We start from the raw sequence: 144,179 nt of genomic DNA on the forward strand, positions 1-144,179 counted from the left end.
AGCCTCCTCCAGGAAGCTGTCTCTGATCCTTGAGACAGAGATGGTTGCTCTCCCCGGTCGGTGCTCCATCAGGTGGGTCTTACTCGTCCTGTACCCAGGGACCTGGTGCTCTGCAGAAATGCAACAGCCACCTTTGCGCGAGCACTAACTACATACTGGCCTCAGCGCTCAGTGCTTTTTTCCCTGCATTAAATCATTGAGCCCTCCCCAAAATTCTACAGGGGTGAGCGACTATTATCCCCATTCTTCAGATGAGGAAATGGACTTGCCAAGGTCACAGGGCTGGTAAGTGTGGTAAAGGACAAAGGCAGTCTGCCTTCCTTCAGAGCCCATGTACTTCACCTCTGGGAGGACTTGGCAGTGGTCTGGTAAGGGTGAGCTCCGCCCTCCATCCCACCAGGGCCCCACAGAAAAGCCCCAGAGAGCAACTTCCCCAGGGCAGTGCTACCAGCCCGTTCCTCAGGCACCTAGTAAGTGTCCACTGGAGGTAGAGCCCTGTGAAATGGGCACAATCTTCCATTTCATGGCTAGTTGTGAAGGTTAGAGGGAGCTGTGTAGCTCCCTCTAATGGGGGCCATGGGGTGGCTGCCTGCACAGCACACACCTTTGGGGCATTGAATAGACCAGCCTCCCTCCCTGACGCCTCACGTTTTCTTCAGTCACCTGTCCCCACCTCCCATTGATGTGAAAAACACCCTGAACCTATAGTATGAGCCTCTGTACGCTCTGTTCCCTCTGCCCGGAGGAACCCTGCCCTCCGTGTGTAACGAGCAGACATTGCAAAGCTAGCTTGGATGGATTCTCCTCCAGAAGCCTTAGTCTCCTCTCAGTTCAACCTCATCGTCTTCATGGTGATGGCCAACCCCTACAGAGCACAGCCCAGGGGCCGGGCCCTGCGTCTAGCACTTTATTAGCCTAATTCACACCCTGCTCTCAGGGAGAGATGATTTCTATTCCCATTTCACCACGTCTCAGAGCGATGAAGAGACTTGCCCATAGCAGCAGGGGCAGGGTTCTCACCCAGGCGGGCATCTCCAGAGGCTGTGCTCTTAACTGCTGCTCCCGTCCTCCTTCCGATACAGACTTCATCGCGGCCTCCCCAGGATGACTTGTCTTGGCTAGCTCTCCTCTGAGCCGAGCTCCTAGTGTGACAGAATTTACCAGGCAACCAAAAAATACACAGGGGTACTTGGAGATACAGGAAAAACCCATTTATTTTCAGATGTTTCGCATGTACTAGTAGTGACTCGGGGTAGACTGTTCCTCTCCAAATCCTGAGCAAACCAATATGGAGGAAGCTCTCCCTTTATACCCTTTGGTTTCTTTGTCCCCCAAATATGGATGGGACTTCCGGACCTTTCGCAGGCTTTGCAAAAAGCCTCGTGTGTTGGGATGGGAGCTGTGAGACCACACCTAAAGGCCTGGCCTGGCACCAGCACTGATAACCCCCTCCGGGGATTGTGTATTGTTCATGGTTTATGGCCTCTGTAAAATGGGAGTATTTAGGTAAACAGGTCTTGAAAGACCAGATTGTGGAGAAAGGGGCAGTGACTTAATTATAGGCTATCAAGAATGTACATTAGGTTACTGGCACAGATTCATATTACAACCTCCGCCCCCCCCCCCCCCCCCCCCCCCCCGCCAAATGTCTTATTTTCCCCATCACTAGGAGGCAGCACTTATGTCCTTTTGTCTCTGGGCCTGGCACATGGAAAGCCTGGAAAAAATGCCGGTTGAAGTTTCCAACACGCATATTTTAGATTCTGTTGTCCTAATGTAACTGGTCATGTGACTCATCATGTGATGTCAGCAGCCTCAGGTTCGAATCCTAACTTTGCCTCTTTACCTGATGCCTCTGGGCCCATCAATGGATAGGTCAGTCATCCTAATGAGAGGAAAGTGCAAGCCATAGCGCTGTCCAAGGTGCTGAAGATGCAAGTATGAATTTGACCCCTCCGCAGGGGAAAAAGCTGTAGCCCCAGACAGCTGTGGCAGGAGCTGAACAGAGGGCACTTAGTAGGATCCCTGAATTCTGCCTGGGCAGTCAGGAAAGCCTTTGAGGCTCAGATGAGCTAGGGCATGAGTGGGAGATCATCTCCCTGCAAGCATACGGGGGCCATGGGGTGGCCGCCTACATAGCACACAACCCAACCCCTGAAGGGCATCCTCTGTGCTTATCTGGATTAAGTAATTAGGGCTCCCTTCCCGCTATCCCTAGTTCTCTTTGAGAAATGCAAAGCACAGGTGAGGGGACCAGATGATGTTAGGTTCCTAACATCAAAATGTGTTTACCATAGAATTTTAGACTCACAAATGCTTTTATTTAATAACAAACAATTTTGTAAGTTACACATGTATATGGCTAAAAATAAGCATGAAGGGTATTATGTGAAAAGACTTCTCATCACTGGTCCCGTTACTCTTCCTAGAGGCTGCCACTTGGTCGTTCTTTAAGAGAAATTCCACACACAATGTTCCCCTGCTCCCCATAAATAGTAGCATTGTTCTGCTTGCTACTGTTTCTTTAATAATATATATACACAGAGAGCTAGCTCTTTCTTTTTAAAGGTTACATGGCACACTACACGTTAGTAAGGCACTTAATTAGCCAGGCCTGTCTGGATGGACCTTTCGGCTGTTTTCAATCTTTTATTAATGCAAACAATGCTTCAATGAACATTTTGTTCATCGTCTTTGCACACGGACAGGGAAATTCCTAAAAGCAGGATTGCTGAGTCCAAGGGTATGTGCATTGTAAGTTCTGAGAGCCATTGCTGTTTTATTCATTTTGTTATATGGACGTAACATACAGAGTGGGGCAAATATAGGTTTATAGTTGTAAGTACTCAAAATATAGTTTATTCTTGTATTATTATTTCCGGTGCACGAAATTCTTGCTTGGGGGGGCGGGGAGGCCTGGTGCACGAAATTCGTGCTGGGGGGGGGGGGGGCGGGCGGGGAGGTCCCCATCAGCCTAGCCTGCACCCTCTCCAATCTGGAACATCCCTCTCACAATCTGGGACTACTGGCTCCTAACTGCTCACCTGCCTGCCTGCCCGATTGCACTTAACTGCCCCCCCCCCCCCCCGCCTGCTGGCCTGGTCACCCCCAACTACCCCCTCTGCAGGTATAGTTGCCCCCAACTGTCCCCCCCGCAGGCCTGGTTGCCCCTTAGTGCCCCCCCCGCCGGCCTGGTCACCCCTTACTGCACCCCCTGCAGGTCTGGTTGCCTCCAACTGCCCCCCCCCCTGTGGGCCTGGTAGCCCCATGCAGCCTGCTGCTCAGTCATTTGGTCGCCCCTCACTAACCCCCCTGCTGGCCTGGTTGCCCCGCACAGCCTGTTTGGTTGTCCATTTGATTGTTTCAGATGCGATGGTCACTTAGCCTTTTATATATATAGATTAATATAGATTATTATATTATTTTCCAAACAAACAACTGTAAACCCACTTTTGCCCCACCCTGTAGTTCATTTAAACAGACCATCCCTCCTCACTCCCAACACCTGCTGCAGCTTTCTTTTAAATTCCACATTTAGTTTTAGGAAATAGTCAACAGTAGCATTCATGACTGCTGATGTCCATTCTTCAGTAGAGAATTTCTGTGTTGGGCGGTGGGGATGGTGTGGGGAGGGTTTCAGTCTCATCTGGGTGCATGTCTAAGTCCTATGATGAGGTTATTTCCTATCTTTTGATTCCAGTCTCTTGAGGTATTAATGCACAGACTGGGCATTCAACATTTGTGAGTTTCTGTAAAAAACAATGTTGCGGTGAATTGCCCATGCGTGTGATCTTACTGCATGCGTGAGTATTAAATTCTTAGAGGCAGAATTGCTGGTGGGAAGGCTTGCACATTTAAATTTGACAGTTACTGCCAACTGACCTCTAAGGAGCTTGTACCAATTTACACACCCATTTCCCCACATATTTGCCAACGCTATCATCCAATCACAGATGTTTAAGGCGGTGGGACATGCTGGGAGACTCTTTGTTCAAACCCTTCCCCTAGCAGACAGGGAAACGGGCCGAGGAGGGGAGGCAGTGCCCAAGGTCATCTGTGAGCCGTGGCGCAGTGTGATTCCCACTTCTGGCTTCCCGGCCTCTTCCAGGGAACTGAGCAGTGTCCTGAGTGAAATGTGTGAGCCCCGGGTGGGCCCATAAGGGGAGAAAGGGTGCGAAGGTGGGATGAAGGGGAGGTGGGGTGCACTGAGGTCTGTCTACTCTGCACCTCTGCCTTGGGGAATGCAACATGTTTCATTTCTCTTTTTTTTTTAAATATATTTTTATTGATTTCAGAGAAGAAGGGAGAGGGAGAGATAGAAACATCAGTGATGAGAGAGAAGCACTGATCGCCTGCCTCCTGCATGCCCCCTACTGGGGATCAAGCCAGGCATGTGCCCTTGACCAGAATCGAACCCGGGACCCTTCAGTCCACAGGCCAACGCTCTATCCACTGAGCCACACTGGCTAAGGCAACATGTTTCATTTCAAGAAGAAAAACTTCTGACTCTTCTCCATTACTGCCCCCCTCCCCCACCCCCTCCGACATCCTTTCCCTTGGAAACAGCCTCAGAGATTCTGAAAGGTCCTTCCTTTCCTTACGTCTGAGCCCGCCTGTGTGGGAGGAAGCTGAGGACGTGAGGGTACTGATTGAGAGAGCAGGTTGAGACCCAGGCGCTGTTGTGCAAGAAGAATGGCAAATTACATAAGGAAGGAAACCGGAATGGGGTGGTGGCGGCAGCCACTCGTCAGTGCTTCTTAACCCTTTCCGGCGGCGAAAGCAGGCGGCCCCCGAGGCGGCCAGGGGAGACGTTTTCATAAATGGTTTGTGCTGACGGCTTTGAAGGCAGGACGCACTGCTCCCTCCTGCCCTTTGCAGACAGGCTTTGTACTCTGGGTAAAACTGTCGGAAAAGGTAGAACAGCTCCTAATCTAGGAGATGATTCCTGTGGGAAATCAGGCTGCTTTTCAGGCGTAATTTGAAAAGCTGCTGCCTCCAAACTTCAGTGGTGGCGGGGAGCGGGGGGCGCAGAGAGGAGAATGCCATTTATAAAGCAATCAACGCTTCGAGAGAGTCAGCCATCACTCAGAATTATTTTCTGAAATTTGGCCGCTATTCCTCACGCGGGAGGGAAGGCCGTACAGGCGCTTTGCTTCCAATCAAGCCCGTCCCAGGCTGGGCTAAGGCACACAAAGCGAGAGGGACCCCGCGCCGCCCCCCGCCGGCTGGAGCTGCGAACAGTTATTTGCAGGGCCTCTCAGCGCTCCGCCTCCAGCCGGAGAAGCCTCATCAGAGGTTCCATTCATCTCACTTCTTACTTTTAAACTTTAAAGAACATATTTATGTGCCTCAAGTTGCCCATGAACCACGGCATGTCAAACAGTTTGGGGTTGATGGAAGAGGTACATTTTCTCGTCCTGGGACTTTCGGGAAACACATTTTCTTCGCCAGTCTCTCTCCCTTCCAATCTCTCCGGTGTCTCCGGTATGCCGCCACGAGATGAATATTCTTAAAACGCGGCTCCAGTACTCGACTCATCTGTTCAAGAGCCTTCCGAGGCCACGCCCTGATCTCTTCAGGCCGGGATCTCCCCCCCGCCCCCCCCCCATGGGCAGTTGAGGCCCTCTGTGAATGTGGCCTCTAATCTCTTAACACACACCCTCCCAGACTGTCAGGACACCTCCCTGTTTCACCCCATAAATTTCGGGGGGTGGGTGGATGCCTGTCATGTTTGCCCCTCCCTACCCTGCATCTCTGTTCCTGGTAACCAAACGCAATGCTACCTCTTGGGGGAAGCCAATCCCCGCGCGCCCCCTCCCCCCCCCGCCCCAGCTCTTTATAGTTTGGGTGAGCTGACCTGCCCACCTGCCCCCAGGCCTGCCTATGAGAATGCTGTAGATCAGGGGTCCCCCAAAACTAACGCAAAAAATGCCATCCTGCCCTTAGGCTAAAAATAATTTTTTAAAAAAATGTTGGAAAAAAAATCAAAGCAGAACATGCCAGACAGACCCTCTGGCCTGCAAAGCCCAAAATATTCACCAGCTGGCCATCTCCAGAGGAAGTGTGCTGGCAGTGCACAGGGCTTGGTGCAGGGCGGGCAGAGAACCGGCCGAGCCGCGGAGAGCGGGTCCCGGACCTGAGCTGGAGCTGTCCGGGGGGCGTGCACACCCTCCTAGGTTAACGGAACCAACAGGAGCCTGGAACCAGGGTGGCCATCTCTGACACTCTCAGAGGCAGGCTGGGAGAGAAGACAGCCGACTCTGGGGAAAGCAGAATCAAAAGACGGAGACGGCTGTGGGACCTGGAGCCAGCGGGGCCCTTTGGTTATGAGGCCAAGACATTTCTTTTTGCTCAAGCCAGTTTGAGTTGGGTCTCCTGTCAGTTGCAACTGAAGCAGTTATGACGAGCACAGATACTGGCAGGTATGCCCGGGAGCCTCTGGGCGTGCTATTTTCTGTGTCTGGAATGCCCTGTGCCTTCTCTGCCTACCGAAGTCTGCTGGTCCTACCACGATCTCACCTCCTCCTCTGCTGTCTCTCCCCGCCCGCGCCCCCCACCCCCCCGCCACCGGCCCCCTAGTTCCTGGGTAGTTTTGAGACTTAACCATCCACTTCCTCAGCTGTAACTGTCTGGAGGCATGTGCATTGCCTCCCCAACAAAGCCATGGGCAGTGGGATCGGAGGGAGGAAGAAATACACGTGATCAGAGCCCCAGGCCCTTTGCTAGAGACTCTGTAAACACTACCGCATGTATTCCTCCCGAGGCAGCCACCCCAAGAGGCAACTCCTCGAGAGATGGAAAAACGAAGTGAAGGGAGTCGCCCAAGGTCACACCGTCCGAAGTCACCCCCAGGTCGGATGAATTCTAGATCATCCATGTTCCTTCCACCACAGGGCGCCTCCTGAGGACCACACCCAACCCTTCCCAGGACGCCTGTACCCAGCGCTCCACTTTCCTGGATCCTCCAGATTCACCGCCTGCGGGCCAGACCTCGAACATCCCAACCCGAAATTCAAGGCCCTTCAGTACCTCAGTCCCTCACCTGCTCACCCCTCCTCCAGCCAAACCTGAGTGAAGAACCCCTCACCGCACCGGCAGGCTCTAACAGGGGGAAACGACCACTTTGCGAGGCCTCCGTTAATGAGGACGGCACTGCATCAGCTGGACAGGTTTGAAATTAAAGTTGCCCGAATATAATAACCGGAGAGGCACTCTAATTAGGTTTTTTTAATCAAGTGCAACAATCTGCCTGCAGGAGTCCAAACGCAACTCAGGATGTCTTAACTCTGAGGAAGGGACGTGTTTCTGGAACAGCACGCGAACCCTCCCACGCGGATTCTCTCATGGAGCTTCCCCGGGCCCAGTGCCACCGAGGCACAGGACGGGTGTGCATGCCCCTGCCTCTCGGCGCACGCCCGCCGCCACACCCAGGCGCCTGGGAAGGCAGCTGCGCTAATCCCACCGGGAGCTGGTTAATGTGCCACAGAAGGCGCCCCCTCTGACCCTTCTGCGCACCGGGGAGGACCTAGCGATTGAATTAGCTACCACTGTGGCCCGGTGGAATTAGGAACAATGCTGTGAATCCCTTCACAATCTCCTCAATTAGAGGGCATTTCCCCCTCTTCCAAAGGAAAAAAACATCCCAGGATTTTAAAACTGGAAGAATGGTTCTCTCTCTTTCAGGGGTTCTTAACTTGGGGTCCCTGCAGGGCCATACGTGAAGTCTCTGGAATTGTACACAGGATTTTGTGAGGTCAGCCAAGCAGACCCAGGAGATGAGGAGATGGTGCGTGACTGCAGCCTCGGGGGATGCGGTGCTATCTGGGAGTGACACAGGACGAGGAGGAATGTTTCTGCGGAGTGGGTCCTCACGTTTCATCAGCTTCCTGGAGGGGCCAGAATCCCAAAAGGTTAATCACTCTCCCTCGGGCTCAGTTCCTCTTTGCAGGAGGGAGAAGTGAGGTGCAAAGAGAGGGAGGGTCCCCCAGACCAGAAGCCAGGCTGCTGCCACCTGGACCCAAGCCGGACATCCCACTGCCCTCAGAGGAAATGCGGCAGCCTCTCGGGCACTGGCTGGGGATCCTTGCTGCGATATGTCCCCATGCCGACCGCCTTCTGGGTTTCTGGGGCTTGGGGATTACTAAGTTCCTGGGGAAGTCAGCTAGAACCTAGCTGCTAGATGGTTCCTCACATGCATCTGGTGAGGAAGCATTTATCACCCCTGGGACCCTTCAGCACATGTGCGTGCGCTTAAATTTACATAACCTATGTGTTTCAAATCACCGAGGTAGAAACTCAAGTATTTATCCTGCCTCTTTTACACAAACTCCCTCAAGGTTACGGCTGGTGGATGAAGGGAAGGTTTCCTTACACAAGCACTCCCTAAAAGCAAGCCATGGTGGGCGTACTGTGCAATCCCTAAAGAACGCGTGGACCCAGGCGAGGATCACCACGGGCTGCTGATGTCACAGAAGAGATCAGACATTATATGCCACCTGATGGAAGTGAATAACACCACCTACGAGGAAGAGGTGCCACAAAGCAAAAACAAAAAACCCAAGCCTGATCCAGCCCGCGGGAATGCTGGGGCTGGAGGACCCTGTTTCCTCGCCATCAAACGTACAGGGAGCCCTACCCGGTTTGGCTCAGTCAATAGAGCGTCGGCCTGCGGACTAAAGGGTCCTGGGTTCAATGTCCGTCAAGGGCACATGCCCGGTTGTGGGCTCGATCCCCAGTGGGGGGCGTGCAGGAGGCAACCGATCAATTATTCTCTCGTCATTAATGCTTCTATCTCTCCTTCTCCCTTCCTCTCTGAAATCAATAAAAATATTTAAAAAAAAAACTTACAGGGAAAGGAAGAGAGGTGGAGGGGAATCCATGAATGAAGAGCAGTGCATTAAGGACGTATTAATAACAGCAACGTACATACCTTACGGTATGTAGATCCCGATTCCCTCACACTGGGAACTTGAACACTGGGTACAATATTAAAGGGCCATTGTTAATTTTGGTAGCTGTGATCATGCTATGTGATTACATGTTTAAGAAAAGGCTTGGATACGACATCTGGGATTGGCTTGAAAATAATCCAGGGGCTGGTGGGGTGGGAGGTAAATGGGCAGGGAGCGCTAGAGCGAGGCTGGCCACGTGCTGGCATCGGGGGCAGCTGCATTATGGGTACCTGTGGCATCAGTATACCAGTATCCACAATCAAAGGTTAAAGTAATTAATCTCCTACTTAAAAGAAATAAAAAACATTGTCATGAGCGTTTGCTTTTGGGGAGAAAAACCAGATGACTGGGGAATGGGAGGTGACTTTTCACTGTTCCCATTTGGTGCTGCTTGGATTTTTATACCATGGCTCTGGATTATCCATTCAAGAACATTCACCTACTTTTAAAAAATCACCCAATTTAAATAGAAAACTTCAAAGTGAGCTCTTGATCATACTTTTCATCCAACGAGTGTCTTTATTTCATTATCTTCCAAAGAACAGGTTAGGTGCAACGAGTTAGTTCATCTCATTATTCGAGGTGAGGGGTGTGCGTGTCTGTGACACTGGGCTGTGTTCTGAAGACTCCTGGTGAGTGGCACCGCCTCGTGGTCCTCGGACACTCAGAGGACACACAATGCGGCACGCAGTCCAGGCCCCTGCCCACGTGTCTGTCAGCTCTCCGGTGTGAGTCTGTGTGTGGGGGGTGGACTGTGAGGCAGCTGGGGCCTTGGACAGAGTAAGCTAAGGAGTTAAGCCCTTAAGAGCTGCCAGACAATGTCATCTGAAAACAGCAGGTATGAAATATAAATAACAGTCAGCTACTTTCGTTCAATCCAATTTCTAAGCAGTTGTGTGATCGATCAATTTAGAAATCGATTGCCTGTCTAATCCACCTTGCTGTCTTCTCTGCTGTTGCCATGGCCTCTGGCCAGGGTGGGGTCACCCCATCGCAGGCAGGGGGGCGCTCACTGCAGCTCCCGCAGCAGGAGGAGCACGTTGGCCGTGTATGGGTTCTGCTGCCCCGTGGCCCCCCGCAGCTGCACAGGGTGGAGGGCAGGATGGGGGGGTATGAGCTGCTCAGGGCAGTAGAGTTCGTTCAGGAGGAACCAGGTGCAGTCCGGGTCGACCTTCATCAAGTGGAAGAAAACCCTGTGGAGAGAGGAACAGCAGTGAGGGGAATGGCGGCGGGGGCGCAGGGAGGGAACCTGCTGGTGTTCTACCAAGAGGCTACTTCCTGGCTATTTGAGAAAAAATTGGTAAAACAGCAAATCACCTGAATAGCAGGACAAACCACCTCACTCATAAGACAGCGCCACATGGATGGTCCCAAAGTCTAACAGAAACAGAGGCAAAGAGTTTCCTATCCCTAATTAATTAGTCCGAGCAGAACAATATTGACATCAAACAAGATCTTGGCAAAGAAACTGGTTAAGTTCTGACACGCAAAGCAAGACTTTTCAGAAGGAAGAAACGGACAGGCCCACCCTCACGCCAGGCTCCACTCGCTCACAGGACCAGCCCCAGGGCGGGGCTCCCAGTCCTGCCTGGGGAGCCCGGGCAAGCCCTCAGCTTCCGAGTCTGCAGGCCCTCACTCCGGGCCCCCAGCTCACTGCTGAACCCGTAGCTGGCCCTTTCTGGCCACGGAGAGCCACGGATTCTTGGTGGGTTGGACATGCCTGGAGGGATCAGATCTCCTGGGACAGGACCCGCTGAGCCCTGTCCCACGACCTCTGGCAGAGGCAGGGCACTGGTGTCCCACACACAACAGAGACGGAGCTGAGAAGCCTGGACCAGCTGACTCCAGAGGCCCACCAGGTCTGAAAAGGTGTCACAACCCTTTCTCCTACCTGCTCACATCCCATTCAGTCATGTGCCCAGGGCCACTGCACGGGGCAGTCCAAATGTCAACCTCCCCCGGCTGACTCAGTGACCAGGGTCTGACTTTCCCACCCAGGAAGGATGAGCCCTTCCCCAGCTGGGCAGCTCTCTGGGCCACCTGCCCCTCAGCTCACACATCACCTGCTCAGAGAGGTTGGCTTCCGGGACCATTTAAACATGCCACTGCTCAGCACCAAGGATGGACTAGGGAGCTTTACTAGCGGGATTCATGTAGCCGCAGACACCACTAGCCAAGTGGCTGGGAAAGATTATTCAACTTGTCTCGGTCTCAGTTTCCTCACGTCTAAGAATGGGGGCGCATTTCACTCAGGGCTCTGCAGAGGCCCACAGCCTCACAGGGGGTCCCTCTCTCCGACGGGTGGAGTGGATGGGGTCTATTTGATGGACCCTTTTCATTCTTAGCCACCATTCCTAGGAACCTCTCCCTTACAGCTGGGCATCAAATATGAGTTTAAATGCTTGCTAAACGGAGCTAAATTCTGGTTTTTAATTAGGTTAATCTGAAAAGCCTGTGCACTTTCGCTTTCTTCCTAGGGTTTAATATTCATATTGGAAGGAGGCAAAGGAGGGGGCACTCTGAAAAACGTTCTGGCCTGTTTTGTGCCTAAACAATCTAAGTTTTCTTTACTTAGGATAATCTTGCGTTTGTAACCTCAGCGGTAGATGCTGGAGAAGTGATTAAAATATTCCAATTCATCGTTTCCACTTCGCTGCAGAAAGGAGATGGGGCCTGCGTGGAAGACAATTTTTGTTTAAAAACAAATATCTTTGATAATTAGAGTGGCAAGGGAAATTACGAAAAAACGCACCAAAAATGGGAAGCAGATTTCTATTTACACGTGACACAGTTGACAGTTTTCCCTGGTGCCAAAGACTGTTAGAATGCAAATGGTTCCATTTGATTTTTTTCCCCTTCCAAGGACTGGAACAATCTCTCAAGCTGCAGCACAGCGCACTCGCAGCTCCAAGGAATACTCTGATCTGGGCAACACCCAGCAAAGTGTCACCACGGCTCAGTTCAGTCACAGCTCTACTCCGACTCACACGGCACGGAAACGCTGCAATGTTCATTTTCCGAGTCCTTTTAAACATGCTAAACGCGGATGTCGTCTTCGTTGGCAGGAAAGGAAAAGCTACTCTCTTTGCCCGGTGAGATCTCTAAATAAAATGTTAACAGGGAGGCAAAGCTAAATGTGTACAAAGTTCACCTTTTTATTAAGCAAGAGCCAAACTCTTGGAAGAATGATTTTGGGTCTCATTTCTTAGCGCTTAAAGGCGTAGAGTCTGCAGAATGACAGGCAGCAACGAGGTTCCTTCTCCCACCTCTGGGGCTCAGAGCAAATTATTTTGCCTCCATAAACCTGTTTCTTCCTCTTTCTCTGACGGAAGATGATCGCACCCGCCCCACCCTTCTCACGGGTTTGTTCAAAGGCTCTAAGTCTAAGGAGATGAGGTGCAGGAAAACACTTTGAAGTGTGTAATGAAAACACTGTTCCTTCCAGAGAAAGGGTGTGTGTGTCTCAGGAATAATTATCACTACCAACCCTAGCTCTCTGCATGCCATGGGAACTTCTCAGACACTCAGAAAAGGGCAAAACATCTGTTTTTGTTTCCCTCATAATGTCCTTCACACTGATTTGGGGGGTGGGTCCCAATTCTCAGCCAAGTGGGTTATAATTTTGCCCTCAATTTAAAGGAAGAAATGAATGCAATAGTCTCTGTCCTTTGCATGCCTGAGGTCAGGAGCAAATGCCATGCTATGCAACCAGGCGTAGCTGTGCTCTTGCTTGGCAAAAGGTATGCAACCCGCTGAACTCTAACACCGACAAATTGTGAACCTGGATTCTTGTTCATTTTAAGCTCCTGGGAGCTGAGCCTGAGACCCAGGAGATCTTGTCTGAGTGCTCATGGCCCAGCTTTGCTCCAAACTCTGCTACCACCTGGTCCTGGGCCCAGTTCCTGCCCATCCCGGGTCCCCTGGAGAGTGGAGAGCAGAAAGCTGAAGACCTCAAAAGCCCTTTTTGCATAATCAACAGCCAGAAGACAAAGACAGGGCCTCTGCTTTGAACTGATTGCAGTAACTGCCAGGAAAATGTTCCTGATACATCTTGAGACACGGCAGAGATGGCTGTAGAACATGCCAAATGGCCAGCTCCATCTTTTTTTCAAACCCAAAGAGAAACACTTTTAAAAAATATATACGTATGCAATCTAACTTCTGAACAAAAATTCCTTTCTCTTTCCCCCGGGCCCAAATCAGTGGCTCGGGGGAGCAGTTATCAAGAGATTCTCTGGTCCCCAGAGTCTGGGGAGGCACTCAGCTGCGCCTCCTGCCTCCCAGTGTCCTGAGGCGAGTGATTCTCTCTCAATAACCTGTAGGGCCGTGTAGCTTAAATGATAGCTTGACTTTAAAAAATTTAGAACTCGCTGTTAGGCAGTTTCTAAGCAACCTCTGTTTCCATGGCAAAGAAGCCTGGTGTTTATACTGATTTTTCACTTAAAATGCGGTCTTATTGAATTTCACTTCATGCAGGCAGCCATTTCCCTGCATTTCAGCCCTATCTGCAGCTGACGGCTATCCGTAAGTACCTAATAAACTCTAGACGCCAAACCAACAGAAGCAGCTCATTCCTGTATGATCAATATCAGGGTGCTCGGGATGACAAAGCTAGGGGCGAGGTGGCCTGGGGAGGTAGGAAAGGTGCTACCAGAATCTGGTCGGCTGAGTTTGGGTCCCATCTCTTCATGGCTTACCAAGTGTGTCCCAGCACCGGTGGCCAGCCCAGGCGCCGTGCCAGGCATGTGGGGTACGAAGATGGGTGGATGGACAAGAAGACTCAGGCCTCAGGGCTTCCTGACTGCTAGGGAGGGCAGACTAATCACAGAGGCCACGGTGCGATGTGGAGAGGGCCGTGCTAGCAGTCACGTGTGGGCTGGAGCCAGGATGGAGGGGAACGGGCAAGTTTCTTTCTTCTCTGGAAGGAGGGGGAGCATCAGATGAGTCCTAAGGCCCCCCTAGCCCTAACAGTCCACAACGTGGGCGCTGGATCACAGGCCCTTCCCCCCAAATGTGGCCAAACCAAAAAGAAAATCGTCTGCCGCAGATGCAAGGAGCACAGAGCGTGTCCTCACCACCTCAGTCTAGACAACATCTGCTCATAGGGAGCTCTAGAAAACCACCAGCCAATCAAGGCCCAGTAAGCTAAATAAACTGTAACCGAAACTCAGAGCTTCCAGCTCTCCTGGGTGACAGGCCATTCTTTCTCTGTCAATTACTTGCTTGAGGGATCTGCTGCTTCTTGTCTCTCTCTGGATGTGTAAAATGCTCCCATGAGCTGCCTGTGTAAATGCCAGTGGTAAAGAACTTGGGGCTTTGTGATCTGTTTATTTATTTATTATTTTGGGCTTCTAAATCAGTTCTTCGGGGGTGTCTCCTTAGGAACATGATACAGGCTGTCTCTACACGGGCGTGACTAAAATGCAATCGGAAAATCAACTCACTTGTTGGAAAGCAAGCAGATCCACAGAGTTTCAGCTTCGCTGTTATTCCCTCTCTGACAGAACAGCCTCCACGCTCTTCTCTCCTCTGGCCATTTCTTATCCTGTGACTCCATACATGATGCTACAAATGAGGCTGCGTGCTTCCTTTTAAACAAACGGATGCTCAGGGTGTCGACATGTCCTAGGCAGCGAGCAGTGGGCCGATGTTTCCATGCTCGGTAATTTACTCTAGTGGGTCTTGGTTCATTGGTTAACCAGTATTTCAAGCCTGTCCTTTCTTGCTATTCAATTTAGCTATCTTCCCCTGAATGGAGGTCTTTTTTTGTTTCTAAATGCTGCAAATGGGGGATTATGACTTGAAGCAACAATTTACTATCTAAATAAGTATGTACTACCAGTTACCTTTCCAGCTATATTTTCCTGTTAGATTTAACTATATCCTATTCAAGACCATTCATCTATCAATCTAATTCTAACCCACATACTCATAGCGAGACTGATATTAAAAATATGTAAGTGTAACGGGGACAGGATTTAAAAGCATAAACACCAGTAGAAGCTTATGATGCTAATCTTGCCCCGAAAGTACCACAAGACAAAGTATCATAAATGCGGCGGAATGACTCCATTGCTTTGTGCATATTTAAAAAGATACGGCACTGAGAGGGCCAATCTGTCACAGGCAATTCAAAAATAAAACAGAACCTCGAAGGGCTTTAAATCCCACTGGGGCAGGATTGAAAAGCAGCCCCTTCCATCTGGCCAGCTCTCCTGCCTCCAGGCCTCCCGCAGGCCCAGATCCCACAACGACCACAATGCTGGAGGCACAGATTTTTCCAAGTGGTCTGTGCCAAGCACAGAGGCCGCTGGCTTGGGCCTTGGCCCCTGCTGGTGGCATCTCAGCCCACATACAGAGTTTCCTGCTCCTCCCGGCAAGATTCGTACCCTTGAAGATAAAGACATCTCCGTAGCAGTCTACCTACTTGCCCCGCTCCCCGCTGAACGGCTTCCCTGGAACCCACGCTCTGGCACTAAGCCAGCGGCCTCCGCTGATGGCTGTCGTAAGAAACAGCTCTAGGAAATGTATTGTATTTACTGCAAGGGTGTTAGGGATATTAGTCACAACAACACTCAGAGCTGTTCTAAGATGACCCAGGGAGAAATTTTCTTAGGGTTCAGTACCAAGGAGAGCTATGCTCCTTTCTGAAAAGCTTTCTCTTCTTATTCCAGTCAAGACCAGCACTGCACGAGATGCAGTTCCCTCTTTGCTTTGTCTGGTAGGAAGCTCAGAGCCACACTGAAGGCTCATCTCTAGCAAGGGGTACAGAGCTCCAAGCCTGCATTTTCTATATGAACCTCAACCCTGGTTCTACCTTCTTTTCCTCTTATTTTTCCTTTTAAGACATTTGTTCACTTCCTATTTTTCTTGTTGCATACACTTAATTTGTAAGATGCTGTAGGTTTCTTTGGGAATAAGGAGGAAGTTTAAGTAATGATAACTACTACTTATTGACTTTTCACTCTGTGCTGATGTTTTGTGCTAAAGAATATGACTTTACCGAGTCCTTGTAATAACTGTATTAGGTGGATAATAATAGATATGCTTATCCTAGTCTTGTGGATGAGGTAACCGAGACTTGGAGAAGTAAATTAATTCGCCCAAGGTTACACTGCAACTGAGCAGCAACGTGAGACCAACTCCAACTTGGTATTCATATTTGAAATCTTTCAACTCTCAACACAGTACCTGGCTCACCCCCAAAGGGCTTTTAAATAAACACACATCATGAGACAATCGAGGCCATGCTCCTGGCTGCTTTACTAGGTGCTGAGATCACATTCACTCCAGCCGCTCAGGTGTTCAGGACAGACTGCAGGCCCTGCAGTGATGACATGGCTCCCCGTGGTCTGCCAAGGCTTGGGCTACCCGAAGTCCACCTTGTGCAGGCGGTCCAGCTACCAGGAGCACCAAGAACATCCTTGTTCTTGACCCAGCGCGGTTCGTACACGCACACGCACACGCACATCCCAGGTTTGCCTTTCCCACTGGGTGGTGAAACGGTCAGCCCTGGCAGACTATCCATCACATGGCAACGCCGAGGGAGCAGGGGAAGGGTGGGTAGCATCTGATTTAAGCAGCACAGAGGTCCCTGCCTTCAGATCTGAAGCCCAGCAACCCGCTTTGTTTGTAATCTGCATGGCAGATGTCTCTTATCTCTGACACCAGGAAATCATGCCTATATATGCACAGCGAACAGCTTCAGATCTGAGTGTATTTTTAGAACAATGAGCCTGGAAAAGAAACGCAGCAATGCCTGTCAAAAGATGGATAATGGGAAAGCTAACTACTTGGGTCTGGATTTGTCAACTATTAATCAAATGTCGAAAGGAAAAAATATTAGGAGTGCCCGCATTTCCATGTTGGGTGCAATCCAAGGGGGAAGCGGCTCACAGCCCAAGCTCTAACAAACTGCCCACACCATTTAAGGCGATGAGCTACTAATTTCAAGCTCAGCTGAACTAACGGATCACCTCCGTGGCTCCTGATCCGTTCAAATATAATAGGCCCAGGGGTGGGTAGAGAGAGGCGTTGGGGCTCTGACAGGGATGAAATGAACGAGCCTGTGCCAGTCTGTTCATCCAGGGTTTGAAGGCACCGGCTGGGTTCTTTGATGGGCTGGATCCTACTGCTAGAAAGAAAGTGGGGAAGTCAGTCAGTAAATGAACCTTCAAATCTGGTCCACATTTCTCAAAAAACGGGCGGTAGTGGGAGGTGGCACAATTAACATGAAAAAGATCATTCTGAGTCGAAAACGGTTCTGATTTCAGTCAAGATGAAGCAACAAAAAATAGCATGACCAAGTGTATATGCCTGTGTGTAACATATACATCATCCATCTTATATTTGGTAAATTTATATACATATTTCCCACACGGGTGTGTCTACACACATAAATATATGCCTGAAAATAAGCACCGTGAGGGCAGGGCTGCCTCTCTTTGCTCCCTGCCATTTTCAGTGCCTAGAACAGTGCCTGACACAGCAACAACTCAGCTAATCAGGAGAATGAGTGAATGCTGGGTGGATTCCCTCCCATATTCATGCAATTCATCTGCACAGTGACTCTGGGAGAAAGGTTATCACCACCCCAAGTTTATAGAGGAAGGAAATGAGGGGAAAGGCAACTAAGTCATTTGCTCAAGGTCACCGAGCCAGTAAGATTTGAACCGAGGTTTCTTCCCCCCCCAAGCCTGGTGCCCTTTGCCCTCATATACAATGGCTAGGGCCTAGGCAGAGAATGCTGGGAGGGCACCCCCCCTACCCTGCACAAAGGTGACCAGCTGGTCACTACCTGCTAGCACTTTGCATCCCCACTGGTAGAGGTGGGATTGGGGTGAAGACCAAGAGGCCGAAAAGCATTGTTCCTCCATCATGAGTCTTGTTGGGCACGAACTTTATCTTTTAAAAATAGGCACTGCCCTGTTTGTTCCTTATAGCCCTGAGGTGGACGCCTCGTTGGATGATTTAAGACAGGGAGCCTCAGAGGCTGCTCAGAGAGGCCCGGGGAGGATGGTTTTAACGGAGCTGAATTGAACCAGGCTGAGAGCATGTACTGGCTTGAAGGAAAAACACAGAAATCTGGGGTATGTGCTCGCATCTCAAATTCCTTTGATGTTTGGGAAGGAAACGCTGCATGGCCAGAAAGCACAGCACTGTGGAGGCCTACTGCATGCTGGGAGATAACTCAGAGGCTTCCGGGGCCACTTGGGAATTTAAATCAGCTAAGTTAGCCTGTGCCAAGGTTGAGAAGGTGGCGAGACTGATATGACCTGTTATTCTGTAATCCAATGCTTACCCTCAGGGACACTGCCTTATTTACAGCTTGTGGTATGCTGACCCCTCCTCCCCACCCCAAGCATGATTTTCTCATTTGTCATCCATTGAAGTGATTTAACTAGATGTACTTTGGGGGAGCTGGTATTTTTCTTGCACAGCCAGTTAACAGTGACACCTGGTGGTAACAGACAGGAAGGCTATACCCTGCCCTCTATCCCCTTCCCTCCCCCAAGTTGCAAGATTTATGCCCCTCCTCACAAGGCACATTCGCTAGATAAAAGCATTAAACTGGAATGGCATCTCCGTTCTTAGCATTTACAGCCTTGGTTATATCAACCACCCCCTGATCAATTTCCATTTCTAGAATTTACAGCCTGGTGTAAAAGCCTGCCACAAAGGCTATATTTAATATGACAAATTAAAAAAGCAAACACAGGCTTGGTCATTCTTTGGATCCCGGAAAAGCAAACAGAAGGAAGGAAAAACCCAAGTGTAATGCACACAAAGAGGAAATTTTATGGAGCTGCCGAGTTTGCCTCCATTCCCACTCCAGGGAGGCTGCTCCTCAGAGGTCCGGACAGTCCCACGCAGCCGCCCCCCTCACAGGGTCTTCACCAGCCCTGCCAGACAGACACAGCGGCTACTTCCAAAGCAAGCGGGTCCCCTGCCCAGTGCAGAAACCCACTGCCTCTGAGGGAGCGGGCTTCTGACAGCTCTGGCTGTACTGGTTCTGAGCACTGAGCTGAGACCGGTTTGCAACCCTCTGGCTACAGGGCTCTCCACTGGGCCCTGGCACCCAGCATGACAGCCTTCTCTTCTCCCATGAGTGGGTGGGGGTGTCACTGACGGCTGTGTGGGGAGGCAAGGGGGAAGCAGGGGGCTGGGAAGGCTTCTGCAGTCATTCAGGTAAGAGATGAGGGTGGCCTGGCCTGACCTGGATGGAGGCTGTGAGGTAAAGAGAAGCCGACAGTTTGAAAGGAGATTCTGTAAGTTCGGTAGACAGGCTTTCACTTCTGAATGGATGTGGGGTGTGAAGGAAAGAAGAATAAGGACAAAGAATGGATGGATGGTGCGGCCATTTGCCGACCTTGTTCATCAGTCCCTGTAGCTAGGGCTGTTTCAGTGCTAATCGGCCCGCCCACCTCCCTCTCCCCACTCGGTAATGAGCTCACAAAGCAACTAGGTTTCCCATTGTCTCAGGCTTCCTCTCCCTTTAGAGAGCTTATTAATTTTTGAATCAGGATGCCAAATCAGCTCTGGATCGAGGCCACACTGATGTTTTCTCCCCTGACTTCAAAATAAGTGTGCAGATGATGTATTTGTGAAGCAATCAACCCTGCACTTCCTCCCTGCCCGGCCCGGCCAGAGGGAGGTCATCTGACTCAACCCCGAAATGAATGAGCGCCAAGGAGCAAACAAAGGCGCTGCACTCAAGTGGTCTGGCTGCATTCCCCTCCTCCCCGGCACCTTGAACACCAACTCCAGATGCGGCAAGGCCCAATTCTGGGTTTAACTGGTTTTCATGGCAAAAAAGAAAAAAAGAAAATGGAAAGATAATGAATTGCGAATATTAGTTTGTTTGATGGGTCTGGTATGGATGGGTGTAGAAGAAGGAAAATGGGACAGGGGCTGTGAAAATCAGATCTTTGTAACTCTTGGTTGTAACAGGCACACAAAAGCATTTACTTCATTATCTTCTTGAACTGTACTCTAAATCATAGCACATTAGCGTCAGGGACACTGCCCAGGGGAGGACCATTTTCACCCTAAGTCGGTTCTTTAAGGAACAGAATGACTGGGGATAAGAAGCTGGCTAGGATGCACCCCCGTGCTGGAGAAAGCATGACAGATGCTGGCCCTAGGGGATGTGATGGGAAAGAGACAGAAAGAAAAAAGGAAACTGGAGAAATCATGAGCAAAAAATTGCAAAGGACAATAAATCAATTCAAAAAGGTATTTCCATCACTCCCAGGGAGTGCAAGGTTTGTAAGGGAGCAAATAGGCTTTCCTATTTCACGGTCAGAGCGGCCTTCAGCCCCTCAGGGACCAAGACTACTCCCACCCCACCCCGGGAGATCAGGGACAGGATTCCAGAAGCCCAGGGAGTGGGAGGGGCAGCTTCTTTGCCCCAGCACATGGAGCTGCAGGGACAGTGTGCCAGGCCGCACAGCCAGCTTTTGCCCCAGCAGCTGGCACCCAGGAGATGGCAGTCCCAGGGCGCACGCTGCTCCCAGCTGAGAGGAAAGCTGGAGAAAGGGGGCCAGAATGCATTTTGGATCCCAAGTCTGGGGAACACTGCTGTGCTCAAGGTTTTAGCTTCTGAGAAAAACCCTTTAGGACTCCAGGAACCAGATATAGCTTCTTCCGTCAGAGGTGGCACAGCTATTCCCGAGTAAGCAAACTTTGGAAATGAGAATCACGCAATTTCAGAGTTGGACAAGGCCCTTTAAGCCATTAACCCAGTGGCTCTTAACATGTCTTGGTTCACAGACTCCAACGGTAAGGACACCATCTAGAGAGAGGCTGGTACGTGTCTGCTTGCACACACACAATTTTGCATATAATTTGTGAGGATTCATGACACCTGATGCCCATTAAGACGCTCCCTGGAGTCAAATTATGCCAGATTAGTAACCCATCCTTTCATTTTGTAGATGAGGGAGCTGAGGCCCAGAGAGGTGCCAGGGTCACCTGATCACAGACGAGCAGGCCTAGAAGCAGGTCTCCCTCCAGCCAGGAGAGCCCTGCCCCTCCAGCACGCCATCTTCCTGCTCGCCGCCCTGTGGCATTGGTGCTGACGTTGCAGCAGAGGAGGTAAAGGTTACTTGCAAAGAGAAATGCGTCTAGTAAAAACGCCATCTCTAGAGGTGGCACGGTTGAAGAAATCACCTTAACCTACAAGAAGACAGAGAAGAGGAAAGCGCATAGATGCCTCAACTCTGCGTGCCATTAGCAAATCATATATAATTTAGGACAAACGTAAAGAGATGCGGATGATCAAGCAGACGTACCTCCTGGCAGCCTCTTGTAATTTCACGGGCTGTTTGGCGCTGAGGTAAATCAGGCAGGCATCAGCCACTTTATTCAGGTCACCCTCACCTGCAGAGAGGAAAAACAAAACAAGTGCTGGCCCTCGGATTTCATTTGGGACAAGCAGTAGCCAACTGCTGTCTGGGAAACTGGGAAAGCTGGGCAAGAGGACATGGGCTCTTTACCTCGCAAACAAAACAAAAACATCAGAGTGAGTGGATAAATGAGGTCAAAGTAAGATGGAAGCATGTACACATGAAGGGAGAGGAGGGGAGCATGGCTAAGTGGACAGTGCAAGGGTGGGTGTGGGGCAGAATGCAGAGTGTGTTCAGGTGAGCCTGGCTGGTACCTACCTAGGTCCAGTCTCTCGCAGAGAGGGCCCAGGCCCTGCAAGACGGCCAGCTGCAACTTGAAGGCCAGCGTGTGGGAGTAAACTGGTCCAGCCCGGGCACTGACGGGAGCCTGGGCGACCAAGGAGCCAGCCAGCTTTGGCAGGACATCTTTGCAGAACCGGCTCCGGAGAAAATCACCACACTTGCCTCCGAGGGTACGCAAAACCTGCAGAAACAGCCCCAAGCTGGTGTCTGAACATCGCCAGGGCAGCAAGAGAGCTAAAGAGCGCTTGGTAATTCAATTTCATCTGGGTCTATGCTTGGGGGGGAAGGAATTATTGCTGTTAATTCCTTGCCCATGGTTTGTGATTCTGACAGTTATGAATTCAGAGGTCTCTGCTCCCAAGGTATGGCTGCTTCTATTCATAAATACAGATTACACAGTAGAGTATTTCATAGGAATCTTGAATTGGATGAATATGATTAATCCCTTGATTTTCCTCTCTCTTTTGTTAAAAAAAAAAAAAAAAAGAAGGCCTTAAAGCAGTTAACATAGATCATCCCTTGAATCTTCCTAACATCTCTGGAGAAAAGATTTGTGTTTTTAACTGTAACTGGCTGAACAAATACAAACACCGAGGCTGGCTGCTGCCACGTGTGGGCAAGGGGAGGGCAGTGGCTGGCTGAGGGTCCTCTGGCTGAGTGAGGGCAGAGTCCCAGCGGTCAGAGCTGAGTTGGAGTTCCTTCTGTTCCACAGCACAATCTCTTATGTACATCACCCTCATTCCATCTTTCACAACAGGCAGTTTCTCTGCACGTCTCATTTTAAACTTTCTCTAGCAGAACATATTGAAACGTTTTGCCTTGCTGCACAAGACTGAGTATACAGGATAACAGGAATTTCTTTAAAAATTGGTAAGCAAGGCATAACCAGCACAGAGAGTGTTTGCCGACTTTGCAGAGAATAAGGCGCTATTTCGGGTCCCTCGGCTGGGCTGCGTAAGGCCTGACAGACCTCAGGTGTCATCGGCGTGTCTGGCAGCGGAAGAGCAGCCTCTGTTACAGCACACAGGTCTTTATGTTTTTTCATTTTTCTACACTTGCTGTCATTTCAGATAACCTATTAATTTTCATAAAGGAAAGCAGCACATCTGAATAAGATTTAGCAAGATCTCCCTGCCCCTTGCTTTCTCTTGCTCTCTCTCTACACACACACGTCATTTCGTGTTTTATTTTTGAAAAAAATATTAGCAATTTTATATGTTTTAAATGTAGTCTTGTGTTTTGATTTGGCATATGCTAAAGAATCTTACAGAAAACCAAATTACCTTTGCCAAGTATCTTAGTTGTGTTCCTGGCTTCATTTTTATATTCCTTGTCTTGCTCACCTACCTCTAATTTATATTACCTTGCCATGGTAAATGTATCTCTGTAGGTTGCCTTAAGTGCTTTTTAGAACAAGAAAGAATATACATAAATCAGCTAAAATATGTGAGCTAATACAAGTCAAACTAAGTCAGGGAGAACAATACCTTACATGTATGTAGGGCTTTAAATTTTTCAAAGGATTTCACCCAGCAGCCCCATTTTACCCTTGACAACAGCACTATGAGGAAGATGGGCCAGGTGTTCCTAAGCCCAACCTGAAAATGGGTGGTCACTGGCTTTGCCCAAGTCACTCGGCTGGCAGAGGATGCCCATTACTAGAACTAGATCCCTTCACCTGACTCTTGTGCAGTGCAAAGAACATGGCGTGAACTCACAGGTTTGGTTCTAGCACTTACTAGCTGTGTGATCTTGAGAAAACTTCTTAGCTTCTCTGAGCTTGTTTCCTCCTCTGTCAAACATGGGGATGACAATATCTACATCACAAGGTTGTTATAAGGGGATGAGCTCATGTATGGGGAAGTGCCAAGCACGCTATATGACACACAGTAGGTGCTCAATAAATACCGGTGGCCCTATCATCCACTAGTTGCCCCTGCTTCAAATTCAGAAGGAAACTGACTTTTATTTTCTTCCTTGTGCTTTTCTGATTTCTTTATGCTTCCTTCCAGGTGTATCACACTGCAATCAGATACAAAGAGAACCAATCCCAAAAGACACTGGTGAGCTCTGGGCTCATTCCCCTCTGTCCCCACGACAGTAGGGGGCCACCAGGGCAGTACCTTGAAGGCTCTGAGCACTGCCAGGGGGTCATCGTTTGTGAGTCGGCGTACGAGCGGGGGCCAGGCCCGGTGAGCCAAAGGGAGGAGCTGGTTCCGGTGGGATTGCAGAACGACCACACACAGATCCAGCACATCCAGGACCTGGAAGGAAAGAGGGCATGGCTTCAGGAGGGAGGACAGGCTTGAAACCAGGGTAATCAAGTCCCCATTTTAAAAGAATAACATTTAGAAACTCATTAATTGGATAAATATTTACTGAGCCCTACTAACATGCCAAGCATGGCTAGGTACTGGGTGGGGACACTCAGGGACAAAATGCATATGCTCCCTTGCCTTCCTGGGGCTTGGTCCACTGCAGAAAGATAACACCCAAGTAAAGGGTGATCACCACCTGCGACAAGTGCGAGGAACGAACTCGTAAAAGGAGACACACAGGATGAGTAGCAGCTAGTCATGTGCACAGAGTGCACCAGTGTTCCTAAAACCAGAAATAGTGACGAGGGAGACTCTGAGGTGGGGGAGCTTGCGGTGCGCAGGTGCTAAGGCAGCGCAGGGTGGAGCACAAGAGGACGGGTAAGTGGGGCTGGATAACCTAGTAATGACACAGGTGTCATGTTGAGAATTTTTCATTTTGTACTAAGGGCAGTGGGGAGCCATCAGAATGTCTTAAGCAGGAAAGTGGCAGGATACAATTCATGTTTTAAAAAGGTCATTCTGGCTGCTGGGTGGAGAAGGGACTTGAAGTGGGAGAGAGAAGTAAGGAGGCCCTTGAGGAACCATGGCACAAGTCACGAGAGGAGGAAAGTGAGGTGGCCGTGTAATCGTGGCTGCAAAGTTACCTGTTTTGGAGATGAAATGGTTTAAACTGCTGAAAGACCCGATACTGGGGAGATGAAGAGAGGGATCTTAGAGCTGTTTGGGTTCAGACTTAGCAACTGAAGAGATGCAAGTGCTGCCTAATGAGACAGGAACAATGGAGGAGTGAAATCAAGAGGCGAGGTGAGATCAAGGTCTGTTATTCCTAACGGAGAGGTCAAGCAGGCAGCTGAGATACAGTCAATCTTAGAAGAAAGGTTTGGGGGATCCTAGATGTAAATCGCATTTTTCACCTTCCTGATCCCTCATCTCTCCCAGCTCACTGAAAGCAGGTGGTCGGCTTCAGTCCCGTGGGAGTGGTCAGCCCACAGGGCGGGGCCGCCTCCACAGAGCCGGTGAGGGTGCATGTGTGAGTCAGAAAGACAGAGGGAAGCCTGTCAACTTAATGTTAAGCAGTAAACCTTGTATTAAGTGCCTACTGTGTGCTGGTCACACTGAGACTGGAACAGAAACAAAGAACAAAAGAGGCCCTGGAATAGGAGAAACTCAGTCCACAGCGGAGAGCAGAGCACACAGTGGAAAGGGCGTTGGCATCACCAACTGGCTTTGAACTTGAGTTCTGTTATTAATTGGGCAAGTTATGTCATATACTTCATTGATTTAGACACATTTTCCTCCTCTGCCTGGAATGTTCTTCTCTCTGCCTTTGCCCCTTTGCATGGTTGGCTCCTTTTCAAACTTTTAGGACTCAGTTTAAATATTACCACCTCAGAGAGGCCTTCCTGATAACCTGGCCTAAATCCCAATGTAAGGTTTGCCTTACTCAACAGGGTTTGGTAGAGTAGGTTCCCAATACATGTTTACTATACGGGTGAATTACTGCTTTCTATCACAGAACTGCTTATTACCTTCACAGCATTTCCTCAACCTCTAAGTGTGTGCCTATGTATCGCCTCTTTCCCTATAAGAGTCAGGATGCTGCATGAAGACAGGGACCATGTCTGCTTTACTTCCTTCTATACTCTATACGCCCCCTGCCTAACCTGTCACAGTCCTCAATAAGCACTCAGTGAATAAATGAATGAATGAATGAGTGTGTATGTCATACGGGATGCTATTTTGTATTTATAATCGATAACCCAGTGAGGTAGGCACCAACATCTCCATTTTACAGATGAAGAAGTTGAGGCTCAAAAAGGTGAATTAATTACTCAAGGTCATATGGCTAGTAAGAGGCAGAGGCAGGATTTAAACTCAGGTCTGTAGTCCTGACTCCAGTGTTGATGCTCTGAGTAACTATGGTGTGTACACAACTGCTACAAGGTCTCCAGGAAGGGGAAGACGGATGGATCAACCAGACAACCAGACACTGGAAAAGTGAACAGAACAACAGATGCATGCTAGGAAGTGCCTCTGGGAAGACTACACAAATTCCAAAAAACACGGAGGCCGAGGTTTGAGAGAAATCTGTGGAGCAGGGTTTCCCAGCCCACACCCCTGCGCAGGGCAATGCGCTCTCATCACTCCCAGTAATTCATCGAGGCAGCTGTGCTTCTCACTCCTGCTGTGGGTGGGAGAGTGGGCAGGCTGTGTTGTTTTCCTTTGGATACTGAGATCTTCCCCCAAATGACTCTGAAAGCGCTGTCCCCAATGCCCACCCCTCTGCACCCCACTGTGCTGTGGTTGGAGTCACAACTGCACAGTTTAAGTCCTTGCTGACGGGATGCTGCTTGGGACGCTGCCAGCAAAGGAAGATGTAAGATTAAGAACAGCGCTGGTGTTTTTCCTGGGATGAAAATAGAAACAGAATGGAGATAAGGGCCAGCGTCAGGCTTGGAAGAATGACCATTCCTTCAAAGTTCTGAAACCTACATCTTTCATGAAGTCAGCTCAGAAAATGACATCTTTTCCAAAGCATATGCCTTTCTTCCCCTTGGAAATTCAATGACTCCCCAAAACTTTGTGGTTTTTAATTCCACAAAGGGGACTCAGCTCCTTCTGGCATCTGAGCCAATACAGAAAGACCTAGGAATGTCACCCCGCAGATACATTCCTCCTGATGCTTCTCTTGGCCACCACACATGGACCAGGAGATAAGGGCAGCTACTTGCTCATCCCTGTAGCTGCTGCCAACCACACCACGCCTTAGGGAATGCAGGAAAGGGCTGCACACTGACCTTCAAGCGGATTTTCAGGTTTTTATCTGACAACAAGTGGATGCAGCGCTCCATCACGTCTGTGGCTATTTGGATCTGCAATGGCAGTGGGGGCTCCACATGGGGACCGGAGTCATTCTCCTCCACCTTGGGAGGTTCTGACTGCTCCTCTGGAAAAAGACAGTATTTTATGAGCAATGCCCAACTTAACTTGATCTCCCAACCTCAGGTCAGAAACAGGACTTATGAGGGCAAATGTCTAGAAACTGATCCTAAGGAAACCGTGTTAAATTTGGGTCAAGATATGAGTTAAGATATTCACCAAAGCATTAACTGTATCAGCTAAAAATGGGGGAAACCCTCCATGTCCACTCAGGGGAGATGGTTTTATAAATCTTGAGACAGCCAGAGAATAACATGTTATGAAGGCTCTAAAATTTGTGTTTACCAAGGGCTTTAACGACAAGGGAAAGTGCTTATGAAATAACATTGTGTTAAAAAGAGAAAAGCAGGATACAAAATTGCACACATTGTGAACACTGTTACAGAAATTTTTATATAAAGTTGGAAGTACAACAAAATATGAACAGAGATGGGTCATGAGATAATAGATGAGCTTTACTTTTTTCCTATACCTCTGGTCTTCTCTACATTTCCATGAGTAAATATTTACAATAAAAACCTAAGAGAGCAAGGCTCTAATATGGAGCCCTGAGGCTGCACCATTCCCTGGATGGCCTCTGGTCCTTTCCTCTTTCCTCTTGGTTCATCTTTTGACCAAAGGGGGTATATGTCTGTCTTCGCCACCAGCCTTTAAAATCTTTTGATCTTCACAACAAAAAGACTCGAGAGCTTCCTGAAAACCAGGTCAAAATCCCTACCCTGAAAAAGTTCCCTCTATTTACTTACAGCCTCCAGCCTCTCCCCCATTACCAGCTGTGCTCATCTCCATTAAGCTGAGCATGGCTCCCTTAACTTTTTCCCATTTCAGTTTCCTCTGCTGGAAAACAGAATCTTACAGTAGAGGCCACACCTGTCTCTAACAGATGCTGAAGCGATAAATGAAAATGCATTTGTACAATGCTTGGATTTCTTGGAGAAAGGGACCTCAGAAACTCAAGGTGGTTTTATTGTGGTTAAAACAAAAAACGCATGTCAAACAGCATTGAGCCAAACATTCTTCATAATGCCAAGTGTGTGGTGTGTACTTGATGAATGATAATTATAGGAATGATAAGGCTGTACTTTTCTTCCCAGAGTAGGCTTTGTTGTTTGAAATTCACCTATTGCAGAATATTACTTGAGAAATGTGAGTGTTTCTGTTACTGGAAGAAAGGTTTGATTCATTCAGTCTATTCCTAGTGAACATCAACTAGACCCAGAAGATCCTAATCGTGAAAGAATGGATTCACTGACACTGCTAGGATTTCAAACAAGAACGGCAAATCCAGATTACGAGGGATCAAGCTGCCTCCACTTCTTCAGGTTTGAGTGAGAGGTGCAGTTCAGGAAAAGAAGGATTGGGTTGGCTCAAGTAACAAAACTGAGAAGAAAAACGGATAGATTTCTGATCAGAAAACTGTCCTTGGGGAAACCAATGACTCAATTCTGCATAAATCATTACTTGGGCCCTGTGATGCTGCCCTGTTATTTAGTAGGAATTTGTTGCTGGCTTCAGTTCATCAGAGCCTCAGAGTAGAAATCGCAAAAAAAAAAAAAAAAAAAAAAAAAAAAAAAAAAAAAAAAAAAGAAAGAAAGAAAGAAAGAAAGAAAGCCGCTCGATTCCAACCTAACAAACTATTTGGGACTCAGTTCGATTTAGGATATTTTTGAGACCACCAAGCTCATTATAACTTGGCATTTTATATTTGCAGAGGAGATTCTAATAATTTATTAATCCCTTTGTGACCTGAAGCTCCAGATTGGGCTTGTGAATAAAACAACAGGCCAGAGCTTCAGCAAGCCTAAACTGCCTTCTTTATCATATAAATTGGTAAGAAAAACATTGAACCTTCCTCCCACCAATAAACAAATGGACAAGCATATAAGTAGACAATGGGCATAAGTAAAAGAAATTTTCAGGAAAGAAGCATAGAGAAAGATGTTCAACCTTTCCACTAATCAGAGAATGCAAAGTAAAATAACAAGAACCATTTAAATTTAGTAAGAAGTAAAACTGGTGATAGCCAATGTTGGCAAGATTGTGGTGAAACCAGTATTAATACTGCACTGCTGAAGGGAAAGTGTAAATTGATACAACCTTTCTGGAAGGCAATTTGGCAAGCATAAAATAATGTTCATATCCTTGACCCAGAAATCCCACTTCTGGGATTTACAAAGAAATTTGCAAAAAGAAGGAAAAGGTCACATGCACAGAATCATCCGCTGTAGCTCTATTTATTAGAGTGAAAAGCTAGAAGCAACCCTAAACTTCCCACAGGGAAATGGATACTTAGTAGCAGCTATTAAAACATTAATTATTAAAACTCTACAGCAACATGGAGAGTTCCTTATTATAAAACTAAATGCAAAAAGGGCATACTGCATTTAAATAGGCTGCAACCATATAAAAATAGGTTTGCAACAAAAAAGAATGGAAAAAGATTATACAAAAAGTGAGAAAGCCTATGTTAGCATAATGGCGTTATGAGTGATTTTTTTAAATCTCCAAACCTTCTATAATAACCTTTCATTGTTTTCACAATAATCTGCTTCAAAAAGAAAAAACCGGCTGAGCCCAAATAAATTATACTTACCTTCCTCATCAAACTCTGAGACATTTCCATCTGCCACATCCTTTTCCTTGAGGTAGTTCAGCAAAAACTGTTCAATGTCTTCGGCTGTGGTGATGTTCTCAAGTCTGTCCTGAAGAGTTGTTGATCTTTGGCTCAAATGACTTCCCTCCTCCCCTGTACTTTGTTCTTGGAGTTGCCCAAGATCACTTGTGTCTGGGAACCACTGGGCTGTAAATAAAGTGTTAGAATGGTCACTGACAATAGTCATTAATACTTATAAGTAGAACTAGAGGCCCAGTGCACAAATTCGTGCATGGGTGGGGTCCAGCCAGCCCATCCCGATCGGGTGGATGGGGCTGGGGGGAGGGTGCAAGGGAGGTTGGCCAGCTGGCCTCACCCCCTGGTTGAGTTCCAGTGGAGGGGACAATTTGCATATTAGCCTTTTATTATATAGGATAAGCTCTTTGCCATGGTCTGCATGGCCCCTGCATGATCCCGGCCCTACCTTTTTCTCTAACCTCATCTCCTAACCACTCCCAGTTGCTGTACCATCTTCTAGTTCTCCAATGTGCCAACTGTTTTCGTGTCTTAGGACTTTTGAATATACTGTTCGTGCTGTCTGGAATATTTCACCCCCATGCCAACACACTTTTCATGTTTTGATACAAATATAACTTGGCCACTAATGCAATCCCTTGACCCCCCAATCTAACTTAGGTCCCTTCTATGTTGTCTTATGTAGCACCATGTTCTCTGCTTTCATAGCAGTTCATCATGATTTATAATTATATTTATTTGTGTGTACTGTTTAGTATCTGAATCTCCCATTAGACTCTATGACCCATTGATCACCACTGGAAATCCAACGTGCCCAGCACAGAATGGGAACTCAAAAGTATATGCCGAATGAATAAATACACTAGATTGGAGAACACAGTGACAATTCCGAGTACAGGAGACACTACTCATTAGCAAAAGACAGGCTCTATGGAACCTTGAGAATGAATACAGGCTCACATCTGTACTAGTATTTCTGACATAAAATGCTTCCAAAAGCTGCTATTTCCTTCTACATCCTTTTCTTCTTCAGTGATGCTTCCATACTTCTGATGTGTCATCAGAGAATAAGCCTTAAACATCACGGAACCAGTGATTTTTCAAACTGTGCCTTGAGGAACCCTAGGGCTCTGCATACGTATCTCTGGGTCACAACAGGGAGGTCAAGAGACAGCAGGCTAACCAGGGTGGGCCCAGGGTTTCTAGCCCTTCTTTGACCAGAGCAGCTCTAATTTCAACCCTGGGACTTCATTTCAAAAAGGCTCTTAATACTTAAAGAGTGAAAGAACAACAAGAAAAGCCTTTAGCCTGAATTTTCACTCTCCTTGTGCAAGGCAGCAGGGAAAAGGTCTCTGATAACCTTTAGCACTTGCTAATCTCCTCTCCATCAAGGAGCATCTGCACAGAGCAGAGCAACAGCAGGTGGAGGTGCCAGGTCAGGCAACTGGGAGGAGCAGAGAGCAAATGCTGGAGATGAGAGCCTTCAATCTGGAAGTTCCTATATGGAGGGGCCGATTATGACATTTCTTCAATGCCTCATCCCCAGACACAAATCAGGCCCATGATGTACCGTAAGGGACTGCATTCCCAACGAGTTAGGACACAGCATTCACACTGCTAAAAGCAGACCAGTTATGAAGATTATTTTCTAGATTTAAGTCTAGTGCCAGACATTAAGAAGTCTTTGCTCACAAATGGCTTTTCAACATATGAAATGAAACTCCACCTCACTCCTAATGCAAATTAAACTATAATAAGGTGCTATTTTTCTCCTATTAGATTAGCAAAGATCAAAAAGCTGGGTAATATATAGTGTGGGTGAGGGCGTGGCAAAATTGGCACTCATACATCGCTGATGGGAGTTTAAATTGGCATGAACTCTTTGGAGAGCAATTTGGTACTCTACCCAAAATTTAAATGTAATACTCTAAGCCAGCATTTGTCTTAGGAAGCTTACCCTACTGATATACTTACCCATGCTCAAAATGACCTATGAAGATATTCATTGCAGCATTTTTTTTTTGTGGTGGCCAAAGATTGGAAACAACCAAAATGTACACCAAGAAAGAATGCTTAAATAATGATGCAGCCATACAATAGAATATTATGCAACCATCAAAACAATGTGGCAGCTCTGCATGTACAGATGTGGCAAATCTCCAAGTGCTGAGGCATGTGACACGGATGCTTTCAAAGCCTTGTTTTGTTATGAATAAATAATCAGCCAACCAATAGTTGGTGCTTAGGAGTAATTTAACTGATATGGCTCTTGTCCTCCCTGTGGTACCTAATGCTTTTTAGTTGATGCTTATGAAACCCTGTGTTTATGGTAACTCAGTTTCCTAAAAAATGTCCTTGTTTCTTTAGGACCTTTAGGAAGTTCCTTGCGACCACACTTCCACTCCCATCTTAAAAGACTGCCCATCAGTTGGACAACTGGATGACAAAACAGAAATGCCAGCATCTAGTGCTACTCTGATAATTGTGTGACTGATCAATTCCACCTCAGGACTGCTTACTGTTCAGAATGAAAGTGTACTCTGGGTTATCTCAGTTTCAGAAAAGCTAGCCCCAGTTGTGCTTCTTTTCCTAAGATGCTCTCAAGTCAACCTTACCCACACTGATTTTCCTCTCTGCAATGGAGACGCCCTCCTCCTCTAGTTCAATTAAAAAAAAATTGCTATACAGAATTCCTCCCTGAGATGACCGAAGACATTAACACTCCAAGGCAATTCAATTTCCAAGGTCCAAATTGAGATAGCTCCTGAGAGGATATATTTAATAGGTCTTTTCTTAATATATTTTTTAAATCTCAAATTAATATGTAGTCAAGTTCCCCAAAGTACTAAAGGGTGAAGTCTGGAGTGTATTTGGACCATGGAGGTCAGCCACAGTCTAAAATGTACAAGCAGTTGGCTCGTCCTCGTAGTTTCCAGGAGGGCAGGGACTAGGCTCTTCTTGGTCACTGACAGCCCAGGGACTAGGGCAGTACACAGGCTTTCGAGTGGATGCAAAATAAAATCTCAACTCCTCCCCTGGGTCTACAAGGCCCTACAGGATTCGTCCTTCCCCACCTTTCTAATTTCACCTTGTATCCGTCGCTCCACCATGACCTCTCTTCTAGTCGCCAAAGATTCCAAACCCTTTCTTCTCTCCAGGCCTTCCCACCTGCTGTTCCCTGTGCCTGATGGGCCCTTCTCAGTCTTCAGGTCTCAGCTTTAGTGTCACTTCCTCAGAGAGGCCTTCTTTGAACACTTACTTTTATCCAAAGTAGCCCGTCCCTGTTCCTCTCTTGTATTAAGTTGCCTGTTTCTTCACAGGGCTTATAAGATTTTTAAATGAGTTTAGTGATTTGTTTACTTGTTTATCACCCCTCCTGAAGCAGGAGGAAAGCTCCATGAGTTTATTCGTCTTGTTCACTGCTGTATCCTGATTCCTTAGCACAGTGCCTGACATATGGCAGGCATGCCTTATTGAATGAATGAATAAAAGAACATTTACACTACATGTGAATGTTCATGAATGGATGAATGAACATTGGAAATGGTATTAGCTATAGGCCAGAGGACTGTCCTTGTTTCTCCTCACCTTCTGGGAGAAACTTCCTTACTCGGTCTTGGCTTTCTCAGCTGATGAGGTCAGTGGCCTTTCCATCTACTTTGGAGGCTATTAGCAGTACTGAATTAAGCATGGAGCTATGCTCTTTGGATAAAAGGGACTCAGGTATATGGTTCATTTAAAAAAAAAGTTGTTTCTCATTCAAAGACGGACTATCCAGTTGAGGGATTCTTTTTTTCGTATAATCCAAAAACGTTACCATTTTAATGGTGGCTAACACCTCTGGTAGACACCCAACAGGATCAAAGGGAAGGAGAGAATCTCAAACCACCTCATACAATTAAAATGTCAAAAGAAAGTTTCTAGACCTGCTCTGTCCAATATGGCAGTCACTAGCTACATGTGGCTATTGCATAGATGCTGCTCATTCTTAAGTATTGCTAGGAGCAGCTTGGTATATTGAAAAGAAAAAAAAAAATCACAAATCCTGGTTTTTCTCCTTATTAACTGTGTGACCCTGGCTAAGTAGGATATCACTGAACCTTAGTTCTTATCTGCAAAACAAAAATAATATTTACATTTAGTCTGCAGGGTTCATGTCCCCAGCACAGAGCAGGAGCTCAATAGATGGTAGAGATTATTAAAAGTATGTGACCATAATGTGTGGAACTGGGCAAATTCAAATAATATTCAAATAATGTCCTCCACAGCATAACCACAAAGAAAGAAAAAAATAAGGTTAAGCAAATAAGGATACTAGTCCTCCCCCACAAACACCATTAAAAAGGGCTCTCAATGTACCTAATGCTGCCAGCAGGGCGTGTAGAACACTGACAAAGGAAGTGGCCCTCTTATCGTAAAATTGGTCCAGGGTGGCCAAGACATCTTGAACCACATCTGCCACCAAAGGAAGCAGGCTAGCATCAGAGTTCCTCAGCATGACTTCCAAGACCTTTGGGGTATGGGGGTGCAGAGACAGATGACGCAGATTTAAAGAGATCCCATTCACCAAATAGTCTGAATTTTGGTTGATCAGTTGCTGTAGGGAGTCGTAGCCACAAGCATGGCAAATGTCCATCATGGCACTGGTAGCTGCCTGGCTAATGAGCAGGGTTTGGTCTCCAGCCTTCTCCAGGACTGGATAGAGGGCTGACATCAAGAGCAAACGGAAGTCTGTTCCTAGTGCATATGCAAAGTGGCCGATCCCTTCCAACTGGATGCATATTTGCCAGATGTTGCTGTTCATGGAGCAGATAGTGGGACTTGGCTTTGAGAAGGCTGGAAAAGATGTAACTTGGCAGGTGTGCGGACCAGATGTGATGGCCTGGAGGCCTGACTGCTTCATAGTTAGCTCCTCTCCCATTTCTTCAGCTTCAATACAAGTGGCCAAATACCAGTTTTCATGGCTCGTGTATTCTTCAAGTAGAGATGTCACGATCTCTCTCAGTTCCTCTGGGCTTGTTTTAATATGTTTTTCATGAAGGTTTTCCACTTCCAGCCCAACAGCCCCTGCAACCAGTTCATTAAGGATCATGGCGGCTTGCTTTCGGTAAACCACGGATTCATGGTACAGGTCCATAAAGTGATCCACAAGCAAATGGAGATTCCCATAAAAACCAAGAAGCTGACAGACCTGCTGCAAGAGCAGGAAAATCCTCTCATCAGTAAAGAAGCGGAAGTATCTCCTCTGAATTTGACTCCACGGCCCTGTGGCTGTCTTTGGAGAAGCACTCAGATGATCAGAATTCCAGCGCCGCTCTTCCACAATTTTGATGTCAGCCACGTCTAATTCTAGAACTTGGATAAGCGCTTTGGCAAGGCGCTGGAGGTGGGCCACAGAGTTGAGGACAAAGTTCACTTTGGGGCCCAAGAGTTTCAGATAACCGAGTAATAAGGAAAGAGTAGAGACTTTGCCCTGATCATCCTGGGAGTTCATTAGGCGGGGAAGAGAGGTGGCGAGGGAATGTAGGTTTTCTGACAAGATGTCAGCAAAGGCTCTGCTGCCCACCACTACTTTCTGATCTGCAAAATGTCTCAGAACTTTATTGCACTGGGCTTGGACTTCAGGACTCTCATCATTTAACAGACCCACCAAAGCCTTCAGAAGGAGTCCAGCCGATTCGACCAGTGACTGACTACACTTCCAAAGAAGGGCCTCAACAAGTTCTATCAGCTCCAGCCTCACCTTCCAGTGTGGGTGAACTGAAGCACACTCAGTGATCTTCTTAATAAGGATAGTCAACTTGTCGCCAGTATTTTTTATCCACTCGGCTTCCCTGTGAACCATCAGCTGTGCTACTCTGTGCTCCACCATCGGCCTTGCTTGGACCTCTGAGATTCTTTTGAGCTGTTCGTCAGCCATGATGAAGCCCACTGTCCTGTAAAAGATCTTTAGGGAAGATACGACAATGCTGTGCCCTTGTTTAAAGTCTCCTGTGATAACCCTGGTCAGTGCCGTTGAGATTCCAGGTAAAAAGGAAGCAAACAAGTCCCCCAGCTGCTTTTGCTCAAGCTCATCCAAGGACCTCGGATGGTCATCACAATCACACTGCAAGAGGAGAACCTGTAAACACTTTAAGGCAGCGATTTTAATTTGCTTTGACTTCTCCTGTTCTGCTAGGCCTAACAGCAAAGATACAGCAAATCCTAAACGAGGCAGAATGGAGGGCTCATAAAAAGTCAGAATGATGTCCCCATAGGCCGAGTGCATTAATGTGCTGAGGCCCTGGATTACAGCCAATTTCAACTCCTCTGACACAGCGGCGGGTTTTTGGGAGCTGGGGGAATAGAGACAAGTGGAGAGCTCTGAAAAGAGTTCCTGGAGAAGCTCCTGCTCCTTCACACATGTTGAGGAGAGGACAAATGTGAGGCACTCCACCACACTTTGGATCAAGCGCTCCCTTTTGGGACCTGGGGTCTTCAGGGTAAACCGCAGAGGGAAGAGGATGTACTGCTGAAGCTCCTGGAGGGCCGAGTCACTCACAGTCCGTAACTGTGCCTGCAGCTGCTCCACGTTCTCCACTGTCTGGGTCTTTGTCAGCTGAACGCAGATGGGACGTAAGATGCCAAAGGCCTCCTCAGGAGTGTCAAAAACTGCCATGGTGCACTTTCTCTCACAGAGGAAACATCCTGCAGGTTGGAGGAAGGAAGCAAATACAAAGTAAACGTGCATTCACTCATTCAGCAGACATGTAGGGGAGTCTATGTGCCAGTCGCTACACAAGGCACCAGGGGAACAATGGAACTGAAGAGACGGTTCCTATTTTCAGGGAGCCCCCAGTCTAGTGAGCAAAGTAGATGGACAGTTACACACAGATGGTTAAGAATTAGGATAGGCCTATGCTTACAGCCCTAAGTGAATGTGGAAGACCCATCTGTCTTAACCCTGGGGAAGCCAAGATCGGATTCACAGGAAGATGCTTGAGCCAAGAGTTGAGGGAGGAATGAAAAATAATCTGTGGGCTAGTCTAAGGAGTTTTGGATTTTAACTCAATGTTTCTAACTCTCTGTCATCATAATGGAGAACCACTGAACGTTTGTGTATGTGTGTTTAACTTGAGGCATAACATACACACAGTAAAATACTCTAGTCTTAACGTACAGCTCAGTGAATTTTTATGTATGTAGAGACCCATGTAACCACTACCCAAAACAAGATACAGACTCTTTCCAGCACCCCGGAAAGCTCCCATTTCCGATTTCCCCTGCCCAGAGCTACCATATTCTGACTTCTATCACTATGGATTAGTTTTGCCTATTCTTGTCATGGCGAGGTTTTAAGGAGGGGGTGATATGATCAACTTCATGCAGTGAAAAGATCCCCTGGCAGCCAGTAGTAACATGGGAGAAGAATCAGAACTAGGTGGGACTGGACGCAAAAGCAAAATGAAGAGTGGCCAGAGAAATGGAAAAACCAGAAGTGCACATGATTAGAGAAATCATGGGAGAAAGAGACTCAAGCAGGATGAAAAGATGGATGGCAGGCATGCAGGCATGCAGGCAATGAAAGGAGACAGGTTTAAGGGCAAGCGAAGGGAGCTGAGCAACATAATATGAGAGTCTCTTTTCTTTGTGAGGAGAAATTCAAAGTCATGGGCTGACAGTGAACAAGAAGGAGGGTAAGCAGAGGGCTTGAGGAGAGAAATAAAAGTCTCAAATATTCCCTTCGGGGAAGCAGAGCATGCTGGGAAGACATAAAAGTGTGGCCCAAGAGTACTGAGGACTGAGCTGAAACTGGAGACCATAAATGCGTACAACTGTAAAATGCTGGCATTGGACGAAAGCTTAGAGACCACCTAGTCTAGTGGTGTATCTCTCACTATTTAGTTATATATTTTTTGGCTCTACTTGCTGGGGGGTTCTGAACAGATGATGACAAGAAAGTGTCTCTGCTGCCTCTCCCCATCTCCAATCCTGTGAACTCTATTGAGCCCCAGTGACTAGGACTGGCAGGCAAGTGATGCTTAGTGTCTGTGGGCAAGACCTGCTCAGCCCAGAGAGCTGGTGCTGAACTGTCTCCCTGGGTCAGGAGAGGGCTCCAAGGCAACAATCAGGCTTTAATACCCTGGAGAGAGCATGGTCCACAGAGCTCCATGGACCCCTGCGAGGAAGGGTGATGCTGGTCTCTGTGAGGCTTCTTGGGAGTATATTTCCTGGTCTCTGTGACCCCCAAGAAGCCAGGGGAGGGAAGAAGCTGATATATTCCCTATCCCAGGCTAGGAAAATGCCAGGTGTGGATGCCAGAAAGCTTGGCCAGGGACTACAGACATCTCATCGGCACCGGCTCACAGACTGATGACCCAGAGGCTGCTCTGCCATTCCCTGCCTAAAACATGGGTAGTTGAAATAGTAGAAGAAAAGGAAGATAACCACTTAATGGGACCTAGCTGTCAGAAGTAGGAAAAGGAAATAATAGCACCCTGAGGTGGTGAATCTTAGATTAACAGAACCACTAAAGGAGACATATAAAAATTTGAAAAATAATAAGACCAAAAAGGAAGTTCAATTACAAGACAAAAGGTATTTCTTAGAGTTTCCAAACATGATTTTACACACACATACAGCGTAATTGATGGGGGAAATAAAAAAGATGGCTAATTGCTGAGACCCAAATAGTGGCCAGGAAGATCAAGTAGTTATCTTAAAACTCTGAGCAGAAATACAAAGAGATGAAAATTGTGAGACCTAGCCCTAACCGGTTTGGCTCAGTGGATAGAGTGTCGGCCTGCGAACTGAAAGGTCCCAGGTTTGATTCCGGTCAAGGGCATGTACCTTGGTTGTGGGCACATCCCCAGTAGGAGGTGTGCAGGAGGCATCTGATCGATGTTTCTCTCTCATCGATGTTTCTAACTCTCCATCCCTCTCCCTTCCTCTCTGTAAAAAAAGCAACAAAATATATTAAAAGAAAAAAAGAAAATTGTGAGACCTGGAGGACAGATCTGGGAGAACTAACATGTAAATAGCTGGGAATTCTGGAAGGGAAAAAAGGAACAGATGGAGGAGCTAAAACAAATAAATAACAGAAACATTTCTCTGAGGTACAAAAAAAAAGATTTATATGGAGACCGAAAAGACAGAAGGATACACACCTAGTCACATTCTGGTAAAATTCCTGTACACTAAAAAATAAAGAGAAAAATCATATATGCTTTCAGGAAGAAACAACAAATAGCGCTGCCTTTGAATTTCTCCTTTACATCAGTGGATACTAGAAGACAGTAGAACTGCAAAGAATTGTGCCCCTCTCCCACCCCCATAAACAGGCAAGATAGTCACCAGGGAAGGTGAAAAAACCATATGTAAGGATTGAGAGAGGATTATCATCCGTATACCTGAAAGAGGAAGATAACTGAAAAAGAACTTCATTCAAACAAAAATGAAACAGAGACCTAAAATGGGAAGGTGAATGAAAAAGAGACTATTGCTCAAAAATTTTTTTTCTTTTGGCATGGGAAACTTTCTTCAAATAAAATGTTTAAATGGAAGCTCAGCATGCAAAACAGATAAAATCAGAGGGTCTAATTAAAGTGGGGTGAAGGCAATGACCTGGGCTCTGCATTGCTCCTATTCATCTCAGGAGTTTCAAGAAGATAACCTTGGGTGCCCTGAACTATGTTCTTGGATTATATGACAAAAACTGTAATAGAGCTAATGAAGTGGGAACACGCAATATGTCTAAAACTACTTCTCTGCTATTTCGTCTGTATTCTCTTTATGACTGATGGTCCTCACCTGAGCTAGCAACCTTAGGCTTTCTGCTTTCTTAATTCCACTATTCCCTTAAGTTTCATCAATTCTACCCCTTCAACATCCTTCAAATAAGTTGATGATCATCATTTATTTAATGTTGGACTGACCATAGCGATTTCCTCTCTGGCTGCCTGCCTTGTGTGCCTGTCCTTCTTGAGCCCACATTTCATGATGACATGTAAGTAATCATTCTAAACAAAAATCTGATCACCTTTCTCCATGCTTAAAATTCTTCAACTGCTCTCCGTAGCCTGCTGAAAGTAAAAACACTTATTTACCATGGCACACAGGCACCTATCTATCTCCCTGACTCCATCTCTATTGCTTCACCCATTGAACTTGAAACTGTAACCATGTAAAGTTATAAAACTTGCAATTTCCCACACAGGTAATGCTATTTCACGTTTGCCTTCTTGGTTCTAACACTGTAAGCACCGTTATTATAGTATTTAGCATGCTGTATTATTCTCTATATGTCTGTCTTACATACTTCAGCGGTACATATTCTGCATTCAAATACGAGATATTAGGGTGTGGCAGGCCAATATTCCTGCCAACAACTAGAAAAAATGCTAAATAAATTCCAAAAATCATTTATTAAAGCATCAAATAGTTGTGGAAGCAACACGATAGACCAATACTCTCATTGAGGGAAATGTTCAGAGTGAGTCAATAATCAGGAGCTACTCCCCGGCCCCTTTGCCCCCATGGTGCATTTGCTGATCCTGGACATGAGCTCAGGATTATGGCATGGCTCAGTGGAGGGACAAGACTGCAGTCTTCAGGGATCTCAAAATATATGACTTCTGGGGGAAGGCTGGGTGAGAAATGACTAAGAAATGTTCAAACAAATGAAAGATATCAACCCACAGATTCAAGAAGCTCAGCAAACCTCAAGTTCATAATACAATGAGAAAGAAATACACATAGCTACCTCACAGTAAAAATGCTGAAAACCAAAAATATAGAGAAAACTCTTAAAAGTAATGGAGCAATAAATCAACAGACAACTTCTCAACAGAAATGATAAAATCCCAAAGACAATAGAATGACATCTTTAAAGTGCTGAAATAACTACAAATCTTGAATTTTATATCCTATAAAACATCGTTCAAAACTGAAAAAGATGTTTTAGACAAACAAAAACTGAATTCTTGCTATCAGGTCCACAATAAAGGAAAAAATAAAGGGAGAAAATGAACCTAAAGAGAAACATGGATATGTAGAAGGAATAAATAACAATATAATAGATCAATATAAAAGAGTATTTACTATACAAAACAATAATTATTATGTCTTTTGTAATATATATATATATATATATATATATATATATATATATATATATATATATATCTCCAAAATGCAAGACAATAATGCACAAAAGGGGTATGGGGAGTATGTAAGAAATTAAGCATATTAAGAATCTAGCAGTATCAGGAAGTGGTAAAATAATTTGCATTAGACTATAATATGTCAGGAATGCATGATAAAATCTATAGAATAAGCTCCAAAAAAACCCCACACCAAACCTGTAAAATATATGCCTAGCAACTTCAGAGATCAGTAAACATGAGATAACAAATATTATTAATTTATCCCCACCAAAAAGGGTAAAAAACCAAAAAACCAAAAAACCAAACAGAAGCAAAACTAGTGGGTCAAACAGAAAACAAGTAGTAAGATGGTAGGCAGAAACCCTAATGAAACAGTGATATTAATTCAGTTTCTCCACAGAGGCACTATTGACATTTGGGGATGGATAATTATTTGTTGGTGGAGGGTTGTCCTGTCCATGGTAAGACACTTAGCAGTGTCTTTGGCCTCTGTCCCTCAGATGGCAGTAGCACCCCCCAAGGACGACAACCAAAAATGTCTCCAGACACTGCCAAATGTCCCATGGAGGGCAAAAGTCACCCCTGGATGAGAATCATTGGTGTAGAGCAAGCATGTCAAACTCAAAGGCTATCAGGCCAAATAAACAAAGTTTACGTTTATGTGGGCTGCAAAAAAACCCAAAAGCTTCAATTTTCATAGAAATGTAGGTTTATTTCGATAGAGACACGCTGAATACAAAGGGCTGAAATAAATAATTGTTAACATAAGATAATAGAAAATTTTAATAAAAATTAATACTTTTTCTTGAACTTTAACTTACCAGACACTGAATAACTGCACAAATTAATAAGCGTAACGCACATAAACCTATTTTTCTTGTTCTGAAGAAAGAGAAATATTTCCTGTTGCACACACCAAACAATTCAGTATAAGACTAATGATGTGGCATTCAGCTGCTAAAATATTTGCTGCTAGTATTAGTGGAGAGAAATTAGTGTTGTGCCTGTGCGTAAGGGAAATAAATGCAACACGATTATAGTAATCAGTCATTAGTGAACGTTGTAGTTCATTATTAATAATTATGCATAACAGGATATTGTAAAGATTAAGCTACGGAATTTTTATTAAAACGTTTCTTACATACTGTTATATTGGTTAAGCCGCAAAAATATTCATTGTGGGCCGCATGTGGCCTGCGAGCCGCGAGTTTGACATGCTTGGTGTAGAGTCAACATAACCCCAATCAAAACCATCAGGATTTTTGTACAAAGTAACTAGATGATTCTCAAATTTATATGGGAATGCAAAGCATCTAGAATAGCAATGGCAATCTTGAAAAAAAAAAAAAGAATTAAATTGGTAAGTTGTGGTTCTGTAAGTTCTGACATCATCTGATTTCAAGATTTACTGTAAAGGTATAATAATTAAAGACAGTATAGTGTGTTATTGGCATAAAGAAAGACAAACAGATTAGTTGAACAGAAAAGGGTCCAGAAATAGCCCCCAAATATAAAAGAGTCCATATATTCACATACCTGATTCAGGTGATACTAAAATGAACTGGGGGAAAAGAATGGTCTTTTAAATTAAAGGTGCTGTGTCACTTGGCTGTCCATATGAAAAAATATATTATGTCTTGATTTCATCTCACACCAAATTTAAGTGTAAAATATAAAACAATAAAGCTTTCCAAAGAAAATAGAAAAAATATCTTTGTGATCTTGGAGTAGGCAAAGATTTTTTAAACAGGATACAGAAAAGTGCTGACCCTTAAAAAAAAAAAAAAGGATAAATTCGACTACATTAAAATTAAGAACTTGTGTTCATCAAAAGACACCAAGAGAGGGAAAAGACCCATACAGAGAGGTAAGATTATTTCCTAGATTTCTGACAAAATATTCATATTTATAATATAAAATATCTTTTCTAAATATATATTTTAAAAATAAATCATTAAGAAAAAGGGCATCCAGTGCGTTCTTCCCCTTCTCTTAAAAACATCCCCCACCCTCCCAACACACACACACACCAAAAACCAAACAAAAAAAGAGAAAAGAGAAAGACAGTCCAACATGGAAAAGGACTTGAACAGACATGTCACAAAAGAGGATATCCAAAATGGCAAATAAACATATGAAAAGACATTCAACATCATTAGTCAGGAAAACACAATTTAAAACCACAATAAAATACCATTATATACCGGAGAAACCAAGATGGCGGCATAGGTAAACACCTAATCTGCAGCCTCGCACAACAATTTCAAAAATACAACTAAAAGACAAAACGGACATCATCCAGAACCACAGGAAAGCTGGCTGACTGGAAATCCTACAACTAGAAGGAAAGAGAAAACCACAAGGAAAATCAGAGGAGCTATAAAAGCCTGAGGTACGGAGACACGGGCGCGCGTGTGCGGAGAGGATGGAGCCAGAGAGGACGGGGCGGCTGAGTGCCTGGCTGGCATTCTCTAGCGGGAAGGAGATAAAAGCCCCGGACTGCGCTGAACCCCAGTTCCGACTGCACTGAACCCCAGTTCCGGGCGAGACCCTGGGGACCCAGGCTCATACTAGGGGAATCTGGGCTGTAAGGCAGAAACTCAGGGGAGCGGCGAAAGGCAGAGCTCCGGAGGCGCGCACGTGAATGCGCGCAAAGGATGGACTGTTGACTGTGCCACTGGATTGCCCTAGCGGGAAGGAGACAGGGGCTCCGGACTGGCTGTACCCCAGTTCCGACTGCACTGAACCCCAGTTCCGGGCGAGAATCTGGGAATCCAGATTCATTGGGGGAGAGACTAGACTGTCTGGCAGTGGGCGAAACTCGAGGGCGCCTTTCTCTCAGAGGTGCTTGCAGCGAGTACCGAGGGTCACTGAGGGACACTGAGACCCAGGAACCTCATAGGGCGGGGCTGACGGGAAGCCAAGGCTGTAGGCTCCACCCTGAAACTCCGCCCCATCCAAGTTGAGCACAGAGGCTTTTGCAATTTTGCAAGTCTAGTTGAATAAGGCTGTCTCCCGGCATAGACACAGCTGATCCTCACAGCCAATTGGCCTGGAGGTCAACTCCTCCCACTGATACCAACAACAATCAAGACTTAACTACAACAAGGCTGTACACACAGTCCACAAAGGGGTGCACCAAGAGTGTCCACCTCAAGTAACTGGGGAGGCCGAGCCACTGGCCTATTTAGGACACCTAGCCACTGGCCCATTTAGGACACAAAGCTACCCTACCAACTCAGGGAAGCAGCAAAAATGCGGAGACAAAGAAACAGATCACAAACCAAAGAAATGGAGGAAAACAAACGACTGGAGATAGAGTTCAAAACCACGGTTATAAGGTTTTTCAAGAATTTCCTAGAAAAGGCCGATAAATTTAGCGAGACCCTCGAGAATTATGTATTCTCCTATGAAAAAGGACCAACTAGAAATTAAACATACACTGACTGAAATAAAAAATATTATACAGACACCTAACCGCAAACTAGAGGAACGCAAGAATCAAGTCAAAGATTTGAAATACAAAGAAGCAAAAATCACTCAACTGGAAAAGCTAAAAGAAAAAAGAATCCAACAATTTGAAGACAGTGTAAGAAGTCTCTGGGACAACTTCAAGCGTATCAACATCAGAATTATGGGGATGCCAGAAAAAGAGAGAGAGCAAGATACTGAAAACCTATTTGAAGAAATAATGACTGAAAACTTCCCCCACCTGGTGAAAGAAATAGACTTACAAGTCCAGGAAGCGCAAAGAACCCCAAACAAAAGGAATCCAAAGAGGACCACACCAAGACACATCATAATTAAAATGCCAAGAGCAAAAGACAAAGAGAGAATATTAAAAGCATCAAGAGAAAAACAGTTAATTACCTACAAGGGAGCACCCATACGATTGTCAGCTGATTTCTCAACAGAAACTATGCAGGCCAGATGGGAGTGGCAAGAAATAGTCAAAGTGATGAATAGCAAGAACCTACAACCAAGAGTACTCTACCCAGCCAAGCTATCATTCAGAATTGAAGGTCAGATAAAGAGCTTCACAGATAAGAAAAAGCTAAAGGAGTTCATCAACACCAAACCAGTATTATATGAAATGCTGAAAGGTATTCTCTAAGAAGAGGAAGAAGAAGAAAAAGGTAAAGATAAAAATTATGAACAAATACATATCTACCAACAAGTGAATCTAAAAATCAAGTGAATTAAAAATCTGATGTACAGAATAAACTGGTGAATATAATAGAATCAGGGGCATAGAAAGGGAGTGGATTGACAACTCTCAGAGGGAAAGGGGTGTGGGGGGTGCGGGAAGAGACTGGACAAAAATCGTATACCTATGGATGAGGACAGTGGGGGGGCGGGGGGAAGGGAAGAGGGTGGGATGGGAACCAGGTGGAGGAGAGCTATGGGGGGAAAAAAGAGGAACAACTGTAATAATCTGAACAATACAGATTTATTAAATTAAAAAAAATACCATTATATACCTGCCAGAAGGGCTAAGCAAAAAAAAAAAAAAAAAGGGGGGGGGTTTGGGGTGGGCGAGGATAAAAAGAAAAAGGCGTTGGCAAGGATATGAAGCACCCAGAACTCTCATTCAGTACTGGTAGGAGTGTGTCTATTATTCTAAAGGAACATATGTATTCTCTATGATCTAGTAATTCCAGTTGTTCATCTATACCCAACAGAAATGCATACATACATGTATCAAAAGATATGTTCTGGAATACACTATCCACAACTACCCAAATGTTAATCTATGATGGATAAATTGTGGATATTATTATGATAGATAAATGGATACTAGTAAATTGTGGTATATTTTCTCAATGGAATACTATACAGATGAAGATTTACCACAACCGAAAATCTTCAAAAGAACGGCTTACAGGCTCGGAAATATATAAAAGAGATTTCTGTGAGGAAGACAGTATAACAAATTGCTACTTTGACATGACTATAAAAGGCAATCATATACCTTTATGGGATGGCCATGAAATCACACTTGTGTGACAATATGTCAATTACAGAAGGTATTGTTTAGAGATTTAGAGCCTTCGGAGTCCTAGACTCTATTCCTATAAAATATAACTCTGATTATTCAAAGTGGTACTGCAAAGTTTGATGCTGAAATAACTGACAGCAGCAGGGGCATTCTGGTCCAGAAAGTGATCGTGAGATGAGGCATTCAGAATAAGCTGATTCTCCAGGAGAGCAGAGAAAACAAACCAGAATTCAACTGTGACAGAATAAACAAAGCCCGAATACACAGTTCTTGATTGCTGATGGCCATCGAAACCTTTCCTAGTTTAGTGTTCTACTGTGGCCGGGGAAAGTAGTCCCAGGAGAGGTGAGGGAAGAGATCTGCAATCATAGAGCATGAGTGAAACCATTCCCCCTGGAGGCCTTATCCCCTCCTCCCCTCTTTCTGCCTCTTCACAGGGATTGGCTATGTAAGATCCCCGAGCCATCGTGCAGGAAGACAAATGGGGCAATCTGTACAGATGGCTACCTTTACAGGCACTTAGAGGATAGGATGGTAGATCACAAGATACTTATTATATCATACAATCGAGATGTGAAAAAGGGAGGGAAAAAGACTTGCAAAGGAATTTGGACAAGAGAATCTGTGTTGGGGTTGGGAGACTAAACACTCAGGGCTGCCTGGGAAGACTGCTCAAGGTAAAATGCCTGTCAGAAGCAAAGGCCAGAAGGAAGAAAAGTCCTAGCACCTAATAAGCCAAAGAGACAAGACAGAGGTGACCTCATGGCAAGTGAGCCACAGCTCACCCTGGCGTGACGTCTGATCACTTGCGCTGGGCCTTTGCACTTGCTGTTCCAACATACATCCTCATGGCTCACTCTCACTTCTCTCAGGGCTTTGCTCACATGTGAATTCTGAGTAAAACCTTCTCTGATTACCCTTATTTAAAACTGAAACCTATCCTCACTCCTCCCCTCCCTGACACTTCCTATCTCTGTTCCCTGCCTTTCAAATTTTCTCCATAGCACTTAATATCATCCGTCAAAACAGATGATCTACCAATTTATTTGCCTCTCGTCCCTCACTAAGAATACAGGCTCTACAAAAGCAGTGATATTTGACAGGTCTGTTTATTGCTTCTGGCACATAGCAGGTATTCAGTAAATGCTTGTTGAACCAATAGCCATAGTTTAAGGTCTGGTTCTCTCACTGGTAGAGCTTTAATATCAGCTATGTCTGAACCGGACTCTTTTTCTGCACTCTTTTTCTATTGGATTGAGTTATTCCCATAGGTAGTTGATCTGATCCACTATGGGAAGATCTTACTAGATGTATTCTCAGGGGAGCAATTATAGCTCTAGATTTTGGCTATACCCAGCCCACTTTTAGGCTGTCTCCAGGACAGGGAGAGAATGAGTATAAGCAAACGAATCTGACGATCTGGGTTCTAGTCCTGGCTCTTTTAGTGCCTGGCTGTGTGATTTTTATCAATTTCAGTTTCTCCATCTTAAAAATAAACTTGGTGGAGAAGATGATCTCCAAAACTTCTAGCTTTGATTAACTAGCATATGGATAGGAAGGCTGGGTTTAGATCCCAGAGACAGGAGTTCAGATATGAGAATCTCCAATATAAGTTCTTGAGTAGAAGAAAATTAATACTTGTTGAAAACACCCACCATATGCCATGCAATGTACATAAAATCTTATGTATTTTTTACAAATGTATTTTTTTTTGTACGTAAATTCCTCATCCACAAGTTGAGTAACACAAGACTCAGGGAGGCTAAGTGATGCCCACAAGCACACAGCAAGCAGTGTCAGACCTGGAATTCAACTCAAGCCTGTGTGATTCCAAAGGCTGTATGCACTCCTTCCACAATACCAGAAGTTCCCAATCCAACTGCTTATCAGAATCAAGGGGGAACAATGTACAGATTCCTGGGCCTTACACCAGATCTCCTGAATCAGAATCTACCCTGGGGCTGGGGGGTGGAGGGGTGGGTGGTGGTGGCTAGCACGTATGTTTGGGAAAAGTTCAGGTCAATCTGATGATCAACCAGGTGTGTGAAGTCTGCACTGTATACATTCTCCACATACTGGGTGTCTTCCAAAGAACAGGAGTCAGGTGATGAAAGAGGTACTTGTTCAATAATCCATCTGGCAGCAGTGCTCATTGTACACTGGAGGACTACTGCCTTGGGTTAAAACGATTGGCTTATTTGTGTGCCTCTCCAACAGGACGGTATGCTTTTTTAGTGTTGCAGCTTTACTGTGGTTTTCCCAGCATCTGGTGTAATGTCTGCCAAGCAGTTCCGACTCACTGTTTGTTTAATAAATGAGTAACAGCTAGATAAACATTAAATCTCCTGCATACCCTGAAGTTTTGTAGCTTCCTACCCATCCTTCCTTCTAACTAGAAATATTTCCTTAGCATACACTACACGCCATACTGTGCTAAGCTCTTGAAGAGGGAACGGAGACACAAAGGTAAATGGAGGGTCTAGCCCTGCAATGCAGGAGGGGATGTCCTGCAGAACATTAAGTACATGCCTGGCTGATGTGGCTCAGCAGTTGAGCATTGACCTATGAATCAGGAGGTCATGGTTCGATTTCCAGTCAGGGCACAGGCCCAGGTTGTGGGCTCGATCCCCAGTGAGGGGTGTGCAGGAGGCAACTGATCGATGATGTTTCTCTTTCATCAATGTTTCTATCTCTCTCTCCCTTCCTCTCTCTAAAAATCAATAAAAACATATTTAAAAACCAACAACCATTAAGTACACAAAACAGAAGGTGGAAGAGGGGAATCAAGGAGTCTTCCCATAAATCTTTCCACAAATTACTCCAGGCTCACTTAGTACTTTGTTTATAGCTGTTCTCTACAGAACACTTGTGAAACAGTACCCTGTGTTAGACTAATAATATGTGTGAAGCAAAAACGGATAAGACTGAAAGTTTAGGTGATCACAAGTATAGGTGATGACTTCAACTTTCTTCTCTCAACAACTGACAGAACAACTAGACAGAAAATCAGCAAGGATAACAACTAAACAATACTATCAACATTTACGGGATACTTCAACCCACAACAGCAGAATACATATTCTTTTCAAGTGCCCACAGACATATATCAAGATAGATCATATTCTGGACCATAAAACATACCTCAACAAATTTAAAAGAATTAAAATCATACCAAGTATTTTCTCTAACCATGATGGAATCAAATGAGGAATCACTACCAGGGAGATAACAGGAAAATGTCCAAACACTTGGAAACAAAACAATCCCCCCCCCTCCTTCCCTCCCTCCCTTCCTTTTTTTAAAAAATATATTTTATTGATTTTTTTTTACAGACAGAGGAAGGGAGAGGGATAGAGAGTTAAAAACATCGATGGGAGAGAAATATCAATCAGCTGCCTCCTGCACACCCCCTACTGGGGATGTGCCCACAACCAAGGTACATGAAGGGAGTGAGAGAAATTCTGGCCCTTGACCAGAATCGAACCTGGGACCCTGGGACCCTGGGACCTTTCAGTCCACAGGCTGACACTATCCACTGAGCCAAACCGGTTAGGGCAAAACAATACAGCCTATCTAATAAAAGAGTAATATGCAAATTAACCACCACTCTGCTACACCCACAAGCCACGCCCACTAGCCAATCAGGAGTGAGTATGCAAATTAACCCCAAACAAGATGGCTGCGGCCATGGAGAGAGCAGGAGGGAGGCTTGGGTTTCCTCGGCGATGGAGGAAGCCAAGCTTTCCACACACCCTGGCCGGCCCAGGCCTCTGCTTAAGGCAACAAAGTTTCAATTATAGAAGATAAATAAACCCCAACAGAAATAGCTGCCGCCATGGAGGGAGCAGAAGGCTTGGCTCTGCTCCAGGCTACAAAGTTTCAATTGTAGAAGATAAATAAATCCCAGATACCAGGGCCTCCACTTGGGTCGCCGGGGGGCGTGGTCGGCCTGCAAACCACCACAGGCCCCTCGCCCAGGCTGCCCTACGACCCAAGGGAACCCCCACCCTGATCCGGGACACCCTTCAGGGCAAACCAGTTGGCCCCCCACCCATGCACCAGGCCTCTATCCTATCTAATAAAAGAGTAATATGCATATTGACCATCACTCCAACACACAAGATTGCTGCCCCCATGTGGTCAAAGATCCTGCCCCCATGTGGACACAAGAGGGCCACCACAAGATGGCCAGCAGGGGAGGGCAGTTGGGAGGGACCAGGCCTGCAAGGGAGGGCAGTTGTGGGCGATCAGGCCAGCAGGGGAGGGCAGTTAGGGGTGACCAGGCCAGCAGAGGAGGGAAGTTGGGGGCAAACAGGCTGGCAGGGGAGCAGTTAGACATCAATCAGGCTGGCAGGGGAGTGGTTAGGGGGTGATCAGGCTGGCAGGCAGAAGTGGTTAGGGGCAATCAGGAAGGCAGGCAGCCCACCGAATGACTAGAGCACATGGACCTCAACGGTCCTCGGTCACTTATGAGCAGCAGTCAGCTACGACCGGGGATCAAACTCGAAACCTAAGTAGGTGCCCTGACAGAATGGAACCCAAACCTTTGCTGTGGCAGAGGAGCTCCAGCCCACAGCAGGGGCCAGGGCACCCAGAGGGGTTTTGTTGAGGAGCCCTGACAGGCAGCCCACAGTGCAGTGGGTTAGAACCTCCTCCTGATACAGCAAGGTTGCGGGTTCGATCCCTGGTCAGGGCACAGACAAGAAGCAACCAAAGAGAGCATATTAAATGAAACAACACACTGGTGTTTCTCTCACTCCCTTCCTCTCTCTAAAATAATCAATAAAAATGAAAAAAAAAAAATAAACCCTCTGGCCCTAACCGGTTTGACTCAGTGGATAGAGCGTCGGCCTGTGGACTGAGGGGTCCCGGGTTTGATTCCCATCAAGGGCATGTACCTTGGTTGCGGGCACATCCCCTGTGGTGGGTGTGCAGGAGGCAGCTGATCGATGTTTCTCTCTCATTGATGTTTCTAACTCTCTATCCCTCTCCCTTCCTATCTGTAAAAAATCAATAAAATATATTAAAACAAAAATAAAAATAAACCCTCTGGCTTGCAGAGTTGTTAAAACAGAAAGCGAAGTCCCATCCCTTCCTGTTCATTCAACAAATACTTCATATGCTCCTTCAATAATCACACTGGGAAATGGGTGTTTGTTTGTTTGTTTGTTTGTTTTGGTTAATCCTCACCTGAGGACATTTTTGCATTGTTTTTTTTTTTTTTTTTTTTTTTTTTTTTACAGAGAGTGGAAGGGAGGGAGAAAGACAGAAACTAATGTGAGAGACATCAATTGGTTGCTCTTGCTGAATCCCTGACCAGGGCCCTGGATTAAGCCTGAAACCCAGGTACGTGCCCTTGATTGGAATCCAACCCGGTACCCTTCCGTCCGCCTACAGAAGCACTATCCACTGAACCAAACCAGCATTTTTTTCTTTTTAAGTACTCCCCTAAGGATATGTTCTTTTCATTGATTCTAGAGAGAGAGAGGAAGGGAGAGGGAAAGAGAAAGAGAAACATCGATTAGTTGCCCAAGCAATCCAACAGGGATGGAACCCACAACCTGTGTATGGAATCGAACCCATGACCCTTTGGTGAGTGGGAGGACACTCTAACTACTAATCCACACCCACCAGGGCCTGGAGGTACATTTAAAAATTTTTTTTCAGATCTGCCCTGGCCAAGTGGCTCAATTGGTTGGAGCCTCAACCTGTACACCAAAGGATTTCCTGTTGGATTCTAGGTTAGGGCACATAATTAGGTTTAGGTTAGATTCTGCTGGGTCAGCAGGTGCAGAGGCAGCCTACTGGTATTTCTCTGTCACATGGATGTTTCGCTCTCTAAAAATCAATTTTGAAAACATCCTCAGGTGAGAATTAAAAAAAAAAAAAAAAATATATATATATATATATATATATATATAAATTTTCAGATCCAAAATTTTATTATTATTATTTTTTAAAATATATCTCACTGACTTTTTACAGAGAGGAAGGGAGAGGGATAGGGAGTTAGAAATATCGATGAGAGAGAAACATCGATCAGCTGCCTCCTGCACACCCCCCATTGGGGATGTTCCTGCAACCAAGGTATATGCCCTTGACCGGAATCGAACCTAGGACCCTGAGTCCGCAGGCCGCTGCTCTATCCACTGAGCCAAACGGGTTAGGGCTGGTTCTTTTTTAAATTTTATTTTTCATTTACAGTTCACATTCAATATCCTAACCCAGTGGTCAGCAAACTGCGGCTCGCGAGCTGCGGTTTGCCGCTCTGTTGACTTAATGAGTTTGCCGACCACTGTCCTATCCTATAGAATAAAACCCTAATATGCAAATAGACCGACTGGTGGAATGACTGGTCGCTATGAACTGACCACCAGGGGGCAGATGCTCAATGTAGGAGCTGCCCCCTGGTGGTCAGTGCGCTCCCACAGGGAGTGCCGCTCAGCCAGAAGCCAGGCTCAGAGCTGGCGAGTGCAGCAGAGGTGGCGGGAACCTCTGTGGCAGCACTAAGGAGCAGCGAGTCAAGCAGTAGGGAGCAGCAAGCAGGCAGGTGGTAAGGAGCGAGGGGTCCTGGACTGTGAGAGGGCACAGGCCGGGCTGAGGCCCGCCCCCTGCCCCCCGCACGAATTTCGTGCACCGGGCCTCTAGTATACTATAAAAGGGGAAAGGTCTCAAATCAATAATCTAAACTCTCACCTCAAGAACCTTGAAGAAAATAAGCAAGATAAAACCAAAGCAAGCAAAACAGAAATCAATGAAATTGAAAACAGAAAATAATAGGTAAAAACTCAATGAAACAAAGAACTGGTTCTTTGAAAAGATCAATTAAATTGACAAACTTCTGGAAAGATGTGTGTGTGTGTGTGTGTGTGTGAGAGAGAGAGAGAGACTTTAGCAATCCTCTCTAATAAAAGAGTAATATGCAAATTAACCATCACTCTGCTACATAAGCCACGCCCACCATGTAGATAAAATCCTTGCTGTTCCTTAAAAATGGCCAAAGTGGTGTAACCTCAGGACTTTGTACTTGGCCTTCTCTCTGGAGCATCATTCCACCACATAGTATATGGCTTGTTCTCCCATTTTTTTTTTTCAGGGCTCTGATCAAATGTTACTGTCTCAGTGAGGCCTTCTCTGACCAGCATATATAATAGCCTCCTATCCACCCACACATACATTCCTCATCCCCCTTACCCTCCTTGATTTTATTTAAAGCACTCAGCACTTTCTGACTCATTTTATACTTGCGTGTTTATCTGCCTTCCCCTATAGAAGTTAAGCTTCCAAGATAATGGATTCTGACTGTTTCCCTAGAATAGTGCTTCAGACATAGATACCAAAATTATTCGCTGAATGAATGAGAACCACTGGCTCAGGAGTGAAGAATTTGGGATCTGACACCAGATAACCATGATTTGACTCCTGGCTCTGTCATTTCCTATGTCCAAGTGACATTGGGTAGATTACTCACCCATATTTTATGTTTTCTCATTTATCCAATAGTGGTAATAATGTCCACTCCATAGGACTATTGTAATGATTAAATAAAAGAATGTATATAATGTGCTTAACACGTTAAGCGCCCAGTCAGTCACCAGTGACTGACACTATACTTTCCGTCCGGAAGACAAAACAGACTGGGCGCTTAACATGTTAATAAAAGTGGTTTGAGCCCTAGGTGGTTTGGCTCAGTAGATAGAGCATTGGCCTGCAGACTAAAAGGTACCAGGTTTGATTCCAGTCAAGGGCACATGCCCGGGTTTCAGGCTAGATCCCCAGTGTGTGTGTGTGTGTGTGTGTGTGGGGGGGGGTGGGGGGTGGGGGGGTGGTGGGGAGTGCAGGAGGCAGCTGATCAATGATTCTCTCTCATCATTGATGTGTCTATCTCTCTCTTCCCCTCCCTTCCTCTCTAAAATCAATAAAAATATATTAAAAAAAAGTTGTTTGGTATAAAAGTACTCAGTGTATGAGTGTTACTTAATACACAAAGATAGATACACTAGATTTGGACTCAGAGACCCTAGGTTATAATTATAATTAGAATAGAGGCCCGGTGCATGAAATTTGTGCATGGGTAGGGTCCCTAGGCCTGGCCAGTGATCAGGGCCAGCTGGGGCCTTCCTTTGGGCTGCCGGCTGCCAGCCAGGGCCCTCCCTTCCCCAGCTGCTGGCCGGAGCCTTCCTTCGTACCGCGCTGCCCCCCCTGGTGGTCAGTGCATGTCATAGTGAGCGAGCGAACTCCCGGTCTCCCGGTCTCCCGGTCGAACTCCTGAGGGGACAATTTGCATATTAGGCATATATATATATATATATATATATATATATATATATATATATGATTTTAGGCTATTCATCTCTTTTATAGTAATTCACTCAACCAGCTATGAATCAGGTGTTGGGGTAAAAAAGATAGATAAGATGCAGTTCCTTCCCTCAAATTCAGTTATGTGGTCTTGGGTAAAGTTACCTAATCTCTCTCAGCCTGTTTCCTCATTTGCCAAAGGGGAATTACACAATACGTACCTCACAGCTTTGTCTTAAGGATTGAATGAGTTACTAAATGAAAATATTGTAACTGGCTTATAGCAACTGCTCACTATGTTGTCCATGATTATGATTCTAGTCTGGAGGAGAAGCACCTAAGCAAATAACTACAATACAGTGAGTTAAAAGCAAAAACAGGCATCAACTAGAAGACTGTCTCCTAGCTGGAGTCCACCCACAACGGATAGTTCCATGATGATCAGGAAATTCTAAAATTCCATATGTCTACAGAAACTAACTTCCTACCACTATTCCCAGAGCAGAAAGACAAATTTCTCTGCTGATTTGATAACTGGAATTTAAAACTTTTTTGAAATCATTAAAGGGTTTTAGTGTCTGAAACAGCGTTTCTTAAAGGTTAATGGACCCATTCACTTCTCTGCCTCCAACTCCCCTCCAAAGTTAACCTTACTTAAATTTGAGGAACAGTAAAATGGGCCCTCAGAGACAGCATGTACTTTCCCAAATAAAGCAACCAATTAAGAGCCAAGAGCAGCACAGTGTGTTTTATGACATAAGAACTGGACATTAAAGGGTGGACCTGGAGCCGAATGGGAGTCCATCAGATGAGACGGAGGGGCGTCACCTTTGGAGAAAGAACAGTAAGAGCTACCGTACGGAGGCGGGAAAAGTGCACGTGGGTGGCTTGGCAGAGCAAAAAGCTTTGCGGTGTGGGCAGCCAGGGAGCAGTGTTTATGGAGGAAGAATGCGGCTTAGATTTTGTCAGGTGAGAAAGCCTCCCTCCATACCCAGGTCATGGTCTCGGCCTCAGTGTCCCCTCGGGATCCCCCTCTAAGGGCCACCAGTTGTTGATCTCCCTCCTGCTCCCGCCACTCTTCCCTTACCTCGTCTTCCAGCCTTTCCCTCACTGTCCCGCCTCCTCCGCCCCGCCGGAAGTGACGCGTATCTAGCGCGCCGCGCCGCGCCAGAAAGGTTCTGCGGGAGCCGGAGAAAGGGTTCCAGTGAGACACACTGCGCCGGCGTGCGGGCGCGAGCGGCGAAAGCATCTTCCGGAGGCCGCCGAACTGCGTTCCTTTCCCCTTCTGTCGCTTTCGAAGTGCCCTGAACGAGGTTCAGAGAGGTCGCCGCCGCCACTGAAGGAGTGTATCTACAGCTCTGAGACCTCCCAGCGTCCAGCTACTCCGGCCCTTGCCCTTTGACCCTGCTGCACGGCGGGGTGAAAGGTCGGTGGCCATCTTGTGGCGGCGGCTCCGGCGGCTGTTACTGCGGAGACCCATACCCCCCCCCCCCCTCCCCCTTGCCCGCCTGGCTGCCTGTCAGTGAGTAAAGAGTCTCGCGGGCGGTCTGGTGAGGCCCCGGCCTCCTGCCGTCGCTCTTCCCGCCGCACTGGGCGGCCCAGGCCGCTCCCTGCCGGGCCTCACCGCCGCCACCATGTCCTCCTTCTCGGAATCCGCGCTGGAGAAGAAGCTCTCGGAGCTGAGCAACTCTCAGCAGAGCGTGCAGACCCTGTCTCTGTGGCTCATCCACCACCGCAAGCACGCGGGACCCATCGTCTCGGTGTGGCACCGCGAGCTTCGCAAAGGTAAACACCCTCCCCCCACCCTCTGGAGCCTTCCCCGGGTTGTCCTCTCCTCCACCCACTGTAGGGGCCCCTCTAGCTTCTTCGATGAGCGTTGCTTTCCAGGCCCGGGGTCTGATTGGGCTTTTGAGGTTGGAGACAGTGTTATCCCCATTTCTCGGAAAAGGGAAATGAGGCCCGGGAAGGTTTCAGGTACTTGTCGGAGGTTCCATCACCCAGGGCTCCAGTGCTCAGACTCCCAGTGCAGCCAGCCGTTTTCCCTTTGGGTTCCTCCTGACACTTGTAACTATTATTGTCTGGGCAGTGTTGAGCGCCCTGTGGAGGTTACTGGCCTAGCCTGTTGTGTGCCAGGCGCTTTACTGGGCATTTGGAGTGAGAGCCAGCAGACTCTGGAGTAAGACTGCCTGGATGAGTCCTTGCTCAGCCACTTAACTATCTGGGCGCTATTGGGCGAGTTTCTCCATCTGCGTGCCTCTTGTTTTCTCACCTGTAAAATGAGGACTAGGATAGCTGCCACTTACAGAGCCCTTATTCGGTGCCAGTCATTATGCCAGGACTGGTAAATATATGCTCGCACTCAGTCTTCAGAACAGTCCAGTGCAGTGGGTTCAGTTACTCCCAGTATAGAGAGGTTCAAGGGCCACACCACCTAGGCTCCTCTTCTCATGCAACTTTCATTGATTCTAGACCCTGTGCACCATCTAACAGACATTCCTGGATCTCAGCCTATTATGTGCCAGGCACTAGGTTGGGTGCTTGAAAGCATGTTGGCTCCAGAGACCACCTCTCTGGAATTTAAGCCTGACTTTGACATTTACTGACCCCAGCAGCGTAACCTCTTTGGTCCTCTGTTTCCTTACCTATAAAATGGAGATGATGATATTTACTGTGCCTTTATCATGTGCCAGGCCCAATACTGACATCTTTACATACATTGTCATTTTTTAAATTTTCAGAGTCCTATGAAGTAGAAACTTTGCAGATGAGAAAACTCTGAGGCTATAGTAAAGAGAACAATCTACCATAAATGGTGTCAGACGCAGTGTTGGCATTCGATAAATAACAGTGAGATGGGGTTACTGATTGCTCACTGTGAGGCGGGGTCTTCACCTTCATGTTGCTTACAGTCTGGTGGGGGAAAATGGTCACCGACTCAGCTATCTGATATCCTGATGAGTTCCATAGCAGAAAGCTGAGGACACGAAGCTTAGAGCTGTTTCGGACAGCCTATATATGATAGGCCCTTTAAGAAACAACTTCACCTGTGCTCTCTACTGTCAGTGAGGTGGGGATTCTACCCTGTTTTATGGATGAGGAAACTGAAGTGGCTAAGTGATATTTTTAAGGCCTTGCAACTGGTGAAGCTCAGACTAACCTCATCAGGCTGGCAGACACCAAAATTCAGGATTCTTTCAGGAGACTCAGTTCTAGTCCTCTAGCAGAGACCCACCTGTAAATACGTACTATACTAAGATAGGGGTCCCTTCAGCCTTCTGGGAAGTTGGGGGATAGACCCTAGAGGTTCCAGAACCTCCTTCATGTACCTCACTGTGCCATTCAAATATTTCTAACATCTGAGGTGTGAAAAAATGTGAATTGCCTCTATAGGATTCCATCTGGTAGGCTCTGAGTCAGGTTAGAGAGTCCATCTCAAATATCACATCTTTTCTGAAGCCTTGATTCCCCACTTCACCCTACTTGAGTTGTTGGGGTGGTGATGGGGGAACAATTTAGAAAGTGCATTCATTTATTAAGCTCCTTTAACCCTAATCTCACGTGATGGAAAGTTATGGCCAGCATTGTTATCCCTATTTTATAGATAAGAAGATAAAGGTATGAAAAGATTAAGTGCTTTGTTCAGTGTCACACAGCTGGGACCTGAACCCAGAGCTCTTTGACACTAAAACTTATGCTTTTAAGTACCCAGGGCCTCAGTGCACTTAGTAAGTGAATGTGATCATAACCTTCCAACCAAACCTGTAGCACTTTTATTAGAATTAATCACTACCTCCCTTCCCACACCAATTTAACATTTATACTTGGCCCTCTGTATCTATAGGTTCTGTATCCAACCATGGATTGAAAATATTCCAGAGAAAAAGTTATGTTGTTGCTGATGTATACTGTGTAGTTAGGTCTAGGATGGTGGCATCTGTACTGAACATGTCATTATTTTTTCTTGTCATTATTCCCTAAACAATATAATGTAGCAACTACTTACATAGTGTTTATATTTTACTAGAGGCCTAATGCATGAAGATTCATGCAAGAATGGGCCTTCCTTCCCCTGGCTGCTAGCACCACCTTCGCTCCAGCCAGAGCCGCCTTTCTGCTCCGGCCCGGAGCTGCCTTTCCCCTCCAGCCCAGAGTCGCCTTTCTGCCTTCCCACGCTGCCCAGAGGCCCGGAGCGAACCTGCCATCTTTGATGGGTTAATTTGCATACTCACTCCCGATTGGCTGGTGGGCATTGCAAAGATAACAGTCACTTAGCATGTTACTCTTTTATTAGTGTAGATGATATATAGCATTTGCACATCCTAAGCAAATCCTCCTATGTATTTTCAATCATCTCTAGATTACTTATAATACTTAATCTACCTAATAAAAGAGTAACATACTAATTAACCATACCTTCGAGATGCCCACCAGCCAGTCAGGAGTGGGTATGCAAATTAAATCAACAAAGATGGCAGGTTAATTTGCATACGCAGGTGCTGAGTGGCTGGGGGCAGGGTGAGGTGCTTGCATCGTGGTGCACGACTCCAGCCGCTCTGGGCCTCTGGGCAGCGTGGGAAGGCAGAAAGGCGGCTCCAGCCAGAGCTAAGGCGGTGCCAGCAGCCAGGGGAATGAAGGCCCATTCTTGCACGAATCTTCGTGCATTGGGCCTCTAGTATATAATATTCTATAATAATAAAAGCATAATATACAAATCGACCCAACAGCCGAACAGCAGAACGACGACCATTCTATGACATGCACTGGTGCCAGGCCAGCCAAGGCAGGTGTGATGCGATTGGTCTGCGGGTGTGGGGGGCCCGCCATCACCCAGGATCGCCCTGCAGAGGGATGCCCAGGACACCCTCTGCTGGGCAATCGAATGGGGAGGGTGTGGGGTGAGGACAGACTCTGCGGAACTGGGGAATCAGTGGGGTGTGTGGTGGTGGACACAGGCAGCGCCAGGCCAAGGTGGGGACGGGCAGGGGGCGGGGGTGAGGCTGCGAAGCCGGCAGCTGGGGGAAGGAAGGCCTACTCTTACACGAATTTCATGCATTGGGCCTCTAGTTTTATATAAGGGACTTGAGCATCTGTAGATACTGGTACTGGCACAGGGGTTAGGAGGATGGGGAGGTCTTGGAACCAATACCCTTCCTCTCCACCCCAGAGATAATACTGAGAGACTACTGTATTTCATTCTTTTAGTTACCTCTTTTTCACTAGATTGTGTTTTGAGGAAGAAACTAGACCTCTTTGTTTCTTTGTAACATGTACAGTATTTAGCATGGTACCTGTTACACAGTTAAAAAGTTGGTTAGTAGGAGTTAAATTGTGGTCTCTGACATTTTGAATAAACACTAATACAACTTTCTGTGATGATAGAAATGTTTTATCTCTGTGCTGTCCAACAAGGTAGCCACTTGCCACAGGTGGCTATTGAGCACTTGAAATATGTGACTAAGCAATGAAAATTTTAAATAAATACAATAAAAAATTTAGTTCCTGAGTTTTGCTAGTCATAATTCAAGTGTTTATTCATGTGGCTAGTGGCAGCCATATTGGACAGTGCAAAGCTAGAGGATGCTCTTCCAAGTATCAGGACACAGCTTCCTAATATCCAGGCTTCATGAATTGAAAATGCCCCGACACTAAAGTGGAAAATATTTTGTGCCCTAATGTTCAAATTGATCCCCCCTTAGGTTCTAGCCAACCCTAAGTCTTTATAAGTGGACAGTTCTGTCTATGGTCAAGCCATTTTCCCTAAGATGTTCACAAACTGTCTCTGAGTTGCCTTCAAAAAATATTTACCAGATTTAAAATAATTACTCTTTCTTATGTAAGTACTACTTCTATTGCCGATGTATTATTTTATTTTCTAAGACTGATTCTTAATTTATCTCTTTGAGGTCTAGTCTCCCTTTCTTTTTGAAACTGTTCGGTGTAAAATACTCTTAGATGAATATTTTTTACTAATTTTTTTTTTATCTTGTCCTGAATGCAAATAAAAAAGCCTTTTTTTTTTTTTACAAACTTACAGAATTTTCTAGATGTCAAAACCAGCCAAACAGTGAAAATTTTTGGTCAGCTAGTTATTTAAACTTTGCTCAATAACTATTTCAACCAGTTTGGAATGGGCATCAGTAGAGTGTGAAAAGATCTATTTTGTCATATTGGAAAGATATCTGAACAAGTGAGCTGTCACTTGGAGCTGGAGTGGAGGGTGTGTGTGTTGTGTGCATTATGGCTGTGTTTAAGTGCTCTAGGGCTTTGTCATATCACCTTTACACACATGGTGCTTATTTGACTGTTCAGGATGCTGAATGTGGAAGGATAAAGTTTTATCCTAAATAAGTACTCATTGCTAAATTTAAGGATGATGGAAAATAATTGGTGTTGTTGATAGTGAAAACCTTGGCTCGCTGGCCTCTTAGCTATCATATTTGTAATACTGAAAAATATATCAAGTCTTGAATATCCATAGCATTTTATAATATGAATTCTGGGTTTTTTAACATTAAGCATATGGAATCTGTAAAGCTTCACTTTTGTGAAGTTAAATTTGCTTTGTTGAAGTTCTGTTTTACTTTTGAATCTATTAACTTTCATGGCATTATAGACTTGGTAGTTTCACTTATTGCAACATCCCAGAACAAGGTTTGCTTTTTACCCCTTAAAAACAAAACAAAACAACATTTTGCCATAATCAGACCTTTGTAGCAGCATAGTTCCAGGTTTTCATTATTTCTCACCAGTTAGTTATCAAAATTAGGTTGTTACCAGAAGGTTTATACAATTCGGTATATTCATATTTAATATTTTTTGAGCACTTTAAGCCATCAGTTTAAACTATAACATGTTCTAAAAATCTTGTTTTTAACTTGGGTTATTCTTCTGTGGCTATACTTAAAAGTGTCAGATGTCTTAAAAGTGTCAGAATTTATACATGCTGTGTGCATTTCAAAAGAAACTAGTGGTTTCTGAGAGAAGTGGAGTAAGGACTAGGTGTGTGTAAAGGTTAACATAGGGCTTGCTTGAATTTTTCAGGTACTTTGGCATTGTGTTTTAAGAAAATTTAATGTTTTGAACTGTCTGATTGTGTTCTTATTTATTTCCTTTAAAAGAAAACTCGTATCAAAAATTGTAATTATGTAACCTTACGGTTGAGAAATTATGTGCATAATAGCCAGGAAATTCAGTAATGTTCCCCCAAGCAACTGTAACTCAGACATATTGCCTGAAATTTTTATGGTTTAATAGATGATACCTAATATAGAGTAATAGCAAATACTACAAAGAGTATGTATAAGAGAAAAATTATGGTTTTTGTGGGACCCATAACTTTGCGTATCCAGATTTCAGACATGTTTAAATTTTCATTAAAAATGTAGCATTAATGTATATTTGTATTTGAGGTATAATATCCATTGGTGCATCTAGAGATTGCTCTGGATTTTAGAGTTGATGTAATTGATGATGGGTATTAGAATGCTCAAAGAGAAATTCTCAGTCTAGGAGCATAAATTACAAGAACCCACCTCAGTTTTTCATTCTGCAGTATTTGACAATTAATAGTGAGTTAGGAAAGTTCATTTTTACAATAAAATAAATGAAAACCTTGGCTTTAACATGTCTTCTGGAGAATATTGACTGCTTATCCTTTAGGAATTTTCTTCAGATTATTTTCATTTTTACTGCTCATTAATTACCCTGGTTAAAATAACACAGAAATGAAGATGGTCCATTCTTGTTTTGTTTTTACAAAAATTGTGTTCTCAAACCTCTTTTGTTAGAGATGTCAAGGAGTTCCTTAGTTTGTTTTTCAAACACATAGCAGACTTGACCTCAAGTAGATAATGCTTGTCTTAATAGTATATAACTTAGGAGTAGCTTAGGGCAAAGAATTGTGAATTGAGAATTTCCTTAATGTAAGTTAAATTATCTTTTCTTTTTTCCAGCCAAATCAAATAGAAAGCTTACTTTTCTATATTTAGCAAATGATGTCATCCAAAACAGTAAAAGGAAAGGACCTGAATTCACTAGAGAATTTGAATCTGTCCTTGTGGATGCTTTTTCTCATGTTGCCAGGTATGTTGTCCCGTTTTTTGTTTTATTTTTAAATACGTTACCTTTCCTCCTTTTTGTTCTTTTCTTTTTCAAGATAAATCTTTGTAAATTGATAACTTGTACTTTACAGATGTGCTTCACAGAGTGATGCAAAGGCTAAGTTATGGTTTTATGTTTTGCTAGGCCCTTAAACACTGCCTCAGACGTATAAACATTTTGATGCATTAAGGAATTCAGTCTAGCACTTGAATCATTCTTTTCCCTAGATGTAGTTATTTATTGAATTCATTTCTTGAGTATGGTATATTTTTCTTTGTTTTGGCTGAATTGTCTCTAGCTTATGATCAAAAAACATAAAGCCAAATAGTACAAGGGAACCTTCCAGTAATAAAACCTTATTAGCAAGAAATTAGTTACTTATGCCTTTATTTTTACTTACTTCCTTCTGGATGTCTGGTTTACTAGAAATAGTGGCCATTACTGTCACTGCAAAGATAATTACTAGTGTGGAAAGTAGATATTTGCTCTGGCTATATCATATGAAGTTTTTGCACTGTTGTGTTTTTTATAACAGAGAGGACTGGAGCATAAAGCACACATATACCTAGTATCACAGAAAACATCCATTTGATTAAGAGTTTTAGAAATCCTTCTTACTCATTTAAAAACAAGTTGTTTTTCTATACACACAAGTTAGTTGCCTAGGAAGAACAGAGAAAAATGATTTTTCACTAGACTTATTATTCAGTAAACATAAAAAAACGTCTTTGCAAAAGGAAATTGGGACGTACACAAAGGAGACTAGTGGGTTAAACAAAAATTGTTCTTGGGTCTAAAGTGTACGTGAAAGGTCTTAAATGTGAAAATAAGTCTGCATTCCATGAAAGATTTAAAACATTTGATGGAATAAAATGAGAAATCCAAAAGGAAGAAATTACATCTAGATTTCTAGCGGTGAAAAAAAAGACTTTTGTTTGTTCACTACATAGCTGGCTCGCTCTTTTGGTGAACATGGGCACTGAAGAAAATGTGTTATGAACTTGAATAAATTGATGAACAAAGAAAATGTATTATGAACTTATCCTCTCTAATAAAATGGTAACATGCAAATTAACCATCACTCCGCTACATAAGCCACGCCCACCAGCCAAGCCACGCCCACCAGCCAATAAGGGCAAGTATGCAAATTAACCCCAATCCAAGATGGCTACAGCCACAGAGAGCAAGGTTTCCCAGGTAACAGAGTAAGCCAAGCTTTCCATAGCTGTTGCAGGCCTAAGCCTCCACTCAAGCTACAAAGTTTCAGTTATAGAAGGTAAACGAATTGAAACAAATGGTGGCAGAATGGAGCTTGAGAGAGCAGGCCAGGGTTGCTGGCGGCAACAGGGGAAGCAAAGCTTTCTGCACACCCTGGCCGGGCTCACCCGCTTAAGGCTACAAAGTTTCAATTGTAGAAGGTGAATTAACTGCCACAGAAAATGGCTGCCGCCCCGGAGGGAGCAGCAGGCTTGGCTCCGCTCCAGGCTACAAAGTTTCAATTGTAGAAGGAAAATAAATTCCAGATACCAGGGCCTCCGCTTGGGTCGCCAGGGGGCATGGCCAGCCTGCAAACCACCACAGGCCCCTCGCTCAGGCCGCCCCACGCCCCAAGGGAACCCCACCCTGATCCGGGAAACCCTTCAGGGCAAACCAGCTGGCCCCCACCCGTGCACCAGGCCTCTATCCTATCTAATAAAAGAGTAATATACAGATTGATCATCACTGCAACACACAATATGGCTGCCCCCATGTGGTCAAAGATCCTGCCCTCATGTGGACACAAGATGGCCAGCAGGAGAGGGCAGTTAGGAGGCACCCGGCCTGCAAGGGAGGGCAGTTGGAGGTGATCAACCCTGCAGGGGAGGGCAGTTAGGGGTGACCAGGCCAGCAGAGGAGAGAAGCTGGGGGCAAACAGGCTGGCAGGGGAGCAGTTAAGCATCAACCAGGCTGGCAGCGGAGTGGTTAGGGGGTGATCAGGCTGGCAGGCAGAAGTGGTTAGGTGCAATCAGGAAGGCAGGCTGGCAAGCAGTTGGGAGCCAGCAGTCCTGGATTGTGAGAGGGATGTCCGACTGCCCGTTTAGGCCCGATCCTGTTGGGATCGGGCCTAAACAGGCAGTCGAACGGGATCGGGCCTAAACGGGCAGTCGGACATCCCTCCAGGAGTCCCAGATTGGAGAGGGTACAGGCTGGGCTGTGGGACAACCCCCCGCCGTGCACGAATTTCGTGCACCGGGCTTCTAGTCTCCTTATAACAGAGAGTAAGCTTAGAACAAACTACTAGAGTAGCTGTTTGAAACTAGAGATAGATAGGCTTTTTTCTTGTTTTGAGGAGATTTCGTTCTGTTTCTTAGACATTGGCTGTAGCTCTGCCTCTAACACTGAGTGACTTTATATGTGATACTTAGCTTTTTGAGCCCAAGTTTCCTAATTAGAGTTGTGAGGCTAAAGTAAAACTGGTCACCCTGGCTGGGCAGTTCAGTTGGTTAGAACCTCGTCCCAACATGCCAAGGCTGTGGGTTCCATCCTGTTCAGGGCACATATAAGAAATGATGAATGCATAAGTAAGTGAAACAACAAATCCAGTCTAGCACTTGAAACATCCTTTCTCTCTCTCTCCCCCCCCCCCTTTCTTTCTCTCAAACCACCCACCCCCCTTTACCTCTCTTCCTCTCTCTCAAATCAATAGGAAGAAAAAAAAAAAGCTCTGGTAGGATAGCTCACTTGGTTAGAGCCTTGTCCTGATACACCAAGGTTGCAGGCTCAATCTCCAGTCAGGGCACATACAAGGGGAAAAAAAAAGCAAAACAGTATGTTTGAAAGTACATAGTACAATGACCCATCCAAGGTCTTTGCTATTTCATAGGAATGCGCTTAGTGAAGTGTCTGGCACAGAGCTGCTGGGTTATGTAGCTTTAAGGGGATACCGTTTATGTAGCCTTGCTGTGAATGCTGGTGTCCCAGGAGCTGGGCAACATTGTGGTCTGCTCTGGCACAGAGAGGGATTCAGTAAATATTTAATGAATTAGTTAATTAATTTAGGGTATAGGAAATTGACTAAAATAGTTTTCTGTAGCATTATTAAATGTAACATTTTTATTTAAAAATTGAACAGTAATCATTAGCTGCCCCAAATCCAGAAAAGGGTTAATAGAAGGGGGTGGCAGAATGAGAATGAACAATAAATACCAGGATAGAAAATCCCTTTTCTACTTGGTAACATCTTAAGACCTATCTAGGAGGAACTGTGGCATTGTGAGGAAGTAAACCTGGTCCTTTTTAATTAAAAAAAAAAAAAAATCCCCAATTTATTTATTTCATTATTAGTAGTACTATTATTATTTGCATTCTTCTAGTTCTTTTAGTGTCCTATTTGGGTATTATATATGGGATCCCCATGCTTCCAAGCCCCCTCCCCCTACCATTGTTAGAACAGAAAGGCCAGCCATTCCACTTCAATACTAATGTATCTTATCAATAGTTAGAAGTGCTCTCTGTATGGTTCTCCTTTGGCCAATTGATGAACAAAGGTAATTGACCTATTACTATTGACCAGAATTGATTAGGAATCCTATATAATAAAAGGGTAATAAGCAAATAGACCAAAAGGCTGAATGACTGGTCGCTATGATGCGCACTGACCACCAGGGAGCAGATGCAGGAGCTGCCCCCTGGTGGTCAGTGCGCTCAGCCAGAAGCAGGGTTCCCAGACTGCGAGAGGGCTCAGGCTGGGCTGAGGGACCTCCGCCCCACCTCCCCGCTTAGTACATGAATTTCATGCACCAGGCCTCTAGTCTATGATACTTTTCTACCTCTTCCCTCACCCCCAAACTTCCTAAATGAACCCTTTCAAGTCAGAAAGCTGCCAAACTCAAGGGGTAGGTTTAATTTGAATAGCGGTTTAATTAACCAGACTTTGAACTTTTCTCCCACACAAATGACTTCTTGTTTCCTCAGTTTGGAGATGGTTGTGCACCTTAGTTTTCTTTCATTCAACGTGTATTTGAGTGCCTTCTGTGCACCCAGAACTGATGCAGACAATGGGGAGCAGCCATAAATAAGGACAAATAAATGAACAAGATACTTTCAGAGAGTGATAATGTGGACATTAATAGAATAAATGGCATTCTGGAGAGGGCTCTTTTCTAGTGTGAAGGAAAGTCTCTCTCAGGAAGTGACATTTGAGGTAATCATGTAAAGTAGGAACTTGAGGTAGAAATAATTTTGGCATGGTAAGAGGATCAGAAAGAAGGCCAGTGTGGTTAGAACACAATGAACAAAGGGAATTGTGGCATCCAGATGATATCAGAGAGGTAGGCAGGTGCCTTGAAAGTGTTTCAAAATCACTGAAAGGTTTTATACAGGGGAAGGATATACTCCCTCACACTGTTAAAGATCCCTTCAGCTTGGCTTTGGAGAATGGGTTATAAGGGCCAAGTGAGGGGCAGGGACATTAATTTGGAGAGGGTATTGCTCTAGTAAAGACTAGAGGTGACATCAGCTAGGACTCTGGAGCAGTGAGAAGATTAATAATAGCTTCTGTTTATTGATTGTTTACTTTGTGGATGGATTTGCTCCCCTTACCCCCCCAAATGTAAACTGGTAGGGCTGGTGGGAGTGGAGTAGGAGTTGGTAGTGAGGGAACAGAAATCAAAGATTATTTTGGGGTTTTGACGTAAATGGGTGGCCAGTGGCACCCTTACGGAGATGAGGTTTGGGAAAACAGTATGGTACAGGAAATCAAGAGTTTTGTTTTGGCCATGTTACGTTTGATGGTAGACATTCAAAGGGGCAGTGCCAGATAGGCAGATGGATAAAATACAGGCATACCTGGTTTTATTGTGCTTTGCGTTATTGCGCTTCACAGATGTTGAGTTTTTTACAAATTGAAGGCAAGGCCCTCCACCAGCAAAAAGAATACAACTTGCTTTATTGAGATGGTTCCTTTATTGTAGTGGTCTGGAACCAAACCCACAATATTTCAAAAGTATGCCTGTCATCTGAATCTCAGTAGGGAATTAATTTTTGGAGACAAATTTGGAGTTAGCACTGTATACATATTTATTTACCATTGTGTCACAGGTCCCAAAGACCACTCCTCGGTTTGGTGGTTTCAGGTAGAAAGGATACAAAGTAAAATCAGTAAAGGGAAAAGGTGCATGGGATGAAGTCCAGAGGAGACTAAGTGTAAGCTTCCAAGAGCCCTTTCACGTCAGAGCAGTGATTTTTAGCCCATGTGCCACAAAAAATTTTAAAACATGCAATACCTGATTAGTCAAGGACACTGACCTCTTTTCCTTTAGATTGTCAGATTAAAAAGTGACAATAGCCAACAGAACAATAGGCGCTGTTGTGAATGAATCAAAATTACACTTTTTTTTTTTTAAAGTCCTCACCCGAGGATATGTTTTTATTGATTTTGGGGGAAGAGAGAGAAACATCACATCGGCTGCCTCCCATAGGTACCCCAACCAGGGATCAAATTTAAAACCTAGGTGTGTGCCCTGACCAGGAATCGAACATGCAACCTTTTGGTGTATGGGACAATGCTCCAACCAATGTGCCACCTGGCCAGAGCTATGCCTATGTTTTTGTCAGATGGGAAAAATACAATTTTTGGTGTGCTACACAAGTTTAGTAATTAGTTTATTGGTGCTATGAGATGAAAAAGGTTAAAAATCGCTGCAGTGGAGTCACAGGACACATACTTAATTCCTCCTGCATTGAATTATGGCAACATATGTGAAATGTGTACCTGGGAAGCTCATTAGAGACTCAGTGCCCAGGATTTTTATTGTGGTTGGCCACAGGCATCCTCTGCCAATATTTCAGAAAGAAAGCAGGTGTTCAGCATAAACCATATTGTTTGCACAAATAATTTAGGCACAGTAAACCACCCTTATTAGTTAGGAAATGGCAGGAACACTTCTGAAACCCAAGTTCCCAGATGCCTGCCAAGGGCCAACCTTGTAAGCAGGCCTTTCTAAGGGTAGCAGTCGCAGGCTTGCTGTGTTAACTCTTTTCTGTGTTAACAGTTGCAGAGGAACATTTCTGCTCCAACTATACATGAGGTGCTATTGGACGTGTTGGGATACTTTGAAAAAGTTCTTGCCCTTAGTAGGCTACCATAGGCCTACTGTACATGGGATAAGACAGAAATACAGAAATTAGAGTAGTTGTACCAAGGAAGTGCCATTAAAACTGCAGAGGAAGAAAAGGCCCCAAGCTGGCTTGACACTCCAAGCAGCAATCCTATGTGTGTATAATACACACTTTTTAGATCAATTTTACAGTGATTCATTTTATAATCAGAATTAAAATATATAGTACTAAGTTGTGTTCAACATACTAAGTTATGTATATAATTATCACTTTCCAGTTTATTCATTGATTAGTGGCAGTTATTTTTTGGTGTTTCTTTAGTTAAAGATTTCTCAATTTAGAACCGAGTTAGTGCACCATGAAAAGATAACTTCTTTCGTTATAAATACTACTTTATTGCTTTAGTTGTATTCAGTTCTAGGTACTAAAGTGCCTTCAGTTTTTTTAGAGCTACTTATGGCAAAATCTCATCAGTAAAAAGATTTCTTGACTATTTTATCTGTAACTTTGAAACTTATCGGGCAAAACCTTGACTTAATATAGCCCTGGTTAATTACCTTCACCAATTAAACTAGAGCCCCCTTTTGGATTTAGCCTTTAGTGGTGAAAGCCTATTGAAAATGTCTTCAGGTTATAACAGGTTTGAGCATCAATTTCCATTGTATAATGATGTGGCTGAAGCTGTGCTTAAATCAGTCTTAAAAGTCTTAATTGAATCCCAAATACCCCCGGAGATGGTGGGTGGGTTGGTGTAGTGACACTCCCCTCCCTTTTAACTAAATCCTAGGTAAGAATTGGTTGTCATGATTAAGGTTTATCTTTCTTTTAAGTGAAAGGAGAATTTGCAGAGAACACGTTTTATGTTAAAAGTACCAAGTTCTGATTAGTTATTATTTGGTTAATTGTAATGACTATTTTTCTAAACCATACATTTGATCAAATCAGGGACTCCCTTTGTCTTCAGGATAAAGGCCACAAAATGGCATTCAGGACCTTCTATAATCTAATTCTATTCTAACCCTCTAGATTCTTCTGCTATTACTTAAGCCACCTGAATCACTTACAACTTCTCCCTCTTCACCTTGTTTAATACTTTGAGGGTTCCATTCAAAGGAGAGGAGATAGCATGAACAAAGGCACATGTACAAGAGAGAGCAAATTCTGAGTAGAAAATATATATGGTCCAGTGTTGCTAGAATGTGAAGCCCCAGGTAGGGTATGGAAAGGTGAAAGACTATTGGATCGAGCCCTAGAGGTCAGGACCTAGGCCTAATTCGTTGTATTCCAAGCATAGTATTTCATAAACCTTAATGAATGAGCAGGTGAGTGCTTAGTTGATGTCTGATGTTGGCATGAATTGCCTTGATGTAGTAGGATGGTTGCTTTAAGTTAACTAATTGTATGGCTTACTGAAACCTATCTAAATTTTTTAAAAAAGATTACAATTAGACAAATATTTGTTGAGCTTGTTCTAGGGTAGAGATAGCAAAGGGGTGGGGTGGGACAGATCCCTGCTCTTACATTCAAATGGAAAGAGTGCAAAAAACAAGTAAACTATATACCATATCAGAAGATAAGTAATACGGAGAAGAATTAAATAGGGGTGGGGAGTGTAATTTTAAATAGGGGCATTAGGGAAGGACTCACTATGAAGTTGCTGTGGAGTAAATCCACACCTAGAGGGGGAGAGCAAATGAGCCATGCCACCCTGGGGGGAATGTGGTTCCAGGCAAAATGAACTTTAAGTGCAAAGGCCCTGAGGCAGGAGAGCCATGGTAGCTGTTGAGGGGAGGAGGTCAAAGGTGAGGCCAGATAAATAATGGGCTTTGTAGGTTTTATAAGGGCTCTCACTTTTATTCCGAGGGAGAACAAACTGGAAGTTTTGAGCAAGAGTGACATCCTCCGCATTATCGCAGAAGCTAGAATTCTATTTTTTAAGCTCGACAATAGATTGTAGGAGGACAAGGATGGAATCTGGGAGACCAGTAATGAAGCTATATTGTAGTAATCAGGCAAGAGATGATAGTGGCTTCGACCAAGTTGATAGCTGAGGAAGAGGTGAGCAGTAATTTGTTTCTAGATATATTTTGAAGATGGAGTAAAAGTGTTTTATACCAATATCAAATAATTAGTTCATGTCTTTAAGTTTTATAAACTATTAGTGGAATTTTTTCTTACCCTCACCTCTGACTAAAAGAAAAAGGTTTGCCCTAGCCGATTTGGTTCAGTGGATAGAGCACTGGCCCTCGGACTGAAGGGTTCCAGGTTTGATTCCAGTGAAGAGCGTGTACCTCGGTTGCAGGCTCGATCCCCAGCCCTGTGAGTTTGGGCCCCGTGAGGTTGTGTGCGGGAGGCAACCAATCCATGTGTCTTTCTCACATTAATGTTTCTCTCTGTCTTTCCCCCTCCCTTCCACTCTCTCTAAATCAATGGGATAATATCATCGGGTGAGGATTAACAACAACAAAAAAAAAGGTTTAACAACAACAAATTGATTTGTGTGTACTCTGATTTAGTATTTTAACCCCAATTCAGTCAAATTTGACACCGATAATTCATAACTCATATAAGTCTGACCAGATTAGGCTGAAAGCTTACCTCACTTAGAGTATTTTTTAAAAAAATATATATATTTCCTTATTGATTTCAGAGAGGAAGGGAGAAGAAGAGAGAGATAGAAACATCAATGATGAGAGAGAATCATTGATAGGCTGCCTCCTGCATGCCCCCACACTGGGGATCGAGCTTGCAACCCAGGCATGTGCCCTTGGCCGGAATTGAACCTGGGACCCTTCAGTCCGCAGGCCGACGCTCTATCCACTGAGCCAAGCTGGCCAGGGCTCACCATGAGTATTAACATAAGTTTGAGAAAAGTGCTGTCAGGGCTCAGGGTGGATGAAATTCTCATCTCGATTTGGGATGAAGTTCCTATTAAATTAAAGATACTGACTTATGAAGAAGTCAGGGTATCTCTTCTTGTTTGAAGTCATTTAGTGTAAGATCGTTGACATCCAGACAGCTCTACAGACCAGAAAAATTCATAGTTACAGGTGGATGATGAGGGAATTTGTTTCCTTTCAGAAAGTCTTCCCCCACTCTTCCACTTGCTGTCTCATTTTAGGTAAGCTATTGATTCACACTGAATGCTAGTTACAGTCACCTCATTGAAAAACCATCTGTTTCAAGAGTATAATATGTCAGGAAAAACTATCTAAATTACTAAGGATTGTATTATGCTCAGTGTGTTTTAAGATTATCTTTGTGTGAACATGGAATATAGACCTAGCCCAGAATTAAGATAATTGTGAAGCAGTTAATTTAAAGTTGAGACCAGTGTATATGACTGTATTTATACATGTAGAGGTGTGTTTAGCATTGATGAGTAGTACTGAATTTATTCCCCATTTTAAACATTTTTTTTAAAATCTTTTTTTTTTTTCCTATCCTTAAAAGTTTTGGTCCCCTTTAGTTTCCAGTAGAATGTCTGGCACTAGATTTCAGTTAATGTCTTCTTAAAAAGCGAGCTGTCATGATTGATAGGGAGAGCAGTAATGAGGCTATCTATAGGCACTTAGGCAGCAGTTGGGCAGATTTGATTGATAGTATCAAATTTTGATAATTCTGTCTGTAAAAATCAGCCATTGACTTTTTGTCTTAGTTGCCCATCTTTCAAAGGGGATAAAAGACACAGATTACTTTTACCATATAATCTCTCTCATTCCGCCACAGGAAGAATGTAGTTTTCTGTTCAAGTTTTGGGTATCCACTTGTCACAAAATATACCTTACTCTTCCTTCTGTTTTTAAATGTGTAAATATTTTAGTCAGTTGTTGATTTTTTAAAAAAGTACATCTAAATTAAAAACAAAAAATCATAAGCTTATATATATCTTTTCATCTTTTCTGGGCAGAGAGGCAGATGAAGGCTGTAAAAAACCTTTAGAAAGATTGCTGAACATCTGGCAAGAAAGAAGTGTGTATGGCGGCGAGTTCATACAGCAGCTGAAGCTGTCTATGGAGGACTCCAAGAGCCCTCCCCCCAAAGGTAGAAACATCACCACATGTTTACAGCTCTTGGTCTTTGCCTACTTTCGAATCAAATATGAAAAGCTGCAGTGGGGGTTGCTGTGAACCACCAGCGATTATATGATTCTTCAAAGAGATGATCATAAATGATGGTGAGAATTTATGTAGTGCTCGCAGCGTGTAAGCCTGGTTCTAGTATTCATGCTATTCATCTCACACCCTAACTTTGCTCTGTGCCCTCCTTGGCTCTCCTGCCTTTCAGTTTCTGTGCACCAGGGAAAGGAACAACAAAGTTTTTCAGAGTTGACTAGGAAGTACCTTGGACGAAGATTCCGTCCTAGCTCTGGCACTGAATACTCTGGGATCGTGGATAAGTCCCTTAGCCCTTTTAGAACTTGGTTTAATTAAATATTGATGTGGTTTTGGATCATACTTTTGATGATTGTCAGCTTTCTGTCTAAAATTGATTTTGGTCTCTACTGAACTCAGGATATGCTTGGGAAGTGTGTACATCTATGTAAGTGAGTTTTGCCAAGTCCTTAAGAGCTTATGTTATTTAAAGATAAGAACAAACATTATTTGGTTCTTTGACTTCTATTTAGTTGTTCAACTCTAGTTGGCATGACATGTTTCTAAGCTACAACCTGATCTGTACACATACCCATTGCCTGGAGGATCAAGTCCAAGTACTAATAAATTATGTAGGACCCTTTAGAATCTGAGCTAGTTTACTTTTCCAGATTCTTCTGTCATTCCCTTATATATACCATATTCTTTTGGCCACACCAAACCATTTTCCCTCTGGGTGCTCTACTGGTGCCTCTTCCATTGCATTTGTTGTTACCTCTGCCTGAAATGTCCTTCTACCCCTTTCTCTCTGTGTGGTGAACTCATTCTTCAAGAATTGCCACTCTCATCCTGACATCTTCCCTAGCTCTTCTAGCACTTAGAGCCATTCCCCCTGTGTTCCTCTTGTACTTCTTACATGCCTCTGCTGTAGAATACAACCACGGCAATAGCATTCATTCGATCACTTCTGTGATCTCTTCCAGATCTGAGTTTATATGTATTTTAGGGAGGATAGCTTTCCTGTGAAACTAGAGGTTACAGGCTCCCTAAGAATGATATAAATGTTTTCAGACTGCAGGTCATTGTTGTTTTACTTGGAATTGATAAAAAAACAACACACACAACCATTTTGGGGTCACTCTGCACAGTAGGTCCTGAAAAGCAAGATGTTTCCTACCTCGGAATCTGGTGATGTTTGTATTGCGTCCTTTGGTGGTATTCTGCACAGTGTTGAGGAATTATTTAGCAATCTTTACTCTGCCTCAGAGTTCATTGGTAAACAGTGCTAATTTTTTAAAATACCTTTGGGCAAGTAGGAGAGCTCTGAAATACAATGTTTGAAGCTAAGTGTTGAATTTCAGGTCAACAAGCACTTGCCAGACATGTGCTTTGACTAAACAGCTATGCTATAGGAGGAGAGAAGAGTGAGAAATAGTTCTGCACTCAGAGAGAAGCCAGACAAATGGGGGAATTTGTGGCTCTGGTAGGTTTGAAAATAGCTTCACTGGGTTTCTCAGTTTTTTGAACATCTAGATATTAACAACAAGGGAGGCAGTATTCCTCTGGGTGGAGGATAATGCTAAAGATAATTTCTCCTGTATTCTGTAAAGACGAAAACACCTTGGAAGGTTCCAACGTGTATTAGTCCTAGTCAGTCACTCTGTCTTTTCACTGTCTTCTTTGGACCTGAGTTATCAGAATATTTTACCACAATCCGTTCAAAATATGGATGCTTTCTCCAGTAATTTGTTTGTAAATTTAAATAGTCTTTTTATATTTCAGCTTTAATTTATGGGCAGTTCTTTATTTTTAGACAACTTTAGAATTTATCTCTGAAATAAATTTTTCCTGTGGAACATTGACAGTTCTAACATTGGAGAATGCATGAAATTAGGAATTTTGTTTTAGAACTAGAGATTTCTTGAGTTATGTACCAGTCTCCCCAGATGCAAGACCAGGTGTTCTAAGGTTGCCTCTCTTTTTGGGAATACTCATGCTTTTGCTTGACTGAACGGGTCATAAATGAACCACACATTATTGTATAGTTGTAGAAGGATTTAGAAAGGAAAGGCAGATACAAAGGAAATAGCATTTAATTGAGCATATATTAGGTACCAGCCTCTGCTCACTGCGTTTCATAGTAATTTATTTTAGCTCCTTACAACTACTCTTTTAATTTGGGAATTAAATCACAACTTTATAGGCAGATGACTACATTTTGTAATGTGATTTGAGAACCTTCATGCTATTTTCATATTTCAGATGAGGGTACTAAGGCTCACAAGGGTATAGTAATGTTGTCTAAGTAGATATAATTGATAATGGAGAATTCAAATTCAGATCTATGTGACTTCAAAGCCTGTGTTCTTTATACCATGCTTCATTCTAAAAGCACAGTAGACTTGAATTAGGGTATGAATTCATGAGCAGGCCACCTACCTTTCCTGGGTCTTAGGGTGGTTAGCTTAGCTATTCAGAGCAGGGGTTTGACATCAGACTTCCAGAGTATGAATCCCAACTTTGTCATTTTCAAGTTTTGTGACCTTGGGCACAGCATTTGACCTGTCTGGGCCTCAGGTTCTTCACTGTACTTTAATGGCTGTTAATAGTTATACCTTATAGGGTTGTTGTGAGCATTATTTGAGATAATGTAGATAAGATGTTATTAATCAAGTCATGATATAGCTTTTATTTGTCCCCCTATCCTAATCCTATGAAAATTGTCCCTTCAACTGGGAGTTGTCTGGGAGTTCGACCAGGGGGTGGGGCTGGGGCTGGCTGGGGGAAGGGAGGGAGGCCCTGGCCAGCGGCCGCAGGTGGCCCAGGGAAGGGAGGGAGTACCCGTCCGGCAGCCAGCAGCCAGCAGCCAGCAGCCAGCAGCCGCTAGGGACCCTACCAGTGCACGAATTTTGTGCACTGGGTCTCTAGTAATCTAATATTCCGAGTTTTTAAATACTGTATGAACTGTAGCAAAAATAGAAGGAGACTTAATTAGTATTTTTAGTTTCTCAGATTTTGTGCAAGACTATCTGAAAGCATAGTGGTTAAGAGCACAAGTCCTAGGCCCAGCTTTCCCATGTTCAAGTCTGGACCTGGCTGCTCAGTTCAGTGAGATAATCTGGGTAAAGTGCTTTCAGAACTGCCTGAAATGTCAGCCCTTTGTTTGTTGCAGATTTTTTTCTTTATTTTGCAAGGAGGGAACAAAGAATAAGGAAGCTGTTGCAAACAATATTTCCTGGATCTTTTCTCATTATAAAAGAAATATAAAATTTGTGGGTTTTTCTTTGCCCTAGAAAATATCAAGTGCATTCTCTAGGAGATCCAGGTTTACAAGCAGATGACTACATAATGTAATGTGATTTGAGAACCTTTATGCTAACTTTTTGACTTAAAATTAGTTTCATGGTCTGCCATAATGTCTGAAAATCTACCAAAATGCAGGTCTCCAAGAGGTATATCATAAACACTTAGGTAACTAGGATTACTTGAAAATTAGCTGAGTACAAGTTCCCCTGGAGACAGAGACAGGTTGGAGGATAGGAGAGAAGGAGTGCAGTATGAAGACAGAAGGATTTGGGTCACTTGTGGTGTCTGTTTGCCTTGCCTGTAACAGTGTTTGAGTGAATAAAAAGGGAGTATAAAAACTGTGATCAGAAGCCAAATTGATAGGGGAAAGGTGCCTTATCCTAGATTTAGATGTAGGAAGGGGACTGACAGATTTCCTAAGTTATTTTTTAAAAAAATATATTGAATTTTTACAGAGAGGAAGGGAGAGGGATAGAGAGTTAGAAACATCAGTGAGAGAGAAACATTGATCAGCTGCCTCCTGTGCACCCACTACTGGGGATGTGCCCACAACCAAGGTACATGCCCTTGACCAGAATTGAACCTGGGACCCTTCAGTCTGCAGGCCGACGTTCTATCCACTGAGCCAAACTGGTTAGGGCTCCTAGGTTATTTTTAATGGTTGTCTGACTAGATTGAGAATACTGGGCATTGTGACTGCTAACTTTATACAGATGAGTCAGGGTAGTTACCAAAGCCGGCTGTCCTGTTTGTGTAGAGGAACGCAGTGATAGTCACTTCTGGCACTCCACTGGCGTTTTCCGAGTTCTGTGCATCCTCTGCCTTCAACGAGTTTCAAGCTCAGTGTGTTGACCCTTGCCTAGGTATTACAGGGATGGAAAATAATAGACACTTAATGTTTCTATCAGAGGTAAGGTCAGTGTCTGCCAGTGGCCATGCAAAGTAGCAATGGCCAAGTGCTGTGGGAGTTAGAGGGAGATGATGCCTGAGAGAGAGAGGGAGTACTTAAGGTGATACTACCATTACCATGAGTAAGGAAGCTTTGCACTTGGGTAGCCAGCCATTTCAGGTTTTTTAACCCTTTGCACTCGCTTGCTTTTTTCTTCTACTCGGGATTTAATGCTAACCGTGTCGAGTCACACTCGACATCTGAGTGCAAAAGGTTAATAGAGGCACGATGGGGTGAGAGCTCAGCTTTAGGAAGGTTAATCTATGATAATAAAAGCACAATATGAAAATCAGCTGAACAGCGGGACGACCATCCGGACAACCATGCTATGATACCCACAGGTGCCAGGCCAGGTGGGTGCCATGCAATTGGTTGGGGGCCTGGCCATTGCCCCATGATCGCCCTGCAGAGGGACTCCCAGGCCACCGGCTGGTGGGACAATCAATCGGGGGGGGGGGGGGCGCTCCATGATTGCCCCAATGAGGGAGGCCCAGGCCTTTGGGTGGGCGGGGCCTCCCTCGGTGTGGGCGATTGATCACAGGGCTCCTGAACTGTGAGAGGGCACAGGTCGGGCTGAGGGGACCCTTCCCCTCCAGTGCACGAATTTCATGCACTGAGCCTCTAGTTTAACATAAGTTGGAAAAAGAGCTGCTAGAGTCAGGGAGACCAATTGGGATAGTGGTCTGGACAAGACCTGGTATAGGGCAGATTGCTGGTAAGAAGCTATGGGAAGGAGCAGAGGAGATACGTAAGATACCCCTCAGAGCTGTGGAATCTGCTAAAAGTTGGGACTTTGGGAGAGATTCTGGTGGTTCCAAGGTGTTGTACTTGGAAGATGAGACCAGTGCAAGTGTTCATAATAGAAATAAGTAGCGCAGGAAAAGAGGAATCCTATGGGGGAAATGATGAATAATTCATTTCTAGTAGGTCCTCCAAGTGGAGATAGGTGAGAACTGGAAAAGTAGGATGATAATTGTTACCTCCTATTATTGCACCCTCTTCCATCAGAATGGCAAAGGACAGAAATGGTCCTAAAATTATTTGCATTAGTTTGATTTCAGTCTGTGAGTGAGTGGCAGCATAAAGTGGTAAAAGGAATTCCAGCCTGGCCAGAGTGGCTCAGTTGGTAGAGCATCATCCTGTGCACTGAAAGTTTGCCAGTTCGATTCCTGATTAGGGTACATACTTGGGTTGCAGGTTCAATAACAGGTTGGGGTACGTGCAGAAGGCAACCAGTCAATGTTTCTCTGTGACATTGATGTTTCTTTCTCCCTCCCTCCCTCTCTCTAAGCATGTCCTCAAGTGAGAATTAGATTATTTATTTATTTTTTAATATATTTTATTGATTTCAGAGAGGAAGGAAGAGGGGGAGAGATAGAAACATCAATGATGTGAGAGAATCATTGATTGGCTGCCTCCTGCACGCCCCCCACCAGGGATCGAGCCCGCAACCCAGGCATGTGCCCTTAACCGGAATTGAACCCGGGACCCCTCAGTCCGCAGGCCGACGCTCTACCCACTGAGCCAAACCGGCCAGGGCTAGATTATTTTTTTTTAAAGGAGCTCCAAATTAGGGTGCAGATGACTTGGCTGTAGGACCCAGACCAATGAGCTCTCTGACTTTGGACATTTGAACAAACCACGGCCTGTGTTTTTTGATAGTCTCATGAAAAATCAGATGAGGAAAGTAAAGACATGGGTTTATCTAAGGCAGGGGTAAGGAATGTCTGACCTTAGGGCTTTATAAGGCCTGCAGAATCATTTGGTCTGGCCCTGCCAAGGCAGTAAGGGTGAGTTAATTAAATGTTTTTATTGCTTTCAGAGAGGAAGGGAAAGGGAGAGAGAATCATTGATCAGCTGCTGCTTCCTGCACACCCCAAACTGGGGATCGAGCTCGCAACCCAGACATGTACCCTCACCAGGAAACGAACCGTGACCTCCTGGTTCATAGGTTGATGCTCAACCACTGAGTCATGCCAGCTGGGAACGCAGGCTAATTGTTTTTGGGGGTGGGGGGTGGGGAGGATTCAGGATTTACATTTATTTATTTATTTATTTTACTTTTTTAAAAAAAATATATTTTGATTTTTTTACAGAGAGGAAGGGAGAGGGATAGAGAGTTAGAAACATCGATGAGAGAGAAACATCGACCAGCTGCCTCCTGCACACCCCCTACCGGGGATGTGCCCGCAACCAACGTACATGCCCTTGACCGGAATCGAACCTGGGACCCTTCAGTCCGCGGGCCGACGCTCTATCCACTGAGCCAAACTGGTTTTGGCTATTTTAATTTCTTTATTGATTGAGGTTTAAGTTGATAATTTTGTATGGCCCTCGAGTCCTATATAATAAAAGCCTAATATGCTAAGTGTCCGGTTGTCCGGTGACCGGTAGACTGTTCAACCAATCAAAGCGTAATATGCTAATGACATGCTAAGGCCGCTCAACCACTCACTATGATGTGCACTGACCACCAGGGTCAGACGGTTGACCGGTTTACCAGTTGCTATGACGTGCACTGACCACCAGGGGGCAGATGCTCCAACTGGTAGGTTAGCTTGCTGCTGGAGTCCAGCCGATCAGGACTGAGATGGGCCGGAGACGCCCTGGAGCCCTTCTGCGGTCCTTCCCCAGCCCCGATCGTGCACCAGTGGGGTCCCTCAGCCTGGCCTGCACCCTCTTGCAATCTGGGACCCCTCAGGGGATGTTGGAGAGCTGGTTTCAGCCCAATCCTGCAGGCCATTCCCCTCAGGAAGGCTCCTGACGCAGGGCTCATGGCTGGTGAGCACTGCTGCAGCAGTGCAAGCCTCTCCTTATAGGCACTGATTGGGCATGAGCCCGCAACAGGTGCAGTGGGGCCAGGATGAGTGGGAGTGGCAGGTAGGAGTTGCAGGCGGCATTGGACTGCGGGTTTTGGCCCAATCCCCTCAGGCCACCCCGAGGGACCCCACCTGTGCATGAATTTGTGCACCAGGCCTCTAGTAATGTTATAAATATCCAAATGGCCCCTGGCATAAAAAAGGTTCCCCACCCCTGATCTAAGGGGCCTGCCAGTGCTCAATTCAGTGGTTCTGAGTGTCCTGAGGTATTTAGTGATGTGTGGTTTTTATATATAAACTAGAGGCCCAGTGCATGATTGAATCATGCACGTGTAGGGTCCCCTACACGCTTTCGCTTTCGATTGCAGTGGAGCTGGGTGCCTGTCTGCTGGTGCACCAGGCACCCAGCTCCCCCGCTTTAGATGGTCTGCGGCGGGACGTGAGCTCGCTGCCCCAGAGGCCCCTTCTGTTCCGCAGCACAGCCATGGCGCAGACACTGAGCTCACGCCGCCACTGGCGACTCGAGCTCAGCGTCCTGCCGGCCCAATTGGCTACCCCGGCCACCCCGGGTCCCGCCCCCTGCGCCTCCCTCTCGCCCAATCCTGGGCGTAGCGGAGTGATGGTAATTTACATATTACCATTTTATTAGGTAGGATAGAGGCCTGGTACAGGGGTGGGGGCCAGCTGGTTTGCCCTGAAGGGTGTCCCTGATCAGGGTGGGGTTCCCTTGGGGCGTGGGGCGGCCTGAGTGAGGGGCCTGTGGTGGTTTGCAGGCTGGCCACGCCCCCTGGCAACCCAAGCGGAGGCCCTGGTATCTGGAATTTATTTTCCTTCTACAATTGAAACTTTGTAGCCTGGAGCAGAGCCAAGCCTGGGGCTCCCTCCACGGCGGCAGCCATTTCTGTTGGGGTTATAATTGAAACTTTGTTGCCTTAAGCCGGTGGTCCCGGCCAGGGTGTGCGGAAAGCTTTGCTTCCCCTGTTGCCGGCGGCAACCCTGGCCTGCTCTCTCAAGCTCCGTTCTGCCCCCATTTCTGTTTGAATTTGTTTACCTTCTATAATTGAAACTTTGTAGCTTGAGTGGAGGCTTAGGCCTGCAACGGCTGGCGGAAAGCTTATTTCCCTCTGTTGCCTGGGAAACCTTGCTCTCTGTGGCTGTAGCCATCTTGGATGGGTTAATTTGCATACTCGATCTGATTGGATGGTGGGTGTGGCTTGTGGGGTGTGTCGGAGGTATGGTCAATTTGCATATTTGTCTATTATTAGGTAGGACTAGAGGCCCGATGCACTGAAATTCGCACAAGAGAGTAGGCCTTCCTTCCCCTGGCTGCAGGCACCAGGCTTCCCTCCAGCTGCACCTGGGACCCGGCTTCAGACATCCGGTCTAATTAGCATATTACGCTTTTATTATTATAGGCATTTTTGTATGAGAGATTGAAAAATAAAGGATTCAAGTTTTATAATTCTTTTTACTTTAGTTAATATATTTAACAATTGTTTATTGACTACTCTTCTAGATATTTGGAAGTGAACAAAATAATACAAATTTTCCCTTTTTTTTGCTCTTATGCTTAAATTCTAAGTGTAGTGGTTAAATCTCTATGTGGGTCATACTTCACACTATCCATTAATTAGATAGCTACTGTATGCAAATCACTGCTAGATATTTCAATGCAAAGTATATCCTAATAGATTTTCTGTTTTAAAAATACAGCAGTCCTTGCATTGCATAGTAGTGCAGCAGTTTAAAAGTGATCATGTAAACTGAAACTATGCAAAGTGATTTTAATAATCAATAAATTTATGATTGTTCTGTAACTTTTAAGATTTTTTTGTTAAAGAATTAAAATCTCACTGTTGATTATAATTGTATATGGAAACAAAATAGTAAAATTAATATTTAGCATGCTATAACAAAAGATTAGAAGCATTGAGAATTAAAGTGTTTTATTTCTTTGTAACAAACTTGTAACAAGTGATTCAAATGGAGCTTGCTTGCTTGTACAGTTTATGAATCAGAACAAGTATCTTTTCTGTCTTAATGAATGGTCATACTCCTAAGTTTGGTTCAGCTTCCAACATTTTATTCTTTGTTTTCAATGTCATGAAAATATCTCTGAGAGTTCCTTTAATATGAAGTTCTTTGTCAGCATCACTTCCCCTGGGACACTGTCATTTTCATCACAACCACTTTCTTCATTGATTTGATAGTTGGTCTCACTAAGTTCCTCTGGCTTTGAGTCCAGAGTCTCTAGATGCCTGTGGCAGTGCCAACATTCCTACAGCTAGCTGTTTCTGCTATAGCTCCATTGACGGTCCCCCTTCAGATTGCACTTAGATAGTATTAGTTTTAATTTCTTTGCTGCTCTTTCATCTTTGTCAGTTCTCTGTTTTGATTATTCATTTTTATAAAATGTCTTGTGGATTTTATCATTGGGGATAATGTAACAATCTACTGTCTGTGTCTGAACTGAATAACAGATGTGCAGTGACCAGTCACTGACCTTGAAGAAGTTATATGGTTACTGATCATGATGCACTTCTATTACTTATATAGTGATTTGTGGACTGCAGTTAGTAGTGATGCTTGCTCTTTATGCAATTACTCATAGTTAATATGCCATGGTAGATGAAATTTGGACAATGTTGTTGAGGAACTGGTGTTGTTTAACTAAATCATGGTAACAAATCTCTGCATACTAGAATTGTGCAAAGTGAGGTCTGCCTGTATTGCAGATGTTTCTTTTTTTAGTAGAACAGACAAAAATCATTAAGAAAAAATAAAGTTCATGATATTAACTTGGCTTTCATATTAAATATAGCTTGGCCAATTAATGTGTAAGGTAGAAAACAGGAACTACATCGTTGGTTCTGGAAGAAAATGTTCAATTAAGCAAGAAGAATATGTTCTGTTTATAACTTAACAGAGTTCTGAGGTAGGTGCCTGGTGACCCCTAATTTAACGGATGAGAGGATAATTGTGTGGTGCTAAATAATGTGACTGCCTTGAAAAGAGCACAGATTTTGTATTCATACCTTTAAATGTGTTACTTAATCTCTCTGAGTTCATTCTCTCACCTGTAAAATGGAAATATTACACCTTAGAATTGTTGGAAAGATTAAATGTAAAGGAACTATTGCAATGCCTGGCACATGTTAGGAGTTCAATAGTTTCTTTTTGTTTTGTTCTATTGATTTCAGAGAGGAAGGGAAAGGGAGCGAGATAGAAACATCAATGATGAGAGAGAATCATTGATTGGCTGCCTCCTGCACGCCCCTTCCTGGGGATCGAGCCCGCAACCCGGGTATGTTCCCTGACCGGGAATCAAACTGTGACCTCCAGGTTCATAGGTCGACGCTCAACCACTGAGCCACACTGGCAGGGCATCCAATAGTTTCTTTACTTTCCAAACCTAAATTTATCATTTAGATTTATGTCCCATAATTGTTTGGCACTTATTTTGTATTGTACAGTTTGGTGCAAAATGAATGATCTTGGAATTAATACATGTATCATAACAAGAAAAAAGCATACAGTACAGATAATTAAAAATGTAAACTGTTAGCTTCAAAAGTGGTTAATTTTAAAATGGAAACTTAAGTAATTTTTCCCAGTGATATCAATCATATTTCTCAGTTATTTTTAATTTTAAGATAAGATTGTTTTGTTTTTAAAAGGATAAAGGATGCTTGTGTTTAGAGTTTTTGAACAATTTTGATGGGTTTCTCTCTACTATTTATTTTCTGAACTTATCCCAGAAAGCATAACAAATCTTATTTTATATGCAGCATATTCTCTATAAGCTCTTGCACACATCGGTTTGCTTTATTATATTGTTTGATGGATTTCTTACCATTTTACTTCTGTTAACTTTGTTTTTTAAGATAATGAGTTTTTAAATGAAATGTGTTAGTTTAGTAAGTTTCACATGATTTTAGATGTTTGTTTTGAGTAGTATTTTTCCAGTGAGTCAATCTGAGATGATAGACTAAGGCCATTTTGACTCTATTCAGTAAAGTAGAACTACCACCAATTTAAAATAACTCATAAGAGGTTAATGTTAAGCTATCTCTGAAAATGAACCCTCCTGCCCTTTTTTACATGTGACCCATTATGCATAACATTTAATGCTTACCTTTGTAGGCTTTGGGTTCTCAAATTTGTCACTTCTTTCTTTCCTGTAGCAACAGAGGAGAAGAAATCTCTGAAGCGAACTTTTCAACAGATACAAGAGGAGGAGGATGATGACTACCCTGGAAGCTACTCTCCCCAAGATCCTTCTGCAGGACCCCTCTTGGTATGTCTTGATCTCCAGAGGATAGGGCAGAGTGACTTGGTGAAGTGACCTCTAGTTGGAGATTCTGACCACAAGGTGGCGCAGGTGACCAATACTATGGAATCACCAAAGGGTAGTTCTCAGGGCATCGGGTACAAAATCCACCCAGTGAAGCTTGCCAGACAGCAGGCTTGACTTTGTCTTTGCGTGGCAGGACTTTGGCATGGATTTATGTTTTATAGTGTATTTGTATTTGGCATTTTTTTTACTCCTAGAAATTGAGAATATTCTTTAAAAATAGATTTTTGTGAAAGGATATAGAATTATCTAGAATTTTACTCATGTTCTGCCATGGGCACGTAAATGTCAGACATGATCATTTTTAGAATTTGCCTCCACCTCATTTAACTCCCAACTAATTTGTTTTATACCCCATGTGTTAACGGATAGTGTTGTTTGTGTTTTATTGTATAGACTGAGGAACTAATCAAAGCTTTGCAGGACCTGGAAAATGCTGCATCAGGGGATGCTACTGTCCGACAGAAAATTGCTTCTTTGCCCCAGGAAGTGCAAGATGTTTCTCTGTTGGAAAAGATAACAGGTAAGAAGGAAGAATTTGGTTGAAAGATGAGGGAAGAAGGACATATCTCTAATTCATCAAACTCTATGGCATACTTATGTCTGCAGGTGTAGACTCTCCATTTGGTATAAGGTGCTCTGCCATCCTGGGATGTAGAAACATAACTCACATGCCAAACAATGAAGCTGCTGGAATAGTCCAAACTTGAATAGAGATTCTAGGAATTATTGCAAATATGCTGGCATGCCACACATCTTGTGGCATTGTAAGTAAGGTCTGTTGAAAACACAGTGCAAATTGTGTGGGCTGGGGACTGAGGGGGGAAGACATTAAATTCATGACTCTTATTTAAAAAATATATATATATTTCAGTGCTGTGTGATGTATACATTGCACACTGACACTCCCCATAGATGATAGTGCCTTCGATGCCAAGAACTCTAGATGTGTATTGTTAGTTGTGTCAGTTTGCCCTATTGATGATCACCCCCAATTAAACAGGGAGGGACAGTTGACATTAATCTCCCTTTATGCATGGGGAATTGAAAGGAAGGAATGAAGCATGAACTAATATTTATAGAACATGCTCTGTGCCATATACTTCTACTCTTCGTGTTAGTTAATCTTTGAGACAACTGAATATAAATCCCTGTATTACATAGGAGGAAATTGAGTCTTTGAGATGTTAGGGGTCTTGCCCAAGATCTTGGGATTTCAACCTGGGCTGCAAAGCCTATTTTCTTTCCATTAGGAAAGCTCAGACCTTTCATTCCACTCTCTTCTGAGGTCCACCGTTTTTCCCCTTCCAGTTCCTTGACTTGGCTGCTTCATTAACTTCCTCCATATCCATTTAAAGGAAATCAAGGTGGCTCATGAAACCTTTCCTTCATTCAACAAATATTTGAGGCATCTATTTGTAGCAGATGCTCTTGGTGTACTACCATATCTTCTCATGGCTTAAGTGCCAAAAAGAAAAATAAAGCAGGGGTGTGATGGTGGAGATAATTGAAGGAGGTACTACTATTTTAAAAGTGGTCAGGGAAGGCCTTTCTGGTGAGATGATCTTCGATCAGAGGTCCCCCAAGTTAGGAAGCAGGTCATGAGTTATCTGAGAGGAAGACATGCTGCCAGGCAGAGGGAACAGTACATGGAAAGACCTTCAGGCAGCAGTGTACTCAGCTGAGAACACAACAAGGAGGCTTTCTAAATCATACAAAAATTATTTCAGCTCACTCCCTGCTAGATTTCACAGTTTATTGAGCCTTCCATCTTTTCCCAACCTTCACTCCCCTTATGTCCTCATTTTTTTCTTTACTTAGCTTAGGATCTTTATAATCTTAAGAGTAAAGTTCAGAAGTACATTTACATTGTTGTGCAACCAAATACCAGAACTCTTTTTATCTTGTAAAACTGAAACTCTATACCCATTAAATAACAGCTTATCATCCCATCCTCTCCTCACTCCTCCCACCCCACCCCCACCCCCTGGCATTCACCATTCTTAAAGCCGGCTTTTCACCTATTTCTATCCTGGATCTGCACAGCTGTATGAGTCTGAGGAAAACAAAACACACATTGGCTGACTTTTCTTCCTCTTTCTGTGGATGACATGCTATTTTCCAAACCAGTCCCTCTACTTGTTTGTTAGAACTGTTCCTTCTCACCTACTCAAGGACATTGCTCCAACAGAACTCCACTTTTCTCTTGCATCTTCCAATTTTTTTCCTCTACTGGATCATTCTTCACAGCATAAAAACATGTTGTTTTTTCCCTTGTGAGAAAATTTTTCTTGACCTGTATCTTCCCCTAGCTACCACCTTATTTCTATGTTCTTTATAGCAAAATATCTTAGATTGCCTATGCTCATCTGGCTCCGTTTCTCCTTCTCTCATTCTCTTTTGATTCTATTTTACTGAAACTTCTCATCAATTTTGCTGATAATCTTTCTGTTGCTAAATTCAGTGGTGAATATTTTGCCCAATCTTAACTTGAGGTCGTCTTAACTCGACCTCAGTAACATTTGGCCCAGTTGATTGTTTCTCTTTCCTGAAAATACTTTCTCACTTGGTGTGGTAGACAGAATAATGATCCCCTTAAAATGTCTATGTCCTAAATCCTAGAACCTGTGAACATATTATCTTACATGGCAGGAGGGACTTTGCAGGTGTGATTAAGTTAAGGATCTTGAGATGGGAACATTGTCCTGGACTATTCGGGTGGGCCTGATATAATCACGTGGTCCTTATAAGGAGGTAGGAGGGCAAGAGTCAGAAGGAGATATGATTATAACAGCAGAAGTCAGGGTGATACACTTGGAAGATGGAAGAAGGGTCCACAATAATAAATGTTAAGATAATCTGTTTGTGTTGTTTTAAGCCACTAAGTTTGTGGTGATTTGTTACAGCAGCAGTAGCAAGCGCGGACCTGTATTTTCCCAGGTTTCCTCTTCTCTCTCTGGCTGTGTCTTTTCCGTTTCCTTTGTGGTTTCTTCACTTCTCTTTGACCTCTTAATATTAAGTACTTAGTCCTCTTCTCTTGGGTTCACTGACAATTCAGCTCATCCAGTCTGATTACTTTAACAGGTTTTTGGGTGTTTTTTGTTTGTTTTTTTTTTGTTTGCTAGTGATCCCTAATTTATATCTCTAGTGTTAACCTCTCTTGACCTTGAGATCCATACATCCAATCTCCTATTCAGTATTACTAGTTGGCTATCTAGATAGATATTTCAAACTTAACCTGCCCCAAACCAAACCTCTGATCTTCCCTCCAAACCTTGTTTCTCTCATGGTCTTCCCCATCTTAGTAAATGGCTCCCTCATTATTCTGTTGATTGGGACCACAACCAGTAACTGACACCTTGTCAACACCTCCACTGCCAATACCTGGTGGGAGTCACCACCTCACCACCATCTCCATTTGGATTAGCAATCTCCTCCTATCTGGTCTCTCTGCTTCCTCCTTGTTCCCCACCTGCAACCATCATTCTTTTCTCAACACAGTAATCAGAATGATCTGTTAAAATGGAAGTTAGATCAAGTCTCCCTGGGTTCCCCCAGTCCCCTAGAGTAAAAACCAGTGGTGTCCACAGTTTGGCCCCTATTACCACCTAGACTTTCACTACTTCCCCCTTGCTCACTGCTCCAGTCATATGGGCTTCCTGCCAGTCACTCTCCCCTCCTAGGGTTTTTGTTCTTGCTGTTCCTTCTGTTTGGAATGGTCTTCCCCAGATAGTTCTGTAACTTCCTTCAGGCCTTGGTTTACATACCTCGGTGAAGTTTACCCAGACCACCTATTTAAAATTACAATTCTCCCTTCCAATGCCTTGTTCTTTCTCTTCTGCCTAGTTTTTGCTTCAGAGTTATTATCTTCAGTTGATAAATAAGTAAAATATAGCATGTCGTTTCTCTTTCTACCTGAGCATGTGAACTTGGGAGGCACAGAGGTTTTGTCTTGTGCCCCCAAGTTCAGTTTTTCTCAGAGCCTAGAACAGTGCTGGGCACACAGTAGGAGCTCAGATATTTGCTAAGCTAATTGGAAGGTTTTGAACAGGGGATTGACAGGTGTAAAAGTCTAATTGGAGTGGGCTTATTGACTGTGGGAGGAGAGAAGTTGGGTACCAGGAGTACAGACAGCTCCCTTGAGGAGTGCTGTAAAGGGAGCAGGGAAATGGGCCAGTAATTGGAGAGTGAAATGTGGGCCAAAGAGAGTAGCGTGTTTGTGTGCTGCTGGTGGTGGTTCAGGAGAGGAAGAGAGAAATCGGTGTGACATGGGGAAATGGGACCCATGCAGAAACAGTCTTGGAGGAAGCAAGAGGGAATGTGATGCTCGTGCACAAGTGGAGGCTGGCTGAAAGCCACACAGCCTTTCATCTGTGTAACAGGGTGGGCAGAGCACCTGAGGACCACCACAGGTAAGTTCTTTGAAGGGAACATCTCGCTGCATTTTTTTCTATAGCTTATAAAACTATTACAAGTTATTTTTCTGGGTTGTAGTTATTTGTGTGAATGAATTATCTCCCTTGTACCAAGTTCTTAGAGAGTGAGAATTGATATTTAAAAAAAATCTTAAATAGTTGTGTTTTTCATGTCATTTTTTTTTTTTTTTGCCACAGAGTGCTTAAACATCTTAATGAATTGACCATGTTATAAAAATCATATAGTTAAACAAAGGTAAAACCAGCCTAACCACCCCAGTAGCTTATTCTCAGACTTGACCACCAATATAGAAGAGTAAGTTTCACTGTCCTCTTTACCCTCTATGACTGAGATTGTTTCTCTTTTGTGTTCTGTCTGGCTCACTCCTCCTTCACCAAGAACATCTTTTTGTTTTCCTACCCCTGAAGGGGGTAGAAGTGCCTGATCGTTGGCATCAGACTTAATTCGGAATCCCTCAACTGTTCATCTCCCAATATTCATATTAAGAAGGCACCTGTGCCCTGGCTGGTGCTGTTCAGTGGTTAGTGCGTCGGCTTGCACACCCAAGGATCAAGGTTCGATTCCTGGTCAAGGGCATGTACCTGGGTTACAGGTTTGATCCCTGGCCCTGGTCAGGGTGCATGCTGGAGGCAACCAATTGATGTATCTCTCTCTCTCTCTCTCTCTCTCTCTCTCTCTCTCTCTCTCTCTCTCTCTCTCTCTCCCCTCCCTCCCTCTCTCTCTCTCCCTCCCTCCCTCCCTCCGTCCCTCCCTCCCTCCCTCCCACCCCCCACTCCCCCCCCACACACACTCCCATTACTCTCTCTTACTCTCCCTCCCTTCCTTTCACTCTCTCTCAAAATCAATGGAAAAAATATCCTCAGATGAGGATTAACCAAAAAAAAAAAAAAAAAAAAAAAAAGGAAGGCACCTAAAAGCCAAAGAGCAGTTTTCCAGAGAAACTGTTGGGAATTCTTAATTCTCAATTACCTATGAGTATGCTGAGGTCTCTCACCTCTAATAACTTGTAATAATGGCAATGGTATCACTGTCCAACTCACTTTTAGTCTCATAGAACTAGAGTCCTTGGTGCTCTTTGTTTCAAAATACCCATCTACTCTTTTGATCTTCAAAGGCCTTTTAAAAATGAGGTATACATATTTGAAGGTCTAATCTCACCACTACCCATGTGTAGTTAATTTTATTTGTTCTTTTAAATATAAATCATCCTTTGTCTCTTCCTCTCATTTCCTAACATTGAACCATTTTCATCATTTCTAAGAATAACCTTTCTTATACTTTGATACTTCATCACAGTTTTTTCCCAAATAATGAGTTGCAACCCATTAATTGGACATGAAATTAGTCTGGGTAGGTAATGACTAGCATTTATTTTTTAATAGAATAGAAGATAGAGCACTTTGCACATAGTAAGGATAAACTTTTCTTTCTTTTATTTTTATGTGTTTATATAAAGTATATTGCTTACTGTGGGTCATGCTCAGAAGCATTTGAAAGCCTCAGTTTTATCAGACCTGATATTTTGCTGAATGGAAGAAGAAAACTCAGACCCAGTTTCAAGGCTTGTATAGTTTAAGATGTAGAGTCCTGTAGGTCCATTTTAGAGACCTGGTTTTGAGTCCCAATTCCTTAGCTGACTTGATATCACACCTGTAATGTAGTGTTTTATTTTTTCTTAGAATTTCCACACCCAATAAGTGAGTGCTAGCTTTTGTATTCCATACAGTGCCTTATAGTGCTTGTATTTTGTATTTCAGAGGATTGTTCAAAGCATACGTATCAAAATAATATGAAAGTCATTTTGAATTCTCAGAGACATGGAAAATTATTTCATGTATGACATTAAATATTTCTTTGTTTATTTTATTTGTAGAACTTTTGCAGGAGTAGACACTTAGAAATATTTGTTTGCCAGGTTCCCCTCCTTGTACAATTGCCTCACTTCAAGTAATTCAGAAGTGTCTTGTCTTGTTGACAGGAGTGAATGCCTTTGGGTTTCTCCATCAGCCAGTCCATTTTTTATCCACAGGTTCTGGCTTATGCTTGGACTCTGTACTTTTGGAGAGAAACTGTTAACCTCCCCTAGAAATGTTTGCAATGGTGCCTATGTGATTTGTATATTGTCTCTATTTTTTGGTCTTATTTGTACTTAGACAAAGAGGCAGCTGAACGTCTTTCAAAAACAGTAGATGAAGCATGTCTGTTACTAGCAGAATATAACGGGCGCCTGGCGGCGGAACTGGAAGACCGGCGCCAGCTGGCTCGGATGTTGGTGGAGTACACCCAGAACCAGAAAGATGTTTTGTCAGAAAAGGAGAAAAAACTAGAAGTGAGTACATTGCAAGGCAGACCTAGACTCCCCAAGTTTCCTTTCCTGTAGCCCACTTTAGGAGGTTTTTATGATGCCTTCATTAGCACTTTTGTTTTCATTTTGTCTTATAAAAATGCATGAAATGAGAACATCTTTCAGATATTGCAATTATTTGAACCTAATTGAAAATTGAAGTCACATTTTTATATATCCAAGAAAGAACAAATAGGAATGGAGGAAACACACGATGAATTCTTAAATCATAGCATTTAGCATCTTAATGTTGTTTTAGTTTGAACTCAATTTTTTAAAAATTGTAGATTGAGGTACAACAGAATAGAAGTCAGCTACATCAAAGACTTTATTTGGTGGTATTTTGGAAATGCTTAAAGTTTTTCTTTCTTTTGGGTTATATTAAGATTGATTTTTGACTTGTATCATGCTAAAGCCAATAAGTAGTCTGCCTCCAAGCCCTGTCTGCAGTCAGTCTGAAGTTCCAGTCATGTTTATGGAGCCCAGTTCTCAAACTGTTAGAAGGAACTACTTTTTATCCGGAGTTGGCATTAGTTTGAATGCTTTTGGGGAGGGGCTTAAGAACTAGTTCTTCACCATGCATTTGTTTGGCTTCTTAATTACAAATGTGGTGCTTAGTCCCTTGGGATAACACAGCCACCAGTGTGGACTTTTGGGAATGTTTGCTTACCCCAGGCTACTAGGCTTCCTTTTCAGTAGTGTCTGCCTCTCCTTTTTTTTTTTTTTTTGAAGAGACATGGAGACATTGCAGCCAGTGGTTTGGGACAAGAGGACAGTTTTGAGTTGGAGAATCAATCACATATTACAAGAAATGGGAGAGTAGATAAGGGAGGGAAGGGATAGTCCCCCTGCCCCACCCTGCACTCAGGAAACACTGTTCTCTGGTACCAAGGGAGGGAAAATTGAACTAGTCCTGTGGCTGAGATTGTGTTTGACTTTGAACACAGTCATCTGACTTGAGGGGGGAAATGAATGATGGGCACTTTTAATCATATGCTTACCTGCAGTGATTATGGGAGTGATGATGAGAGGTGGTACTGGGAACTTCATATTCCTAGCCAGCCTGAAAGTGGAAGATGGGAAACGGCTGTAATAATAGTATGGCTTAGATTTAGAAATCAACACTGACCAGAAATCCTTAAGGGAGCTTCGCAGGCAGTACCAGACGGTCATTTATCTGAAATGCTCGTCTTTCACTGAAAAAGCATTTTCAGCACTGTGCCCCCGGGACTAATAAGAGTGTGTAATTAATGATTCTGGTTGTAAGTCACCATGCCATCTGTTGAACTGCCCTTTGGCGACACATTAAGGGCTTTCTCTGATCTGTCAGACATTGATTATCATGAGCAGCTGTTGTTGGGTGGCAAGCAACCATAGAGGACAGTCTCTGAGAAAGTGATTGGATTGGTAGAGTAGATTAACTCTGTTCGTTTCCCTTCCTCACAGTTGCATTTTTCTCCATATATTGGGGGGCAAGGGGGATCGTTCCAGTGTCTATACAACCAGTGGTTTACTAAATGCCATGAGGGGTCATTAGAGCAGAGAGAGGATCAAAGATTTGGATCTGTTCTGTAGCTTTCCAGCCCAAATTTCTCTACTTATCTGGGCATTGGAATTCTTTCTTAAGAATCAGAGCAGGGAAGACTCACCACTGGAAAGTAAAGATTCTGAACTATCCCAAACCGCCTTTCAGCCATTTGAGCAAAATCATTTTTTGTAAAAATGGAGCTACATTTGCTGCATTTAAAAAGCAAACGACTAGATAAAACGTAAGATGTTGAGAGAGGTTTTAGTTCTTTCTTAATGCTTCCTAAAAATGTGAACAGTCTGCTCTCTAGAATCTCAGATTTTTCTCTCATATCCCATAATAGACTGGTCCTATTTCGTTATCCTCATGGTCATGGTAAAACTTGCTAATATATGCCACTTGAAAGATGCAGTATTACTATGCATTCTTCTAGAAGTCTCTTATTGATGAGGACAGTACATAAGCAAGTACATCTATCTTTTTTAACATTCATTTTTTAACACTGCCCATCCTTGTTTTAAAACTACCACATGAGAATGCTAATGAAATCAGCTTTTATTTTTTAATTTTTTCATTGCCTTCAATGTAGAAGTACATGGAATTCTTAGAACTTTGAGAATGTAATTATTTGAGAGTCTGTTTTCTTCCCAAAGTTCTAATTTCTTAACTAATATTTTCTTTTAAGTTTATAAATATTTGTTCTATGAGTGGAATTCAGCACTTGATATTTTTCTGTATAGAAGAGATTTTCTTTTAAGTTGCTTGAAAAGTGATTTATCTGCAGATATTTTTTTCATTGAGAAATTAACAGAACATTAAAAGAACCATTTTATAGTCCACAACATTTCACATTTCATTACATTAAAAGAGAACCTCATACCCATTAACCAGTCACACTCTATACCAGGTGTCCTCAAACTACGGCCCGCGGGCCACATGCTGGTGTTTTTGCTGTTTTGTTTTTTTACTTCAAAATAAGATATGTGCAGTGTGCATAGGAATTTGTTCATAGTTTTTTTAAAACTATAGTCTGGCCCTCCAACGGTCTGAGGGACAGTGAACTGGCCCCCTGTTTAAAAAGTTTGAGGACCCCTGCCCTATACCCTCTCCTTCAAGCCCCTGGCAACCACCAACCTGCTTTCTGTCTGTATGTTTTTGCCTATGCTGGATACCTCATACAATTGTGTTTGGTTTTTTCACTTACCATAATGATTTTGAGGTTCATATTTTAGCATGTATCAATACTTCATTCTTTTTTATGGCTAAATTGTTTATTGTGTGGCTATGCAACAATTTGTCCATTCATCTGTTGTACATTTGGGTTGTTTGTTTCTTTTGGCCAATTCTGTCTTTGTGGCTATAAACACTAGTGTACAAGTTTTTATTTCTCTTGGGTATATGTATGCCTAGGAATAGAATTGGAGTCATTCCATCTTCAACTTTTTGGGAACCACAAAACTGTTTCCCACAGCAGGTGCACTATTTCAGTGGTCGGCAAACTCATTAGTCAACAGAGCCAAATATCAACAGTACAACGATTGAAATTTCTTTTGAGAGCCAAATTTTTTAAACTTAAACTTCTTCTAACGCTACTTCTTCAAAATAGACTCGCCCAGGCCGTGGTATTTTGTGGAAGAGCCACACTTAAGGGGCCAAAGAGCCGCAGTTTGCCGACCACAGCACTATTTTACATTCCCACTAGCAATGTATGGGAGTTCCAGTTTCTCCATATCCTTGTTACTATCCCCCCCCCCCCTTTTTTTTTTTGATCCTAGCCTATATGAAGTGGTAACTCATTGTGATTTTTATTTGCATTTTCTTAGTGACTAATGATTGAGCATCTTTGCCTATGCTTGTTGGCAATTTGTATTGTCTTCCCCCCATCCCCCTGAAATGTCTATTCAAGTCCTTTGCCCATTTTTGAATTGGGTTTTTAATTTTATTGTTGATGTATTGCAAGAGTTCTTTATACATTTTAGGTAATAGACTTATCAGATATATGATTTGCAAATACTTTCTCCCATTCTGTGTCTTAATCTTTCTTGATAATGCCCTTTGAAACACAAAAGTTTTTAATTTTGATGTGTTCCAATATCTGTTGTTGTTGCTCGTGTTTTGGTGTCATGTTTAAAAATCTGCCTTAGCTGGTTTGGCTCAGTGGATAGAGCGCTGGCCTGTGGACCGAAGAGTCCGAGGTTCAATTCCGGTCTAGTGCACGTACCTTGGTTGCAGGCTCCTCTCTGGCCCGGGCCCTCATCAGGGTGCGTGCAGAAGGCAACCAATTGATGTTTCTCTCTGTCTTTCCCTCTCTCCCACTCTCTCTAAAATTAATGGGAAAAAATCCTTAGATGAGAATGAAAAAGAATCCATTACCAAATTCTAGGACATGAAAATTTACTCATAGATTTTCCTCTAGGAGTTTTATAGTTTTAGCTTTTACATTTAGGTCCCTGGTACATTTTGAGTTAACTTTTTTATATATGGAATGAGGTAGGGACCAACTTCATTCTTTGCATGTAGATATCCAATTGTCCCAGCATCATTTGTTGAAGAGACACTTCTTTCCCTTTGTGAATGAATGCTTGGCACTTTTGTCAAAACTCAATTGGCCAGAGATAATATGAGTTTATTTCGGACTTTTTGTCTTATTCCACTGATCTATATATCTATCCTATGCTAGTATCACACTGTTTTGATCACTATAGTTTCATAGTAAGATCAAAATATGTGAGTCCTCAAACTTTGTTCTTCTCTCTATTATTTTGGCTATCAGAGGCCTCTTGCAATTGGCATATGAATTTGAGGATGAGCTTTTCCATTTATGCAACAAAGTGTATTGGTATTGTAATAGGGATTGCATTGAATATGTAGATGGCTTTTGGGGGGACTCTCGCCATCTTTACAATCTTAAGTCTTCCAATCCATGAGCATGAGATTTCTTTCCAATTTTTTAAATCATCTTTAATTTCTGCTGCAGAATTTTTAAAAACATGCTAGGGCAGTGATGGTGAACTTATGACATGCGTGTCAGCACTGACACGCGTAGCCATTTCTGATGACACGCGGCCGCTGAGGCGGCCGCATGCCAAGGATAAATCATTTGCTGCTCCTGAGGATGAAACATTTGCGAAATAATGTTTTTTCCTCAAAGTGACACACTACCCGAGTTATGCTCAGTTTTTTGGCGAAGTTTGACACACCAAGCTCAAAAGGTTGCCCATCACTGCTCTAGAGTAATGAGTACATATGCATGTGTGCTCAACAAAGTTACTAGGGCAAGTCATGACAGCCAACTTGACTCTGCAAAATAAAGTGGCACATGGAGGCCTGAATGTCTGTGTGAAGTCTTTAACAGGATTATTGAGCTGAGTGGGACTAGAGATCATACAGTTTGACTTCTGAATTGGTGAAGAAACTCAAGGCCCAGAGAAGGGAATTAGCTAGCCACAGACCAGGAATAGAATCCAAGGCAAACATCTTGGGAGCATTCTTCTGAATTTGATTCCATAAGGTCAACAGCCGGAAGACATCCTACACAGAAGAGTAGCTAATGTTGAATCATTTCAACAATTCCCAAGAACCTTGATATCTTATGTAGAGGGATTAAAATGGTTGTATCATGCATTCCAAAGTAGCCTCCAATGTATACCTTTCTAAAGCTTGAGAGTATGCACTCCGCTACCAGGGTTCTAAATATGCAGTCCTGCCTTTGCATGTTCTTGCTCTGAGGGAGGTTGGGGGAAGGATTGGCTCATTGAACTTGAAACCGCTGCTGTTTCCCCCAGCTTGGTGCCTCCCCCTTGGCTATAATGAATACTCAGGAGTAGAGTCTTCTACTTCAGACAACACAGTTGGGAAAGGGGAAATGGCCCAAATGCCTTGTGATTCTTCATATTTCTGTTTGTAATTTGGTTATAACAACTTGAGAAATTCTTTGGCTGTAGCTGTGGGGGTACTAAACCAAACTGATGGCCATCTGTTGTTTTTGGCAGCATCCTTCACCTTCCTACAGGGTACAGATGGTTAGAAGCATTCGTTGCAATAATGGGTTAGGCAATAGGTAGAGACAGAGAGTCAACTTTGGAGTAAATTCTCCCCATTTCCCATGATGATCAAAGCCACTATCTCATTGTCCATTAAGAACAGATGGGACCTGGTGATCTAATCCTCATTTTAGATGAGGAAACAAAGCTCAGGGCTTCTATGAGCAGTCTAAGGTCACAGAAAATCACAAGGACCAGAACCCCGATCTCCTGACTCCTGACTCTAGGAAGGAACTGAGAGGCTTTGCTTACAGCTGCCTCTCACAGCTGTGTAGCCTAGCCCCACCTGTCCACCAGTCCTTTGCACTCACTGCCCTCCTTCGCATATAATTCTTTCCTCCCGACACTAGCAGTGCTATCAGCACCATGTGCTGTGAGAACAGTTGTTGAAAAGGTCAGTCTGCTTATACTGGTCAAGTGGTCATGGGGTCTTAGATTCATCCTTCCCTACATAGCAGGCCATGGTTTGCTCACTGCTTTTTCATCCCTGCTTTGATATGGGAGCCTCCCCCCCCCTCTCCTCCGCCCCTCCAGGTTTTCCTCCAGTAGGTGGAGACTTTTCTTGAATTGTGTGTTTCTGTGAGTAACATGGAGTTTAGAGGCTGTACTAGTATGTTGGGTCCTTGGATTCCTTTCATTTATGTCAGTCATCACTGACCCTTATAGCTCAAGCCAAACTTGCAGCTAGAACATCAAGGTGCATGTACGTGTGCATTCTTTCTATATCACAATGTTTAGTCATTTCTTTTCACTTCAGGCGGGGGTAGGGGGGAGCCTCATTATAATAATTAGAATGTACTTTGCATATTGGGCAACCTAAGGGAATGAGACTTCCCATCGAAAAAGTGACATGATTTCAAAGCTCTCACCTAGCATTCCATACTTTTAGCTGAAACATTGTTTTCATATGTATAGTCCAACTTTTGGTGATTTCTCCTACTTTCTGGAACAGCTCCACTGAGTTTTAACTGGTGTATGTAGTACTAGTTTTTTATATTTATAAAGTACACATTTACACGATAAGTCAAAGCATCATCTTGGCCCCTTGTCACCGGGCTCATCTGCCAGAACAGTGATCCTTCATCAGCTAATTCTGTCAGTTCTGTCAATATTTCTTTTCTGCTGCTCTTAAAAGAAACACATCATAGGAAACTTGAGGTGAAAGTCATACCTCACTATACAGAGATAACTACTTTTAATGTTGTTATTCCTTTATTTTTTTTTAATTTTAAAATTTAAATGATCATAATGTGTGGACAGTTTTCTGTCATGCCTCTTTTCCCCACTTGATTATTTTCCCTTATGAATAAAAACTTTAAAAGCATTTTAAATGACTGCTTGAATACCTGTGATTGGGTATTCAGTAATTATTATTGAGCATTTATGTTTCTTTTTTAAATTAACTTTGGGCTAGCTTTCATTATTTGTATTTTCCCCCTGTAAATTTCTAAATATGAATTCTAGGTGTATTGAAACTATCTGCCTGTCTTTTACTATGCTGAAATTCACATACATTTCATGGTCTTTGCCACCAGTATGCATTCCTGCCTTAGTTTTTCTTGGGGGTTGTTTTTTTCCCAAAGCATCTTAAGCACTCTAGAATTTCATTGAGTTTTATAAACAGACAAGGTGTGTGTGTGTGTGTGTGTGTGTGTACGTGTACATACATATGTGTGTACATATGTATATATACACAAGTTAAAGACTAATTTTTGTTTTATGAAGGAAAGAACATTGAATAGTTTAATTAGACAAACGGGCCTCTCTCCTGAGTTTTAAATTATCTGGTTACATTTGAAACAGCTGTGGGGAAATAGCAGCTACTTATTATAACGTTGACTTCAGTTAGCATAACTTTGAGAACAGAGTTCAAATTACAGAAATTTGAGCTTGTGTCTTAGTGTCCATTTAACCTAATGGGTACATGTTATTTTGAGCAAAGATCTAATTTTAGTCTTTATGAGTATCCCTACTACAGGCATACCTTGTTTTATTGTGCTTCACTTTATTACACTTCACAGATGTGATTTTTACAAACTGAAAGCAAGACCTTCCACCAGCAAAAAAAATTACAACTCACTTTATTGTGATCTGCAACTGAACTCTCAATATCTACAAGGTATGCCTGTGCTGTTAAGGTGGTCCTTCTATTCCCACTTCAAGTTGTGATCTTTGAAGAAAGTCAAATTGGATTGTAGTGTACTTTGCACACTTGAAAATTATATCTCTGACTTCATTTTTCTTTCTATGACATGTAGGACTTGAAATAAAGCCAGAAAGTGTCTTTTTTCCGTGATTAGGGCAAAAATGTTCATTATTATAACCAGGAGTCAAAACAAACCTTTGCAAATGAAGTCCATGTGCTCCTAAGGTGTGGCACGCTTCCTGTGAAGAAGTAATGGTACCAGCTGGCTGTCATTAGGACTTCACAGATCTCCTTATTTGTTCTCCTCCATATTCAGATCCTGTAAGCATCTTTAGGAAAAAGTGTGGACAGTTCTCTTGCCATTAGATACTTTGAGAATTTTAAGCAGAATAACTGCAAATTTAAACTCAACAAAAATTTACCAGCGGCTTTCTAAGCATTCTTAGAATTTGGATAGTGATTTTGAATGGACATATCCCACTTTTTCTTCATGATGTCCAGTATTTTGTCTATAGTGTTTTTATTCTGGGGCATAGACTTCCTAGGAGTTATTTCCACAAAGCTACTGCTTACCCCAGTTATGATTCAGAGATAAGGATCTGCAATTCCCATTCCAGGCTCTTTTTGCTTTCTCTGTGAGGCCAGTGATCCTCACAGCCTTTATCTTTGGTGTGGTTTTTTATTTATAAAGTAGCAATTTTACCCTCACTTGAGACAAACAGGTTCCAACACTTGTTTGACCTGAAGTTGTTAGTATCTGCTTTTCCTTACCATGCAGAGTCTTTAAGGCCAATTTATTTTCCTTTTTGCAGAAGTCTCCAGTAGACTGGCTGAAGGTGGTGTCCTCAGCAGGCAGCATGCTTTGCCTCACTAATGTAAATCTCATTCACATAAGCACACCCCACACCATTACCACTGTCCCTTTTTAATTATGACAGTATCCTGTTTTCCCTTGCTACCTCTACTTTTGAACCCATTGAGTCTTGACATGCATATCAACATTCCTCTGAAGGGGCTGTCTTCAGAATCCCCCACCTGTGGTAATCTCAAAAACCAAAAGATACTTTTCAGTCTGTCTCGGCTCGCTTTCTTCTCTTGGCCCATTCTATAGCATTTAATACTATTACCATTTATTGTTTTTCCTTCTCCAGTTTCTTATACCCATTCTCTGCTAGTTTCTAATTTTTGTTTTTCCTTTAATAAGCTTTTATTCATCCTTGCCTGTAAATTCCTTTAGACTTTTTCTCATTCTGGACCTTTTTCTTGAGTGGCATGCTTAAAATTATGCTGGTGGCTTAAATATAGTTCTCTAGCCTAGACGCTTCCTTGTAGTTTAGACCAATATATCTTATTTCCACAGACAACTCAAACTTGATATGGCCAAAACAGACCATCTCCTTCCTTGTAAACTTTCTTTTTCTTCTCTTTCCCTACCTCAGAGAATGGTATCGTGGTTCATCAAAATCAGACCCTAGGCCTCATCCGGTATTTCTCCCTCTATTTTTCTCACCTCCCAAATTGGTCAGTTCAGCCTCCTCTTGTCCCAGATTCTCTCTCAGTTCCTCTGCTGCACCTCTGCCAAATTACCTATCATTGTGGGTTTTCCACATTGGAGTAATCGCCAAGCCATTGTGATTTAAAAAAAATATATATATATTTTATTGATTTTTTTACAGAGAGGAAGGGGGAGGGATAGAGAGCTAGAAACATCGATGAGAGAGAAACATTGATCAGCTGCCTCCTGCACACTCCCCATTGGGGATGTGCCCGCAACCAAGGTACATGCCCTTGACCGGAATCGAACCCGGGACCTTTCAGTCCGCAGGCCGACGCTCTATCCACTGAGCCAAACCGGTTTCGGCGCCATTGTGATTTTTATCTCCTCAGTTTTTCTTGAATCTGTCCCCCTCGTCTTCATCTCTGTCTCCACTTCCACCACCTTGGTCCAAACTGTCATTGTCTCTTATCTGGTCCCCTGCAGTAGCCTCATTACTGCTCCTTCTGCATTTGTTTTTATGTCCTACAATCCATTCTTCATATGGCAACCTTGTGATGTTTCCAAAATGCAGCTCTGAGCATGTCATTCCCCTGCTTAAACACTTCAATGGGTTCTCATTGCTCCTAGAATATGAGCCCAAATCCTTGATGCTTCCATTTCTCCCTCCTCCCACACACATACATCCCATGACTTGGCCCCTGCTGACCTTATCAGCCATATATCTCCTGCCATGTTCCATTGCATTTTGTCTGTGCAGGCCTTTTTTGTCTCTGGCTTTACATGTGCTAATCCCTCTTTTTAGAACACTCTGTCCCTTTACTTCCCACCAGTTAACCCTTATCTAGTTGATTCCCATTAATCTTTTATATCCCAAGTCAAACAGTATTTCCCTGACACCCCTCTCCCATCTCTACCTCATAAAGCCACGTCTTCCCTGCCCCCTCCCCCCCTCCCCTTTCCCATATATACTGTCATAGCTCTCTATCTTTTTCCTTCAGAGCACCATGTAGTTTGTCATTCTGTTTATGGGTTATTTGGTTATTTTCTGACCAGATCATAAAATCCTCTCTGTATTGTCAATCTTGCATCACCAATCCTACCCCAGTAGCAGTATCATGATATGAGGTGGCAGCTCAGTTCATCTCTAGGCTAGGTCAGAGTTCAGTTGACCCATGAACAACACAGATTTGGACTGTGCAGGTCCATTTCAATAAGTATGCAGTTGACACTTCATATGCTAGGATTTTGCATTCACAAATTCAGCCAACTGTAGGATCAACTAACAATATTGTTGATCCATAGTCGGGAATCCATGGATGTGGGGGACTCACTTTATGCATTGTTCTATGCCATCTATAATAATAATAAAAGTGTAATATGCTAAATAGACCGGACGTCCTTCGGGATGACCTTCCGGATGAAGCTACAGCAGCGGAGGCAGAGGCAGCCACTGCTGCAGTGGGGGCCAAGCCCCTTGCATGAATTTTGTGCATTGGGCCTGTAGTTTTATATAAGGGACTTGAACAATTTGGGGGGAATAAAAAGCTATATGCAGGTTTCAACTATTCAGGGAGTTGGCACTCCTAACCCCATGTTGTTCAATAGTCACCTGTATATCTTTTTTTAAAAAAAATCTTTATTTTTAAGAATATTATAGATGTCACACCCTTCTTCCCCCCATTGTCCCCCTCCACCCAGATCCCACCTCACCTCAGGCTTTCACCACTCTTATTTTTCTGTGTGCATGGGGTATGCATATATGCATATTAAGTGCTTTGGTTAATCTCTTCCCTTCCCCTCTTCCCCCTTCCTTCTAAGAGTCTTCAGTCTGTTCCATGTTCCCATGTCTGGTTCTATTTTATTCATCAGTTTATTTTGTTCATTAGAATCCTTGTTTATTTATTTTGATTTTTAGATTCAATTGGGTATTGTCATTTTATTGTTCACATTTTTATCTTTCCTCCTCCTCTACTTCTTCTTTTCCTCCTTCTTCTCCTTGTTCTTCTTCCACCTCCACTTCCTCCTCCTCCTCCTCCTCCTCTTCCTCTTCTTCTTCTTAAAGAAAACCCTTCAACATTTCATGTAATACTGGTTTGGTGATCATGAACTCCTTTAGCTTTTTCTTGTCTTTGAAGCTCTTTATCTGACCTTCAATTATAAATGATAGATTTGCTGGGTAGAGTAATCTTGGTTGTAGGTCCTTGCTTTTTATCACTTTAAATATTTCTTGCTTCTCCCATCTGGCCTGTAAAGTTTCTATTGAGAAATCAGTTGATAGTCATATGAGTGCTAGGTAACTAACTGCTTTTCTCTTGCTGCTTTTAAGATTTCTCTTTACCTTTAATCTTTGGCCTTTTAATTATGATGTGTCTTGGTGTGGGCCTCTTTGGGTTCCTCTTGTTTGAGTATTCTCTGTACTTCCTGGACTTGTATGTCTATTTCTTTTACCAGGTAGGGGATGTTTTCTGTCATTATTTTTTCAAATAGGTTTTCAATTTCTTGCTTCCTCTCTTCTCCTTCCAGCACCCCTGTGATGCGAACAGTGGTATGCTTGAAGTTGTCCTAGAGGCTCCTTACACTGTCTTCATATTTTTGGATTCATTTTCTTTTTGTTGTTCTGATTGGTTGTTTTTTGCTTCCTCATATTCCAAATCACTGATTTGATTCTCAGTGTCCTCTACTGTTGATTCTTTGTAAATTATTCTTTATTTCAGTTAGTGTATATGTCATTTCTGATTGGTCCTTTTTTATGTTGTTGATGTTCTCTCTGAGTTCCTTGCAGTTGTTACAAAGTTCCTTGAAGTTATCACTAAGTTCCTTAAAGATCTCATTAAGTTCCTTGGGCATCCTTATAACCATTATTTTGAACTGTGCATCTGTTAGTTTGCCTGCTTCCATTTCATTTAGTTCTTTTTTTGGAGATTTCTCTTCATTTGTGACATGTTTCTTTGTCTCCACATTTTGACTTTTTCCCTGTGTTTGTTTCTATGTATTAGGTAGAGCTACTATGTCTCCTGGAATTAGTAGAGTGGCCTTGTGTAGTAGGTGTCAGTAGGGCCCAGTGGCTCAGCCTTCCTAGTCACCTGAGCTGAGCACTCTAGATGCGCCCCTGTGTGGGCTGTGTGCGCTATCTTGTTGTAGTTGAGCCTGGATTGCTTTTGGTGTCACTGGGAGAGATTGACACCATCCCCCACCCCCCAGCCAGTTGGCTGTGGCCAGCTGTGTCTACAGCATAAAAACTGCTGTGCAGGAGATGCCCCTGTTGCAGGACTTGCTTCAGTGGGACTATGGTGCTCTCTGAGTCTGCCCCTTGAATGTGTCACTCATGGATGTGGTAGGGTTGTAATCTGGCGTGGTCTGAAGCTGATCACTGGATGTGTGGAGCCTCCCAGGAGGTGCAAAGTCAGCTGCTGTCTATACCCGCCTGGGGCCACCAGGCACAAGCTACAGAGCAACTGTAGGTGGCTGCTACTTGTGTTGGGGTTAGAGCTCCCCAGGAGAGGCCAAGCTGTGAACCAAGGCTGGCTGCTGCTAGTGCCGGGCCTGGGGCCTCTTATTGAGAGGTATGGGGCACACTGAGGCAGCTGCTGCTTGTTTGAGAGATTTTAGAAAAGTTGAAGCCTGAGCCAGGACAGGCTATTTTATGGAAAAGCCACTGCAAACAGTTTGGGTGGGGTTTCAGGTAGTCCCCAGGGTCGTGTAAACAGTGTGATCCAGGTTGATAGAAACTCAGATATGGCACCTGCCAGTCATCATTGTGGCGGGGGTGGTCTCAGCATAGGAACAATGACCTCTATCAACAATTTTGTCTGGGAGAAAGCTGCCCCCCAGTTCTTACCCTGATGTCAGACAATTTAGTTCCTACCTGTATGTCCCTGGATCCTTTCAAGCTGCTGCCCCAGTGCTAGATCTCAGAGGGAGTGAGTCCAAGTAAGTATATGCGCCAGCCCCTTTAGAGGAACGCCTGGGATGTGTCACTCGACCACAATTCCCGCTGTTTTTACAGCCTGAAGTTACAGAGACTTCTCTTCCCAGCACTGGGACCCCTGGCTTCTCACAGAAGGCCTCTGCAGCCAAGATATCCCTCCTGATTAAAAAAAACAAGGCACACATGGGTATCAAACCATCCCGTTCCATGCCTCCACCAGTCTCAATGTGGCTTCTTTCTCTAGTTGTAGGACTCCCATTCAGCCAGGTTTCAGGTGGTTCTGTATGATGGTTCTGTGGTTTGGTTGTAATTTTGACGTGGTTGTGAGCGGATGTGAGTGCCACATTTACCTACATTGCCATCTTGACCGGAAGTTCACCTGTATACCTTGGATGGGGACTCCTTCCAATTTGAGAATGTTCCCATGAGATCTAGGCTTGTTACTCCGTAGACAAATTCCTTCCCCTATCTTGGCCTTAGATTGATAGGATTGGACTATGGTGCCACCTAATTATAAAATTGCCTGACTCCCCCCCCCCAGTCTTGGAGATCAAGCCCTTTCATTTTCACAAGCTAGCTTCTAGGAAAAGTGCTAAAGTTTCAGGACATACTCAAATGGTTTGAGAGAGGAAGGATTTTAGATCTCATCAATAATTCTCTTTTTCTTCAATTCTAACATGTAAATCAAAAAAATTAAATACTGCTCATAAAATAATAAACATAGGAGGGTGCTCTTTCTCCCTTCAGATCTGCTCATTCAAATTGAACAGTTTAGCAAGTTCCTGGTCTCATTCAAGCCACCCCATGGTGTAGACATTATTTCCATTCCTGTCTTATATATAAGGACATTAAGTCTAGCCCGGTGAAGTCATGTCACACTGCAGGCAAGTGGTAGCACAGGATTTAAACTTGGATTTTTCTGACTGGATTTTTTCTTTTTTCTTTTTTCTGTTTTATCCTAGCAACCTCCCTCCTTTTTTGGTTGCTTGTGGAAAAGAATTGAAGTATTGAAGAGAGAGCTGTATTCAAATGCAGTGCAGTAACCTACAGATTGCCTTGCCCCAGGCAGACCTCCTAGTACCTAAAATTGTAGTAAATATTGCTCAAAATCCTTTTGTGTGAAAAGAGTCCCTTTCCTTTCTACCCTTTGCTTCTCAGCTGCCCTCCAGGAATGCTTGACTACCAATATTTGGCACAAAAGGAGAAACAATTGAAAGATCTGCACCCTTCATGTTTGTCAGAACAGCATCAATAACGTGATTTTCCATTGAAGTGGTCCATAAGGAAATCCGCCTGTAGGGCTTTGTTCTTGCATAAAACATATTTTTTGACAGTTAACTTTTTAAAAAAAGAGAGAGAGAACTAATTATAACTAGTAAACAGTTTTTCTTACGCTTTTAGTATTTGGTCTTACATAATGAGAGACCCATTACATAAGTAATGTAAACATTTTTGAAGGCTCCCAAGAGACTTTTTCTAAGAAGTCTCTTTTAAAGCATAGTGGACATGTGTTTTAATTGTGTTTATCATTATAATTTGTAAGTGTTTATCTTTATAATTACATTTGTCAAATCCTAAAATTGATTTTATTTTTATTATTTTAGTTATGTATAAATACTAACTCTTTATTCTTCCCTTGCGTTTGCAAATCCCTGTCAGAGGGGGTTTTGTGGTGGCATTGGAAGCTTCCTGTAAGCCCTGTGTAAAGGGTCCTCTGGGGAGAAAGAAGTGCCCTAAAAACCCTTGGTTTGTGGTATGATTGCAAGCCTAAGAAGCCCATTTCCATTTGATTCCTCTAGTGGGTGGCTGGATTGCTGTGAGAACATTTCTCCCATTGTAAACATTTTGTCACTTTTCCTTCTGGGAAAACTTCATGTGTACCTTTATTACTGGTTTTTGTAATGGAGCTGAGAGACCCCAAGCACTGGAATTGGAGCCACAACTTCCTCTTTCCTTGTATCTTCCCCAGCAACTTACTCAGCAGCTCAAGTCTTGCTGTGACACCCAGAATGTATCATTTTGAAATGTCCCAGCTGCCACTAAGTCATATGGGAGCATGGAGCTGGCTGGGAGAAAGTTGCAGGTCAGTGATGGCTTTTTATTCCCACATAGATCTTTGAAGAGAAATTAGAAGTAGCATTTTTATTTTCAGTCCAAAGATTTATATGTTGTATTTTCCTTTAAAACAAACAAACAAACAAATGAAAGAGAAAGGAAGAAAGAAAAAAAATTTAAGTTGTGGTTTAAGTAGAAGCTGTGATTTCTAAGTGTAGGTCCTTGTGAGCTTCAGTCCTCCCCCCACCCCCCCGCAGGATGAGGGGGGCTGAGTGGGCATTTTAAATAATAGTAGGGTGAAGGCCAGCTTCCCTTTTCTGCTTGGCTCTCCCAACCTTCATGTGATGAAGCAGTTCTTTGACTTAAACTCAGTGTGGCAGGTCACCTTTAAAACAGGTCCTTCATAAACTGCTTCATGCATAATGACCCTTTATGACTCTAAATTGGGAGTAGCCGAGCAGTAGGTTATTTTTATATGCCTTATGTCCTATAGCACAACAGGGCAAGATAAAGGGAAACATGAGTCTTATACTGGAAATCTTTGTTTCATCAAGTCAAGCCCCTGCCTGTGGTGTTGTTTCTAACACAATTTTTCTTACGTAAATACTTCCTAGCAAGAAAAATATAGGCTTGACAATGTTTACATTTTGCTCAGCATTTCTTACATGAGTTGCTAGAGGAAATGCTTATAATTTTGTTTTGGAAATGAAATTCCTGCAGAAAGGTCATTGCAATGTCAGCCCTTGTCATTTTTAACCCTCTTATCCCAGAGCTGATCTGCAGCATGTCAGGTCTGGCTTACTGCTCTAACCAAAAAAGGCAAAGAATGTGTAAGCCTTGCTTCTTTCAGCCAATTGTCTTGGTGCTCCATAATGGGCTGTGTTCACACAGTGTCAGCTGGACCCACTGGAAACGGGGGGATGTTGGAGACACATTTTCCTGCAACTTTGGAAAGTCTGTGAACTGAGATTCCAAAGTTTTGCCAAGAGCATAAATCCTAGGCATTATCTTAAACTACACAATTGGGCCTTTATCCTCTTCATTTTAAACTTTTCTTGGCAGTCAGATAAACCCAGGCATTTTATCACAGATGCCCACTTTCCTCTCCACCTCCTCTTCAAGGATCCTGAAACAAGGGTAGCAACAGAAGTCTGATAGAACTCTTACCTATTTCACAGCTCCTCTCCGCCTCTCTGAGGTGAGGTAGAATTTGTTGCCGTAGGTGCATGTAGCCAGATGGAGGATTCAGCTCAACCCCTCACCTCTACCACCACCCCAGTATAAATTATGCATGAACAGGAAAGAAAAAGCAACAGGACTGCTTGAGTTTGCCTTGTCTTCTCTTGCTTAAGATTGGTAGTGTAGGAAAGACAAGTGTCTGAAGACAGGATACAAAAAAGAGATGTGAACTGTGGTTGAGATGAATCAGTGGGTGGGGAGAGAAGAGTGATGAGCAGGAATGCTGCAGTGGTGTCATCCTGCTGATAGAAATAGTGCAGGTCTTGACTTCTCGAATTCCTGTACCAGACAGGTAGCATGAGTGTTAGATTAAAGGCTTAGTGTTCTATCACACACAAACGTATGGTAATTTACACAAGGTGCATGTAACCACCTTACTACATCATTTCTCTACCTGAGTGGTGCTTGTGTGCTAAAGAAATTGTGGGATGCAGCACACTTAAGGGAGTCAGAAAAACTTGAATGGGTCTCTTCACTGAAGTTGGTTTTATTATCATGCGAAGAAGCCTGGATTTCTTATGAGAGCAGGAGTTGCTGAGGGCACAGTTTGGAAACTTGTAGCAGCAGAGCTTGGGATCACACTTTTGTCCAGAAGGTAGGCTGGTAGGTTGAGAAAAAAGATGCTCTGATTTTCCTGAGGTCTGTCTCCTTAACCTGTCCAGAACCAGAGAGAATAACTGGAAAGGCAGCTATTGAGAGAGTGCCCTGATCTGACCAAGGGGAAGAATTGGGAGGCAATTCACTTTTTTTTTTAAATGTTTTTATTGACTTCAGAGAGAAGAAGGGAGAGGAAGAGAGAGAAAAACATCCTTGATGAGAGAGAATCTCAATGGACTGCCTTCTGCACACCCCCTACTGGGGATAAAGCCTGCAACCCAGGCACGTGACCTGACCGGGAATTGAACCGTGACCTCTTGGTTCATGGGTTGACACTCAACCACTGAGCAACACCAGCCAGACTGGATTCACTCTTAATTTTTTTGTTGATCTATGGCAACATTTATAGATGACTTTATTTGGGAAAAGGCTAAATCTATTTTAAAAAATGGGAGAGGTGGGAGAGATCACAGTCAATTGCTACTGAATCTATTTAGGGACTAAAAATTTACTAAAGCTTCACTTTTGACCTAGTCAGAGCTGGTTGTGAATTCTAACCTGATCATCTCTCCTCAAGGCATTAAACTGGGTCATTCAACTGTCCCAGTTAAACAGGTAACATATTTTAATAGTTTTAAAGGCAATCTTTACCTGTATTTGGATATTCAAGTATATACCTACACACCCTTGCTGATGTATTTAAATCTTTTGGGCCAAGGGTAGTTTTTTTTAAGGCCATTTTTTTTTTTTTTAGAGCAGTGTTAGGTTCACAACAACATTAAGAGGAACATAGATTTCCATATACTCTCTACCCCCACACATATACTAGTATAGTCTCCCCCACTATCAGCATAGCCCACCAGAGTGGCACATTTGTCACCCTTAATGAATCTATATTGACACATTGTAATGACCCAAAGTCCATAGTTTACATTAGGGTTTACATTGGTGTACATTCTACTCATTTGGACATATCCATCATTACCGTGTATTCACTACCCTAACAATTCTCTGTGCTCTGTCTATTCTTCCCTACCCACTCTAAGCTCCTCTTGCCATAGTTTTGCCTTTTTCAGAATGTCATGTAGTTGGACTCTTAGCCTTTTCACGTTTGCTTCTTTCACTTAGTCTTATGTTTTTAAGGTCCTTCCATGTCTTTTCATGGCTTGATAGCTCATTTCTTTTTAGTGTTGAAAAGTATTCTGTTGTTTGGCTATACCAAAATTTGTTTATTCATTCACCTGCTGGAGGACATCTTGTTTGCTTTTAACAGTTATGAGTAATGCTGCTATAAATACTCATGTGCAGTTTCTTGTGTGGACATAAGTTTTCAGTTCCTTTGCATAAATACTAATGAGTGTAATTGCTGGATCCTATGGTAAGCGTATGTTTAGTTTTGTAAGAGACTGCCAGACTTCCAAAGTAGCTGTACTATTTTGCATTCTAACCAGCAACATACTGGAGTTCCCATTGCTCCAAGTCCTTATCAGCATTTGCTGTTATCAGTGTTCTGGATTTTGGCAATTCTAATAGGTATGTGGTGATATCTCATTATTGTTTTAATTTGCATTTTCCTAATGTCTTTTGCAAACATTTTCATTCTCTTGACAGTGTCTTTCACAGAGCAGGAATTTTTCATTTTAATGAAGTCCAGTTTATTAGTTCTTTCATAGGTCCTGCCTGAGGTGTTGTATCTAAAAGTCATCACCAAATTAAAGATCGTCTAGATTTTCTTCTGTGTTATCTTCTAGGAGTTTTATAGTTTTGTGTTTTTACATTTTTATCTGTGATTCATTTTTTAAAAAATATATTTTTATTGATTTCAGAGAGGAAGGGAGAGGGAGAGAGAAATAGAAACATCAATAATGAGAGAGAATCATTGCATTGTTCCAACACCATTTGTTGAAAATACTGCCTTTTCCCCACTGTATCATTTCTGTTTCTTTTGTCAAAGATCAGATGACTATACGGGCCTGTTTCTGGGCTCTGCATTCTGTTACATTGATCTGTTTGTTCTTTTGCCAGAACCACATTGTCTTGATTACTGTAGCTTTATAGTAAGTCTTGGAGTCAGGTAGTTCTGACTTTGTTTTTTTCAATACTGTTTTGGCTATTCTAAATCTTTTCCCCTTCCATATTAACTTTAGAATCAATTTGTCTGTCTCCACAAAAGAACTTGCTGTGATTTTGGTTGGGATTGCATTGGATCTATAGATAAACTTGGGAAGAACTCACATCACAACAGTATTGAGTCTTCCTGTTGTAGGCAGCAGGAATGGCACCAGGTGTTAGACTGGACCTGGGTTCAGCAACCTTGGTAGTTGGGTCTGGCTAGGAGAGAATTCAGAGTCAAGACCCAAAATATAAGAGACCATCTATATAATAGAGCAGTAGTCGGCAAACTCATTAGTCAACAGAGCCAAATATCAACAGTACAACCATTGAAATTTCTTTTGAAAGCCAAATTTTTTAAACTTAAACTTCGTCTAATGCCACTTCTTCAAAATAGACTCGCCCAGGCTGAAAACCGACTTCTGCACATGGGCCACGAAGTTTCATTCGCACTGTACATGTGCGCCTGCACATGGTATTTTGTGGAAGAGCCACACTCAAGGGGCCAAAGAGCCACATGTGGCTTGCGAGCCGCAGTTTGCCGATCACTGTAATAGAGGAATATGCAAATTAGCCGGGATGCCATAATGACACGACTAAACAGCAGGGACCTGAGGCTGCACGGCGCCTGGCCGGGGCAAGGGACCTCAAGCTCCGGCAGGGTTTGACGGGAGACCTCAGGCTGTGCACCCCCTCCTCTCACCCGGCACCTGGCTTGGGGACCTGAGGCTGCACACACACACACACACACACACACACACACACACACACCCGCACCACCCGGAGGGGCTTGATGGGGGTGGGGCCGGCCAGGTCTGGGTCTCCTGCATTTTTGAAGTGTGTGCAGGTGGTGGGCAGGGACTTGACTCTAGGTCCCGCGGTGTGTCCCAGACTCTATGACAGGAGGGAGATTTTCATATACATTTTACTAATTTTATTTCATCTCTGCCACTTCTGTTATAGAGAAAGGGCAAAGAGTAATATTAAAATATTTCCTCTAATTAATTCCCTTCTAATGTGCACAAATTTTGTGCACTGGGCCACTAGTTTATTTATAAAATCACAGAGGTAGAAAAAGTAATTCCTAGAAGACATGGGCTTAGGAAACAAGTTACACAGATAAAGGAAGGGCCCTTGGAGCTTGGAGTGAGGGAAGTAATGCTAATGTGCCTGGGTAAGGGAAAGGGAAAGGTGTGGGCGTGCTCCCGGAAGGGAGAGCCACTGGGTCCTCTTCCTAATGGTTTTAAGGGTGAAGATTTTAGGGGAGGTCCCAGGGGAATATCTCATTATAATATTCAGCAGCTTTCCAGGTGTGTTCTTTCAGGGGCTAGGTCTCCCCTAATTGCTTGGTCAGTGCCAGGGCAGAAGGTCATTAGTCAATGCAGCTGGTCTTGAGGTCAGCCATGGTGTCGCTTGTTTGTTTTTACTGCTTTTCTGGGCCTGGAGCCGAACTACAACTGAGGCTTAGATGTATCTCTAGGGAGAAAAGGTCAGGGGTCTCAAACCACATGACCAGCGATATGCTAGAGGAGGAAAGGTCACCCTGGGGAGCAAGGTTCCACCATACAGTTGTCCCTACCTAGGCAGCTGGGGCTTTCCACATAAATGACCTTCTGTACCTGACCCTTCATCGTTGCTCTGCCCATGTCTGTCTGCCTACCACATTTCTAGCTATGAACATGGAATTTCTCTTCAGTTATTTAGTTCTTTGTTCATTAGAGTTTTGTAGTTTTCTCAGACAATCTTGTGCATATTTATTAGATTTATATCTAAGTTTTTAATTGTTTTGGGTGCTAATAAATACTGTGTTTTAATTTCAAATTTCACTTGTTTATTGCTGGTATATAGTAAAGTGATTGACTTTTGTATATCAACCTTGTTTCTTGCAGCTCTGTATTTTCTAATCCCATTCTTTTCTAGTAATGCCCTATCCCTAGGGAAAGAATAACTGGTAGCATGAGGAGGTATGGGCAGGATCCATCAGCTTTCAGAGTGGCCTAACGAGAGGACTTTAATGTGGAACATGTTTCTTTTTATTAAAATGAAGGGGTTTTTTTTATGATATCTAGGATATAATAACACCTAATTATGATAACACCCCACCACAAATAGAAGCAAATGGTATTTTTGTTTGTTTTAAAGATTGCCTGGGAGAGAGATACTTGAACCTAAGGTGGTATCTGATCAGATCAACTGTCTTTCCTTTTAGCCTCAGATGGATTTGCTAAGTCAGTCTGAGGATCACCCAAGAGTGAGGAGTCTTGGATTCTAGTCCCAGCTTAGCTCACTAGAGACTCAGTGACATTCAACTGTTCTTGAGGAATTCCTTCAAATGAAGTGCTCTATAGCTGCCAGGAGTGCATGGCTTCAAATCGAAGCGGCTTTTATTTGTCAGCTTTGGTCAGAGGATTTGAGCAGGGAGTAAGTATTTTATCCTTTTTCTACCTAGAATTCAGGAGAAATTAATTAAATGAATCCATGCCCAGTAATAGAGTGGATCTTCTATTGATTTCCTTTGAAGTATGTAAAACCAATGAAGAAAAATGTTTGTAGAGGGAAGGACAGGGAGGGAACTTGACATTTTAGATCCTCACATTTGAAATTAGTCTTTAGTTTTAGGAATTAAAGTTGATTAATACTGTATACTTGCTCATAATATTATGTTTTATATACTATTATTTCTTTGGGCAATTTTGTTGGACACCTACTGTTCAGAGTCCTGCTGGGCATGGTGGATGCTGGGAGAAAGCAGATGGATCTGGTTCTAGCCCTCTGAAGCTTACAAGTTTGATGAGGGGCTCATTATTAAGTACTTACGTGTTGTGGTTATAGTTATATTAATTCCACACACACAAAAAATAAATGTGGTGCCGAGAGCGCTTACTTTCTTTCCCAGTCTCTCCATTTGATGACCTGTGTGAGCGACCGTTATTTCAGGGGAAGGCTGACTGCCTGTGGGAATGTGGGGGCAGACCCTGCCTGCCTGCATCCCTGATTCCCCTCTTCCACTCCTTGCTTGGACTTCATTTTTACAACTTGAACTGAGTGTTCTTCTTTTAACTTATTTCCTGTCTTATCACTCTTCCCAAGCGTGCTTATGCCTTCAAACCCTCTGCCTCTCCAAGTGTGCATGAGGTGTTGGCATGAAGGGATCTAGAACTTGAAGAAAGATCAAGTCCATTTCTTTCATTTTCAGATAAGGAAGGTGAGGATGAAGGAAGAGAGGAAACTTGTCCCCAGTCATATAACAAGTTAGAGTCAGAGCCAAAACTAAACCCAGGTCTTTGAGTCTTAGCCCAGTGCTTTCTCTTATGTTCCTGCAGGAGAGGCATTAGTCAGCAAGGACCCAGTCTCAGAAACATCCTTGTCCTTGCAGAAACACTAAGGAGGCTGGTACAGCTAGAGGAAAAAAGTCAAGTCCCAAGGGGGCTGTAAACCACAGACCTCACATGACCTGGTGGGTTATTCCATATAGATTTACCAAGAGAACCTTTAACTGGGAGCTGAGGAGGGAAAGTGGTATACTCAGTTCCCGTCATCATTTACTAGTAGAGCAGCGGTTGCCAACTTTTCAGACCTCACGGTCCACCAGTGGTCCGCGGAGCACACCAGTTGGTGACTGCTGCTCCAAAGGTTTTCTTAAACCAGCGCTCACCAACCTTTCAGACCTCATGGACCACCAGTGGTCCGAGGACCACCGGTTGGCGACTGCTGGTTTAGAGGAACATGGAAGTCTAGCATGAATGGAGAGTGCCTAAGAGCAGGCTGGTAAGGGGCCCAGATGCATGCTCTGTGCACAGGAGGGTTCCAGAGCAGGCGGAGGTGCAGACCAGTCTCCTGGACGAGGAGGAAAGATTTCCCTAGAGAGGTGGAACTGAAGCGGGTAGGCAGAGGAGTGGAGGCAGGGCTTTGCTAGGACCAGGAGAACAAAGATCCGTGTCTAGATTGTGTTCCCCTCTGGGCTTGAGGAGAATCCTGAAGAAATGGCCCTACAGGCAGTAGCGTGTGCCTAGGGGTGGGGAAGTTGTAAGAAATACAGCTGGCAGGAGCTCATTTTAGAAGACCTTGAACTCTGAGCAGTGGTGGAAACAGTGTGGTGCTGTGCTTCACTTTCTCAGAGGGGTGACTTGATGAAAGCTAGGCTTTTGGAGGATAAGTCTGGCCTGTTTAGGGTAGACTAGAAACCTCATCAGGGACTTGTTCAGTTACTCGGAAATGGAATAAGCATAGGTAGTGGCATTGGGTATTTTGAGTTCGTGTAGTCATTGTCGGCAAAAATGATAGATCTGGTTTAATCTCCAAGTTTAACACAGAAAGTATGTTTTATAGTGACTTTTCTAGCCATGTCTAGGTATAGCCTTCAAAATAATTGTAAACCCTAAGCATCTGTATTTTATAAGGCATTTTGAAATAGCTAAAAATCAAAAGACACTGTAAATACAAAATGTCACTTCTTTTTACATCCAAATCTCAAGTGCTAAGTGAAATACCATTTCATGCTGTTGCCAGTATTGAATTCTGCTTTCCTTTTTTATATAAAGTTTTACAGAGTTTGAAAACCTAGCATTGTCCTTTAGCTGAATAGGGGAGGAGCGATCTGGTGGGGAGAATGTAGGAAAAGAGGGTGGAGAATGTCTGTATCGGGTCCTTAAACTTGGCCACCAGCACGCAAAGACTTACTGTATTGTCTTCTCTTTGTTTCCTTAGGAATATAAACAGAAGCTTGCTCGGGTAACCCAGGTCCGCAAGGAACTGAAGTCCCATATTCAGAGCTTGCCAGACCTCTCATTGCTGCCCAACGTCACAGGGGGCTTGGCCCCCCTGCCCTCTGCTGGTGACCTCTTTTCTACTGACTAGGGCAGGTGCCATGCCCCAGATTCCCATCTCTACCAGCAGAAAGAAGAGGGCAAGTCATGGTTGGAAATAACCTTGTAGCCCCTGGTTCTATCCCTCCTTCCGCCTGACCCCCAGAATCCAGAAAGAACCACACACTCTGGTTCTCCTCTCCAGCCTCTCCTGTTGAGCACAATTCAGAACAGTGGTGAGTGGAATCCAGTTTAGATTGATATTTGGAAAGAATACAAACTCTCCCACTTTGTGTTTTTATGCCCCTGTTGGTTTTCCATTCTTAGCTCTCACTTTATACTCGAGAAGTTATGAAAATCATGTGTACTTCTGGAAGCTTTCAGAAGAATCTTGTCCTTGATGATAGCATTGTGTCGTGAAAGCAGCTTCCGTCTGAGCTGGGCTCGTTCAAGTTCAGTACAGGCTTCCACTGAGGGATTCAACCTGGAGTCATTGGCTTTCCTGACTCCATCAACCCCGAAGGGAGACACAACTGTCAAGCAGCTTTGCCATAAGGAGTTTGCTAAATCTCTGATTCTCCCCTACTATTACTTCTGGTGATGTATAGTTGAGGGTTGGGTGCATTTGTTTTGTAAGCAGACTAGAGAATCTAGCAAGAAGATTAGGAGCTGATCTGGGACATAAAATCATAGTTCAGAGACAGAGTAACAGGAATTACAAGGATGAGTTTAAAATAAGTACTTTGCTTCAGGTTCCTACAAACGGGCTGCCCTTTTCAAGGGTCTACCCAGCATCATAGAACACCTTCCTAAAAACAGCCTTCTGACCCCAGTTAGCTGTGAAGGTGCTTGTTAGCAATGGCAGTGGTGGGCCGAAAAGCTAAAGGCATGCTGAGAGCCTGGGTTCTGTGTGGGTGCTGCTTTGACCCTTTCTTTTGGGGAGTAGGGCACACACTAACAATTCACTGTGTGGGCATATGTCCTCAGGATGGTGACTGCACTTGCTTATCTCCCTTGCAAATGTGACACCGTGCATGTTCATCTGTCCGTCAGTCACATCATTGCACGTATCCCTGTGCCCAGGATACTTTGTATCAGATGTTACTGAATAGCTTATTTCGGGCAGGGGAAGGGGGAAAGTTAGGGATATTAATTTTGGGTTTTAATTCTATTATCATGCCAGCTGACATTACTTGCTTTTAGTAAAGGTTAGACCTGCTAACTATAAACATTCTGTTTTGGCAGGCTTATTTTAGACATTGGAAAGGGCAGAAAACCATTTGCCCCAATAGTGTAATAGGAATTATAGCCCAGAGGTTGAAATCCCAAAGCTATAAAATGGGATCAGATTCTCCATTATTCTGAGGATTACCAAAAAGCCAATTACATGTAATTTTACATGTTAAAACATAACCTATGTTTTTAAAAGTATAGCAGGTTTCCCTTAAAGGAGCCCTCCTGCCTGCCAAAAGTGAAAACAGTGAAAAGTCACAGCAGGTATTCAACTTAACTCTGTGTAGAACCTAGTAGCATTTAAGCTATTTTTTCAGATTTGAATATGGACTGTGTTGTTTCTTTTGACACTGCCTGTTGTCCTGTCATGATTAAATTAATGAGTCTATATATAAAAATTTTCTCCCAGAGGCCATAGGGCAGTGGGTGACTTTACTAAAATTGCAAGATGAATTTGAGTCTTTGCTCTTTCTGCACATATGCCTCTCCCCATGTGGTGTGCTGCTTTAGTTCTACCTAAGAGCATGTTTCTGAACAGATCCTTGGACATTCTGTATGTTTTCATCAAGGATGCAAAATTTTACTAGCCACAAATCAACCCAAAAAAAGGGTATGGTAGATATTTGCTCTGATCAGCTAGATGAAATGTTAATAACAGAATGAATCTTGCCCACTCTGATGTTTTATCTGATTGCATCTAACCAGCCATTGGTGCATAATTATTGCAGCAAGAGCAAGAAATGAAACTAGCAATTATGTAAAAGAATATGTTGGCCTCTTAACACCTGTTACTACTAGTGGACTTCCTGTGAGGAAGTTAGTTTTGGTATTTTTTGTTGTTTTAATGAAATGCTTTTGTTTTTTGAAATCTAATTCTCCCATATCCTCCCCAAGTGTGCTTTACTTCATTTGTTTAATTTAAGGATCTGGCAGGGTGGGGTGGGTGGTTTTTATTTTGTGTTTTTTCTTCTTTACTTAGGGCATCCATAGACCTTAAAGGACCTTTCCTTTAGGTCATATTCCTCAGAAAGTCTTCGTTCTTCCCCCCTTTTTTCTTAAAGAATATTTTTAAAGCTTAAATTTGTATATTAATTTAGGACTTTATTTAGAAGTATAGGCTGTCTTTCTTGGCAGCAGTATATTCTGAAATGTCTCATAGATATATATTTTTGAATAAAGATGGTGTTGTTGAATGACATTGTGTGCTGTTTCCTTTCCCTACCCTTTTGCAGAACACAAGTGCTTTCTTTGTAAGCAGTGGGTAATTAGTAATCACCAATACAGATTGTGCTGTCTGCACAGAATCTTGTCCCTGAGGAGTTTTTGTGGGTCTTAGTGGCACATAAATACCCAGCACTTACATAGTATTTTCCAGGGGCTTAATTAGCTTTAATTAGCCAACCACACAGTACCCAGGAGAGGTACCTCCACAGTTTTATCCTCATTGCATAGAAGTGGGAACTGATGAAGAGAAGTTAAGTGACTTTCTCCGCAGTACCACAGTCTCTGACAGATTAAACTTGCAAGTTCTTTGATTTCAGCGCTTTTGTTTGCACCACTAGGCCTCCTGAGAGATATTTGATTTTGGCAGTACAGTGAAAGCCATTCTGAACAGCGAGAGGAAAAGTTGAGATAATTTAAACCTGAGTGGTATGCTTTTAAAAACATTTTTGTGGGTTTCCTTTCTCCTTTTCACATTTAAATTCAATGAAGCATGTTGACTAAGTATTATTGTTAAAACTCAAACTAATAGGAAAATATTTTGAAATCATTCCTTTTGAAGTGATTGGTGTTTGGAAAGATGGTTTTAACCTTTCCACTGGGTGAGGGCAGCATTTGCCTGAAGGAGTAGGGTTATTCATTTATCTCATGATACAGAAAACTACAATAGCTGGTCCTTCAAGACTAAATGCAACTCAAGCCCAGGTCCTGAGTTAGGAGAGTTGAGACTGCATTACCCACATTCTGTTTTAAAATACAAAGGTTCAATGTAATATGTGGATCTCAGAGACAAGAGCTCCTTCTGTGCCCCAGGTTTCATGGCCTAGTTAATGTCTTCACTCCTACTTACAAATAGTAAGTCCGTAATTCCTCTGGTTTAATTAGCACTTCATGCTACAAAATGTGACTCTTAAGTCCACAGAGCTGAAGATGGAACTACTCCAGAGTTCATGTATCTGTCAAAATGCTTAACTTTTGTGATTAGAACCATTAACTGTGTGACCTTCCCGGGACAGGTGTTTCTTTCTCTGGGCCCCAGTTTTCTTGTCTTTGAAACGTGGTATTGGACTCCGTTATTCCTAGGCTCCCTGCCAACCCTAAAAGCTGATGATTGTTGGGCTGCATGAGAAGAATGCAACGCTGAACGGCATGTCCTAGGCTCCCATATTTGTTAAACGAATACTGTCACCATAGTGCTAATGTATGGAAAGAGGTTTATGAAACCCTAGAGATCGTCATCTAAAAGGATCCGAAACCAAGAGCCTGCCAAGACTAGGAGGATGGAGTAAAGATAGTTCAGTGTGAGCCCAAACAATCTGCATTTGGTTTCCTTCAGATCTTTAAGAAAAAGCTATTTTCCAGCCCGGTTTGCTATCTTACTTTCTCTTGGACTCAACTCATTCTCATCACCACCTCCACAGGATTTTCCATTTAAAAATTACTCTCCCACTCTAAGGCACAGATTCAATTAAGAATCCATTCTCCCGTATAGTAAATTGGGATTCATACAGCTCTATGTGGTGTTGGAAGCCCAGTTTGTTCAATTTTTTAGACTCTGAAATAGTTTGCATTAAAAATTCATTTCTACTACTGGTTTGAAAAATATTAAAATTAGCAGTATAAATCAGAATTTAATATTTCTTTTTATGAATAAGAGGCAGCTGTGGCAAGTGATAACCCACATCTCATCTCACTGTGATGACCGTGGGCAAGTCCCTCAACTCAAGCCTTTCGGGACCTCTGCAGCTTCTTAAGGAAATGAATGAGGTTGACAAAACAACCTCTGGAGCCCTTTCCAGATCTGAAGTTCTATGATTAGGCTTTCAGAATAATTTTTCCTACTGAAAATTTTACTAACATGCACTCCACAGTTTTTTAAAAAATATATATTTTATTGATTTTTTACAGAGAGGAAGGGAGAGGGATAGAAAGCTAGAAACATCGATGAGAGAGAAACATCAATCAGCTGCCTCCTGCACACCCCCTACTGGGGATGTGCCCGCAACCAAGGTACATGCCCTTGACCAGAATCGAACCTGGGACCTTTCAGTCCACAGGCCGACGCTCTATCCACTGAGCCAAACCGGTTTTGGCTGCACTCCACAGTTTTAATGCCAGTTATCAATCCTCAGTTATGAAAATGATAAAATAGTTAACAAAACAATATACCTATAAACTTTAAATGAGATGTTTGTAAAAAGGGCCTTGTGCCATGCCTGGGACAAATTAGGGACTCAGTGGTAGCTGTTATACATTAAACAATGAATGTAGGTATTTTTAAAAAATATATATATTTTTATTGCTTTCAGAAAGGAAGGGAGAGAGAGAAACATCAATGATGACAGAATTGTTGATCGGCTGCTTCCAGTATGCCCTCTCCACTGGGGATCGAGCCCACAACCCAGGCATGTACCCTAATCAGGAATTGAACTGCGACCTCCTGGTTCATAGGTCGACACTCAACCTTAGAGCCATGCTGGCCGGGCTTGGTAATAAGGTTAAAATCGATGTTTTTTTGAAGATACCACAATATGTATACCATATGCTATTTTTATAATGGAGATGGTAAAAAACCTGTAGCCCCCATAAACTTGTCGTCCACATTAAGGGTATAAAAGAGGAGTTAGAGTTGAAAGAAGAGGGTTTTGGGTGGGGATTTCTTTGAAGAGATTCATTTGTGTGTTTTGAGAGCACTGGATGCCCCTGCCTCTTACCTCACGGCTAGGGAAGGGGCCTCCATGGAGGTTACTACGTGTCCCTTGTAGGGTGGTGATCAGGTAGACTAGACCCCTGCTTGGAAAAACCCACAGAGTGAGATTCCAGTGGCTGGCTAGGTGCTTTGACGATGGAGCCGTGGAAAGGCTGCTGAGTTGTATGCAGCCTCCATTCCTAGAGTTTGTTGGGCCAGGGGATGCATGCTTGCTTCCCATGGGCCAGTTGTGAGCTGCATGCAGGAGAACCGGCATGGGTCACCTCAGAGTGACCAAGAAACGGGTCTGGCTCCTCAAGGAGGTGGAATCTGCCTTGCAGTGCAGAGGAAGAAGCAAGAAATAAAGAGCCAGGGGGTAGGTACCACCCCTGAGAGTTGCCTGGGAGAGAACGAGCCACTCAGGATGCTGGAGAAGCCTATGCGAGAAAGTAATGAAACTCTTGCCCAGCCAGTGCCCAGTCACCACAATGCCTCAAGTAAGGATTTTCTCTTGCTTCTTCTCCCTTTCCTCACTCCCACTGCCCTAAACCTTAAACAATGCTGGCTTCCAGCCTGCAGCAGCCTCCAAAATAGCCTTAAGTTCAAATGATAAATTCTTTTGATTATAACATGGGATTAGACATTTAAATTTCTGAATTGAAACTGTTTTGCACCTTTAGGGTGACTATGGGACTTTATAAGTAATAGTGTTACTATTACTATTATCCTATACTAGAGACCCGGTGCACAAAGGGGGGGAGTGTGTCCCTCATCCCAGCCTGCATCCTCTCCAATCTGGGACCCCTCAAGGGATGTCCGACTGCCCGTTTAGGCATGGGCAGTCGGACATCCCTCTCACAATCCAGGACTGCTGGCTCCCAACTGCTTGCCTGCTTGCCTTCCTGATTGCCCCTAACCGCTTCTGCCTGCCAGCCTGATCACCCCCCCTAACCACTCCCCTGCCAGCCTGATGGATGCCTAATTGCTCTCCTACTGGCCTGATCGCCCACAACTCCCCTCCCTTGAAGACCTGGTCCCTCCCAACTGCCCTCCCCTGCTGTCCATCTTGTCGCGGCCATCTTGTGTCCACATGGGGGCAGCCATCTTTGACCACATGGGGGCAGCCATCTTGTGTGTTGGAGTGATGGTCAATTTGCATATTACTCTTTTATTAGATAGGATAATAAAAACCTAATATGCTGTTTGGTTGGCCAGTCAGCCATTCAACCAATCAAAGTGTAATATGCTAATGATATGCTAAGGCCGCTCAACTGCTCGCTATGATGTGCACTGACCACAAGGGGATCAGTCGACTGACCAGTTGCTATGACGTGCAATGACCACCAGGGGGCAGATGCTTAAACCCATAGGTTAGCTTGCTGCTGGGATCCGGCCCATCGGGACTGAGCAAGACAGGCTGGACATAACCTAGAGCCCTCCCACGGTTCCTCCCCTGCTGGCCAACTTCCCGCGTCCCTCCCCGGTCCCGATCGTGCACCGGTGGTGTCCCTCGGCCTGGCCTGCGCCCTCTCGCAATCCGGGACACCTCGGGGGATGTCGGAGAGCCCGTTTTGGCCCAACAGTGGAATGACCGGTTGCTATGATGCACACTGACCACCAGGGGGCAGACACTCAACGTAGGAGCTGCCCCCTGGTGGTTGCTGCACTCCCACAGGGGGAGCCCCACTCAGCCAGAAGCTGGGCTCATGGCAGGTGAGCACAGTGGCAGTGGCGAGAGCCTCTCCCGCCTCCGCGGCAGCTCTAAGGATGTCCAACTGCTGGCTTAGGCCCACTCCCCATGCCCTGAGGGCTCCGGACTGTGAGAGGGCACAGGCTGGGCTGAGGGACCTCCCTGAGTGCATGAATGTCGTGCCCGGGCCTCTAGTTATTAAATAAGATTGACTGGAGAAGTTGTGGAGACCTGAATTTTCTTCTAGAGTTAGCAAATGCACTAGTCCCACAAAGTGGATTTTAAGGGACAGTTGGGGACAAAAATAAAATTGCTTTGTGAATTGAGTTCCACAAGCCTGCTTACTTATTGCAATGGTTACACACATGACTCATTTTAGGACCTTTAATTCTTGCTTCACTGTTCTATTTTTGTTAACTTGAGAAGTTCATTTTTTGTTTGTTAATTAGTGAACTCATGAATTAGTCTTTTGTGTGTACTTGGAACACATGTGTTTTTTTGTGTGTGTGGTAAACTACACAACATAAATTTACCATTTTAGCCATTTTAAAAGTGTGCAATTCAGTGGCATTTAGTACATTTGTGACATGCGACCATCTCCACAATCTAGTTCCAGAACATTTCTATCCTCTCAAAAGGAAACCCCACACCCATTAAGCAGTCACTCTTGTTGTACCCCTTTACTCCCCTCACCCCAGGCAACCACTAATCTGCTTTTTGTCTTTAAGAAGTTGCCCGTATTGAATATTTAATATAAATGAAATCTATAATATGTGACCTTTTGAATCTGGCTTCTTTCCCTCAGCATAGTGTTTTCAAGGTTCATTCATTTTGTAGTATTTGTCAGAATTGTATTCCTTTTATGGTTGAATATTTCATTATATGGATATGCCACATTCATTTATCCATCAGTTGATGGATATTTATATTGTTTCTATCTTTTGGGTATTGTCAGTAGTGCTGCTATGAACATTCTTGTACACATTTTTGTTTGAACACCTGTTTTCAGTTCTTGTAGGTATATGCCTAGTAGAATTGCTGGATCATATGGTAATTCTGTTTAACTCATTAAGGAATCACCAAATGATTTTCCACAGTGGCTGCACCATTTTTATTTCCACCAGCAATGTATGAAGGTTCCAATTTCTCCACATCCTTGCTGTATTAGAGTGCTTCAGAGAATTAGAACCAACAGAATGTGCATATGAAGAGACAGATTTATTTTAAGGAATTGGCTTACACAACTTGGTAAGTCCCACGTCTGCAGGGGAAGGCCAGCAGCTAGAGACCTAGGAAAGAGTTGCAGTTCCAGTCCAAAGGCAGTCTTCTGGCAGCAATTCCTTGTTGCTCACGGGAATGTCAGTCTTTTTATTAAGATTTTTGACTGACTAGATGAAAAACACCCACAGTAATGTCACCCAAAAAACACCTTCACAGAAACATCCAGAATGTTTGACCAAATATCTGAGCACCATGGCCCTACCAAGTTGACACATAAAGTTAAGCATCCCATTTGCCAACATTTGTTATTTCCATTTTAAAAATTAAACCTGTATCAGTGCTCTAGGGCTCTGTAATAAAGTACCACAAACTGGGTGGCTTAAAACAACACATTTCTCATCTCGGTTCTGGAGGCTAGAAATCCAAAATCAAGGCATTTGCAGAACCCTGCTCCCTCCAAAGCCTAGGGGAGGGTCCTTCCGTGCCTCTTCCAGCTTCTTGGAGCCCAGGCATTCCCTGGCTTGTGGCAATGTAACTAACTTCCGCCTCTGTCTTCACATGGTCATCTTCCTTCTGTGTTTTTATCCACATTTCCCTCCTTTTTATAAGTACACCAGTCATACTGGATTAAGAACCACCTTAATAACCTCATCTTAACTTGGTTAAATCTGCAAAGGCCTAATTTCCACCTAAGGCACAGTTATAGATACTGGTTCAACATATCTTGGGAGGGAACACAATTCAGTCCATAACAATAACCATCCTAGTGGAGATGATGTAATATCTCCTTGTGGTTTTGATTTGCATTTCCCTAATGACTAAGGACATTGGGCATTTTATGAGCTTGTTAACCGTTTGTATATCTTCTTTGAAGAGATGTCTATTCAAGCTCTTTTCCTGTTTTTTTTAATTGGGTTGTTGTTGAGTTGTAAGGGTTCTATATGTGTCCTGGATAATAGGCCCTTATCACATACATGATTTGCAAATATTTTGACTCACCCTGTGGGTGTCTATTTAACTCCTTGATAGTATCCTTTGATGAATTCAAAATTAATTTTTAATTAATTTAATTTTCTTTTGTTGCTTATGCTTTTTGCCTCACATCTAAGTAAACACTGCCAAAAACAAGGTCATGAAGATTTACTCCTGTATTTTCTTTTAGGATTTTGTACTTTTAGCTCTTATATTTAGGTGTTTGATCCATTTTGAATTAACTTTGTATATGGTAGGAGATTAGAGTTTGACTTTATTCTTGCATGTGGATATTTAGTTGTCTCAGCACAGTTTGTTGAAGAGATTGTTATTTCCCTTTAAATGGTCTTGCTACCTTTGTAAAAATTTTGAACACTTTTAAAAGTGAATTTAAAAAATTAACTTAAGTACAGGTGTGCTTGGGAGATACTGTGGATTTGGTTCCAGACTACCACAATAAAATGAATATGGCAATAAAGTGAGTCACAAAATTTTTGGTTTCTGGTACATATAAAAGTTATGTTTACACTATACTGTAGTCTATTAAAGTGTGCAACAGCATTATGTCTAAGAAAAGCAATGTCTATACCTGATTAAAGAGTACTCTGTTGCTAAAAAATGCTAAGCATCATCTGAGCCTGTTGGAAAATGGTGCCATTAGACTTGCTCAACCCAGGGTTGCCACATACCTCCAGTTTTTAAAAATTGCAATATCTGTGAAGTACAATAAAGTAAAATGCAATAAACCAAGGTATGCCTATAATGAATTTATTTTTGATTAATAAGGTTAGCCTTGAAGATCATTTCCTAGCTCAACATTTTATAGCAATCTTGACAGAGCCTGGCTTTCTGGTAGAATTATAAAACAAATATTAATGAACTAACTCCAAACACAATTTTCTTAAAGGTCTCTAACAATCTTTAATGAATCACCATCTATTAGTTAAATGATATTTTAAAGTATAAACCAATAATGAAAATAATTAGTATAAAGTTCAACCCATGAAGGATTGAGTGCTATGGGCGTTTCCTTCCACCATAAACAACTAGAAAAGCAGAGAAGATCTATAAAACAAATGTTTTCAGACACGACACCAGGAAACACTGAACTGTGAGCCCCGACGGAAGGAAAACAAACAGGGAAGAGGGGATTCCCCATCTTCCTCATTGAAGGTGCCTCCAATGCAGCCCAGAGACGGGAGCCAGAGGCCCCCTGTGTCACTGAATCGGGGAGACCGAGATCAGAGTTCAGGAAGGCTCATGTGGCTGGAATTTGCAGGGAGATGTAACAGAAGAGGTAGCTGCACAGAGACAGACCTCTGAAAATCTTGATCCTTAAGTGAGTTCTGATTAGGACGTGTGGGATGAAACTCCATCAGACCAGGGAACGAACAAACGAAAGCAGTAGGCCAAATAATTCCCAGAGCTCAGTGCCTCTGGGAATAGTTATAGTTTGTTAGCTAGAGTGGAGAGGCCTTGAAATACACAGAGCATTAAGTATAACTAGGGGCCCAGTGCACGAATTTGTGCACCTTGAACTGTGGGCCCCAAGGCTGCGGTGGGCACAGGGGTGGGTCTCGGCCCATCCTCCATGCCCCTGCCTAGCCCCTCCCACTGAGGCCCCTGATCCCCTGTCTGCTGGCAGCCCCGCTCCCACTGCCACTGCTCCCACACACTGACGGCGCCGGCCCCGCTCACATCCACTGATGGGACAGAGCGATTGAGGCCAGCACCAGCAGTGGGTGCAAGCAGGGCTGGTGCCCAAATTGCCCCTCAGGAGCAGGGGGAGGTGGAGAAGCCCTGAGGGGTGAGCGGGACCAGCAGCCAATGCTCACACCGCTGATGGCACCAAGCAATCGGGACCAGTGCTGGGCACTGGCAATGGGTGCGAGTGGTGGCTCTGGCTGCGGGTGTGAGCGGGGCCATCGCCGACAGTGGGTGCGAGAGGCGGCTGCTGGCCCTGATCGCCCCTCAGGAGCAGGGGAAGGTGGAGAAGCCCTGAGGGGCGATTGGGGCCAGCAGCCGCTGCTCAGACCCGCTGACGGTGCCGAGTGATTGGGACCGGTGCCGGATGCCGGCAATGGGTGTGAGCGGTGGCTCCGGCGCCAGCTGCGGGTGCAAGCAGGACTGGCGCCTGCAGCAGGTGTGAGCGCCAGGCGGGACAGCAGTGTGCGGGAGCAAAGAATTTTCAGTAACCATCAGAGGCTTGCCCTGATGACAGTGACCAGCACCCCGACTTGGTGTGGCGCCCCCGCTCACCTGCTCCACCATCCCGTCACGGCTGATGCCCACCATGTTCATGGTCTGCCACCTGTTGCTGACACCCACCATGGTCCACGCACGCCCCCTGGTGGTCAGTGCACGTCATAGCGACCGTTCGTTTGTTCTGCTGTTTCGGTCTATTTGCATATTAAGGTTTTATATATATAGATTGTTGGGGAGCACACGAGACTTTGTTGGAAAGTTGTAAGGAGGACATTCTGATAAAAGGGAAGTGTGTGGAAGGCCGCCTGCCCTGTTTACCGGAATTCCGACTTAGTGGAGATTTAGGGGAGTGTTGAAGGCGGTGCCCCTAATTATTCCTTGACCTTTCCACACAAGTCTGTGCATGTATAAACCCCTGGGTGTTTACTGGAATTCTTATGCTTAATCCCCGGGTGCCCTTGCTTAGAGGACAATGTAAACACATGTGTCCTCCCAAGATAACTCACCCTACTGATAGTATCTAAAGATAAAAATTCCAATAAAAGCCTAACGAGGCAGGCAGTCAAGGCTGCCTGGTTGGTATCAGCTAGGCGGCCCCTTAGCCCTCTCTTTCACAGTGAAACTGTGTCGGAGTAATCTGTTTCTCCATCGTTCAGGGGCTGCTGGTCAGCCCTGGCATAGAATCCTCTAAAAGGTCATGTCTTTGTAGGGGCTAAATTACCACTAGAGTAAAGGCTGCTCTCAATCTGCCAATAAAAAATAATTAGCCTCAGTCTGATCTGCAAATAATTTCTTGGCAGAATAAAGTCCAAAACTGTTTGAAGAAGCACAACAAAACCCAGGATTCAACAATGTAAAAATTTACTATGTTTGACATTCAACAAATAATCCTCAGGCATGTAAATAAAAGAATCACCAGAGCCAGGAGAAAAATAAATCAATAGGTCCTAAATGATAACTATAAAATTAACCAACAAAGACATTAAACAGCTATTATTTATATAAGAAATAGTCAAGGATATAAAGGAAAACATAAACATAATAAGGAAAGAATAGGATATATATTTTTAGAATCCAAATCAAGTTTTTAGAAATGAAAATACAATATCTGAAATTAAAATAAACAGTGGGATTAACAGCATATTGGATGCTGCAGAAGAAAAGATCAGTGGAATTAAAGGAATAAACAGCAACCTGAGAGGATAGTACCAAGTGTCAAAAATATATGCTAGGAGAGGAAAGAGGAAAAGAGATAGAAAACATATTTGAAGAGCCCGGTTTATTGGCTCAGTGGTTGAGCATCATGGTTCCATTCCTGGTCAGGGCACATACGTGGGTTGCAAGCTTGACCCCCAGTAGGGGGTGTGCTGGAGGCAGTCACGCAATGATTCTCTCTCTACTGATGTTTCCATCTCTCTCCTTTTCTCCCTCTCTCTGAAATCAATAAAAACGTAATTAAGAAAATATATATTTGAAAAAATAATGGTGATTTCCAAAATATGATGAAAACGATAAAGTCATAAATTCAAGAAACCCAGTAAACCTCAGGAAGAATAAATGAGAAAAACCTACACATGCTAAGACACATCGTCAAATTGCTGAACCAGTGATAAAGACTGAAAATAAATATATACAGAAGAACAAAGATCAGAATGACAGCAGACTTCTTGTCAGAAGTTATGCAAGCGAGAAAAAGAATGGCTTGATATCTTTAAAGTGTTTAAAGCGGGGGGGGGGGGGGGGGGGCGGGAACCCTGTCAATCTAGGGTTTTGTATTTAGCAAAAAATGCCTTTCAAAAATGAAAGCGAAATAAACGTTTTCAAAGCAGCAAAGGCTGAAAGAATTCATCACCATTAGACCTGAACAATAAGAAATGTTAAAGGGCCCTGGCTGGTGTGGCTCTCAGTTGGTTGGAGCATCGTCCCTTACACCAAAAAGTGGTGGGTCCAATTCCCAGTCAGGAAATATACTCAGGTTACAGGCTCAATCCTTGGTCAGGGCATGTGTGGGAGGCAACTGATGGATGTTCCTCTCTCTTTCCCCCTCTCTGCTGGGAACAGACGCAGCAGTAGGGTTGGCCGGGTGCCATCTGATGCACATGCTTATGCAGAGTACACATCCTGCTAGTGGGGGAAAGATACTTCCAAACAAGGTGAGGCACCAGCACAGGCAGTGAGAGCTCCTCACCTGGAAGGAAATGTTTCAGGTCCCAGGTACAGTCTTATGCAGTTGTTCAAGGGCCACCGGGCTGTGTATGGCTGCCTTTCCCAACATATTTACTACCTGGCCCTTTATAAGAAAGAGTTTGCCCACATTTGGATTAATGATGACTTCTAGATTACTGGGCTATGAATTAATAATGTCTCCATGTATTTCCTAACAGGTTCCTAAAATAAACTTTTGTTTATTTTATTTTTGGGGCCTCAATCAGAAGGACTTGGGTCCCCCATGAGCAGTGCTGGGGAATGGGTCTTCTGACGTGCACTTTTATTTTTTTTAATTTATTTTTTATTTTTTTTAAAAAAATATATTTCTTTATTGATTTCAGAGAGGAAGGGAGAAGGAGAGAGAGATAGAAACATCAATGATGAGAGAGAATCATTGATCGGCTGCCTCCTGCACGACCCCCACTGGGGATTGAGCCCGCAACCCAGGCATGTGCCCTTGGCCGGAATTGAACCTGGGACCCTTGAGTCGGCAGGCTGACGCTCTATCCACTGAGCCAAGCCGGCTAGGGCTGACATGTGCACTTTTAAAGTATCAGATGCCTACAGAAAGAATGTGTGCACCCCTATGTTCATAGCAGCACAATTTACAGTAGCTAGGATCTGGAAACAGCCCAAGTGCCCATCAGGAGATGAGTGGATAAACAAGCTGTGGTGCATTTATACCACGGAATACTATGCAGCAGTAAAAAAAAAGAAGAATCTCTTAACCTTTGAGACAGCATGGAGGGACCTGGAGAGTATTATGCTAAGTGAAATAAGTCAGACAAAGACAAGTATCACAAGATCTCATTCATATGTGGAATTTAATTAATAAACTGATGAACAGAGTGGATCCAGAGACATGGAAGCATGGAACAGAATGCAGAATCTCAGAGGGAAGGCGGGATGGTGGGTGGGTGGGTGGGAGGTAATCAACCAAGACCTTGTATGCATATATGCATAACCCTTGGACACAGACAATAGGGTGGTGAAGGCCTGGGGCGGGGAGAGGAGAGGGCAGGGGCGGGCTGGAGGGGGTCAGTGGGGGAAAAAGGGGGACGCATGTAATACTTTCAACAGTAAAGATTTATAAAAAATTTAAAAAAATAAAATATCAGATGCCTGGGTTGGGTTCTCTCCCTGGCCCAGGAACCCGCTGGGTAATTGTGTCCTGTCAGATATGCATGTGGAATCCAAGCCAGCCACTCCTCTGAATAGGATCTGGTGATACTGCTACTCTGAGGAATTCCACTTTAGTTAAATCAGATGAGTCCACTCAGCATGCTCTAGGCCAGAGCAAAGAGCCCTGAATTTGGAACTCAGGTGAAGTCCCAACTTCCATCACTGCAGAGAAGTCAGGGTGGGGCTGACTTATCAGGAAGACTTGGTATTTCCTGGTCTCCCTGGAGGCCTTCATCCCCATGTCCAACACTGACAACGACAAGGACGGGTAACGAGCACCAGCTCCAGACTCCAATGATCTGCGTCCGAGTCCACATGTCCTCACTTAACTGGCACTTTGGCCGAGTGGCTTCCCCTCCCTTGTCTTGGTTTCAGCATCTGCACACTGGGGATGAGAATAATGGACTCTCTCTTAGAAGGTCATGGGGATTTAATGAATCATATCGCTAAAGTAAGCTAAGCCAACTAAGTATTTGTTAAATAAATAAAATCTGTTTGCTGATCTGAGACAATCTGTGAGCCTAGGATGTGGCACAGCTGGGCTCAGCCTTACTTCCCTGTAGGTCCTGGGAGCAAGAACTATGTCCTCTTACGTTACAACTGTTGTGCAGGTGCTGAAGAGGGACGCTGGCTAATTGCAGGACGGTGGCCAGGCTTCAAATTCAAGGCCCCTCCCCCCCCCCCCCCCCCCCGGAAGGAATAGATGTCCTGGAGTAGGTTGTCTGCAAACAAGGGGAGGGCAAGTCTGGTGCTGCTCGTGGGCTGTAGGTGAAGGTGAGCACGGCTTTTGCTCTGAGGGCGGGGGATGGAGGTGTCAGTGGGGAGGGCTTCCAACGCATTATCAGGAAGATGTGTGGCCCTGCAGGGCTGGCCCACCCTTCTTGTCTAGGGCGCTGTAGGGAGTTTGCGATGAAGGTAGAGAGTTGGACAAGATAAAACACATGAGGCCCCTCCCAGAGCTAATAGTCCCGGCCTCTAATCATTCTGTTGGCATGGAGATATGGTTACTGATAAGTGTGGTGGGAACAAAGCCATTGCTATTTTAAAGTTCCAGTTTGACGCTTGCCAAGAACTCTATTAAGAGTATCTGCCCTGATTCTGCCTCTTGATGAAGTGCTCAGCGGCCTCACATTGCTAGAAGGCCCCCCCACCCATAGATTATGAAACATGGGTGGTGGTGACGGCTCCTGGCAAGGTCACAAAGGCAATTTGAGAGCCGTCACTGCTCAAGAATCCAAAGGTGGACCTGCAACCCCTTTTTTGATATCAGCGGTAGCTGGCCTTGCCACTTCAAAAGGGCTATCCAGACCTAGCCCCTGGTTTGCCCGGAATGCAATGGCATCTGGACTTCATTTCGATGGACTAGAAGTCTGTGAAGTCATTCCCAAGAGTGGCTTTAGTACCTGCCTCAGCCAAAACAAGCATGGAGAGACCTGGTTATGAGGCAATTAAAGTTTATTAGGCTCTGGAATTACATTATCGCATGACCTGTTATACATGGATTCAGATACACCGTGATCCAAATCCAGCTCTCCCTCCCCACCACCATCTCCTTGCCCCAGCCTTGGAGCAGACTGGCATTGAGCTCCCTGTCCCTGGAGGCATCAAACAGAACCCATGGAACCACTTCTCCAGGGAGTCTTAAAATCCAGTAGAATAAATGCCACAAACTCAAATGCCTCGTGGCCTGGGAAGGCAACAGAAAGGAGGGAGTGTGGGCAGGTGAGTGTGTGACAACCGCTATGCAGTTCAGCCAAGTGTCCGCATGACAGGAGGCAGAGCGAAGGTTGCCAGATTGTCTGATTTTTCTTTGAGAAGGTGGAAACCTGGATTTGTATGTAAAAATCTCTCATTTTTTAAAAGACTGGCACCAGTTTGAATACGAGTTGGGCATGTTTTGAATACCACTTTGTTTTTGCAATATGCGATAATTACATTATCGCATGACCTGTTATACATATATTCAAAGCAAACACTGATACTGCAAACAAATACCAGTTTGTTTGCAGTATCAGTGTTTGCTTTGAATCGCCAGGTTGCCGCTTTTGGAAGTCGAGAGTTACTCTCTGCAGAGGATCTAAGACCGGACTCTGCAAAGCTGACCATAGTCTGAGGGAGGATCCCTGTTTCCAAGGAGGATCTGTTAGTCTCGGATCAGAGCTTGCAGGTGCCTTCAAGTTCATCCGGTCTGCTACTTGCCGCCGGCTGTAGAGCCAGGAGCACTGGCAGGAGAAGGGGAGGCCCGGGTTCCAGTCCCTGCCCTGCCGCTGATTTTGTGTGTGACCTTGGGAAAGTCTCTGGCCTTCTCCGGCCTCAGTTTCTCCCGCAGTTGGCCAGATTACCTCACGTCCTGGCTCGCTCAGACGGTTAAGGGCTCCATGTGGGAGGAACCCAAAATGTTGACTTTTCAAAAGCAAGGCTGGTTCTTGATTTGGGGTGAAAAGAACTGTTTTCAGGACCAGTCATACATTTGTAAGTAGTTCCAAAACTAAGAAAATAATTTACCAGAAGGGAGGTTTTGCCGAAGGTTTCCAGGGTCTCTGTGCCAAGGCCTTAAGGCTAATGGAGGTGATGGCTAGCGTCTGCCAAGTGCCAGCGGGAAGCTCAGGTGGTGACAGGAGGCAAATGGGGCTTGTGGCAGCTGGGCAATGGCAGGTGAGGGGTCATCAGAGGACTGGCTTCTCCTCTCTGTTCTCACTCACCCTGCAGCCCGGGGAGTCATTCCCTGTCCCTGGGCCTCAGTTTCCTCTTCCAAAAACAAGAAGGTTGATTGGCTGGTTTCTGAGCCCCCTTTGAGCCCTGCAGGTCTGTGGTTCTAATGAATTTATGTTTTTAAAGTTGTGGTTTTATCATCTGCACAAGAATTTTAATTTTTAAAAAATTCAACAGATGTGCCCTGGTGCTCAGGTGGTTGGAGTGTCGACCCATACACCAAAAGGTTGTGGGTTCGATTCCCGATCAGGACACATACCTAGGTGGTGGGTTTGATACCTAGGTGGTGGGCATGTATGGGAGGCAACTGATGGATGTAACTCTCTCACATCGATATTTCTCTCTCTCCCATCCTCTCTCTCTAAAATCAATTTTTAAAAAACATCCTTGGGTGAGGATTATTTTTTTTTTTAGTTCAACGGGTGTTTCTTAAACACCCACTGGTGATTGGCACTAGGGATGCAGCTGGAAAAACCATATACAGTCCCTGCCCTCGTGGCACTTGCAGTCTTGGTGAGGGAACACACAGTGACCAATCAGATAAAGGACAGTATGCCTAGCAAAGTGCTATGACGTGAGGTCGAGTTTTCAACAGGAGACTGAACCAAGTCAGGGCTGGATGGGCACAGCTTGTTCCAGGAAGCAGTTCTTGAGCCCAAGATCCAAAGGGTGATGAGGGGTCACCTAAGTGAGCGGGACAAGAAAAGCCTTCCCGGGAGAGGAACAGCATGCGCAAGGTCTGTGCCAGGAGGGCACAAAGCATGTTCCAGGCACTGAAAGGAGACAGCGTTGCGAGGTGAGGCTGTCGAGGTTTGGGGGAGCCAGACCTGGCAGAGTCTTGTTGTCTTGGAGAGAACTTGGGTCTTCGTGCTGCGAGTGGGAAGCCTCAGAGGGTTTTCAGCAAGGAAAGCCATGGTCCAATTGGAAAAGACTCCTCTGACTATTATCAGGAAGACGCAGCTGATGGTGGGAGGGCTGGTTGGTGATTGAAGGGAGCAGAACACACGCCGGGGGACGAGTGAGGCAGTGGTGACATGGTGACCACACCCAGGTGCAATACAGTGGGGGCAGTCAAGAGAGAGCAAGTGGTCAGACTTGAGAGCTATTTAGGTTATTGAACCAACAGGGCTTGGCAATAGGTGGAATGAGGAGCTGATACCAATTCCTGGCTCTCTGGGCAGGGGCACCTGTCGGTGAGCCGGACTTAGGTCTATGTGTGTCCCAGGAGCAGCCCCCCTACCCCCCGCCTCTCCCAAGGCGGGCAGCCTCTGAGATGGCCCCAGGGGTCCCCTACTCCTGTTCTTCACACCCTGTGGATTGGACTTAGCGACTTGCAGTGGACAAACGCACCATGTCAGCAGTGATGGAGGAAGAGGTTGGGCTGTAAAGGGACTGTGCCTTCCAGGGTGGGTGCACCTCTTGCTCTCTCTTCATTGCTGGCGTCGGGGGAGGCCAGCTTTCTTGACAAGAAGAGGTGGCCTTGTGGGGAGGCCCCTGTGAGCGCTCTTGGGGAGGGAGGCCTGCCAACAGCTACGTGAGTTTGGAATCAGATCCCACCCCCCCACCCCCCCACCCCCCGTCAAGCCTTGAGAGATGACTGCCACCAAGGCCAACACCTGGATTGCAACCTCCGGAAAAACCTTGAGTCAGAACCACCCAGGGAAGCCACTTTCAGATTCCCGCCACACAGAAGCTGCGAGCTGGTATTTGTTACCCCCAGCTGCTAAGTTTGGGGTAATCTCTTAGGTGGCAGTAGATAATCAATACAGTCCTCCTTCACACAAGCTGTGCTCTCAGCTCCCCTGGGGCTGGGAAGAAAGGGGTTAATCCCAGAGCCCAGGCCTGGGGGGCAGGGGTTGGGGGGAGCAAGGTTAAATGCCTCCAGCTTGAGAGACAGTTCATTACAGATTATCTAGCGGCTCAGCCAACACTTGGGTCGGCTGCCAGCTACCCCTCCCCCCCATCCTGTGGTGCCTGTCAGAGCAGGGGCCCTGACAGATTTATTAACAGCCTGGCCTCTCTGCATCTGCCCGCAATGCGCCAGCTGCGAGCAGTGCGGGTTTGGCCATGGCCCTTTCCCTGGCAGGGTCAGGCTTCCTGGGCTCCGGGGTTGCAGCATCTTCCCAAGCTCATGGCTCCAGCTCCGCTGTGTTGAGAGTCCAGACCCCAGAAGCTGCCAATAACCACAACCAACATGTCTGGAGCACCATGTGATGAGCCCTTACATTGACCAGCTCATTCATTGATAACCCTTCTCAATGACCCTGAGAAGCAGAAGTGCCTCTGAGCCCCATTCTGCAAGTGAGAAAACCGAGGCCCAAGGTCATGTGGCTGGAAAGGGCCAGGCGGCCTGACTCCAAAGAAAGCAGCTCTACCGCAGCGTGTTGTTCAAACCAGGTAGCATGGTGTTCCAGAATGTGTGGTCTGAACCGAGAATGTCCAGTCCCAAGTCCCACTTACTGTGGGACCCGGGGAGCTAGTAATAGACCCACCTCACGGGGATGGACGGGTGGTTTGGAGAAGTCAAACACAGACAGCCCTTAGCACCGTGCCAGGCAGGCACCTAGGAAGTGCTCAGTGTGGCACTGTTTGCAAGGATTTGCCTTTGTAAACGGGGTCCGTGGTGTTGAAGACAGACAGGACTCTTAGCAGTAGGGAGCCTGTGAACAGAGTGACCTTTATCCTTTGCGCTTGTGGAGAAGCCCCCCACCCAACACCCACCACACTCGGGGAGCTGTGCGCCCCGCCCGAGAACTTGGACTAGGAAGTAAGTCTGATGGGGCCGGGGCAGGGGGAAGGGGAAGAGAAATAACTGTTGTGGGTTTTCTCTGAAGGCAGAGCCTAGGAGAGGGGAGTGGACCCCGATAAGATTAAGAATTGTTACAAACATTTCCTGGAGTTATAAATCCTGGCGCATTTCACGGGTTTACCGGAGGGATTAAGTTGACTTTGAGAGGAGCCAAAAGAGAGGAGACAGGCCACTCCCGGGGCTGAGTGTAAGAAGAGCTGAGGGCCAGCTTGGGGAGGGCCTGGCCTCTCACTCGAGCCCAAGTTCTTTCCCAGCACCCCTGGACGCCGCCCATCCTGCCCCTGCTTGAACCCTTCCGGTAACGGGGAGCTCGCTCACACAAGGAAGAGCCTGTTTCCACAGGGTCACCTCTGAATGTTAAGAACAGCTTCTCACCCCAAGTGCAAAACTTGCCCTCCGCGGCTTCATCCAATAACTCAGTAGGTTGTTGTAAGGAAACATATTTTTAATATATTTATTTTGTATCTAATACAAACACTAAATCTTCTTGTTAATTTAGATAACATAGTGGTCGACTATTTTGAGGTTTCTCTATACATAATTATATCACCTTTGTTGACATAAGGAACTTATAGATAATTTTTATGAGTTTATTTGAGCCCAAACTGACAATTGCCAGGAAGCCAGATCTCAAATGCTCAGGAGAGGGACAGTAAGTTTATTGATTTTTAGAGAGAAAGGAAGGGAGAAGAAAGAAACATCATGTGAGAACACAACATTGATCAGCTGCCTCATGCACAGCCCCCCACCAGGGATCGAGCCTAAAACCCGGTCATGGGCCCAGACCTTTCGGTGTGACGCCCAACCAACTGAGCCACACCGGCCGGGTCTTCACAGCTTTTTTTATGCACTGGGAGTGAAGGAGGGAATGGAAGGAAGATTATGTGAAGGTGGGAGAAAACCAGGCAGGGATTGGATTATGGGACAGTAAGCAAAATTATGTGCTTCCTTGAGGGTGGCTGCTTGCCAGGGGTCTGTAAAGAGAATTACTCTGGCCTTTTAAAGGTGTGTTAACCTCCATGTACAAGAACGATGGACGGGGCTTGCTGAAAGCGAAGATAAACCTTTTACTAAAGACGTTTTGGGCCTGGGGCAAGACTGCTCACCAGACCTGCCTACTTGGGAATTTATGATCAGATCACCCTGTGAGGTTACTTTCTGTAGAACCCCCTTTTGTCCACACGTTTGAAAGATGACTTTTATTTCTTCTCCGAATCTTACCCCTTTTATTTCTTTTTCTCACCTTACCGCACTGGTGAGACCTCCAATAAAACGTTGAAAAAAATGGGTGCTGTGGACATCCTTGACTTGTCTCTGGTCTCAAAAAGAGAAGCTTGCAATATTTCACCATTAACTGTTAGCTGCAGACATAATCTTTATCAGATTACAGAAATTGTCTTCTATTAATAATTTCCCACATTATTTTTTAATTTTAAAATCATGAATAAGTATCAATATTTTATCAAATGGTCTTTTGCATGTTGTTTTTTGCCCTTGAATCAGTTTATGTGCTGAATTACATGAATGGAGCCTCAGCAATCTTGAGAAAGAAGAATAAAGTTGAAGGGATCACAATACTGGATATCAAAGCCATTGTAATCAAAGCAGCCGGGTACTGGCACAAGAACAGGCATATAGATCAATGGAACAGAACAGAGACCCCAGAAATTGACCCAAGCCACTATGCTCAGTTAATATTTGATGAAGGAGGTAAGAGCACACAATGGGGTAAAGACAGTCTCTTCAATAAATGGTGTTGGGAAAATTGGACAGATACATGAAACTAGACCACCATCTTACACCATATACAAGGATAAACTGGATAAAAGACTTAAATGTAAGTCGCGAAACCATAAAAATCCTAGAATATACAAGTAGTAAAATCTCTGACATCTCTCATAGCAGTATTTTTGCCAATATGTCTCCTAGGCAAGGGAAACAAAGGAAGAAATAAACAAACGGGACTACATGAAACTAAAAGCTTCTACACTGCAAAAGAAACCACTAACGAAATAAAAAGAGAACCCAGTGCATGAGAGAACATATTTGCCAACGATATATCTGATAAGGGGTTAATTTCCAAAACAGTATATAAAGAACTTATACAACTCAACACCAAAAAGACAAACAACCCAACTAAAGAATGAGCAAAGGACCTGAATAGACACTTCTCCAAAGAGGACATACATAGGGCCAATAGATATATGAAAAAATGCTCAACATCACTAATCATCAGAGAGATGCAAGTTAAAACTACAAAGAGGTACCACCTCACACCTGCCAGAATGGCTACCATCAATAAATCAACAAACAACAAGTGCTGGCGAGGATGTGGAGAAAAGGGAACCCCAGTGCACTGTTGGTGAGAATGCAGACTGGTGCAGCCACTGTGGAAAACAGTAGGGAGTTTTCTAAAAAAATTAAAAATAGAACTGCCTTTTGACCCAGTGATCCCATTTCTGGGAATATATCCTAAGAATCCCAAAACATCAATCAGAAAGAATATATGCACCCCTATGTTTATAACCAAGATCTGGAAACAGCCCTAAAGCCCATCAGTAGATGAGTGGATAAAAAAGCTGTGGTACATTTACACAACGGAATACTATGCAGCTGTACAAAGGAAGGAATTCTTACCTTTTGTGACAGCATGGATGGACCTGGAGATTATTAAGCTAAGTGAAATAAGCTAGTCAGACAAAGACAAATACCATTGATCTCACTTATATGTGGAATCTAATGAACAAAATAAATGGATGAACGAAACAACAAGAGGAATGGATACGTGGGACAGGCTGACAAATATCAGAAGGGAGGTGGGTGGAGTGGATGGAATGGAAGAAGATGAAGGGAACAGCCAAAGAACATATATGCATAGTCTATGGACACAGATAACAATGTGATGAGGGCCAGAGGGAGTGGGGCCCGTGGTGGGCAAAGGAGGGAAAAGGGGTGGGGGGGATGTAATAATGTCAGCCATAAATATAAAATATAATTTTAAAAAATCAACCTTGGGTTCCTGTGATTAGCCCATTTTGGTTGTGGTACTTTTTTATAGATTGATGGATTTTTGTGGTTAACACTTTATTAAAGGATATTTCATTCAAGTTTCTGAGCAAAAGTGGCCTGTAACTTTTTTCTTTTCTTCCCCCCCCCCCCCATATCTTTGTCCTATGTTGGTGTGCAGGCCATGTTAGCCTTATAAAATGAATTGGGGCTTGCTCCCTCTTTCTCTATTCTTCGGAAGAGATTGTGGAAGACTGAAATTGTGTCATCTTTGGATGTTGGAACTTGCCAGTGAAGCGATCTAGAGTTGACGTTTTCTTTTTGGAAAGTTTTCTTTTTTCAGAGTCCTTCACTGATAGAGGATTTATTAGTTTTTCTGTTTTGTCTTGAGTCAAAATTAATATTTTATGCCTTTCTAGGATGTTTATTTCATTTACATTTTTAAATGTATTGACTCAAAGTTGTTCAAAACATCCTCTTTTTTCTGTAATGTTGGTAGCATCTATAGTGACATCCCACTTTTTTATTCCTAATATTGTGTGGGGTTTTGTGTGTGTGTGTGTGTGTGTGTGTGTGTGTGTGTGTGTGCCATGTCTGTTTTTCTCTAGGGAAATTTTATTCAGGAGGTTGTCAATTTTGCTGTCTTTTCAAAGATCCAACCTTTGGCTTTGTTGGATTAGCTCTGTTTTAATTTTTGCTTTCTTATTTTATTCATTTCTGTTCTTGCCTTTATTACTTACTTTTTCTTTTGTTATATTTATTTTGATATTCTTTTCCAACTTATTGAGGTAAAGGTTTATTTTATCATTTTTCAGCTCTTCTCTGATACATGCATTTATAACTATAAAATTTCCTTCTATATACTGATTTACCTACACTTACAAATTTTGATCCGAATTTTCTTTGTTATTAATTGATTCAAATATTTTCTGGCTTCCTTTATGAGTTCTTCTTTAACCCATGGGTTATTTAGAAGTGTATTTTTAAATTCCTTAGCATATGGAGAATTTTGAATTATCTCATTATTGACTTATACTTTAGTTACAAGGAATAGCTGCTTAGATAACATGCTCCATGTGATTTGGATTCTTTAAAATTTCATAAGACCGGCTTTATAGCCAGGTTATAGTCAAATTTTGCAAATTGTCATATGTGCTTGAAAATAAGATATTGGATGCAGAGTTATCTATATATGTCCATTAGGTCAAGCTTGTTCATTGTTTTTGTTGAAATCCAGTGAATGGAGACTGCAAATGCTCACTCCTACCTGATTCTCTCTCTTTTCTAGAGACATCGGCAAACTACGCTTCTCAGTACCCTTGGAGATAGGAGAGACCATGTGACCAGTTCTAGCTTAAGAGATGTAAATGGGCCCTGGCTGAATAGCTTAGTTGGTTAGAGCATCATCCTGATATGCCAAGGTTGTGGGTTCATTTCCCAGTTGAGGCACATACAAGAATCAACCAATGTATGCAATCTCTCTCCTTTCCTCTTTCTCTAAAATCAACAAAATATCCTATATAATAAAAGCCTAATATGTAAAGTGACCGCCACTCCAACACACAAGATGCCTGCCCCCATGTGGACACAAGATGGCCACCACAAGATGGCCAGCAGGGGAGGGCAGTTGGGGGGGACCAGGCTTGCAGGGGAGGGCAGTTGGGAGGGACCAGGCCTGCAAAGGAGGGCAGTTGGGGGCAATCATGCCTGCAGGGGAGGGCAGTTAGGGGTGACCGGGCCGGCAGAGGAGGCCAGTTGGGACCAGACCTGCAGGGGAGGGCAGTTTGGGGGGACAAGGCCTGCAAGGGAGGGCAGTCTGGGGGGACAAGGCCTGCAGGGGAGGGCAGTTAGGGGGGACCAGGCCCTCAGGGGAGGGCAGTTAGGGGCGACCAGGCTGGCAAGGGAGGGAAGTTAGGGGTGAGTGGGCCAACAGGGGAGGACAGTTAGGGGTGACCAGGCCTACAGGGGAGGGAAGTTAGGGATGACCGGGCTGGCAGGGGAGGGCAGTTAGGGGCAATCGTGCTGGCAGGGGAGCAGTTAGGCATCAATCAAGCTGGCAGGGGAGTAATTAGGGGTGATTAAGCTGGCAGGCAGAAGCGGTTAGGGGCAATCAGGCAGGCAGGCAGGAGAGTGGTTGGAAGCCAGCAGTCCTGGATTGTGAGAGGGATGTCCCAGATTGGAGAGGGTGCAGGCTGGGCTGAGGGACACCCCCTACCCTGTGCACAAATTTCGTGCACTGTGCCTCTAGTATACATATAAAAAAAGAGATGTGAATGGAAGTGAGACATGTAACTTCGGGGCCAAGGCATTTAAAGCCCGTGCTACCTTCCCACTTTCTCTTCTTGAGAAGCATCTGCGGAAACCACAGGATAAATTGGCAGAAACATGTGATGGGAAAGCCTGGATCCCTGGGTCACTGCATGGAGGAGAATAGCCCTGGCAATTGCTGATCCCACTGGACTCTGTGTGAAATATGAACCTCTGTGGTATTAAGCCACCAAGACTTTGGATCTTTTTGTTATTGCAGTATAACTTACCCAGTAAATACATCTTCTATATCCATACTGACTTTTTGTCTTCATGTTCTGTCAAATACAGAGAGAGACGTATTGAACCTTCCATAATGATTTGGATTTGTGTATCTCTCCTTAGAGCTCTATTAATTTTTTGTTTTGCACATTTTGAACCCATGTCATCAGGTTACAGGAAATTAAAACAGTTATATGTTCTGGTAAATTAAAACATTTACTCCATACAGTGCTCTTCTTATCTCTAGCAATATTTTTAATGGTGTTCTTTGAAATACAAAAGTTTTAAATGTTTACGAAGTCCACTTTATCAGTCTTCTCTTTTATCATTTGTGCTTTGGGTGTTGTATCAAGTGCTGTATTTTTTTTTTTTTCACCTGGGTGGGTTCAGTTTGTGGAAACTCTCCAGGTTGTTATAATCTGTACACTTTTATGCATATGTATGTAAGACTTCGAAGTTTTTTTATTTTTATTTTTTTATTCATTTTTAATTTTTGTTTTTTACAGAGAGGAAGGGAGAGTTAGAAACATCGATGAGAGAAACATCGATCAGCTGCCTCCTGCACACTCCCACTGGGGCTGTGCCCGCAACCAAGGTACATGCCCTTGACTGGAATTGAACCTGGGACCCTTTAGTCCACAGGCCGACGCTCTATCCACTGAGCTAAACGGGTTAGGGCCTTCAAAGTTTTTTTAAGGGGCTGATAAGAATTGCAACTTTCCCCACTGGGTCGTTGTGAGGACTGAATGGGTGGCAGAATGGATGCACAGTGCTCAGCACAGCATCCGGCACCACTTATTGCTAAAGCATGTCTGCTGATATTGTTATTATTGTTCACATCTAGCTCTGCCTCTCACTGGGTGGGTAGTCTTGGCCCCGAGTCACTTCACCGGGTCAGGTCTCACTCTCCTCATTTGTACAATGGGCCAGTACACCCACTTCACTAAGGCTACCGGGCTCTCAGTGACACAAGATACAACAGCGTCAAGCTTCAAGTCCGCTCCAAAGGCCTGTGTCAATAAAACAGGAAAGGAGAAAAAGAAAGACCAGGTTCATGACCGAGAGAGACAAAACGCCAGGGCTGTAAAGATCTGGGTGGCTGCCGGCTCTGGCTGGGAGCCCCTTAGCGTTTCCCTGGGCAGGCTGGCCAGCCCTGAGAAGGAATGAAGGGGGAGTTGGCCCAGGGAGCGCTGGCTTCCAGGTGGAGCCGGGCCTGGTGGTGCCAGGGTGACCGACTGGTTGTGGAATCGTCAGAGACCACACCTCCCTCTACCCTCTAGTCCCACACACAAATTGCCCCTCTCTTATTCTAGTTGCCCACTGTTGCCCAAACAACCCTCTCCACCCACCCCTACCTCCTCTATGCCTGCCTTGCCCTTGAGATCCCACCCAGGAAGCCTCCTCTGCCCTTCCGTTCACTGGGGCTCTCCATAGCCACTCCCGAGCCCCCCTTTAACCCCAGTACTCCCTCATCTCGCCTCTCACTCACTTCCCTCCAGCGGAAACTACTTCACAAGAATAAAACCCAAATCCCGCTCTGATCCCAAGGACAGGTCAGAGAGCATGTGAGATCTTGCTCCTCGGCGTGTGTCATCAGTTCAGCTCTTATAAAAGTCTTGAAAGGGTGGGGGCGGGGAAGGTCAAGGTTTTCAGGGGCTTGAAGCTTATACCATCGGGGAAATTCGTATTAAGGTATAACAGGCATATAGAAAAGGCACACACCGTCAGCGTACACCTCTATGAATTCCCCCAAACTGAACACGCCCGTGCGAACCAGCACCCCAGCTCAAGAATCAGACCATTACCAGCCCCAGATGCTCCCCTGGCTTCCCTTCCAGTTGCTGCCCAACCCCTGACGGGATGGTAAGCACTGACTGACTTCTCCCCTCATAGAGGAGTTTTGCCTGGCGTTGAACTTCGTAGGAACAAAACCATTCCGTGTGCACCTCTGTGTGGCATCTTGTGTGGAACGTGTTTGTGGGATTCCAGTAATCGTGCACGTAGCTGCCGTTTGGCCTTTGTCCTTCTTAGACTGTTACGTTGAATGACTGGACCGCAGTGTATATACCATCCTGCCAGCGCTGGATGTTCAGGTTGTTTCCAGCCCTGGGACAGTGTAAGGAAAAGCTGCTATGAACATTCTTGCACATGTTTTCGGAGGACACCCAGACTTGGCATTTCTTTTTTCTTTTCTTTTTTTAAAAAAAATATTTTATTGATTTTTTACAGAGAGGAAGGGAGAGGGATAGAGAGTTAGAAACATCGATCAGCTGCCTCCTGCACACCCCCTACTGGGGATGTGCCTGCAACCAAGGTACATGCCCTTGACCGGAATCCAACTGGGACCCTTCAGTCCGCAGGCTGATGCTCTATCCACTGAGCCAAACCGGTTAGGGCCAGACTTGGCATTTCTATTGGGTAAACATCACGAGAGGAATTGCGGCCTCGTAGGGAATGAGCGTTCGTCTGCTTGGGAAGATACTGCGGATAGCTTCCCACGTGGTCCTTCAGTCTCCCCTCCTCTCCCACCGCCCCTCACTGTTTCCTGGTTCCACGCCTTCACTGAGGCTGTGTGTGGGGGGCTCTTTGTTTTATCCCCTCTGGTGCGAGGATGCTTGGCACCCTGGCTCATGATTGCCGTTAAAACACCGTGGTTTTCATTTTAATTTGGGGGCACCATCTTTAAGAAAAAGAATATGAAATGATGAATATACAATTGGGTACAAAAGTGAATACTTATTAAGAACGTGAAAAGAAGTCACAGCACATTGCCGGAGATTTTCAGGCTTCAGATTCCTTTCTTCTGAGATCTCCCAGAAGCGCTTACATGGAAATGCTCCCTGATAGCGCCCTGGCTCGGGTCCTGCCTGGAGCTGCAGCAGCTGCCTCCGACCCTCCTGTGTGGCCGGCCGTGCAAGTGAGGGTCCCGGAGCTCCGCGCCATCGGCTTCCCGGGAAATGGCCTCCGCCTGGCCCTCACCACCTCCGCCCCCCGCCCACCCCACTTTCCCGGGAAATGGCCTCCGCCTGGCCCTCACCACCTCTGCCCCCCGCCCACCCCACTTTCCCGGGAAATGGCCTCCGCCTGGCCCTCAGCACCTCCGCCCCCCGCCCACCCCACTTTCCTGGCCTGACTCCTCTTCCTTAAGGGATCAGCTTTCTCATTAGCTTCTCAAAGAGGCCTTCTCTGACTTCCTTGTCAAAGACCCTCTCTCGAATTTCATAAACCCACGTCATGTGGCAGAGGACAACAGAGCAGGAGGTTAGGAACAAATGCCGTGGAGCCAGCCTGCCTGGTTGGTGTCCTGGCTCCACTATTTTCTAGCTGTGTGACCTTGGATATGTCGTGTAACCTCTCTGGGCCTCAGCTTCCTCCCTGTGGAGTGGAGGAGGCAATGCCAGCTCCTCCGCACAGTATGTTGTGAGGGCCCAGCAAGTTAGTGCAGGTGATGCCTTGAGAGGATGCTTGGCACCCTGTTCATGTCTGTCGTGCTGGTCCCATTATCCTGAGCCCTGGTCTCTCCTGGCACATCTCACCTCACATTGGCGATCTGCTTTAATGCTATTACCGCCCCCCCCAAAACAACAACAACAACAACAACAACAACACAAAACAAAACAAAAAAACAACAACCCATATCCTATAGCCATTACCCACTCCCAGTCCCTCAATCCCTCCAGCCCCAGGCAATCACCAATCTACTTTCTTCTCTATATACTAGAGGCCCAGTGCATGAAATTCATGCACCGGTAGAGTCCCTAGGCCTGGCTGGTGATCAGGACCTATCAGGGCCTCCCAGCTGCCAGCTGGGACCTTCCTTCATTCCGCACCGCCCCCTGGTGGTCAGTGCACATCATAGCAAGTGAGCAAACTCCAGGTCTCCCAGTCGAACTCCCAAGGGGGCACTTTGCATATTAGCCTTTTATATATATATAGATTTGCCTCTTTGGGACATTTCATATAAATGAAATTATGCAACATGGGGTCTTTTGTGACTGGCTTCTTTCACTGAGTATAATGTTTTCAAGGTTCATCCATGTTGTAGCGTGTACTGGGACTTCACTCATTGTTATTGCTG

General features: G+C 44.2%; 2 protein-coding genes across 4 annotated transcripts; one reads left to right on the forward strand and one right to left on the reverse strand.

The window, feature by feature from the left end:
• Nucleotides 1–9,453: 9,453 nt before the first annotated feature.
• On the reverse strand, nucleotides 9,454–55,225 carry TTI1 (TELO2 interacting protein 1). 2 transcript variants are annotated; one of them, XM_079783647.1, is made up of 9 exons: nucleotides 55,059–55,072; nucleotides 38,357–38,458; nucleotides 33,887–36,214; nucleotides 29,492–29,698; nucleotides 26,757–26,905; nucleotides 23,764–23,904; nucleotides 21,617–21,821; nucleotides 21,245–21,332; nucleotides 9,454–10,144 (listed from the first exon to the last, which is right to left on the reverse strand). In XM_079783647.1, exons 3-9 carry the CDS (start codon nucleotides 36,183–36,185, stop codon nucleotides 9,961–9,963), a joined length of 3,273 nt encoding a protein of 1,090 aa, XP_079639773.1. In that variant the 5' UTR covers nucleotides 36,186–36,214; nucleotides 38,357–38,458; nucleotides 55,059–55,072; the 3' UTR covers nucleotides 9,454–9,960. The 2 variants fall into 2 exon arrangements, with proteins under 2 accessions (XP_079639773.1, XP_079639772.1); XM_079783646.1 differs by lacking the exon at nucleotides 38,357–38,458 and having other exon boundaries at nucleotides 55,059–55,225.
• Nucleotides 55,200–116,849, forward strand: RPRD1B (regulation of nuclear pre-mRNA domain containing 1B). 2 transcript variants are annotated; one of them, XR_013814153.1, is made up of 8 exons: nucleotides 55,337–55,756; nucleotides 61,924–62,053; nucleotides 72,081–72,214; nucleotides 83,523–83,635; nucleotides 84,089–84,215; nucleotides 90,283–90,458; nucleotides 105,586–105,699; nucleotides 114,327–114,452. XR_013814153.1 is itself a non-coding variant. In XM_079783648.1 (7 exons), the coding sequence occupies exons 1-7, from the start codon at nucleotides 55,606–55,608 to the stop codon at nucleotides 114,474–114,476; spliced, it is 981 nt and encodes a 326-aa protein (XP_079639774.1). In that variant the 5' UTR covers nucleotides 55,200–55,605; the 3' UTR covers nucleotides 114,477–116,849. The 2 variants fall into 2 exon arrangements, 1 of the variants encoding a protein (XP_079639774.1); XM_079783648.1 differs by lacking the exon at nucleotides 105,586–105,699 and having other exon boundaries at nucleotides 55,200–55,756; nucleotides 114,327–116,849.
• Nucleotides 116,850–144,179: the final 27,330 nt, after the last annotated feature.

Source organism: Cnephaeus nilssonii (genome assembly GCF_951640355.1).
Source record: "Cnephaeus nilssonii genome assembly, chromosome: 11".
In the NCBI taxonomy this organism is placed as follows: domain Eukaryota; kingdom Metazoa; phylum Chordata; class Mammalia; order Chiroptera; family Vespertilionidae; genus Cnephaeus; species Cnephaeus nilssonii.

Excerpts from the sequence above, each read along its gene's own strand:
- RPRD1B (XM_079783648.1), top strand. The coding sequence starts at position 55,606 with ATGTCCTCCTTCTCGGAATCCGCGCTGGAGAAGAAGCTCTCGGAGCTG. Across the intron at positions 55,757-61,923 it reads GCACCGCGAGCTTCGCAAAG|CCAAATCAAATAGAAAGCTT; the intron begins GTAAACACCCTC and ends TCTTTTTTCCAG. Across the intron at positions 83,636-84,088 it reads CTTCTGCAGGACCCCTCTTG|ACTGAGGAACTAATCAAAGC; the intron begins GTATGTCTTGAT and ends TTTATTGTATAG.
- TTI1 (XM_079783646.1), bottom strand. The coding sequence starts at position 36,185 with ATGGCAGTTTTTGACACTCCTGAGGAGGCCTTTGGCATCTTACGTCCC. Across the intron at positions 26,906-29,491 it reads CTCAGAGTTTGATGAGGAAG|AGGAGCAGTCAGAACCTCCC; the intron begins GTAAGTATAATT and ends GTCTTTTTCCAG. Across the intron at positions 23,905-26,756 it reads ACCTGAAAATCCGCTTGAAG|GTCCTGGATGTGCTGGATCT; the intron begins GTCAGTGTGCAG and ends CTTTCCTTCCAG.